Source organism: Narcine bancroftii, chromosome 8 (assembly GCF_036971445.1).
Source record: "Narcine bancroftii isolate sNarBan1 chromosome 8, sNarBan1.hap1, whole genome shotgun sequence".
NCBI classification, from domain to species: domain Eukaryota; kingdom Metazoa; phylum Chordata; class Chondrichthyes; order Torpediniformes; family Narcinidae; genus Narcine; species Narcine bancroftii.
Window position 1 is genome coordinate 152,387,979 of NC_091476.1, and position 134,758 is coordinate 152,522,736.

The window sequence follows — 134,758 nt, forward strand, 5'->3', positions numbered from 1 at the left end:
TCATTAAAACTGGAAAGGGTGCAGAAAACATTCAGGAAGAATGTTGCCGGGACAGGAGAGTTTAGGCTTTTTCAGGTGCATTCTACACTAAGAATGCGCCTGAAGAAGCAGAAGCGGCCCTTTAAATTGCTGTTCAGGTGGCAGCGTTTAAAGCACAACGCTGGCCACCTGAAGGACCCAGCTGCAGAGGATGTGGCTCTGAGCACACTTGGCTCCTGCCCAGGGTCAGCTGCAATCAGAAGCCTGACCCTTTAACATCTGGTTTCAGTCAGCTGCATTCAGGTGGCTGGGGGAGCCACTGAGCTGAGCTGATTATCCCTCTCGGAGGAAGGTTACGTAGCTTGCCTCAAGAGTGCCTCCTACACATTCAAGTGGCCTCAAAACAGCTGCATATTGCCTAAACATGCGGCTTTAATGCGGGGCAATTGGCCTCCTGAAAGTGCCTACTGAGTTACAAGGAGGTTGGATGGGCTGCAACTTCTTTCATGGAGCAGAGGTTGAAGGGTGACCTTAGAGAGGGAGGCAAAATCTCAATGGGAATAGAGAAGATAAATGACCAGTCTTCTTCCCCCCCTTTAACTCTTTCAGGGAAAGAGTTAAAACAGACCTGGGGGGGTGGTGGCAACATTTTCCACACAAGGGATTACTGGGACTTATGAAAAAAATTGTATAATGAACAGAGATCAACTTTATGAACAACATCATAATCAATTTTCAGAATTTAACATATCATCTCCCTCATGCATTGTCCAACATGGCCAGTGCAGCCACTATAGATTAGTGGACGCTTGGTCTGTCCACCTCTCCTACTGTTGGCAATGTTAATAGTGATGGAAGATGCTAAATGAGGTTAAAATAAGGGCAGGCATAGAGGACCCAGGATCCTTTGCTCTAAAGAGCAGAATGTTTGCTTGGCCTAACCTTTACAGACACCACCAGATTTACTGCAAGGGAAATGGTCTGTAGTGTTGTTCTGAGGTGATCAGAGACCAATGGTCAGAAGCTAGTGCTTGTACACATTACTCAGAAAATGCATCTGAGCCAGTGGGACAAGGAAAGTCTGCCTTTTTTTTCAAAATTGTGACGATCACATTATCATAAATTGGTATGATCTGACACCAATAGTAGTTTGCTGACTACAATATTATTGTGATGGGAAATCCATTGAACCCAAACGGGAAATTCTCTGCCCCACATTATATCAATACAGAGGATCCTGTCTTGCAGAACCTTTTCAGACCTGCAGAACCAACTCAAGGGGCCCCTAACCAGGACCAAGCCCCATGACTTTTGGCAAGTGGCTATCCTGGAGTCACCTGACATTCGGCCAAGTTCCTGCAAACATCTGGATCTCTTGCTCGTAAGATGATGCCCCCTTGCATTTTTATACTAGGTTTTCCCTGTATCCTCTACTTTGTCTTTGCAACACTAGACCCTGCCCTCTTTCACCGACTGGGACATGACACCTCCACTCTTATACTGCACTACCTGCTGCAAGAGTTGCCGTTATTTGGATAGCACTCACAAAGTTTTGTACTGATCTCCAAATTCTAAAGGTCAAAACACACACAAAGTGACTGAGGTTTTTTTTTCCAGTTGCACAAAGAAGCAGAAGAAACCATCTCAAAAGATATGTGGACATCAAATGCAATTTTATTGACATAATCACACATGTTGAAAGGATGAAGGCAGTGCTCCAAAGCAGCGCCGGCTCAGTGCACCTCACTGTCACTCACCACTGTTTGGCCCTATCTCAAAAGCATCACTTCAGTTGGAAACAGAGGGCATCCATACTGGTCATTGTTCTTTTGCCAGTCCATAGGAGCGATCGCTGCAAACTGATGCTCCTCCAGGACAATGATGCCAAGTGAACAATAAATGCCATGTATCCCTCAGGAGGTTTCTGACTGCTTTGCCTTCTGGTTGTGGGCTGATGTTGTGCAGTGGGTCGTAATCTTGGTTGAGCCAAGAAACAGGTCCTGTTCAGTCAAATAAGCTTGGCTGATGGATACTCCATGATGTCATCCTCTGGACGTGGTCCAAACTCAGGTGGATGTAAAGGATTCCCCAAACATTTATTTCACAGTCTATTGATATCATTCAGCCCACATCAAAGTGAAACACATCGTCAGTTATTTCCTGCTGCGCACTTGCACAAGCTCCCATTTACACCTCCATCTACCTTCTGCCCGTGGGGCATTCGTGTTCTTTTCAAAGCAGCACTGTTGCACGTGGAGTAGGTGGATAATGCTTCTGGATCAGCAGAATAAAAGTACCCAGGAACATTTCATCAGGGCAATTCACGATATTCAGAAATCAATTTGAATTTGCCGAACAATACACAGATGTACCATGTACTTTTGACTGTTTCAGGCAGTTCTGAGCAGCAAAACGTCTTACAAAGGAACACCAACATGTCACATCCAGGGGAAGCTAAGTATCTCAAGACGAGGATGCTGCAAGATGAGGTCAGACCTGTCCAACAATCAATATTGTTTGCTTCGGTGGATGCAAAATATCCTATGGCACTATTTACAGAGATTGGGAGTACTTAAAAACATCCAGTCCTGACGTTTACATTACCTCCTGTCCTTAATGAGTGCACGGTCAGCCAGGACAAGCCTCATCAAGCTTGCAATCTCATGACTGACAATCCAACAGGGAAATGTGCACATTTCCACCAGATGCTCTGGCTTCCTCCCACATCCCGAACAAACAATGTGCAGCTTCAGAAGGTTAACTGGCCATTGTAAACTATCCAGAGTGTGTAGGTGGATGATAAAACTGGATAAATAGGATAGGTGACAGAGAAAATAACTGGTGATTGAGATCACTCTGAATGCCAATTCCGATGGGCTGAATGACATCCCATCAGAGGGAAACATGGCCAAATGGAAAAAAGACAAATGCTTTCATGTTGATCTGAGAGCGAATTGGAGAAGCTGGGATGGAACTGATAATTCAATGCAATCTGGTCCGGAAGGATGCCGCAACAATTCTCTCAGAGCACCTCTGCTGATGTACTCCATTGGCAGGGAGACAGTAATTATAGTCTCCCCCTCAGTAACAGCGGTGTATCACCCAAATGTCATTGTTTATGCATATTTGATCAATAATGTAGAGTCACCATCAGCCAATGCTGGAGTTGTGGACCATTTAACTTCAAACCATAGCAATATCCACTTCATATATTAAAAAGAAATTGAGTGATTTAAATGGATTTGGGAAAATTAAGTGAAGAACACAAAGTTGGTTGAGAGGCACGCTGGGATAAATGGTCCATTGCAAGTGGGCTGAGCACCAGTCAACTGAGAAATACCCAAAACAGAACATTCTGGAAACACTCTGCAGGTCAGAGATAGAAGGGTAACGATTCAAATCAAACCCCTTCATTGGCCACAATGACCTGCTCTGCTTGAACCAGCACTGACCAAATAAGATCACCAAATGTGGGTGTTATACAAGGTGTTCAGCAAAACGTTGACAAATTCCTTGTACATCCTTGATTCTTTTCAAAATTGCTGCCAGTCTCAAGAAACAATGTCAAGTCCAATCCAAGAATAAAACTCCCAGGCACATTGTCCACCCTCTCCCTACCCTTCTCCCACTCCTCAACAGAAGACAAACATTATGCTGGACTGAGACACACCAGTCTTCATTTCTCCTTGAGGCCGAGCTTGACTTTGACCAAGTGCCTCATGTAAACCATGGTGACGATGCTGGAGGAAACAATCACGACGAAACAGACCAGCACAGGCCAGGAGTCTCTGTGCCACGTCTGATAGAAGTGCTGCCTCTGCTTATAATCCAAGTGAACGGCTTCCAGTTGGACAAAGGTGCAGAGGACCATGAAGGCGTGGAAAATCTGATGCCCCTGCAGGAAAATATCGCACTTTCCTGCGAACCACTTCTCTGGGTGAGGACAAGAGAAAAAGTAAGCACTTAGGAGGAAGAAGATGATCTGGCATTCATGGTACCAAATGGAGGAGTCAGTGCAGGAGGAGGAATAGCAGCTGTATATGCGATGCACCACAGGACTAATGTCCAGGGCATAGGCCAGCCCTGCTGGGACTATCTGGTAGAGTTTCCGAGACCAGGGGTGTAGGACCTTGGCATTGGATTTTGCATAGCAGCATCCTATGCAGGACAACCATGCCAACAGGGTAGCCATGGGGAGGTAGAATGCTTTGATGATGTGGTACCATTCTTCTTCAATGGAATAGTAATAGTGGACCAATGCACTCGCATACTGATAGACAGCCACACCAACGTAGTCCACGAAGAAAAAGGAATAATGGGCAAATTCAGAGCGAGCTTGCAAGAGGTGGGCCAGGGAGCTGCAGGTCAAGTAGTTGATGGCAGATACGAGGAGGATCAGCAGTGGCCATGTGTGCCGATCTGACCAGAAGTCCATCGTCTGGGAGAACTCCTGCAGTTTGAGTAGGACAATCAGAGCAGCAAAAAGATGGGACCACACGTTGACAGACTCGTTGTGCCGCAGGAACAAGGTGAAGAAGTAGTAGCGCCAGCTTTGCCTCACCGGCCTGTAGCCAGAGTGGATGTACGGTTCCCGGAATATCTGCGGCACCTCCCAGTCTTTCACGGTGCATGGCAGGCTGGGAATGGACTGCTCCACCAGGCTCGGGATCTGACGAATCTGCTGGATGTTGATGAAGAGTCTGCCAATCTGCTCCATCACAACCGTTGTCATGGCGTCACTGAGGGGCTCTTAAATACACAGATATCTAGAATTTCAGAACAAAATAGAAAGAAAGATTCAAGGAATGTCCCATCATTGAACTCAAAATATATAGTTATCCAGAATTCAAGCAACCAGCAAAAATAAAATGAAAGTAAATAAGATCAAATAAAATTTTAAACAAGTTTAAAATCGTAAATGTAAATTGATGAGATGGGAGCAATGATTCAGCCAGCGAAGTCTCCCCAGTTTTCCCCACCCGCAGCAGCTGTTTGAATAAAATTTCAATAAAGTTGTGTTTGAATAAAGTGGCGGCGCCCGGGATAAAGAGCTGGCTGATGCCGCTCAGCGCTGGGGCAAGTCTTTATCTTTATTAGTGTTAAGAATATTAGTAAGGCTTTATCTGTAAACTTGGAGGGGGGGGGGGGTTTAATTATGTCAGAAGCACGGTTAGTGCAACGCTGTTATAGCACCAGTGAATGGGGTTCAAATTTAAATATTGAAAGTTACGGGAATTACCTGATTAAAGTGAACTTAAACATAATTAGGGTTAGGGTCAGAACCGCTGTATTGGCAGCTCTGCCACTGGTGCCGATCCACAGGGAACAAACAGGGATTCAGTGCTCCTGTGGAGTCTAGCCACCCAGTCAACTCCCGTCGGTTCCACAGGGGCTTTGAACGTCCTGTTGAGGGAGCCAACAGTGGTTTTATTAGAGATCCCACCACCTTGGGGGTCTGCACCCAAAATGGTGATACTCATTAATCAACAGCAACCACGAGGGATGCAGACTCTGGGGAAGCGGGAGGACTGGTGCAGGGCAACAATGCCTGAGGAGAAGCAGAAGAGTCGACCCACTGGACTGTGACCACTGAGGTGGACCAGTGAGGGGGCTGTGGCGGGATGCTGGCGACTTGAGGAACCCATGGAAGCTGTGAGCTGCTGGAGACTGCCTTCAGGAGACGTGCGCCGGGCTGTGGACTGCTGAAGACTGGGTCAAACTGGCCGGAGGGGTACCAGGTATCGGAACCGGGATGAGAGGAAGCGCTGAGAGCAGGAAGAGGTCCCTGACTGTGTTGAAGGTTCGAATCTGGAGCTCAGGCTGCCAATGGTTTTAACTGGATTCTGGGTGGCCGCGGACGCAGTGGTGGCGAATCTACAAACCCTCGGTGACTCTGTGGGGGGGGGGGGGGGGGAACGACTCTTTTTTGCTTCTCCTTCTCTGTAGAAAATGGAAGAGGTGACTAGGCGATTTCTGTCAGTGGCAAATTGGTCTGACTTAAGCAGACAAAAGGGAATTTCACATAATAGGACACCGTTTTATTACTATTTTTTTAATTACTTTATATTTTGCACCATCTTTTGTCTTTTAAACTGTTTATTCTAAATGCTGGTGTATTAGTTAGGCATTCTAGAAGTGAGTCTTAAGCAACCAGAAAATTTGCACATCCTGCATCTACCAATCTTGTAGATGCTGGATTCCGGGGTTTTAACTGTATAAGCGAGCAGCCATGGACCTTTATCAAATCCATCTGTAAAACTCTGCTGGTGACGCAGTCTCACTGTGCCCCACAGAGTGAGTGTCAGCTACACTTCTGACCTCAGGTTTATGGAGCAAGCCCAGCAATTAGGGCATTACTTCAGCTGTTTCCCCCATTTTCAGAAGCAAACTCATATCAAAAAACTGGATAAAGGACTCAGTACAGATCAGTTAAGGTCAACAACACTCATCACATTTTTTTTAAATATAAATATGCAAAAGTGCTGGAGAAAAATCAGACTTGGCTCAGGCCCAAAAATGGGCTATATAGTTTTACTATAAAATATGCTGCATGACCTGCTGAGTTTCTCCAGCATTTTTGTGCATTAAACTACAATCTCAAGAGTCTGAAGAGCTTCTTCATTAACAACATGCATCTTATTATCATGTCTTTGGCATTAAACATTTAAAAAACTTAAATAGCTCTATCAAATATTTGTTGTCTCTTTCTGAGTGTCAGATTTGAGGGGAATGAAACACGGAAGTCTGCAGACGCTGTAACTGTAGCAAAAAATGCACAGAAACGCTGGAGGAACTCAGCCGGTCTTGCAGCATCCATTGGAGGTAAAGATACATTATCAACGTTACAGGCCTGATCTCTTCTTCAGGGTACAAATTCCTCCGTCTGATGCCAGTCAGGACCACCTAATTTCAGCATCTACTATATTACAGCCACCTGCCAGTCACTGGGAACTTGAAGAGACAAGCCTCCAAAAATGACCCCCAGATAACAGTGTTAGGCTTTCGCAGCAAGATAGGGACTTCTGATGGGAGTCTTTTAAAAATTGCTAATATTATGGGAGCCAACATATACACTTCACCGTTTTACTTCGTCTGGTTAAAAAAGGGTCCTGATGAAACCATTCAGGCTGGTCATAGCTATTCTGGGATCTGGTTATCAAACATTTCTCTGGAAATGAAACAATAGTATTGAAGTGACGATAAGCCTCTCTCACTCACAAAGGATTGCCTATCAACACTTCCCAGTCACTTTCAATTCAAAAAACAAAATCTTTTATGGAATCAAAAGGAAATTATGAGAAAATTCCCCCTTTTTAAAAAAAAATATCAAACAACAAAGCCAAGCTCAGGGGTTTTGGACTTGTCAGGCCGTACAGCCAAAAATCACCTACTTCCCCACATTAACCCTCACTCTTCATCAGTGGAGAGGGTCAAGATCTACAAATTTCTGGGTGTCAACATCTCTGAGGATCTGTCCTGGAACCTCCATGTCCTTGGGGTGATACCACGGTCATGCTATTTGTTCCATTTGTACTCGCTCTGTGAGTATGGCTGGCCTGCCTCCCTGACTAATCCTGTGGCTCCTTCCCTTAGAACTCCAGGTGGTTAAGCCCAAGACCCTCCTCCAGTACGAACCCTGGAATCAGGCCAGCAACACAAGTCTTATGGGAATGAAAGCCTGTAGTCGGGTAACTTCCAGTCTTGTGAAGTTATTGATAGCATATCAATTTTATTCCCATAATTTATTTTAAAATTCAACTTGTCCATTGTAGTTGCTGAGGCTGGACAAGCAAGACGCCGATCCACAATTACCTGAAGCCCCAAAGCGATTCAAGCTCTGGCTACACTGTTTCAACGACTTTCTGCAAGGCTCCTTTTGAGTCGTGGGGATCCGACGACAACAAGCTGCATCTACAACGATAGAGGGTCGGCCACCTTGCCTACACAGTGATCAGAGGCTGCACTATGTACAAGGAGGCAATGAACAAGCTCCAAAACCAGTGCATGCCTAGGACAAATGAAGTCAACACAAGACATCTCTTGGCCATTTACAAGCAGCAACCTGGTGAGCCCCTTGAAGGATACTTTTGGGTCCTGCATGAACTTGGGCGAGCCTGCGGCTGCAGGGACATTACTGCAGATGTCTACACAGACAAGCTTGCCCGGGACGGCTGCTGGAACAGGATGAACCGGCCTTAAAGAGGCCCTTTGAGATATCCAAAACATTGGATGTAGCCCTCCATAATATGGACTCATTCTCCTCTGTCAATGCAGCCATCTCATGGGGGGACACATGCGCTGCCATCTTGGGACGTGGGGTCCCAGGCTGCCACCATTCAGAGGTGCCCTGACTCCACTTCAGCCGCTGCTGCCGAATACCCAAAGTGTTACTTCAGCGGCCAACACAAACACCTCCAGAAGCACTGCCCAGTCAAGGAAGCGGTACACTCAGGATGTGGAAAGAAGGGAGACCCATCTCCTTCCCCTAGCAGCACTGCATGTGGGCAGTGGCGGCACGAGGACACTGTTTCCGTCCTGGACCTGGCGCGTGCAGGAGATCCACTGACCACCTAGTGAGCCCCACGACCACGACTGACCACTACATACCCGAGGACCCTACCCCAATCCCCGAACCAGCTGCTCCTACCACCATATCCAACCACCTCATATCCCACTTCCCTACCCTGACCCCCGCCCCAGCTACCCCACCGGACATGCATCACATTACCCAGAAACAGGTAGCTGAGCCACAGGCAGGACTATGGCAGTCCCAGAGACAGAAAAGACCACCAGACCTGCTGAACTTGTGATGGACACTGAACCCACTCCATTCACAGGACTTTTTTTTTTAAGAGGAGGTGAATGTGGTGAGACCACGGTAATGCTATTTATTCCATTTGCACTGTCTCTGTGTGTATGGCTGGCCTGTCTCCCTGCTGCCTAACCCCGTAACTCTTCCCCCTTGGAATTCCCTAATAAAGGCGGTTACATCCAAGTCCTTCCTCCAGTACTAACCCTGGAATTGGGCCAGCAACATGAGTGCATGTGCAGTCTTATGGGAATAAAAGCCTGTCATCAGGCAACTTCCAGTCTTTCGAAGTTATCACACGAAGAAGGCTCGCCAGTAGCTGTACTTTGAGAGGTGCTTGAGGAGATTCGGTACGTCACCGAAGACTCTCGAAAACTTCTGCAGGTGTACCATGAAGATCATTCTGGCTGGTTGCATCACTGTCTGGTATGGAGGTGCTGACGCTCAGAACAGGAAAAAAAACTGCAGAGGGTTGTTAACTTGGCCAGCAACATCACGGGCACCAGACTTCACTTCATCAAGGGCATCTACATGAGGAAGCACTCAATGAAAGCAGCCTCTATCCTCAAGGACCCCCACCACCCACACCATGCCTTCTTCACCCTGCTACCGTCAGGAAAAAGGTACAGGAGCCTGAAGACGAGCGCTCAGTGGCACAAGAACAGCCCCTCTGCCAACAGATTTCTGAATGAACTATAAACCACAGAGACTACCTCACTTTGTCTTTTTCTTCTACTATTTTGAAATGTGGTTTATGTAAACGTTTGCACTGTTACAAAACAACGCATTTCATGACATGTTTGTGACAAATTCTGATTCGGTCTTATTTCAAGGCTGTTAGCAGGAAAAGGAAATGGGAAAAACAGAAGTCTGTGGAAGATTAGAAAGGCGAGTACAGTTCTGAATTTACAAGTTCACTACAAAGAAAGTGCAGGAAACTGAGCTCTTGCAACACAAAATAAGCACTTGCTCTTAAAGTCAGAAAAAATAGCCATTAAAATGTATTGGATATGAGAATATCTTCACTTGTATGGAATAGTGTTTAACAAATGAGTAGACATGCAATTATTTAAATAACCTGCCATTACAAACCATGTGGATTTTCAAATTCTGCATCTCGAGGTCAAAGAAAAGCATGTTAAGTTTAAGATTTGAGGAAAAAATTTGTTTGACTTGCTCACTCCCTCCCTCCTGTCGCTCGCACTCTCCCACAGTGCTTTGAGAGGAGCGCCGGCCCTTGATGATCGGGCTTATTTCGACGAGCCTGATCATCGAGGCCCATTGCTCCCCTCAAAGCACCGTGGGAGAGAGCAACAGGGAGCGAGCGACAGGAGCTCTGAGCAAATTGATTGAGGCGCGGAGGCCTGAGCCACTCGCTCACTGCCACCTGCACCACATTCAATCTGTTCGCAGAACTGTCAACGTCAAACAAAGCCTAATCAACAAGGCCCTGCGCTCCCCTCAATGCACTGTGGGAGGGAGGGAGGAAGAGTGAAAAGAGAGCGAGAGAGCGCGGGCAGGCCGGAAGGAGGGAGAGAGCGCGGGCAGGCCGGAAGGAGGGAGAGAGCGCGGGCAGGCCGGAAGGAGGGAGAGAGCGCGGGCAGGCCGGAAGGAGGGAGAGAGCGCGGGCAGGCCGGAAGGAGGGAGAGAGCGCGGGCAGGCCGGAAGGAGGGAGAGAGCGCGGGCAGGCCGGAAGGAGGGAGAGAGCGCGGGCAGGCCGGAAGGAGGGAGAGAGCGCGGGCAGGCCGGAAGGAGGGAGAGAGCGCGGGCAGGCCGGAAGGAGGGAGAGAGCGCGGGCAGGCCGGAAGGAGGGAGAGAGCGCGGGCAGGCCGGAAGGAGGGAGAGAGCGCGGGCAGGCCGGAAGGAGGGAGAGAGCGCGGGCAGGCCGGAAGGAGGGAGAGAGCGCGGGCAGGCCGGAAGGAGGGAGAGAGCGCGGGCAGGCCGGAAGGAGGGAGAGAGCGCGGGCAGGCCGGAAGGAGGGAGAGAGCGCGGGCAGGCCGGAAGGAGGGAGAGAGCGCGGGCAGGCCGGAAGGAGGGAGAGAGCGCGGGCAGGCCGGAAGGAGGGAGAGAGCGCGGGCAGGCCGGAAGGAGGGAGAGAGCGCGGGCAGGCCGGAAGGAGGGAGAGAGCGCGGGCAGGCCGGAAGGAGGGAGAGAGCGCGGGCAGGCCGGAAGGAGGGAGAGAGCGCGGGCAGGCCGGAAGGAGGGAGAGAGCGCGAGGCCGGAAGGAGGGAGAGAGCGCGAGAAGGCCGGAAGGAGGGAGTTAGCGCGAGAAGGCCGGAAGGAGGGAGAGAGCGCGAGAAGGCTGGAAGGAGGGAGAAAGTGGCAGCTCCGGAAAGCATGGATGAGTAGTTTGAGCGCTTTCCTCCTGTCACCATCTTGCAAAATGTCAGCACCAAAATATCACCTTTGCATAGAGGACCCAGGTGGTTTTCAGCGGGAAAAAATGGGAGTTCTATCTGCTGTCAAATATGGTACGTTAAAAACATTGATTGAGGATCAAATATTGGCCCTATTATTTGAATAAACAGAATTTATTCAAGGTTTATCAAACTTGATACCTGATATTGGTTAGTAGTTAGAGGCTCACATAAGCAGGAATGTGTTCACTAGGAGATTCTGAAGGAACTTTACGGTAACCAAGTTAATCCTAAAATTACCACTTTTCTCTACCCCTCTCACACATGCTCACATATTCAACTGAATGAGATTGGTCTCCACTAATAACGTGTCTACACATCACCCAGAGTTAACAATTTTATTTTAAAAATTGGAAGGCAGTTATTTTCTCCATTGTGCCTTTCTTGGCTGGAATCTGACTGGTACTAAAGTTTCCTTCCACATTCTTCCTCCATTTTTATTCTCTCTGTTTAATGAGCTACCCGAGAACTCAAACCATCTCTTTCCTTAGCCAATGTTGTACGTAATTCAATGTGCTCAAGCACAATATAAATGCAAGGTCTTTCCTGCTTTTGTATATTTTTTCCAGATGCTCTGGCTGTGTATTTACATCATGTTTCAGTTTATTAAAAAACAGACAATACAGAGTCTATCATGGAAAAAAAATCTTTGTAACCATGGTCACAAAATAATGTTTACAGCATGCAAGTGCTTAGCATACAGACAAGCATGAAAATAACTCTTCTACCAAAGGCCACACATGCGTCTTCTTCCCACGTTTATGACAAATTCTTGGTGTCTAATCTGATGTGTTTGTAAAAAAATTTTTTAAAAAATCCACCTCGATTACCCTTCTACATGCCTACCCAAACCCATCAGGACCGCACGACAGTGAACAAATTGGTACCTTGTTCCTCAGAGAAGGAGCCAGTCTCATTCTTTAAATCAAATTTCACGGGGAGAGGAACTGAGCCAACAAGCAGCCAGGCTAGCACTGCAACAGGAAGACAGGCTGATGGGGCAATTCCCAATCTTGAATCCTTTTAAAAAAAAATGTGGTCTATGTTCCCCTTCCTCCAACTTCACATCATACAGCTAATGGAACACGATAGTCAAAGAACAATGAGCCTGTGTTGAGAGCAAAGATGAACTGGGGGGTAGGGAGAAAGGAAGGTTGGCATGTGATGATGTAAGGAGAGGCAGAGAAAGAATCCAATTACATTCCCATTCCTTCCAAAACAGCAGGAATCGGGCTGCCTGGTGCTCATACACATTTAGAGTTGAATAATTGTAGGTCTCCTCTTGTGAGATTGCCAGAAAAATGACAAATTGATCAATAATCAGTCGAACACTGACTTGAAAAGAAAAACAACACTGACAGATTCAGTAACTTGTCTATTGGCAGGAGTTATCTACGGAGCTTCCATTGGGGCCTTCTACATCGGAGAGACGAGACGCACACTGGGAGATCGGTTCGCTAAACACCTTTGCTCTGCCTGCATCAGTGACAGACAGGGATCTCTCATTAGTCAACCACTTCAATACATCACCACACTCCCATGGTTGTCCAAGGCCTCACACATGATCCCACCAAGGCCACCCGTAAATTGGAGAAACCACTGTTGATTTTCCATCAGTCCACTCTTCAACTGGATGGCATTAACGTCGACTGGCTTCTGCTAGCCTACTCTCCATTTCCCTTTCCTTTTATCTTCTTTCCTTCAACTCCCCATCCCCTTCCCTCTTCATTCACAGAGCCATTCCCCCCACTTCCCCCTGTTTGCTGGTGTGCCCACCCTCCCTTGTTCACCTATTACCTCCTGCTTTTGGAACCATGCTCCTCCCCCTACCCTCTCCATTTTGTTCAGACACCTGCCTACATTGACTCATACCTTGAAGGGCTCAAGCCCGAAACGTTGGTTATATATCATTTATCTTTGTGAGACAAAGTTCACTGTTTGACCTGATGAGTTTTTCGAATTTTAATTCAACCATGGTGCCTGCAGACTTTCATGTTTTACCCAATGAAAGATTGGCTATTTTAAGCAATGTGAGGATTTACAGATTCAACTATATAACCATTTACAGCACAGAAACAGGCCAGTTTGGCCCTACTAGTCCATGCCGAACATCTTCTCCCACCTAGTCCCACTGTCCTGCATTGGGCCCATAACCCTCCAAACCTCTCTCATCCATTTACCTATCCAACCTTTCCTTGAATATTAACATCAATTCGCTTCTACCACCACTGCCAGAAGTTGATTCCATACCCCCACCCCCCTCTGCAAGAAGAAATTTCCCCTTATGTATGCCATGAGGGTATCGTATTGATGAGGACCCAGAAATGCCAAATTAAAAGCAGATACACCAGAACTTTTAAACACATTTACAAAGAGCACATTGCATTTGTCATCCCACTGAAGAGATTGCTTCCTCCTGTCTCTCAAGGCAATTTTCAGCCTAAAACTTAGTTTCAAGCCAAGGAAAAGATGATGGGTGGAGCACGTGGGAGCCTCCATCTTAATACAGGAAACACCCCTCCCAAGCAATTCCTGAGCATCAAGTATTAGAGCATTTACTGTATATCATAAGCCAATAAATAAGCTGTATAAATATTAAGAAAGGACACATTGATGATGTCAGCAGGTTATAGAGAGCACAAGTACATTGGACTGTGTCATTCTATGCAAAAAAACTATATTTACATATATTCATTTAGTATAAAACTATGAATTAGGAGGTCCCTCAGACCCACAAGTCTGCTCCACTATTTAATAAAATCATGAACAATCAACTGCCCCCAGCTCCACACATCAATCAAACCCCTATAGCTTTTTATCCCCAAATTTATCAAGCAGCTATCTAATTCTGTCCATAAAGATTCAAAAACCCTGCGTTCATCACCTTTTGAGGATAAGATTCACAAGCCTCAAAATTATTTGTTTCTTGTTTTATTTAAATGCATCCCTTTTTAAAAAAAAAGTGAGCCCAGTTCTCAATTCTCCAAGATGTATCCTCTGCAGATCCAGCCTGTTAATAACATGATATTCTAATGTTTCAATCCTCTAAACCTCAAGAAATAAAAGCCTAGCATGTCCCAGCTTTTTTGTCAAGATAACCAGCTATTCTAGGAATCAAATCGAGTAAACCTTGTTTGAATCGTTTCCAACCCATTAACAACCTTCTTTAAATAAGGAATCCAATATTGTGAACTTTACTCCAAATGTGAAATCAGTGTTTGATATCAATAACTTTTTGCCCCGATTCTCTCTGCACGATTAATTTCCAATTCAATTCCTTATTACTATTTGGTCAGCAGATGCAAAGCCACCAGTTGTCTTGGTTGATAAACCACTATATTGGAGATCATGTTTGATTTAAGAAAATCCAATGAATTAGCATCCATGGTTGGATGAAAGCAAATTCGAAAGAAAAATGAATGAATAGTCAAAAGGAAATGGCTTTAAAGTTTCAAAAGGAAATCTCAAGCAAATGGGTTTAATTGAATAATCCTTCAAAGGGTCAAGTACAAGCCTGGGAGATCAACTTTCCTCAACTTTATCAGACTCAACAAACAGCAGCTTCAATGCTCCATCCATTTCAAGAGTTACACCACCAAATTCCAAAAGAGCTATCAGGTATAGAGGCAATTCCAAACTTTGAGTCATCCTCCTCCTCCTTTTAAAAAGGGAAACTGCATGCATGAAGTATGTATGCACAATAAAGAGAATTCCACTCATAATAACTCAGCTACCTTGAAAAACACTGACCTCCTCCACTTCCACTGTAGAAACCAACTGTTCTACCATCAGCATTCATGCTTACAAATTCCATCAACACATTGGTTTTAAAATTATTATCCTCACATTCATACCAGATGGCCTCTTGATTCAATGCCTCTATTTAAGTGGAGAAAGGGAGTTTTCTTCCAGCATTTGGGGTTAATATTTAGCCCTCACAACAATCACAGACAGGTCATCTTCTTTTCATCCTACTTTCCTATGTTAATCCACGTAGGACTGCATGGCATAGAAACAGGGCACTGCAGTCAACCAGTACCTTTTCCATATTAATTTTAAATTTAGAGGTGCAGCACAGTTAACAGGCCCTTCCAGCCATGAGCCCACTCTATCCAAACACACCCATGTGACCAATGAACCTACTCATATGGGAGGAAACTAGAGTACCCAAAAGAAACCCACACAGACACAGGAAGAGTGTCCAAAAACCTCACAGACACCGGCAGATTCGAACCCAGGTCAGTGGCACTGTAATAGCATCACGCTAAACGCGACTTTAAGAAAGTTGTGGAACTTTAGAATGAGGAATTTAAAAACAAAAACAATGGAATTGCAGAACATTTCTACTTCTGGGGAAGAGCAAAATGAAAGTTCATCAACACAACACATAGTAATACTGATCATCTACTATCCGATTGTTGCAAGATCCCAATGGTTTGGCATCTGCCTCATCTAGTTCTGCGCCCTGTGCTCCCTCAAAACTCACCAAGGCCCCAGTTCCCACATTCTCTTTAATATCATGGAGTCCATCTTTCGATGTTCCTTTTAACCTCACCAATGACCCATTCCCACCCGCCTTTTAAATTCACGCAGTGTGCAGAAAAATTTATTACATCACTGTGTAATAACTTAAAATAAAAAATTAAAAATAAATTGGGATAATAGGTGTAAAATTCAACAGTCAGAGGTACACTGCAACCCTTTGTTTTCCTATTTTACTCTCAGAATGGACCGCCCAGTCCCTCTTTCTTTTATTTTTTTTTTAAAGATTAGTCAGAGAGTATTTTGCAATAAAAGTTTTTTTTCCCTCTCTTTTTCGCCTTTTGGTTTTACAAGAGAAAAAAATTTATGGTTAATATGTATTTGTTAAATACTAATAGCTTCCTTTTCTTACACTCTTATAAATACATGAATATAATGTAACTCTCCTCTTGCAATCGTTCAATACAACTCAACAAACAGATTGAAAAAGAAAGAAAGAGGTCACACTGGTCAGAAACAGACTCCTTTGCCTGATTCTGCACGAACCATCACTAGTCCTACACTGACCCCATTTCAACTCTCCACACCATCTCCTTCAGGGTCCCCAGATTCAACCACTCACCGACACAACAGGGGGGAGTTTTACAGCACTCTAGGATGTAGAAAACCAGAGCACCCAAAGGAAAAAATGTATGAACGCCACATGGTCAGCACCAGAGGGCCAGGGTCAAACCTGGAAATCTGGAACTGAGGGAGCAGTTCTACAAGATGCGCTACTGTGCCATAGTTTGAACAGTTAAAATCTACCAATCGGGCTTGTACTGTTGTCACTGTTCAGAAGAAACTTCTTTATGAAGGGAGTGGTAAGAATTGTCGGTGACACAAATTGTACATAGGCATTTAAAAGGAAGCAAAATAAGAATAGAGGGTGAAACTGGAAGACTGAAACGAGAATTTCATTGGTGCATATTATCGCCAGCAGCCAGTTTTTGTTTTAATTTTCAGATTCAGATTTATTGTCAGAGTACATACATGACATAACATACAACCTGGAGATTCCTTTTCCTGCGGGCGAGGCAGAATTACCACTTATTGGAAGGGCAAAAATAAACTGTACGCATGTAAGCAAATGAACAAATGTAAGCAAACTGATTGTGTAATACAGAGAAGAATTTTTTAAAAGCCATACAGTCCAAAAGTCCTTCAACGAGTCCCTGATTTGAGTTTATTGTTGAGGAGTCTGATGGTGGAGGGGCAACTGTTCCTGAACCAGGTGGTGCGAATCTCTTTCCTGATAGTAGCAGCGAGAACAGCTCGGTTAGCATAATAACACTGTTACAGCTCCAGCAACTGGGGCAGGGGTTCAAATCTCCTGTCTATAAGGAGTTTGTACATTCTGCCAGTGTCTGTGTAGATTTCCTCCAGGTGCTCCAGTTTCCTCCCACTGTTCAAAATGCACAGGGGTTATAGATGAATTGGATCTAATTGAGCTCATGGGTTGAAAGGCCCAATATCATTCTGTATGTCTAAATTCATTTTTAAATTTAAATTTAAAAAGAGTGTGTGCTGGGTGGTGTCGATCCTTGATAATTGCTGCTGCTCCTCTCTGATGGCAGCATTTCACCCAGGTGTTGTTGATGGTGAGAACAGTTTTACCTGCGATGTCCTGCACTGTGTCCACTACCGTTTGCAGGGCTTTACGCTCTGGGGTATTGGTGTCCCCATAGTACACTGCAATGCAGCTGGTTAGCACACTTTATATCCATTTAATCCTTTCTCTCTCAGATGCTTGTTCAACCTCTTCATAAGCATCTATTTTATTTGCTTCACTTGCACCTTGGGGCATAGAGTTCCTCATTCTCACACAATGAATAAAGTCATTATGAATTCCCCATTTCTTGGTGTCTGCTTTTTTTTCCCCCCCAATTAAAACTGATGACTAATTACAGGAGTTCCCCTACTTACAATAGTCTGACTTAGCATTTTTCAGTTATTTACTTCCATGCATCAGGAAGGTAATTCCAAGCATTGCTGATTTTTCAAATAAACATTGATAACTCCTCTGAGGTAAATTCCTTGTCGTCTCATTGGTCAATCACTTAATTTAGTTGGAAAGTTTGCAGGGACTGATGCAGTGCTGTCAGGAAAGAGTAGGATCAGTGTGGGGGGACTGATACAATGCTGTCAGGGATAGTGGGGCAGCAGGATCAGTATGGGGACTGATACAGCACTAATGGGGAAGAGTGGGGCAGTGGGATCAGTGTGGGACTGGTACAACACTATCAGCCTTATACAAAGTATCCTTGCATTCTATTTCAACTTACAATTTTTTTTAAAACTTGCAATGGGTTTGCTGGAACGAACGTTAAGGAGCACGTGTATAAAAAGAATGAAAACATCAAGATTTCCACGCGGTTCCTTAGCTTTCTTTTCTCAAGAGAATGCAGTCTCTGCTTTTTTTTTCCTTGATCCACACATCCCTCTCTGGTACCTCCATTGACTTTCTATATGGGGACTAGAAGTTCAAAAGTGTGGTCTAAGCAAGGTCAATGTGAATTGAGCACAACTTTCCTAATTTCTTCAAATTTATTTCTCCACTAATAAACCCCAGGGATTTTTATTCATATAGTGTTCAACAATTCTCACAAGCAAGGAGGGTGCAATTTAGCCCCTCTGGTCTATTCTGTCTCAAAGAAATCACATCAATCCCACCCTTTCATCTCTTCCTTGTTCTTTGGAGTCACCATCTCAGAGGATCTTTCCTGAACCCAACACACTAATGGTATAGCAAAGAAAGCATGTCAGCCCCTCTACTTCCTCAGGTGTTTGCAGAGATTTGGTATGACTTCAGAAACCCTGGGTAATTTCTCTAGACATGTGGTGGAAAGTGTGCTGACTGGCTGCATCACAGTCTGCACCAATATCCCTGAGCATGAAGCCCTGAAAAAGGTAGTGGATGCAGCCCAGGACATCACAGGCAAAACCCTCCCTGCCATATAGAACATCTACAGGGAAAGCTGCTGTTGGAGAGCAGCAGCAATCAAGGATCCACACCACCAGGCACACGCTGTTCTCGCTGCTACCATCAGGAAAGTGATTTCTTTTCCCCCCTTTTTGACAATGTACTCCTATTCTTCTCATGTATCGTTTACCAATAATATGATTAATAAAAAAAATTGAAAAAGTAAGAAAATGAAAGAGGTAAAGTGCGAGTCTTGTGGCACCTATCAGGTTCAGGAACAGTCGCTACCCCTCCACCATCAGACTCCTCAACAACAAACTCAGACTCATTTAAGGACTCCTACTTTTGCACTTTATTGCTATTTTTATTCTCTTCGCATTGCAGTTTGTTTACATTTATCTGCTTACAGTTCTTTATTTGCTTACAAATGTCCAGTTTTCTTTTACACTACCAATCAGTAGTCATTTTGCCTCACCCACAGGAAAAAGAATCTCAAGGCTGTATGTGATGTCATGTACGTACTGTGACAATAACCCTGAAATCTTCCACATGCCCCTCAATTGTACCCCGATTCTCCAGCCAGTGACCAACAATTCACCTTGTTTCCGGCACCTATTTGGAATCCAAGTTGGAAAGTAGAGCTCCCAGAGGAAACACCGTAACCACACTGAAAATGAGCATACCCCATACTGACTGCAAAGAACCCAGGTCTCTAGAGTGATGAACCAGTAGCAGTCCCCTGTTCCACCCAAAGTTCTCTTTGTTGACTCAGTAACAAGCAGGGGCTGCAGTGCAGCAGAGCATCCCTGTGGCACCTCTGTAAAAAAAAAAAGCAAATAAACAAGCTGGGAATTTTAACTAGTGGGGAATTTAACAGTGGCTTATAAAAGACCCTTTTCATATACAGGTACACCTCGACTTGTGACCAAAACGACTTAAGTCCATCCATCCTGAAGATATTGAATTTGCGCCCTTAATAAGTGCAAGGCCAACCGAATTCCAATACACGAGCCCACCACGCATGCACCAACCGAAGACTCGCCCATGCGTATAGGAATCAAGGTGGCCACACCCAGCCTACGAACCCCAGGATGCCAACTAACAGTGTATATTAAATACATAGGATTTTACTGAAGCGGATATTGGGGATGGGGAGAGGGGGCCAGGCTGGCGGGGAGAAAATACAACTAGTAAGTGGGGAATGCGCAGAGCTGGAAGTTGGTGTGGAGTGTCATGGAGAAGGCAGCAAAACAACAGAGAGGGAGGTAAGAAGAGACAATATAAAATAGAGAATTCTTAATAGGGAGCAAAGCAGTGCAGAAACCGTTCCATCTCACCCACCTTAAAAAAATGCACGACTGCAACCAAGCCACGTGATCTCCCATAATGACATCACGCACAGCATCCCTGCTCCCCATCTTCCACCAATGCTCGACTTCAGAAACCTGTCACTCTCTTGGACCCACCTCCAGGCCAATGGCCACTACGTGTTCCACTCTCCCATCAGATTCAGCAATGAAAACTGTCAATCATGCTCCCTTGGGCATCCTGAGGGGGACCACGCTTCTTACGTAAAGTAAAAGCACGGAAATGGTGGAGGAGTTCAGTAGGTCTTGCAGCGTCATCAGGAGGTAAAGACTTTTAACTATCGCTACATTTCTGTGGAGCTCTGGAATTCATAGATTTCTTTCATTTTGGTTTATGTTGCTTGTCATTATAAAAGGCCCTATTCACATACAGGTCCACCTCGACTTGTGACCAAAACGACTCAAGTCCATCCACCCTGAAGATATTGAATTTGCACCCTTAATAAGTGCATGGCCAACCGAACTCCAACACACGAGCCCACCACCGCATGCACCAACCGAAGACTCTCGCATGCGTATAGGAATCAAGGCGGCCACACTCAGCCTACAAACCCCCGGATGTCAACTAACAAAATAAGTACGCACATTTTGGCTCTCACTGTATCCCTGTCATCGTTTGTCAAATCCAACATTTGATTAAACAGTTTGCTTGAAGACTTTGGTACTCCACGCACGCAGAATTCAGACTTGCGCCCATCTCGAGATACGACTGCTCATTCGGTCGCAAGTCGGGGAGTGCCTGCTATACGTTACACCCAAATTGCGTGCCTGCTCATTCCATGCACTTGACAACTTCCTTGCCCCATTCAGGTAATGAGCAGGTACACAAATTCGATGTGACATCTAGAGAGGATATGGGAAATGGCAGACATTTCGTCAGCTTCAGCACCTAAAAAATTAGCATGGTAACAAGTGACCTCCTTATTTTCTTCCCCTGCCAGAAGGTCCCAGCGCTGCAACAACACGATTTGATTTGTGACCGAGATTCAAAAACAAAAGGGCCATCTTTAGCCCTGGGCCAGACGATTATCTTTAAACATTCTCGCCCTAGTATCGGGACAACCTCGGGTTTCCAAGAGCCCGACCCAAAGAATAGCAAGAAAAAGGAAAGCAACATCTTTGAAACACCTTACATGCAGCCAGAGACCCGGAAATCATGCGTGACACGACACGGGAGATCGTGGAGCAATCCAGAAGGACTGACCCTGAAACGCCCGGCCGCCCGGCCACGGGATACTCACGGATTCCACCGAAGGAAGGGGTCCCTCTGCACGGGGAGTCGGAGTCAATGATCAGGCATCACTTGCCCGGCCCCACACAGATGCACTGGGCAGTCGAGTCGGGGGTTGAGTTCCAGCAAGAATCGCAATGTAACCACCTGGATTTTCCGAAAGAAACTAATTAACGACAGACGACATTTATGCAACAGTTAAATACACTTCCTCAAAAAAGACACTTAAAATCAGCAATACTTTAAACTTCTGAATAGATATTAAATAGCAAATATATTTTTTTGACTGTTATGTCTAATGCCTGAATGCCGCCTGTCCTGTTCCCGAGTCGGCCGGCGCAAGGTGAATGGAATTTCGCCCCGCACCAGCACGGATCGCGCTCACTCTATCCTCAGAGTTGCCACCGAACCGATACATCCACCAGCCCAGCCCCTGAGGTCGCCTGTCAATCAACCCGCCAGACTGTCTCTCAAGAGCTCGCCACGGCCAATCACCAGTCAAGCGCCTGTGACAGCTCACCAATGGCACCGCGAGTTCGAGGGCGCGTGTGTGAGCGCAAGGCCCCACCCACGCTTTGTATCACGTGGTTTTCACGGTGTTGCAAGACGAGGGGAAAAAAAGTCCGGGGTGAAACATCGACTGTAAATCTAACATGGCAGGGGATTTTTTTTGGTCTTATCTTGTTCAGCTTGCAGCAAGACAGGGAAGTTAAAAAAAAACGACATGGCATAAGCCAGTGCCTTCAGGATCGGAATAGTATTGAAAAACAGACTCTCATCGCAGATGTCTGCCAGCAATATAAGAAATTGAATGAAACATACCGCCTCTTCCATGGCAGCGGGAAGAGGGAATGAATGGAGGTTAAAACGGGGGAGTTCACCTGGTTAATACTTTTCTTCAACCATCTCTGCAAGATTAGATTCTGTGTTCATTATCACGTTCTCTTGGAGAGATTCTTCTGCAAGATTTGGTGTCTTTCTGCAAGATATTTTTGGGAGGTGGATGACTTGTCTCAAAACAGAGATAATAGTTTCAAAATAAGGGCCAAGAGGCGATAATAAACTTCTGCACCTGGAGAGTAGGGCATTTTCCACTCCAGAGAGCTGTGGACGCTCCGTCACTCTTATCTTTGAGACATCGTGGAGGAGGAACATGAAACAAAGCAGCACAAGTGCAGCCCCTTCAGCCCACGATGTTGTGCAGACCTACATAAACTACACCACAATCTAACCTTCCCCTACCTCCCATTCTTAACCCATTATTTTTATTACATCCATGTGTCTATCTAAGCATCTTTTGAACATCCTTATCGAACCAGCCTCCACCACCATTCCCGGCAATGCATTCCAGGCATCCACCACTATTTGTGTCGAAAAAAGGTACCTTTGAAGTCTCCCCTAAAATTTCCTCCGTATGCCTGTAATGGACAGGCAGTGTCCACCACCTGGTGCTGCTGCTGTGCTCCTGTTTGGAGGACACATTACCTGCCAATCAAGGTCAAAGACTCGCCCCAAGCCATCAAGGTGACCCTTGCGATAGGCCTACCTAAATCACCAGGTGCTGCAGTCCAGGCAGCCTGCCCAGACTCAGCCCTGACCTTCATCCAAATGGCCTAGGTGAATCACCTCGGCTGACCCCTCGCATTTGGCTTTGAGCCATTGGCCACAGCAGCCAACAGGGCCCAGCTGGCCCCGGGTACTGCTTGCAGAACTATAAAGAACCATGTGTCCCTTTGTTTTGCCTCTTTGGACTCCTCGTGGCACGTAAGTAGCATCTTTCACACTGGGTTGCGATGCGTCCCGAGGTCAGGTTGCAAGAGCCATGTCCGTACCGGTCAAGGGGTGGGGCCACGTAGTTTCATCTTGATCCTGACTGTTGAATGTGTATGTTCATGTAATTACCCCCAGTCTTCTGTCGGTTCCTCCCTCATTATCTGTATTGTGTGTGTATGTGTGTAGAGGTTTGCCTAGCATATTGACCCTGTTGTCTCGTTTGCATCCACAAAATAAATGTCTATCTTGAACATTAATTTCTTGTCCTTTGCCTTACCCTTTGATTCTTCCACTATCTAGTAACCTTGGATAGATCCACAGATAAGATAGATTTAGAGGATATGGGCCAAATGCAGCCAGGTTGGATTAGTGTAGGTGGGGCATTTTGGTTGACCCAAATAAGAACAAAGATGATAAATGGATAAAAAAAAGTATCTGCATTGGAGACAAAAAGCAAACTATGACGTCAGCAATAAGGTTAGGGCCACTGCCACAACATGACACAGTGAGACTCAGAGATTCCAACACGTGGGACAAAAAGGCTACTGTTCTGGACAAAGTAAATCCAAGATACTATAGTGTCAGAACAGAGGATGGTCAAATACTGAGAAGGAATCAAAAGAGCCTGCTGAAAATGTAAGAGACACTGCAGGCACAGACAAATGCAGAAAATCCAACCTGCACAGCAACAGAAGAAACACCACCAGCGCTTGATAGTAGTGGACCAGCAAAACCGACACAAGCTCTTGTGTTAAGCAGATCTATATGTATTCTTAGAGCACCTGACAGACTGAATCTCTAAAAGAAAAAGAACTGCACACTTTAAAAGTTTGTGTGCTGTGTTGACCATGAAATGGAAATGATACTATATTAGTGTGTCATGTTGTTAGATTAAACATCTCAAGAAAAGGGGATATAGTGATAGAGTGCTAGTGATATTCCTGACCACTAGAGGGAGTCAGAGACTAGTTTGTTGGCAGCTTCGGTTTGATTCAAGATGGATGCCTCCGTACAGAAGGGTGGAAGTCTTGAGTCTACAGCTAATAAAATATAATTGTTTTAAAAGCACCCACGTTTCTTTATTACAATAAAAGAAACATTGCAGTTTACTTGATCATTGCTGATGTGAATCTGCCATACCTGGAATTGGTCTACTGCACTTTCTTTCAGTCAAGGTTATCCTTTTTAGGTAGGCAAACAAAAACTATACAGAATACTCCACATATCATTTGACCAAGATGCCTTTTTCTTCTCAAATTCTCTCCTCAAAAAGATATACAAAAAAATTAAAGGACAAGGGGTTAGTGCAGGTAGCTGTTAAGGTAAAAGACTGTCCATGGTCTTATTGAATGGTGAAGTAGGCAGGAGAAGCTGAATTGCTTACTTCTACCTCTGTTTCTTGTGTTTGACTACTTTCCAAAATTTCTTTATTACCTTCACTTTGTTTCAGTCTGGGATCAAAGGCCACTATTGAATAGCAAGGCGTTTTCACCACATTTGGGAGAAGGTATTTAAAGTGTAAATATTTGCTATATTGCTAGGGCCATGCTTCTGCAATTCCTGATTGGCACATATTGCTGGTCATTATGACATATTCATCAGATCATGTTAGCCTAGTGGGCAGCGCCACACTATTACAGTGTGCCAGCGACCCAGGTTAGCATCTGGCACTGTAAGGACCTTGCATGTTTTCCCCATGAACTGAGTGGGGTTATTTTTACAGGGACTTTGATTTCCCAAAAACATATAGGGTTGGTAGGTTAATTGGGCAGCACAGATTTCATTGGCCAAAAGAGCCAAATACCATGCTGTATCATTAAAATATTATTGATTCACTAACAGGAGTCTCTTAGGAGATAGATCTGTGCAATTACCAATAAGTTCCTGGGATCTCCAAGTACAAGTGACAATAACCAATGGACAAATATAATTGGACTCCAGCGGTCCATTCTGGACAATAAATATAGAGTACTGAAGTCATATGATCAGCCATGATCGTATTGAATAGTGGTACAGGCTCAAAGGGCTGAATGGCCTATATTCTGGGAAAAATTCCAAGGATCCTTTGCTATGATTGCACATTTGCATGTCCTCTACTGATCAATGACAAATTCATCTGTTTTTGATTTGCCAGGGCATCAAACTTTATGGGGAGAAGGTTGGGCAATGGGGCTGTGTGGGGAAAATGGATCAGCTCATGATTAAATAATGGGGCAGGTTTGGTAGGTTGAATCACCAATTTTTGTTCCTATGTCCTATGGTTCTTTTCCAACCACTCTCTCTATTAAACATATTCTCAGGATTTCCTGTAAGTCTCACTCATTCCTCATTATCCTTTGTGTTACCTCTATTTTATGACTCTCATCCGTGTTTTCAAGTTCCTCTATGCCCACCCTTCCCTTCCCATCTCTGCCAAGCTCTCCAGTCCTGCACTCATTTAATTTTAATTGCATTTCTTGACCTTCCTGATCTTTATCACTCCATCAATGGTGACTATGCCTTTAGCTGCCTGGGCCCGAATTTCTCTTAAATTTCCCAGATTTTTCCATCTGGTTTTCCTTGAGGGTCTGCATTAAAGGTAATTCTTTGCCGACGCTTTTGATCACCTTTCCTAACATTTCCCACGTGCTTCAGTATAACATTTTATTTGATGGCTTCCTGTGAAGCACCAAGGCACATTTTATTACATGAACCTGATGCAAAATAAATAGAAGATGTTGTGCTGAATGAAACATGCAAACATTTGGCCAAACTGAAAGACAGAGCTCAATAGATACTTGATAAGAGGTTAAAGATTACCACAGGCAGGATATCATGTTGAGATTAAAGAGCAGATGGGTTTGTGGAGCTGATATTTGTATCCAAGCCTGCATTTCTTCACTACTGAGTCATTAGGACAAGCAATTCAATAGATACAAGGAATGCTCTATACTGAGCGTGAATATATTTCAGGAAATTTAGAAACAATTTCTGGAGTTGCTTCAGGTTTTATTGTGGAGATGATCAGTTAGTGTATACGTTTTGACTTTTTTCTTTTATTTCTCTTTCTAAATTAGTCATAGTATTTTTACAGCATGGATTTTTCTTTCATCTGCTTTGCAGCATCTTTCATGAACCTTTATACAAGATCATGAGGATGTAAGAAATACAATCAGGGGCTGGTGATTCAATCAAAAGAAGGGCAGTACAGTTAGTGTAGCGGTTAGCACAACACTGTTACAGCACCAGTGACTGGGATTCGAACCTGACACTGTTTCTCTGTTTGTGTGTTCTCCCTGTGTCTGCGTGGGTTTCCTCCCATCCTTCAAAACATATGGGAGTAGTAGGTTAATTGGGGCATTTGGGCAGCAGTGGTTCGTGGGCTGGAAGGGCCTGTTACCGTGCTGTGTGTCCAAAAAAACTTCCTTGTGCCTAATCTTGAAGTTAACAAGATCATGAAGAATCCTTTTCCTCAGCCCTTGAATTAATATCCTTTAATTCCCCTATTGACCAAACATCTACTGATCTCCGCAATGAATGTACTCATTTGATCTACTTTCACTGCTTACTTGGTAGCGAACGCAAAGATTCATTGCCCCCTGTACAAAACCATATTTAATGGCATATAAAACCTAGTTTTTTTTCCCCCCCCCAAAAATGGCTCAAAAATATCCGCTGGATCTTGTATGCAAAGTTGAAATTAGGGTGATAATGGTGAGTAATACCAACAGTGATCATTGTCGCTGTGCGGATCACTAGCGTCATAGCCTTCTATCGTTGGGGGCTGGTGATGGGCTGTCAGGGGGGAGTGGGACGGTGGGATCAGTGTGGGGACTGGTGGCAGGCTGTCAGTAGACTCTCCTGGCAGCCTGCTGTCAGTCTCTGCACTGGGCCCACTGCCCTGCTCTCTCCCAGAGGCCCACTGTCGGTTCCCATACTGATCCCACTGTGCTCTCCCCTGACAGCCTGCCACCTGTCCCTGCACTGCCCCACTCCCCTGACAACCTACCACCAGTACCCACACTGATCCCACCATCCTGTCACTGCTCTCTCCCCCCCCCCACACCATGGGAGAGAGTGGGGCAGCGGGACCAGCGTGGGGCAGCGGGACCAGCGTGGGGAACCAACAGCGGCAGTTTATTTTTATAAAATCTTTTCTGCTTTTGCTCAGCTGCTTTTGTTTTCTCTTGTAAATTACAGAAGTGTTATTATTAAAAAGATTTTTCCTGTTGTCCTAGTTGCATGTTTTGTCCAAGTTTTTTTCTGCTATACTGTAGCTACATATTTCAATAGCATTAAATAATTAACTGTAAATACACTAAAAAAATTCTTAACATTCCCTGCTGAATTGAGGGTCTTATATGGCTGTGGGTCTTATATGCCATAAAATATGGTAATTTCCATTATTTGCTTATTTTGAGACTGTGACCCTTGCTTCCAGTTAACAAATTTGAATTTGAACTCTCGGCAGGGGAGGCTTCCACCCTATCAACCCACAAAAGAATTTATGTTCTTTATCTTTGTTTACCAGATCTCTTTCTCTCCTTGAACCGAAACATCGACCATCCACAGATGCTGTTCCATCCCTCAAGTTCCTTCTTGCAGCTTGCTTTTTTTTTGCTCCAGATACCAACATCTGCAGATTCTTGTGTCTCTCATTCGGTATCCTTCCTCTCCTTGCTGAGCATTGGCCGAATGCCTTCACTACCCCACGATTCTTCATTTCCTACAACTCTCTCAGTCTCTTTCATTTCCTGCTTGGATTATCTTCACTTTAAAAACTGTGTCCCTGGATATATTTCAATGTTTGCAGAAAAGTGGATTGAACGCAACATGATTCTGTCTCCTGTACCCCCAAGCACCACCCACTCCTTCGTTTCAAAATTTGTTTTTCTCATTCCTCTATTTACCAGAATTTATTCAGTTGTTACTTAACACTGATATGCTTCTATATGTCTGGAGTTCTTAGATTAACAGAATGTTATCGTTTGGACTTTCCAAATAATAATATTTTACTGAGTCATTCTTTTATACCAACCAGCAGAACAGGAAATTGCCACACACTTGAAATAAGTGACTTTGTGCCACAAAGTCAAATGAATCTCAAGGGGAGGGACTACAGAAGCCGGGCCAGCCTGCCCAGCCCAGTGAGGACATGCCTGGATATGCCTGCAGTACTGTGTTCCATCACACTGTGCTGTATCTCTAAATTAAAAAAACCCTTGAGGGTGTTTGGAATTTGGAATGTACGATCCAAGGAGGTGATGGAGACAGAGATTCACAATATTTAAGAGGTGTCCAGATGAGCACAATTTGAGATGTTGTCATCGTGTTCTTTCTGCACATTAGGAGTCAGACACAAAGCAGAACGTTCTAGTATAATTTATCAGGTCAAGCAGCGTCAGTGGGGAGATAAACTGCTGAGGCAAGGATCTTGTTTTATCAGTACTGGAAACAAGTGTGCTTGCAGTAATAGGGGTGGGGGCAGGGTAGGTGGAGAGTAAAGAGGGAACGTGAATGAAAGGCTGTGGATCAAATTTGTCAAGGTGATACACCGTGAGAAAAAAACAGGAGAGAGAGAGTAGTGGGGGGGGAGGGAGAGAAAAAGAGAGAGGGAGAGGGCAGAGAGATGGGGAAGGAGAGGGAAAGAGAGAGAGAGAATTAAACATTATGTTTCACTTTCAAATGCTCTTCATTTTATGCCACTTACTTCCAAATATTGAGGACCTAATTTGCCTCAGCAATGCTCACCTTTAAATGCGATCTGTTGAATGTTTTTTGTTTCAGGATTAAGGGAAAGACCAAATATTCACTCAGCTCTCTTTTGAAGATGTTAATGAGCACATAACCCTCTTTAATTGGGATTCCATTTAACCTACTCTTAGGTTATAACTCTCTTTAAATAAAATGAGTCAAGTTGTGGATTCATTTCATCCGATTTAATTGGTCCATCAGATTCTTCCTATTGGAAGACTATTTAAATTGGTTACATTTAAATTGGCATATACCCTAGTTTCTTTGTGCACATGAAATTATTTTTCACAGATTCTAGATCACTTTCAGTGGACTTTGGCAGTGCAGGATTTATATTGACCCTTATAAGACCAAGAAGAGCAGTTTATTGTCACACTTTATTGTGATAATTTTTAATAGCAGAGGAGTAATTAACTAAGAATAGATCAACAGTCTCTGAAATGCATATCATTGACCCCTTCTGCCCACTCTTTTTGTACAGCTCAATTAACATTGTTTTTGTGTATATATTCAATTTTACTTCAGGGAGTGCTTTCTATTTTTGATGTGCACGATCATCATGTTTATGCAAGGCGAACAGGGAAGCTTTCTGAAGACCCCTCCCAGCTGCATACTAATGGATAAAATCACTAATGGATGATAATCCATTGGGGTAGTGGTTAGTGCCACACTGCAACAGCGGCAGTGACCGGAGTTCAAATCCGGCGCTGTCTGTAAGGACTTTGTACATTTCTCCCCATGTCTGCATGGGTTTCCTCCGGGTGCTCCAGTTTCTTCTCATACTTCAAAATGTTCTGGCGATTGTAAGTCAATTAGGTGTAATTGAGCAGCATGGGCTTGTAGGCTGAAAGGACCTGTTACCATGCTGTATGTCTAAATTAAAAAATATAAATAATTAAGGGTAATTCTAAGTGTTACAGTGAGTCACCAGGATCTAACCTGTGTGTTACGACCCCAGAGGACCCATAAACCCAGCAGCAATAGATATTCACCAAGACAAACGGTTATTTAAACAAAGTTGCTTTTAATTATCTGTAAACATAGGGAGGAGTCACGTGATGGAGTAGTGGCCGGTCGGGAAAACCAGCCCTCTCCAGGAAAACAGCAAAAATGTTAGAAAAAGATAAAGCACAACAAAAATAAAGTATAAGAAATAGAAGATAAAGTTGCAGAGAAGAGGAAGAGAATGGCATCCAAAAAGGAGAAAATAAAAACAACTGGAATAAAAGAAGTAGAAAAATCACCAAAAAAGAAAGAAAGAAGGCCTTGGCTGCATGAAGGAATAGGATGCTGTGGTGGCGAAGAACGCCCGACCCCGAGGAGTCGCGCATGTGCAGTGCACAACCAATGGAAATGAGGGAAAAAGAGCACACCGCTGGGAGGGGAGCTCAGCAGAGGAGCGGGCAGCCGCAGCGCAAACAGATGAGGGACGCCCGACACCAGGACACTCAGCTGGAGGATGAGAAAGGCAGCAGAGAAAGGAGCGACGTGGGAGAGAGACGGAAAGACGACCGGCAAGAAGAGCAACGGCAGGAGGAACAACAGAGGAGTAACCCAAGAGGGGAGGACCAGCAACAAGAGGCCCAGCAAGAAGAGGCCCGACAAAGAGATGCAAGCAGATCCACAGGAAAAACAGAAGAGACACGGACACAAAGAAGAGAAGAAGACACAAACACAGGAACAGACACAGAAGAAGAGGAAGAAGAAGACCAAGATCTTCCCAGAGAAATAGAAGGTAAAACTGATGGACAAAGAGAAACAGAAGGAAAAACTGATGGACAGAATATAGATAAAGTTTTTTTTTTGAAGAATAAATTAGGTCATTAAAAGAATGGTTATCATTAGAATTTAATGCAATTAAAAGGAAAATGAAAAGAACAGAAAATAAAATGCAAAGGTTAGAACTGGTAATGACAGAAATAGGGAAAAGAGTAGAGAATGTGGAAGAGCGGGAAACGGCTGTAGAAATGGAAGTAAATGTAAAAATTGGAAACAAGTGACAAAAAAAATTAAAAAGACGCAAGAGTTGTTATCTCAGAAAATTGATATGTTGGAAAATTACAGTAGACAAAACAGCATAAAAATAGTGGACCTGAAGGAGGGTGAAGAAAGCACAGACATGAAGGAATTTTAAAAAGAATGGATCCCGAAGGTCCTAGGAATGACAGAAATACAGGAAGAAATGGAAATAGAAAGGGCACATTGAGCATCAGCTCCGAAACCATAGACACATCAAAAACCAAGATCTGTCTGAGTAAAATTTTTTTGAGATATACGACAAGAGAAAACATAGTGGAACAGGCAAGGAATAAAGTTAGAGAAGATAATAAACCATTGGAATACAAGGGTCAAAAAATATTTTTTTTACCCAGACATAAGTTTTGAACTCTTAAAGAGGAGGAAGGAGTTTAATATAGTGAAATTGATTTTATGGAAAAAGGTTACAAATTCATATTAAGACATCCAGCCGTGCTTAAAATATTTATACCCGATTTAACTTAGCTTTAGAACCTTTGGCAATTGCTATCAGAGAAGCACCCAATATTACTGGTATTATTCGTTGCAGGGATATTCATAAAGTATCACTATATGCAGATGATTTATTGTTATATATTTCCAATCCTGAAAATTCTATTCCTGCCGTTTTATCTTTATTAGCCCAATTTAGTAATTTTTCGGGATATAAACTGAATTTAAATAAAAGTGAATTATTCCCTTTTAATGGATGGGTCCCTATTTATGATAGTTTACCTTTTAAAATAGCTAGAGACCATTTTATATATTTAGGGATTAAGATTAATAAAAAACATAAAGATTTGTTTAGGACTAATTTTTTCCCTCTATTGGACCTGATCGGCAGTTTACTTACCAATTGGTCACCATTATCCCTATCCATGATAGGCCGAATTAATGCTATTAAGATGATGATCTTACCTAAATTTTTATATATATTCCAAGCTATACCTATTTTTGTTCCTAAATCTTTTTTTGATAAGGTCGATTCTAAATTGTCCTCATATATCTGGCAAAACAAGAATCCTAGATTGGGGAAAAAATATTTACAGAAATCTAAACTAGAGGGAGGGTTGGCATTACCCAACTTTAGAATTTATTACTGGGCAATTAATATTAGTTACTTAAGGTATTGGTTGAATTATTCAGAATTATCTCTAAATCCCCATTGGGTAAATTTAGAAATTAAACCGATACAAAATTTTTCAATTAGCTCTATTTTGGGAGCTGCTCTCCCTTTTACTCTTACTAAATTATATAAACAAATTGATAATCCAATGGCTAAACATACACTACGTATATGGTTTCAATTCCGGAGATTTTTTAGCCTAAGTCATTTTATCTTGGATACTCCTATTGTACTAAATTTCCTTTTTCATCCCTCTCTAATTGATCAAGCTTATTTACTCTGGAAAGTTAAAGGTATAACATGCTTTTCGGATTTATTCTTGGATAACTCTTTCATGTCATTTGAACAATTATCCATGAAATATGATTTACCTCAATCTCATTTCTTTCGATATTTGCAGATTAGGAGTTTCTTAGTTTCGACTTTACCCTCTTTTCCCAATCGGTAGACTACGACTGTTTTAGTGGATATACTATATTCAAAATTCCCTCCAAAAGGTGTGATATCTAAATTATATAATATAATTACAAAAATAAATTCTGGGACTTTTGAAAAGTTTAAAAATGATTGGGAAAGAGAACTCAACCTTCATATTTCTAATGAAAATTGGAATAAAATTCTGCGACTGGTAAACTCTTCTTCTCTATGTGCAAAACATTCACTGATACAGTTTAAAGTTGTTCATAGAGCTCATATGTCTAAAGATAAACTCCATCACTTTTATTCTCATATCGATCCTATATGTGATAAATGTCAATTGGAAATAGCTTCCCTTACACATATGTTTTGGTCCTGTCCCTCTTTACAGAATTATTGGAAGGAAATTTTTTCCATTATATCTACTGTTTTGAATATTGATTTACAACCACATCCCATTACTGCAATTTTTGGATTACCTATGATAGATTTGACTTATTTATCTCTTCCTGCGGATCATATGATTGCTTTTCTTACACTAATGGCTAGAAGATCTATACTATTAAATTGGAAAGAGGTAAATCCTCCCACTGTTTTCCAATGGTTTACCCAAACTATACTATGTTTAAATTTAGAGAAAATTAGAAACTCTGTCTATGAATCCCCTTCTAAGTTTGAGTTAACCTGGCGACCATTTATTCAATATTTTCATTTGTGGTGAGTTGACCTGGCTCTGTTATCTTTCTATGTTTATGTATGATAATTGGGCTGTAAGATGAGATCGGAGTGATCGGCGTGGTTTAGCTATATCTGTAGGTTTTTTTTAAAGTTTTTTTAAAAGTTTTTTTTAAATTCAGATTTGTCTTTTCTTCTTTTTTGGGTTTTTTTTTATCTCTCTTTTTTCATATATTGTTATTAATTATATCTTTTTTTTTAGAGATAGTTCACACCCTAAACTGATCAAAATTTTTTTTTATGATATATTTTTATTCTGTAATATTATTGTTTAATATCTCTGTATTAATTCATTACTTACTATGTATTTTTTTAATATCTCTTTGAACTGTATGTGTTTATAAATTATAATAATAATAAAAAGATTGAAAAAGAAAGAAAGAAAGAAAGAAATAAAGAAAGAAAGAAAGAAAAGAAAATATTTATACCCAGGGAGCAAAACAGACTGTTCTCGGATCCAGAGGAAGCGCTAGAATTCGCAAAATGTTTGCAGGACAGAAGAAGAGAAGAAGAGGTGTAATAAGAATGAAGAATGGCGATAAAGTATATATATAAAGATGTAAAAACAATGTATATGTAAAGAACCAAAGAGGGAAAATAGATGGGAAGGAAGGAAGTGAGGGTGGGAAAAAAAAGAGAGAGAGCTTTGTTATATGTGTTTTTTTTAATGTTTTCTGGGGAGGGCTGGGGAGGGGAAAGGGAATAACCGTCACTGCAAAATCAGTTGACGCTGCGAGTAAGATCACAATCCAAATGAAAAGGGGAGTTGTGGTTTCCCGGCAAGGGATAACTTAGAGAGGGAGGAAACTTTTGGGGTTAAGGTATTAGTGGGTGTGGGAACCGCATACATTAAGTTTAATAAGAGAAAACTAAGAGATGAAAATGGGGAAAAGGGGGATGGAGGTGGTGAAGAGGTGGAAAAGAAATATAAGCAAGATGGCCATGTTGAACTATATGACTATAAACATTAACAGAATACATAACCAAATCAAAAGGAAGAGGTTACTAAATTTATTGAACAAGGAAGAAATAGATATAGCATTTGTGCAGGAAACACAAATGAAGTGGAACATAACAATTTAAAGAGAGACTGGGTAGGACACGTAACAGCAGCATCAAAAGCTTGAGGTGTAGCCATACTATTTAACAAAAATGTACCAATTAAAACAGAGGAGGAAATATTAGATCCGGCATGGAGGTATGCAATGATAAAATGTCATATATATGCAGAACTTTGGAATTTGCTCAATATATATGCCTCTAACAAGGAGGATCAAAAGTTTATGCAGGATATTTTTTTGAAGATTGCAGACACTCAAGGAAATATATTGATAGGAGAAGATTTTAACCTTAATTTGGACCCAAAGTTGGATAAAACTGGACAAAAGACAAGTAATAAGAATAAAGTAGCCAAATTTATGGTTAAATCAATGCAGGAAATGAAATATATGGATATATGGAGGAGGCAGCACCCAAGAGAGAAGGAATTTTCATATTATTCGAGTAGGCACAAAACTTACTCAAGGATTGATATTTTTTTGTTGTCAGCCCATATTCAAGGGAGAGTTATGAAAACTGAGTATAAAGCTAGACTACTATCAAATCATTCACCCCTGTTATTAGCAATAGAACTGGAGGACATCCCACCAAGAACATATAGATGGAGGTTAAACTCCTTGCTACTTAAAAGACAGGAATTTAGGGAGTTTACTGAATGCCAAATTAAAACATATTTTGAAATAAACACAGGATCAGTGAAAGATAAATTTATATTATGGGATGCAAAGAAAGCCTTCATAAGAGGGCAGATAATAAGTTACATGACTAAGATGAAAAAGGATTACAATCGGAAAACAGAGCAGTTGGAAAGGGAGATAATAAGTACAGAAAAGGAATTAGTATGAAGGGATGACATAATGAAAAGGATAGAATAGGCAGACAAAAAAAATAAAATAGGAAACATTACAAATGTATAAAGTGGAGAAGAACATAATGAAAACAAAGCAAAATTATTACAAACTGGGAGAAAAAACACATAAAATATTAGCCTGGCAACTTAAAACAGAACAAGCTAAAAGAATGGTATTGGCATCAAGGAAAAAGGACAAAAAAATTACATATAATCCAACAAAGATTAATGAAAATTTTAAGGAATTTTATGAACAATTATACCAAACTGAGAACGAGGGAAAAGATGACAATATGGGAATTTTTAGCTAAAATTGAATTGCCGAAATTGCAAGAAGAGGAACAAAACAAACTAATAAAAACCATTTGAAATAGAGGAAGTACAAGATATATTAAAAAAGCTGCCGAACAATAAAACACCAGGAGAGGATGGATTTCCAATAGAATTTTATAAAACATTTAAAGAGTTATTAATTTCTCCTCTCCTGGAAGTAATGAACCAAGTAGAAGGAACACAAAACTTGCCAGATTCATGTTAGACAGCAATAATTACAGTAATACCAAAGACGGGGAAGGATCCATAAACACCAGCATCATATAGACCAATATTTCTACTTAGATTATAAGATAATAGCAAAATTGTTAGCAAACAGATTGGCCAATTGTGTACCAAAAATAGTAAAACAAGATCAAACTGGATTTATTAAGAAAAAACGAATAGCGGACAATGTCTGTAAATTTATTAATCTAATTCATGCAGTTCAAGGAAATAAGAAACCAACAGTGGCTGTTGCTTTTGATGCAGAAAAAGCTTTTGACAGAGTAGAGTGGAACTACTTATTTAAAGTATTACAGAAGTTCAATCTACCAGAAAAATATATAAATTGGATTAAAGCATTGTATAATGGACTGTTGGCGAAAGTAGCAGTAAATGGATATGTATCGAATCAATTTAAATTAAGTAGGTCAACTAGACAGGGATGTCCACTATCCCCCTCATTGTTCGTCTTAGCAATAGAACCTTTGGCAGAACAGATAAGAATAGAAAATAAAATAAAAGGGATAAAAATAAAGGAGAAAGAGTATAAAATTATCTTATTTGCAGATGACATTATAGTATACTTAACAGAACCAGAGATATCAATAAATGAATTACATAAGAAATTGAAGGAATATGGAGAAATATCAGGTACAAGATCAACGCAAATAAAAATGAAATGATGCCAATGAGTAAAGTAGATTATACAGAATTTAAAAAAGAATCACCATTTAAATGGCAAACACAAGCAATCCGACCCCTAGGGAACAGGTTAGATAATAATTTAAGCCACTTGTACAAACTAAATTATCAGCCACTAATAAAGAAATTGCAGGAAGACTTAGAACATTGCAAAGAATTACCGCTAATGTTGATAGGGAGGGGAAATTGCATTAAAATGAACATGTTCCCAAGGATACAATACTTACTTCAAATGTTACCAATTCCCTCAACAGAATTTTTTTTAATGAACTAAAGAGAACAATAAGGAAATTCTTGTGGAAAGGGAAGAAACCAAGGGTAGCATTAGATAAATTAACAGAGAGGTATAATCAAGGTGGTTTGCAGTTACCAAATTTTAGAAATTATTATAGAGCTGCTCAATTAAGGTATTTATCAGATTTTTAACAGACAAGGAAAAAAAACCAGACTGAACTAAGATAGAACTAGCTAAAATAGGCGAGAAGGTGCTGGAACATATACTTTATAAGTGGGATGATACACTGGTCCAATATAAAAACTCACAAGTATTGCATCATTTACTTAATACATGGAAGAAGATCTACTTAGAAAGAAAAAAAAAACAAATTACCAAATACCAAAATTATTATTGACGCAATATCCTCTAATTCCTTTTACAATAGATAAACTTTCCTTTAGAGAATGGGAGAGAAAAGGAATCAAAGAATAGAAAATTGTTTTTTGGGAAATAATTTATTAACGTTTGAACAGTTGAAGTACAAATATGGAATAACTCATGGTACAATGTTTGCATATCATCAACTGAAAGCTTACTTAAAGGATAAATTGGGAAACAACTTGAGATTATCTGAAGGAAGCTACTTTGAATATGTGATTACAGACACAATGATTTTTAAGAGATTTATAACGAACATGTACATTAAGCTGCAAGATAAGGAGAATGATAAAATAAACTATAAACCTAACCTGAAGTGGGAAAAGGATTTAAACATAAAGATAAAAAATGAAGCATGGGAAAAGTTATGTTCTGGAACAATGAAGAATACAATAAACACAAGGTTACGCATGATACAGTATAATTGGTTACACAGGGTATATATCACTCCTCAAAAATTAAAAAAATGGGATTCAACATTATCAGATAGATGTTTTCACTGTGGGAAGGAAATGGGTACAACATTACATGCAACTTGGACATACGTTTTGGGAAGAACTAAACCAGATATCAAATAAAATTATAAAAAAATAGCATACCAAAAAAAACAAAGATATTTCTTATAAATAACATAAGAAGTAAAGAATTAGGCCTTAAATTGGACAAAGGACCAAAAAAATTCATTATGATAGCCTGAGCAGTAGCAAAAAAATGTATAATGTCAACTTGGAAAATGGAAGAGAGCCTGAGAATGCAGCAATGGTACATGGAAATGAATAAATGTATTCCATTGGAAAAAATAACATATAATTTAAAAAACAAAGTCACAATGTTTGAATAAATTTGGGAACCATACATGGAACATATCAGAAAGAGCTTGCCTACGACCTCCATCCCTTAAAATGAGAATGATAAAAAGACAAAACGACTAGATTCAGTGTGTAATAAATAGACGACACATTTTTCTCGTTTATTTTCCTTTGTGTGAAGATATTGTTTTATGGTTTTATTGTATTGTATATGTTGAATACTAATGGATTTGGGGGGGGGGGCGGTTGGTGGAGGGGAGGGAGGGAAAGGAGGAAAAAAAAGGGAGAAAAGGTCACTGTAAATTTAATGAGAAACGTTTGTACATATTTTGGTTGATATGATTCACAGTGTGAAAAATAAAAAAAAATTTTAAAATATATCTTTAAACATGAAAACAGAATCACACTTTCACTTATCACTATTAACTTAACCAACCTAACTTAACCCTCTTCTAATTCTAAGCACACGTGTATGTAATGTGTGTGTAAGTTTAGAAAAGTTCTTTGATTCACAGTCCAATCTCACTTCTCATTCCTCCAAGTTTACTGGTTGCAGGCAATTCTTATACTGTGCACAGAATTTAACATTTATAAAGTTCACCATACTTTGGTTTATGAAAGGTAAATGGTTATTGCTCAGGAAGGTTCTTGTCAGTTTTCAGAGAGATTTGTTGTTCACTGGACACCCACAACTGATTTCTTGTAAGCAGCCATTTCAGTGTCTTGCTGAAGAAATTTGCCCCATCAGGGTTCTCCAGATCATAACCTCTTTCTTTCAGGTCACCACAGAGTTCCTTTTTATGTCTCTTATTTCAAGTGAAACATTAGGCAGCCAGTCCTCTCCTCTTGCATGAACCACAAGGACTTTGACCAGGCTGAACTAAGCAGTCACAACCCATCTTCCAAATGGGGTTTTCCACAAGCTTGCCAGCTTGTCCTGTTCCAGTCCCAGCTGCTGCTACTGCTGACTATAACACTGCAGAACTGAAATCTCTCTCCCTCTCAGAGAAACAACCTGTTTTACTCTCTCTGCTTGCAAAACCACATGACCCTCTTAAAACAGCAGGTTCCACTCCAGACAGCCTGCGGCTCCAACAAGCTCTTTCATCTGTTGCCTTTTTGTAAACAACAATCCATTAGTGAAGTCTCTTGGGCACTCTCCAAAGCCTTGGCAAAGGCTCTTGGCCTCAGCCTGTCTAGCATGAGCAGAGCTCCAGTATTTTAAATAAGATCTGTTTTAAAGTGTTTGTATGTGACCGACACTAAAAAACCTGCCCCAAGTTATCTCCCAAAAACATATCTATAATCTGTTACAGGTGTACTGATGGAAGTGATAGGTTATTGAGGTTGGGTTTTCTCTGGCTAGCAGAAGGAAAAGTAGATTAAGGCCTCAGTTCCTGACAGCTCCACATTAATGAATGCATGTAAAATGACACAGTAAAACTTTGCTGTGCTTCACTTTAGATGATTGATTGGTGTAACTGCTCCCCAACAAAATTCTAAACGCAAGCTGGAATTTTTCTCCTTGGAGCAGAAAAGGTTGAGAAATTAGTTGATGCAGACACTCATAATTATAACAGGCCGAGACAAAGTGAACGAAGCAAAACTGTTTCCATTGCTAGCATTGAGAACAAGAGGACTTAAATTGGCAAAGAAGCAGGGATGAACTGAAAGAAAGCTTTTGTTTATCAACGAGTAAATTTGATCATGATCACTGGACAAAAGCAGATCCAATTATCAATTTCAGTGGCCAGGTAGCCAAATATTATTAATTATCCTGTGTTCTATAAGAGACAACACCTTTGAAGGAGTCGAGGAAAGCACACGTGAAAAATATAATTAACAGCATTGACCGCGGTTGATTTTAAGGGTCCAGAATACTGCAAGCAAGTTCATCCATTACATAATTTCAACTATGAAAATTAAACAAAAGGTTCCTTTCAAATTTCATGTCAATGAATTCTTCTTCCCATCTGATATCAGATTATCACACAGCTGACTTAAACAGAATTCTAGTAGACCAATTACAAACCCTCACATTGTGTTAAAAGTCCTGGTTCAAATGTAACAGTTCTTGGCAGCCCAGCTAAATGCCTGTCAACATTGAAATATGCCATTGGCAAAGCCTAAAGTTCATGTGGGTCTCCCACTGAGGTAAGCCTGCAGCTTGAATTAGTTAAAAGGCAACAGGCGAGGTTGGGGCATGGAAATGAATTTACTCCTGTCGCATGGATCTGCAGTAGATGCAAAGCTCTTTTCTTTCCTTTGGGCCTTGTCCAACTTCTTATGGTTCTGGTGCAATCACTGGTGTAAGAAATTGTCATTTCAAAACATCCGGAAACATATTCCAGCTGAGGAAGTGCACTGCAGCCACTGTATTAAATAGAATACAAGGCAGGCAGTTTGTGCACGACAAAATCCCTCAAGCAGCTGTATGTCAATGGTCAGATGATCTGGTGTTCCACACTATCAGTGAGATGATCATCGGTCTCACTGATTGAGGAATAAATGTTAATCAGGCCACCAGGCGGAACTCCTACAAAATAATGCGCCAGGATCTGTTATATCCAAGCGCAAGGAAAAAGCATTCCTCTGGTTATTATCTCACCTTAAAGATGGCATCCCTGTCAGCACGGAACACCGTTAGCCACAAGAGAGTCAACCTGGATTTTATGCTCAATCATTGGTACACGATTTGAATTCACGGTTTTCTAGGCACGAGGCACCAAAGTAAGGTTTCTGTGAACTGAAACCCAGATAGTATTGTTAAGTCTTTGACCTGAAGGGTTTATATTATTGACTTCCAGTCATTAGGATGCTAATGGTGAACCTTTCTCGAGACTGGTCATGAGCAGCAATATCACCTGGCCGCTTATGTCCAGTTGAAAGGTTGCTATTGATTTAATGGGCCAATCTTGCTTAACATAAACTCTGTTCACAGTTCCAGCCTGCCCAGTTGCAAACCGTTTAAAATCTATTTAAATTATTAGAAGTAATTAAAATAATAAAATAATAAAAAGCATTTATAAATTCCAAAGTGAAAAATAATGTTCATTAAAATTATTAAAACAGACTTCATTTAAAAGATTAAACTATGATAAAATAATTGAATATAATCGGTTAACCATTCCTTGGGTTAAGTGTCACAGTTGAAATGATCGGCCTCTCTGATCCTATGCTACATCTGACCTGGCCAAAGATCTGAGAGGTGATTTGTCGTCTTAACATTGGAGATTTCTAACAAAGCAGGGCTTAGCCTTTGGATCCTGCTTATCTATCACTCAGCTAGCCCTGGACTTACAGTGGATCTGCACACGTCTGGGACGTCCTATGGTCAAATTGACTAAATGCTGATAATTTTCTCAACACAATAAGGATGACTCATCGACTATATATTGGTACCAGCAACAGTGCAAAGCTAGAATTGGTGTGTCGACCTGGACCTGAGCAAAAGACTGAAGAAAAGAACAAGTGCTATCCACAGCCCTTCAGAATGCCCTGAACTTCCTTTATATCTCAAACTACTTCCTTTTATTTCTTTGCTCTCTGCACTTCTGGTTCTCTCCTCAGTTCCATGGCTCATGCTAGTTTCTGTTCCATTCTCTTGTACCTCTGCCATACAGATTGCATTGGTTCAAGATGAAATAAACAATTAAAACATGAACTCTGCAAAATAAATGGTCCAATTAGTAAAACACAGCAGAGTGCAGCTGGTGCCACATTCACAGAGGTTTTTTGGCAATGACGTGTTCTTTTACATAAGAAAGAAACAAAGAGGGGAGGGAACAGAACAAGTGGGTCACTCAACCCCTCCCTGCTAATCAATGATGACCTTCTACCTCAACTATCTGCACTTATAAAAGAGAAGTACAGCATGCCTATTGTGTTACTGTGAGTCCTGTCCATAGTTAATGGCGGGAGATGGCCTGATTGCTGGAATTAGTGTCCCTGGAATAGGGAAGGTGGACGAAATACAAATATCCAAGATAACTACCACTTTCCAGTGATCCCTCGCTAAAAATCCACCCGGGGGAAACAATGGAGTCTGTATGATTGGTTCGCCATCTACTTCTACGTCATATACCCTAGACCGGCAGAGTGGTCCTCTTCTAGGGGGCCATCCTCTGCGACCGAGCGCTGAGCTTCAGGAGGGACGCACATGGAGTTGTGAGGGAAGGGTGACACCCGCCTCGCCAGCCAGATCAGCCAAATCATCCCTAGCGATCAATGGGGTGACAGATGTCGCAGCCAGATCACCCTCACACCCGTTCGCCATCTACTTCTTTAAACGTTCAGCTACCTCACTACTACCAGAATCAGAATCAGAATTTGTCATGAACATGACGTGAAATTCGTTGTTTTACAGCAGCATCGGAGTGGTAAATATCTATAGAAACCACCTTAAAAAATACATTTTAAAAAGTGCAAGAAAAAGTCAAAGTTAGGCAGTGTCTTTGGTTCATTAGTTGTTCAGAAATCTGATGGCTACAGGGAAGACGCTGTCCTTGTGCTGCTGAGTGCCTGTCTTCAGGCTCCTGTGCCTTTTACCCGATGGTAGCAGAGTGAAGAGGGCATAGCTTGGGTGTTGGGATCTTTAAGGGCAGAGGCTGCTTTCTTATGAGTCACCACCTCTTGTAGATGCCCTCGATGGAGTGAAGTCTGGTGCCTGTGATGTCACAGGCCGAGTTAACAACCTTCTGGATTTTTTTCCTGTTCTGAGCATTGGCGCCTCCATACCAGACAGTGATGCAACCAGACGGAATGTTTTAGGTGACGTGCCGAATCTCCTCAAGCACCTCACAAAGTATACCCACTGGCGAGCCTTCTACGTCATTGCGTTGACATGGAGGCTGTCGGACTCTGGCTTTATCCTACCCTCAATTTGGTCTATGTGTCGTCTGAGTCCAGCGTGCTTGTTGAATGAAGTGATAGGAGAAGGTGTAGAGCTCGTCGAAAGAACCAAAGACTTGTTGATCCAAACCAAGGCTTTTATTAGCAAAAGACAGGAGCTTTTCACAGGTGGCCGACCAGTCCGGAATGATCCGACCTGGCTAGGGACACAACCCTTTAAGACCCAGACAGTAGGCGTGGCTTAGCTCTCAGCCAATCGCTGTAAGCACAGTCTAGATACAGTAGCTATATACACTATGTACATTGGTGATAGATCTGTACTATCACAGAAGGTATTCGATTTCACAAACAGTTTATTACATAGCACAAGAATAAAGCTTAACAGAGCTCTGGTTCAGTCGTTAGTTCATAGGTCACCTGCTCGGTGAGCTATTCCCCAAGACTGACTCCTACTGTCCAGTCTCTTCTGTTTATATAGATCAACATTGTTACATTGACCAAGAGTTGGCTTTCTTTGATAGACTCATTGTATAAGATTTATCTCAAGCAATTTCCTGCTCTGCAATCATCTATGGTGTAGACCTCCTATCTTAATCCCCAAGGCCAGAACATTCTGTTGTTTTGATCAGAAGTCAATTTATACCTCAGATATTTCTAATTATTTCTTTGTTCTCGTCTGGCCATAGTCTTCTGTTCTAATCAACACCTCCCGTGTACCCTTATGACTTATCATTCCTACTAAATTGGTTTATCCATTTTATTTGTCTCTGACATTCTCAGTCATGGTACTCTTATCACTTATCCTTGCAATACACTTATCTTCTGTCACTGGCCTGTTTCAGAATAAATCACTCTCCCTATGGTTCCTCCAACCTCATCCTGTCTAACTTCTCCTATCTGCTATCCTGTTACTCCCATGTGTGTTTTTGATGTTTTCTCTCCGGTCTTGTGCTTTACAATTAGCAGTGTAACCTTGGGGATGAAAGTATTTTCTCTTTTTGTATTTGGAGGCAGCAAATTCTACACGTACTATAATCAGCCAACTTTTCTACATACTGTGGCTGTTACTTAATTGCATTAATATTTCCCTTAAACAGTATAATTGAAGTAAATAGTAAATTGTTACATAGTAATGGATTAATGAATACATAATGAATAGTACATAGGCATATTTTCCATGATTACTTAACCCCTTGTTTCCAACAAGGCTCCAGGACAGATCCTCGGAGATGTTGACACCCAGGAATTTGAAGTTCTTGATGAGGACTGGTTCGTGTTTACAGCATGGAAACAGGCCATGTCGGCCCTTCAAGTCCGTACCGGTTCACTTGAACAACTCCACTAGCTCCTCCGCAAACTCCTGAGGAAGCAGAGGCTCTCTTCATGATGCCACCGGTGCGCTGGTTGTCGTGTATCTCAAAAATTTTACTAAGATGGATCTTGATTTTTGATATGCCTGTGGTTTTGGAGCTAATGCTCTGTGTGCCCTTTCTATTTCCATTTCTTCCTGCATTTCTGTCAATCCTTGGACCTTCGGGATTCATCCTTTTATAAATTCCTTCATGTCTGTGCCCTCTTTTGCTAACATTGTATCCAAGGTTTTTGGTGTGACATCACTGAACGAGCTGATCTATCCCTCTGCTGCCTGCTTCCTCATTGTGAGTCTGTAGATATAATTGAAATTGTGCCTGGCCACATAGTCATGGGTGTAGAGCAAGTAGAGCAGTGGGCTAAGCATGCATCCTTGAAGTGCACCAGTATTGATAGTCAGCAAGGAGGAGTCATTGTTTCCAATTCGTGTTGACTGTGATCTTCCGATAAGGAAGTCAAAGATCCAGTTGCAGATGGGGGTGCAGAGCACTTTTTCCCTCTAAGCCAGCAGTTCTCAACCTTTTTCTTTCCACTCACCTACCACTTTAAGTATTCCTTATGCCATAGATGATCTGTGATGAGTAAGGGACGGCTTAAGGTGATAGGTGGGTGGAAAGAAAAAGTGTGAAAACCACTGTTTTAATCGTGCCTAATTGACTCGTTATGCGCACGGTTTTGTAACTCCAAAGGAAATGGGCCAATGACAATTTTTCTCAAGCAAAGTATTTCAGTAACAATTGGGTCTAGAGCAGTGGTTCTCAACCTTCCCTCCCACTCACCTACCACCTTAATCCATCCCTTACCAATCACAGAGCACTGATGGCATGTGGGTGGAAAGAAAAAGGCTGTGAGCCGCTGCTCTAAGCTGTGCGCTTGTGCGCACACATACGCTTTGCAACCAGGACACAAAGAAAATTAATGTGCGCACTAAAGGTGAGTCACCTAAAATGATGTAGTAATTAATAATTATAATTATTGAACATCATCTCTTACTTTAGAACTTAGAATGCAATCATACAATATTAAAACATGCCAGTACAGTTTTATTAGCCATGAGAGAAAGGCTGGGCCAAAATTATCTTGAAACAATTTTTGCCGTAGAAGAATGTTGATCAAACGTCTAGATGTGACTGTCCAGTCATTTGGCTGGTCTGACAAAGCCAAGGCAAATACAGACAAAATGGCAAAAATCTATCAACCCAAAAGGCAGTCTTTATCCTTGATGTCAACTGTAACCCTGGCACACCTTCTGGCCGCTCGTGATGATTTGTCCAAGATTATGAAGACCAGCAGTGGTTCCTTAAGGCAAGGGACATCCTGTGCCGTTAACAAGGTTCTAATGGGAAGAGTACCAGACCGAGGAAGGAGACCGTCTGAGATAGAAGCACCACCGCCAGAGATGCCTCCATGGCAAAAGAGACAAGATGGGGGGAGAGGTGGACGTGGTGGTGGTGGAGGAGGTGGTCGTGGTGGAGCTGGTTGGGGAGGTGGTCAAGGAGGTGCAGGTGGCAGGGGTGGTGGAGGAAGGGGTGCCCAAGGAGGGGGTGGTGGCTACTGGGGGGGGGGGAGGAGGTGGCAGGTGGGGTGGTGGAGGAGGTGGCGGGTAGGGTGGTGGAGGAGGTGGCGGGTGGGGTGGAGGACGTGGCCAAGGAAGTGGAGGTGGTTGGGGAGGGGGAAGAGGTGGCTATGGTGGGAGAGGTGGGTATGGTGGGAGAGGTGGGTATGGTGGGAGAGACATGGGAAACTCTGGTGGACGTGGAGGCTATGGACGATATTGAATGAATGGTAGACTTTACAAGCTGTTATAAAGAGCTGCATAAACTGTCGACACTTCATCCTACAGTTAGTGCAACAGTGAAGATAATACCTGTGGCTGTAATGATTTTATATACCCTTGTTCAGAAAATTACAGCATACTGTTATCCTTTAAGATACATGATAAAGGGTATAAAAGATAACTGCTAATGCATACATGATGCATATTGTTTACTACCGAAAACAGAATACATTTTTTATGTTCATTGAAAATGATTATTGTAAGAATGTCTTTTTTATGAGAATGTATTTTTACATTTTTTAAAGACTGGATCGTTACATGGATAGGAGGGGACTAGAGGGGTATGGACCGGGTGCTGGTCAGTGGGACTAGGAGGGTGGGGATTTGCTACGGCATGGACTAGTAGGGCCGAACTGCCCTGTTCTGTGCTGTAAGTGGTTATATGGTTTTCTTTTGTATGTTAGAGGATTCTTATCGTTTGTTGATTGAATTGGAGATTACTTGTTTTTTTTAACAACATTTAGACATCCAGCACGATTACAGGCCCTTAATCTGTCTGCATGATGGAACACAGAATAGTGCTTCTATTTGGGAATCTGGTGTCATGTATGCAAACAATGTGGCCTACCCAGCTGACAGTAATGAGGATCTCATTGCTGTACTGTAATTGCCAGTGGTCACACTCAACCAATTACTCCAAATGGTAAAGGATACATACGTGTGATATATCTGACAGTGCCAAATATACCTGGCAGATACACACCTATAATTGGTAATGTAAAGTGCTGATTACATAAATAGTCGTTGCAGTTATACTCTTTCCAGATACACATCTTGTGCCAATATAAATACATATTATTACATCTAGTATTTATAGATTTGCTGGTTACACGCCATTCATTATGCATCTGGAACTGCTGATTGCACACTTGGCGTGCGTGAAAATACTTACCGTATACACACTCGGTAGTGTGGTTGAAAAGCACATTTGATGTTAAACATCGTCCAGTTGGATTCTTTGCACTGATAATTACACATGTTGGTTACACACCTATTTCTAATAGACATTGGGTAGTTACAGCAATACACAAATGTGCTGGAGAAACTCAGCAGGTCACATGGTGTCCATGGAGAACAACATTTTAGAACTGAGACCTTCTTCAGGATTCCTGATGAGTTCCTCCAGTTCTCCGCAATCTGTAGAACTCCTTGTTTACCTCATGTTAGTTACTCATTTGACTCTGCAGGTTATATTACTGGTTCTGCCAGTGACACACTTGCTCTTTTGCACACTTGACATTGGTGTTTACACTTATCAATTACACATTACTAGCCAGCGGTGCTGCTGCAGCCACTATGATGGCTGCACTATTGGTGTGAACCCGGTAGGAGCAGGGAATGGAGATGCACTGTGCAGTGCTCCTCCCTGGGTTCCTACTGCAAGCTTAAACTGCCTGCACAATGGGAGCAGAGGCTTTGTTTTTACATCAAAGACCACAGGAGACCATGGCCAAGATGGTGGTGTCTGTGCTTGGCAGCCCAGGCCTTGATGGTTGCAGGCTCCAAGGGGAGCTTCAGACAGGCACAGGACACTGGGGTAAAGAACACTCGTCCCACCCCACCACAAAAAGAAGAAGCCTATGGGAGGTAGTGGACACAGTGGACCAGGCTGCAGGCTGATGGTGACCAGCTTCTGGGAACTAAGTATTGGGATGGAGATTCCTGAGGGTGCCAACAGTGAACAGGGGTCTTATAAGGTCTTGGGCACAAACAGGTTCTTAATCGTATCCAGGTTGGGAATGAGAGGTTGAGGAAGGTGAATTGGATGTCTGAAGCTTAGGTTCACCACAAGACCAGACAGGAGGCCAAGGCCAGGGGACTACAGAGGTTACAGGAGTGCAGGAGGTGGCAGTATTGGAGGACTACGGCATGGACTAGTAGGGCCGAACTGGCCTGTTCTGTGCTGTAAGTGGTTATATGGTTAAAGTTTACACTTGCACAAACCTTTATGTTCAGTTGAAAGGTTGCCATTGGTTTAATGGGCCAATCTTGCTTAACCTGATGCGACACATAAACGCTCAAGCGCACATACTTTTGTCATAGGGAAAAAAAAATTGCACAACATAAGATTTTTGTACACACTAACCACTAAAAATTAGAGGGAACATTAGTGTAGGCCCAGGATTTGGAGCTTGTGCTGAAGTCTGAACTCTAGTCAATGAAGGACACCCACATGTACGAGTTGCTGTTTTCTCAGCGATCCAGAGCTGAGTGGTGCAATTGTGACGATAGGTGAATTGCAGTGGGTCCAGGCCTTTGCTTAAGAACATGTTCATTCTGGCCATGACCAACCTCTCAAAGCATTTCATCACAGTAGAAGTTAGTGCTACTGGGCGATAGTTGTTGAGCCAGTTCATTCTGCTCTTCGTGGACACCAGGATAATTGATGCCCTTTTGAGGAAGGGAGAAATTAAAAATGTTTAATGCGACTGACACTGATTGCACTCAGAGACTTGAGAGGAGTACAACCATGGTACAACCACACTTTTAATAGCTTACAATCAATGGCTGGCAGACACAATGGTCCTCAAGTGAATCTGAGGTAAGGAGGGAAAACCAGGGTTTATTTTGGGGTAGGTGAGGGTGGAGCCAAGGGGAGGAGCCAGCCATCTGAACAACACGCAGACAGTGAATTCCAGTTCACTGCGTTCACCCCTTGCTTCAGAATAGAACATGCGGGTGAAAAACAGAGACCATTCATTAAAAAAAAACTAATAGTTTACAAATATTTACAAGTTAAGTCTGTCAGGGGGGCCTAATTATTCTGGTTGAGCGCCGCAGTACTGGAGGACTTTGGGCTTCCTGAACATCCTGGACTCCCTGTGGTACAGGGTTACTAGTTCTTGAGGGCTCCAGCTCTGGTTGCGGAGCAGATTGACCCACTTCCCGAGCAGAGTCGTCTGGAACCCTGGGTGGGTACTTGGTGGTTCCTGGCTCGTTTGAGGCATCGGACTTTCAGTTCCGGCAGGTGCCAGGTCTGATCGAGACGGTGTCCTCTCTGCCGTCAGGGTATGCCACGTAGGCATATGTTGGGTTGGCATGCAGCAGGTGCACCTTCTTTGTTCAGGGGGACTGTCTTGCTCCTCCTCGCATGCTTTCTCAGCAGAACTGGCCCTGGTGCCACCAGCCAAGCCAGGAAAGTGGTTCCGGATGTCGATTTCCTCTAGAAAGTGAACATGAACTTGTGAGGAGCTGCTTTGGTCGCAATGCAGAGAAACGATCTTATGGAGTGGAGCACCATGCATAGGACTTTTTGCCAGCGCATTGGTGGAAGGGAGGGGATCCTTGAAATCGACACTGAATCATTTGAAGGGGTGGGATGTCTTTATCAGGTGTGCTTTGTCAGTGCGGTAGAAGTGTTATTTGCCCTTAGCGCAGACCTGGCAGATCCTGGTCATTTCCCTGATATCCTCAATGGTGTAGGGCAGGTTGCAGGCCTTGATGAAATGAGCCATGCGGGTAATGCCCAGGTGGCAAAGTTGATTGTGCAGTGACCATAACTGGCCGGTGTGTGCAGAGGCACAGCTTCCTCTTGACAGGACATCTGGAGGTTCATTGAGAGTACCTGGACTGAATGCTATGTCATAACTAAAGGTGGAGAGTTCAATCCTCCATCTAGTGATCTTATCATTCTTTATTTTACCCCTTTTACAGTTAGATGTACTATACAATACCCCTGGATAGTCGCAGTGTAGGAGTGTGATGCTAGGTAAATACGATGGTCCATTGGGTACACTTTTAAGTTGTACTGAAGAGCAGCCACAGAGCTTATAAAGAGCTCTCAGTGGAGCCCGTGTCTACCAAGCAATCAGTCAAATGTCCATTTATCTTCACCTCCATCATTGAGTTATTCAGTTGGCGAGGTATTGCTTGATCCAGGACAACCGATGCCAGGGCTCTGGAAACCCCATTGCTCCCCATGTCGATTTCGACTCTCTCCTCTTGGCCCACGGGCAGACAAGATGGCTGCTGTTGCTTCCCATAAGGTGCAGCAAGATGCTGGCGGCAAGCAAATGGAGAGGGTGAGGATGGCACCTCAGGCCCCGGGAACGGGCTGAACACTGATTCTGGGGTCATACGCGGCCGCCTCTTTGGGTTCCCCTTAGCCCAGCAGACCATCGCCCCGTGCCCTCACTTACTACATCCTGAGCACACGGTGTCCTTTGTGGGGAATCAGGCATGGGGGTGTTATGCCTGTCCACAGAAATAGCATCCCCGGTCATGTGAGGCCACAGCAGTCAGTGTCCCAATGACCTGGTCTTCTGAAAAGGCGTCGCTTTTGCCCGTGAGGTTGTCAGCTCCTAGTTGAGCCTATTCAAGTGCTTTCGACAGCTCCAGGGTGCTGCCCAAGTCTTTCTTCCCCAACTCTAGCAGTCACAGCCTCACATATCTTGACCTCACTCCTTCCATGAGGGTGCCCTGGATTTGTTCCTCCTCTCTCACCCAGGCCATGACCACTTTGAAGTGGCATTTTCTCATCAGGGCCCACAGTTCAAGGACATAATCATTCAGAGACTCACCAGATGTTGCCGACGTTGAGAGAGCTGGTGTCTCACCAGCACATAATTCTGAGGCCTTGTGAAGTGGGCCTTCAAGCCTTCTATGGCAGACTCGTAAGTTGCACAGTCCCTGATGACAGCGAACCCCTTGGGGCTGACACGAGAGAGAAGTGCAGATCTCTGGAGACTATCAGAGTCGAAGACACCTTGTGTGGCTGTCAGGTAGGACTTGAAGCATTCCAGCGAGTAGACAAGTTCTCCGGGACCTCTGGGACAGAGGGTCAACCTGGAGCACGCCTGGCTTCAACAGCGCTTCTATCCTGTTTGAAAGGTAGGCTATTAAATTTGTAACATGACTGATTGCACTCAGAGTCTTGTGAGGGGTACAAACTCGCTTTTAATAGCTTACAATCAATGGGCGGTAAACACAATAGTCCTCAGGTGAATCTGAGGTAAGGCAGTTTATATTGAGATCAGGGTTTATATTGGGGTCAGTGAGGGTGGAGCCAAAGGAGGTGCCATCAGAATGATACACAGACAGTAAATTCCAGTTCACTTCAAAATGTCTATGAACATTCCGGCTAGTTGGTGGGCACAGATTTTCAGTACATTGACGGGTACGCCATCAGGGCTTGACACCTTGCAATGCTCACCCTCTTAAATGATGTTCTGGTGTCAGCCTCAGAGTCAGATATCACAGCGTTCTCAGCTTTTGCAGGAATTCTCGTAGACATTGTTGGGTTTCCCTTCTCAAAGTGGCCAGAGAAGGGCACATGTCAACAGTGCATCAACTTGCAAAGCCTTGATTAATAGCACTCCACTCCAAACCAATCATCTCTAGTAGTGAGAGCAACAAAGCTTTATCATTACCTTTAAGTCCTCTTTCAAGTTACAAGACATCCTGGTTTGGATGTTGTAGAGCTCGTCGAAAGAACCAAAGACTTGTTGATCCAAACCAAGGCTTTTATTAGCAAAAGACAGGAGCTCTTCACAGGTGGCCGACCAGTCTGGAATGATCCGACCTGGCTAGGGACACAACCCTTTAAGGCCCAGACAGTAGGCGTGGCTTAGCTCTCAGCCAATCGCTGCAAGCACAGTCTAGATACTGTAACTATATACACTATATACATTGGTGATAGATCTGTACTATCACAGATGTAATTTTTTGTGCTTTTTGCAAAGCCTTTATATCCTTTTTGTAATTTGGAGCCAAGATTATAGTATTTGTGGTCAAATCAGAAATACTTTTTATTGAAGTACCATGCAAATGGAAACATGTTTCTTTCATGTATGGAAGAAGGTCAACTAAGTTTTCAGTAACAGGAGTGATGAAACTCCCTGCAGAATCCTACTTGCAAGTCACATACTCAACGGAAGCTCATATATATGCAGACACACTGGAGTGTATGATCAAGGTTTCAAATTAACTTTGCTTTCGATTTATATAAATGCCTGAGGGAAAAAAAACACAGAAAAAAAAATCATATTTCATAAGCATGAGATTAGGTTTTAATGCCCACACTAAACTTTTGAAAATATTCTCCCCATTTCTGATTATTTTTTCTTTATCTTCAACTAGTGACCTCTGGTTCTGATTCTTGTATTTGACCAGTTGCTCCTTTTCCACTCCGCCAAATTCTTTATGACTTTGCCTATTACTGTCTAATCTCCTTACTTACTCTGTGTAACAGAATATCTCAGGGCTTCAGGTTGTCCACGCAGTTCTTCTTGGAATCAGGTGAGCTCGATGATTGAAGATCATCTTCAACCTGAACACTAACTGTGTTTCTCTCTCCAGAGATGCTGCCCTGACCTGCATCTTCTGATTTGACTGCAGATTGTTGGTCAATTACACTGGACAATAATTTTTTTTTCAAAATGTCTGCTTCCTATTATAATAGACAACTTCAACCTGAACAGAAAGATCATTTCAGATCTGCTGTATCACGTAGGAAGTTGGCGAAACTCTTATTGAATTTAGCATATTTAATCACATTGTGACCGACATCAATCACGCGAAGCAGAGCGAAGGCTTTAATAGAGTGATAAATACAGCTAGGCCTCTGTGCAAGCCCAGGTCAGAAGGAGGAGCATGAGCTCGGATCAGCTTTATATACAGGGTCATCAGGTTGTGACCCCTGGTGACCTAGTGGTGTAAGGCATATCACGCTGACATATTACGTTAATTTAACTGATCTAAAAAATGTTTTACTGCAGATTTTAGTTTGTACTCATCTGATGCTTTTTGTGTCAGTGTCCAACGATAGTCAGCCAGTATTGATGGACTGGAGTTGCTTGATCCCATGTCCTGATTTCACCAAGATCATCATAGACTCCACCAAGCTCAGCAGGGAAGGAGTGTGAAGGCGGAAAATGAATTTTCAATGATATGTTGCACTTCATAGTTTTGGATGCTTGAAGTAGACTTAAAATTTAACAGGTCACAAAAATCTATAAAACAGTAAATGAGAGGAAAATTCTAAGTTTATTTTCTTGATCAGCAGCTCGAAATCCATAAAATACCAAAGTGTTCAGGAAGTAAAATCTTTGTTGTCCAGTGTTACTGCTCAACATTGGACTGGACTACACTGCTCATGCATCTGACCTCCTGGTTGGCTGCTGAACGGAGCCCTATGGACAGGACTCAGGTGTCCTGAGCTGATTGTCCAGCAATTCGTAGCTGATGCATGTGGCAGCGCCCTTCACTTCGAATGGGGTCATCGTCCTGGATTGAAAGGTTATGTGAAGTTGCGCAGGTTTTTCTTAATTTACTTAAAGTTTTAAAGTAATTTCAGTTATAAAAATATAATTTGAATGTGTTTTTTATTATTTAAATCTAATTCTACTGTTCTCAAATGTCTGATTACCAGAGATATTTAAAAACAGTTCAAAAGATTTTTGCTAGCATTAACCTGTGAAGAGGCCATCATGGTGATTGGTGGAGAAGTAGAGGAGGCCGCTGGATCTGCCATCTAAGGCCTGGTCTTCAAACATTCTGGTTCTCAGTCTGCTGATGGCAGTACAGATTCATTGAAGGTGCTGATGGATTTTATCATCAACCTTTGGCATCACTTAGAGGTAGAACCTATTATATGGGAAAAGACTAACATTTTCCAGCATTTTTCTTCTTGTTGGGCACCAGGAGCAGGTTGGTTCTGGTCCATTGTTTTTCAAATGACAAACACAAAGCCCAATCTCTAATTTGCTTCAGTGAATGAGTCAGCGACAAACTGAAATTTGGCCCTCAAGTGTGTGTGATTCTTCTCTTTGGCTTGGCTTCGCGGACGAAGATTTATGGAGGGGGTAAAAAGTCCACGTCAGCTGCAGGCTCGTTTGTGGCTGACAAGTCCGATGCGGGACAGGCAGACACGGTTGCAGCGGTTGCAGGGGAAAATTGGTGGGTTGGGGTTGGGTGTTGGGTTTTTCCTCCTTTGCCTTTTGTCAGTGAGGTGGGCTCTGCGGTCTTCTTCAAAGGAGGTTGCTGCCCGCCAAACTGTGAGGCGCCAAGATGCACGGTTTGAGGCGTTATCAGCCCACTGGCGGTGGTCAATGTGGCAGGCACCAAGAGATTTCTTTAGGCAGTCCTTGTACCTTTTCTTTGGTGCACCTCTGTCACGGTGGCCAGTGGAGAGCTTGCCATATAATACGATCTTGGGAAGGCGATGGTCCTCCATTCTGGAGACGTGACCCATCCAGCGCAGCTGGATCTTCATAAGCGTGGACTCGATGCTGTCGACCTCTGCCATCTCGAGTACTTCGACGTTAGGGGTGTAAGCGCTCCAATGGATGTTGAGGATGGAGCGGAGACAACGCTGGTGGAAGCGTTCTAGGAGCCGTAGGTGGTGCCGGTATCATTTGATGGGGGTGACCTTGATTCTGGAATGGGGATGGTTTACTTAACAGCATCCCATGTGTCCCATTGATTAGCTCCAGTGCAGCTCAGAACTTATTAGAAGTGAGGTGTAACATTGCAGTGAGAATGATTGAGGCAATGGCACAGTTGTGGTTACTATCTCGTGAATGTATTGGTTAATTGGCATATCATCATACAGCAGATGTAAGAGGGAACAAATTTCTGGAAGCAACCAATTCCAAAAAGAATGCTTCACAGTGCCTCTAGCTGATGGAGTCAAAGGTCTTTGCAATAGCAGAAGGGACACATATCCTTTATGAGTGTAACTTTAGGTGGGATCCACTTTGCAATTCCAGGAGGACTCCCATCAGAAAGAGATGCAGGTGCCACAAGACTCATATCACCAGGTTCAGAAACAACTGCTACCCCTCACCACCAAGGTTCAAGGTCTCTTTTTTTGTCACGTAATAATACATCAAAAATGTAACGTACATGATATTAACTTTGTCTGCTGTAAGAGAGTTGGCATGAACCCAGAGCCCCCAACAATAGGAGAAAGAAAAAGAAAAGTGAAAGAGACCGTGGATTTGCCTTCAGCACTCTCACAGTCTCTGCAGCTGCAAAGACTCCTGTTCAATGTTTCAGCAATCCAAACTCCAAACCTGAATCTCCGATACGATCAGGAAGGCTTCAGTGCCTGAGACCCTTCGGGAGTCATTCTGGGCCTCAGCACCCTTTTGAATCCTGGCTCTGATACCTGGTTCCCATGAGCCAGTCTTCAGCAGCCCGTGAGCATCCTCCGACCGTAAGTCTGCCGCAGCCTGCGCTGGTCCCTCAGTCGCTGAACCCCTGGTGGGTCTGCTGCCTTGGTCACCATCCTGCTGGGCTGTCTCCTCTGCTTCTACTTCTCTATGGGGAAGGTTATCCCTGTTTCTGGTACCCAGTGCCAGCCTGAAGCTCCCCCGGAATCTGCAACTTCTTGTGGCTGCTACCAAGAACAGGCACCGCCATCTTGGGCACAGACCTCATGGTTGTAGGATTTTACTTACAAAATCAAAAACAGACTGTTTAAAGCTGTTACTGTAATTCATAAAAGCTGTAAATGTGTATAATACATAACCAGTTTCGATGCATTCAATCTCCAGTACAACATCCATTTCCTTCACATTCGCGCCTCTCAATGTGCAAACGTCAAGCTCAGAATCAGAATCAGAGACCCTTAGTTTGCACCTTATTTATTACAGATTTTTTTTCTCTGTATTTGCGGTCAAGTTGTTACATTTCCTACTTTGTTCACATTTCTCTCTTTCGTATACTTATTTTTTTCTTGACTACAGTTTGCACTACTGATATGTAGAAATTCTTCCTGGCCACAGCAAAACGAATCTCAGGGTGTTATGTGATGTCATATGACAATTTCAACTTTGAACTTTGAAGAGCAGCTCTTTGGGCACTGGGAAAGAGGATCAAGGAAGTCTCTGGCTGTGACAGACAGGGAGGTCATCCCTGTCATTACCAAAATCAGATATGACTCAGATTATGATTCTGAGGTCACTGGCATGTTCTCCTTCTCCCAAACATGGGAGAGAAGGTTGTGAATTTATTACAGAGATTAGGGAAACCATCTGGACCTGAGCCCTTGTTCAGTTGGCAAATAATCTTTTCGACCTTGTTCTTTAAGAGTGATGATGAGGCTAGATTAAATAATTTGCTGTGGGGTGCAGACAAGGGTGCTTGTATCAAGGAGAGTCATATTTGATCTCTTCAAAGATTTTATTCCAACTGACTGCTTCTTGCTTGTGTTCATGGCTCTGTGTTGGTAGGCCCTTTGGTTTTGTAGCAATGATTAATCCAAGCCCATATTTTGAGCGCCTTATTTAAGAAAAATACGTGCTGGCATTGGCGCTGGAGAGGGTTCAAAGAAGATTTACTGGAATGAAAGGGTTAGCATATGAGGAACATTTGTCAGCTCTTGGACTGTACTCGTTGGAATGCAGAAGGATGAGGAAGGACCTCATAGAGGCATTTTGAATACAGAAGGGTCTGGACAAGGTGAATGTGGCAAGGTTGTACCCCATTGGTAGGAGAGTCCAGGATAAGAGGACACAACTTCAGGATAAAAGGATGTCAATTTAAAACAAAAATATGAAAAAAATTCTTTAGTTAGAGGGTCGTGAGTCTGTGGAACTTGTTGTCACAGGCAGCTATGGAAGCAAGGTTGTTGGGTGTATTTAAGGCAGAGATTGACAAGTATTTGATTTGTCAGGGCATCAAGGGTTATGGGGAGAAATCCAGGGAGTGGGGTTGAGTGGGAGGATGGATCAGCTCATAATAGAATGGCGGTGCAGACTCGATGGACTGATGGGCCTACTTCTGCTCCTATATTTTGTGATTTGTGATAATGGTCATCAGCTGCACTTCCTGAGCTCTGTCCATTTTGTTTTCTTGGACGAAGGACTTTCTGTTGGATTTCAGCCTTCATCTGCCTCAGATTCTTTTCCCTGAGGCAATGCTGGAGTTTCCAATATCGGAAAGCCTTGCTTTACAGATAACTGGCTCCTGGACTTCCTAGTCATTCTCACCATGTCTCAGGCTACTAAATTATGTAGGATATAGGGTGTTTTTAATATTATGGGCATACTAAGGTTTCAGTTGATTAGGGGTTGTCTTTGTTAACTGTTGGATCTTCCATGCACCTTCTGCTATCATATGTTCTTTAGATTATGTGTTTTTTAATGGAACCCAGCTTTCAATTTGCCAATAGAGCTTTTCATTCTTCTTGAATTGTGGGGAGTTTCCAATCCAAAAATACCTTGTGTTTGTAATTTTTTTTCTCCCCTGAATCTCTTGGCCAGTTTCATCAAACCAGTCCTGCTTTCCTGAACATAATCTCTTTACCAGTGTTGATTATGGTGGCTTAAGAGCAGACCAGATGCCATGGAAGCAGCATGTTCAGCATAGACATTGTGGGCCGAAGGGCCTGTTCCTGTGCTATACTGATTTATGTTCCATTTTCTATCAAACACCCATCTGCTCTTTCAGGTGAATGTCATTTAGTGAGTTCATGATATTGTTTTGGGGAAAACAGAGTAATTTCCTGGCTTATATGTAATGAATATTACATAAATGGATCATCTGATAATTGTCACCATATGTAAAATTGTAAAAGGCATTACTTAGGTGCAAATCTAACTTTTTAGTTAAATTCAGATATTTTTGGCAGCAAAAATGGATTTGTAACTTAAAGTTGCCTCTGTTATAGTGGCAATCCAATAGGTAGGATACAATTTCCCCATCAGCTCTCAATTCTACTCATTAAAACGAGCCTGTCTGATCATGTCCATCCTAATATCATAATATTATGTATAGTTCTTTGGAATATTTTACATTACTGAGACCACAATGTTTATGCAAACTGTTGTATTTTGGGGGGAAATGAATATACAATCAGTAGGTTGATGTTTTACATGCTTTGTAGAGTAATGCAGAGAGCAGGAATTCCATAGTTTTTAATTGTTGGGGAGGAATGTGTGGGTGGGAATGTGATATGAGGAAGTTCTGACAAAAGTAGAAGGAAGAAATCCGCCAGCCAGTGAAGAGGTCAAATGCAGAGCTGTTGAGGGAAATTTTGTAGTGTCAAATTTTTTGTATAACTGTTTATAGTTTTACTCTTTGTTTCCTCCCTGGACATCCTGGAGACGTTGTGTTGCTGGGTTAATACTCTAGGATAAGCCATCTCCCTACGTAGTAGCTGTTCTTCATGTCTGGGCTCGCCAGTGAATACCAGTGGGTGATTTCATTGTGCAGATGTATAGGAGGGGAAATCACATCCAAAGTGAGTCCAACTCCCCTGAGATCTATATATATATATATATAGATAATTCCATCTTGATGTGTGTGTGTGTGTGTGTGTGTGTGTGTGTGTGTGTGTGATCTCTGGGAGTTTATTTAGTTACAGATTGTGGTTCAGTGTAGATAAGTACAAGAAAATAAACTAAGGATGGAAAATAGATTAGTAAAAGAATGTAAGGTTACTCCATTGAGAAATGGCTGAATGGTCTCCTTCTTTACTGGAATGGATTTGAGCTACAGGGTCTTCAGTATCAGCTAGGGTGGCCATTCCAAAGGGGGACATATACACACACATATGCATTTGTTGTTTTTTGCCATAACGTTTAAATTACTGTAACTGAACAGCTCAGCTGAACATAAATGATTCCATGTCCACATTCAATGAAGAGCAGATTTGTAATCAGTTCTCTAGTCCATCCACATCAATCATTACCTTATCATATTACTTATTGTGAAGGGGAATATATAAATGAAACCTCTCCCTCTTTCTAAAGTGTAAATTAGACTATTTTCTGAACCAGTAATACCAGAATTTAATTACACAAGCATGTCTAATTTATCAAGCTAAGACAGAGCAGAGCTATTTGAATAGTTCAGATGTCTTCAGAGTTTTAGGCTCAAATGGTAAAATAACTGCTCAATTTGCTCAGGTGACTATCTTGTTTTATACCTGTTTTTTGATAAAGTCTAGATTCCCTATTACTTCATTTTATATCAGGTTTATGTAAAACTGTTGAAATTTTAACTGCTGGACAAGTATCCTTGATTTATTTGTTGGAAAAACCATTGCCTAAATTGTAATCACTGGTGTAATTCCTTGCCTTGCTGCCCTCCAATAATTTCTATATGCATTGAAATCAGATTCTTAAATGTGTTTTAAAATCTTTCCATGCTCTCTAGCCTAACTTCAAGCTCAACGCTAGTCCTGCTTATTCTTCTAAATTATGAGTTACTTCTCTGCAAAGGTTAGTTCAATTTTGCTCACGTCCTCATTTATATATACACGCACACCACGTCTAAGCTCAAACCTAGATTAGGATAACATAAAGAACAAATAAGACACATGATCCATACTGTAAAGTAGAAATCTGATTTTATAGAGGAATGTAAAGTTATAAACATGAAGGAAAAATTAGTTTTGAAATATTGTTTTAAATTGAATCTTCAGAGCAGAATGAAAGCAGAAAGGTTTCAAGTAGTTTTATTTACCTCCTACATCTACCTCAAATACACTTCCTAACACCTGCAAGGATTCTATTCCCTTCTTGCAATTTCTATGCCTCTGCCAAGATGAGGTTTTCCAGTCCAGAGTATCTGAAATATCTGCCTTCTTCCATAAATGTTGTTGCCCCCCCCCCCTCCACCACATCAACTCAGCCCTCACCTGCATCTCTTCCATTTCCTGCTCATCTGCCCTGACCCCTTCTGTCCCCAGACGTAACAAACACAGGATTCCCCTTGTCTTCACCAATCACCCCACCAGCCTCTGCATCCAAAACATTATCTATCCTCTGTAATTTTCCACCACCTACAATATGATCTGACTTTACTGACAATAACCACACCAGCAGTGTGAGTATAAGACAGCTTTAATAAACTAATATGTACCCTAAGAGGTCTTGTCTCTCTACAAGATGAACCTGGAAGGCTAGACGACTGTAGCTCTGGACTGCTTTATATACAAGTTCACCGGGATGATCCCTGGTGACCTAGTGGTGTAATTACATATCACCACACTGACAACTAGACACATCTTCCCCTCTCTGCCTTCCTTAGGAACCACTCCCTCCATGATTCTTGTCCACTCATCCCACCCTGGCACCTTACTCTGTGGCTGCAGGAGGTGCCACACTTGCACCCACACATCCTCCCTCACCATAATTCGGGGCCCCAAAGAGTCCTTTCAAGTGAAGCAGCACTTCACATATGTATCTGTGGGAGTGATCTACTTCATCTGGTGCTTCCTTTGAGGCCTTCTCTACATTGGAGAGACTTTACTGAGCACCTTTGCTCTGTCCATATCAGTGACAGCAATCTCCCAATATCCAACTATTTCAATTCTGTGTCCCACTCCCACACTCACATGTCTTGCCTCATTTACTATCCCACCAAGATCACCTGTAAATTGGAGGAACAACACTTGATTTTCCGACTGAGCACTCTCCAGATGGATGGCATTAACATCAATTTCTCCAGTTTCTGTCAACTTACTTTCCATTCTCTTCGTCCATTAGCTCTCTGTCCCCTTCCCTCTCTATTCACAGAGCCATCCCTCCTCCCCTTGCTTGCTGCTGTGCTCTCCCTCCCTCATCCATCTGTTACCTCCCGCCTTTGCGTCTGGGCTCCTCCCCTACCCCTCCTCCCTACCATTTTGTTTGGGCACCTGCCAACATTTTTCCATTATTTGGTCAAGCCCAAAACATTGATTATGTACCTTTATCTTTGCTATATAAAGTACACTGATCTGGTGAGTTCCTCCAGCATTGAGGTTTTACTTCAGTCATGGCATCTGCAGACTTTTGCATTTTACTTTACTGGTGACAAGTAGTTTTTTTTTAATTTCATAGAGTGAATGAGATAGATTGTAATGGTTTGTGATCTCCTTATAAGATAAATGGTGATTTCACCAAAGTGTAGAATGTTAAGAGAAACAGATGCTGGAATCTTGAGCAAGTAATGATCTGGTGGATAAACTCAGCAGATCAGGTAATGTCTCTGGGTAAAAATGATCAGTTGAAACATTTTTAATGTTGGGAAATTGTTTTCACTGGTGTGGTCGTCACAACTGGGAGTTAGAATAAGACAGCTAAGAGGTGAAGTTGTAGTGTGCGCGCTACGCGAGTGTGGAGAACGACATGCACACCAAAGCCTTGGAATTGAGACTGGTTTATTGCTCTGGCTGTCGCACTTAAACGGGCCCCAGGCGCTGACATCAGGGCCCTGTGTCATTGGAGCGCCGGCCTGGCATTGGCCAGCATTCCTTCCATAGTTCCCCATCTTCCCACTGTGTGGGAGGTCACCTGGGACTACGGGCAGCATCACCCCCAGGTTCATGCAGTTGCCTCATTTGTCGGCCATTTTGTGGGCCGGTCCACTTCTCTATGTGCGGGCTGCTCAACGTAGTCTTAGAATCAGAGATGATAGCAAATGAAACTTCGAATTCCAGCGAAAATCTGAACCTGCATCCTCAAAATGCTATTGAGACTGGAAAGTTAAAATAACATTTCCAACTTAAGGTGAATACATTAATATAAGTCAAATGCCTCATGTTAGACAGGATTGAGCTGCAGACGACGATTTGACTGAATGATAAAATGTTGAGCAGATGATAGGACTTTAATTCCTAAATTCAAGTCAGATTTAGCTACCAGGCAGTCCGAGTGAACATAAGGAGCCACATGCCCTTTGAAATTACTCCATCCTTCCTCAGGATCATGACTGAGCTTTCACCTCAGTGACTTTTCCTGGAATGGGAGGGGCTTTGTGGGGTTCTCTAAAATTGTCATCAGCAGGTGTCCTTTATGTGGCTTGTTTTATATATGTTAAACAATAATTAAATGTTGAGCAATCATTAAAATTGCGATGGGATGTATTGTCTGTATGCTGAATTTACACCAGATGGCAGTGTTTAGTTGTTCAAATAAGCAGAAAGAATGCCATTATGGTTTCTTCTTTTCTAGTTACTTGAAATTAATTTGCCTAATGCCCAACAATTCTGGTGTATTTTAGTCTTGAACACAATATTTCAGGAAATATCTGCTTTTTGGAGTATGCAAGTATGTTTAATCTCCTTAAAGGGGGGTGCCAAACCTTTGCAGAGGCAAAAATAATGGATCCAATGGAAAGAAAGTCCTAGAATTTTGCCAAAGGATTTATTTGTAGGGACGCAAGAGGGGTTTTGCAGGAAGACTCTCAAAAGACTATGGAACATTTGGTACTGACAGTGGGCAAAGGAGAGGGAGAAAGATTATGTGCGGGCAAGTTTGTACCTGGAAAGATACAATAGGTAAAGGGTCGATAGGATAAAGTTGCTCAGATTACTTCAGATTTCTGCATGGGTTATAGATAGTTTATGCATTTGAGATATTAAAAATTAAAGGATACACAAAGGTACAAAATTTGGGGACATTTAAAGATATTCTCAGACAGCTCATCTTCACACTGGTGATGGAAATCTGGCACTGTCCCCCCTCAATAAGATCATTTCACAATCTTCTAAATTTCATTTACAGCCTCAACTTGCTCAATTTGGAATATAAAAACAAATATTGCTGATCTTTCTTCGGTTTGTACAGCACAAACCCCCAATCCTACTGGCCAGGTAAGCAAAGACATACAATAGATGATGATTGAACCAAACCTCTGGATAGAAGTCATGTGTCTTTTAGACTTAAAACATGCAACTGTTTCAGAGTGAAAGGGTACAACCCTTTGGCAAGAAATGACTGCCCTGGTCATTTGAATCCCCTTCATTAGTGAGACCAATAAAAATTCAGATTTTAGAAAATCCATTAACAAATGCTAAAACTTCTTTTAGTTTTGAATATTTACTTCTGAAGAACACCAAAATATTCACTCACATTGACAAAGTGCAGCCTAAAGAATTTCAGATGAATGTTTGGAACAAGAAATATCATACCTGTACTGACAAGAACCACACCAGCAGTGTGAGTATAAGACAGCTTTAATAAACCAATATGTACACTAAGTGGTCTTATCTCTCTGCAAGACGAACCTGGAAGGTTAGACTGTAGCTCTGGACTGCTTTATAGACAAGGTCACTGGGATGATTCCTGGTGACCTAGTGGTGTAATTACAGATCACCACATTAGCAAAAGATTTTAAAATGGCTTTCCTGCAGTGAAGTGCCTCCATCTTCTGTTCTAACAGACAACTACACCTGAGAAATCGATTTGTTTCAAACACTAATTTTCAACTGCATAATTTTTAAAAAAATTTCTTGCGCAGGTATCAACCAAATTGTAAGGCCTCTTTGTCAGCACTGCTTCACAAATTCAAATCCATTTGTGTAATATCTTATAGTAAGCTCCAATCAACTAATCTTCATCAGGAGCACGTTTTCCAAAAGTAATGTTTCTGTGAATGATAGAAGGAAGATACTTATGTAGAAGCTTACCATTGATTTGTGACAAGAAAAACATGGATCCAGAAAATTTAGGTTTATATATACAGTACAGTAGTCATGTATTTGATGGCTAGCTTATATTGATCGAGATTAAGCAGAGGGGTGTTAGTTAGCCAGTGAGTTTAAAAGGGGAAAATGTCTGGTTTTGCATTACTGATCCTAACCACCCAACCCAATGTTCAAAAACATACCGGGGGTTGTAGATCAATTGGGTATAATGGGCAGCTCGTGGGACGAAAGGGCCTGTTACTGTGCTGTTTTAAAAAAAGTACAAACTAGATATCAAATTCAGATTTAGAGCATGATCTGTTAAAACATTAGGGTTCAGGTGATACCATGCTCCCAAGATTTTGCTTTCTTTTGTTAAAGCCACAGATGTTTGGCCTCTGTTCTTCAACAATAGTAATTTCATTATTCAAACCTTGTAGAAGTTTATAAAATTAGATGTATAGATAGGGTACACTATCAGTCTTTTCTCCAGGGCAGGAGGTTTCAGTGGTAAATTTTTTCTTTGGAGTTATCTGTAACAAGTAGCCAGGGAAAAGGCATTTGAATTAGGAAGGTCTGGACCCAGGCCTAATCCAGGAAAATGTAATTAGGTTATCTAGGCATCATGGTCAGCATAGACAAAGTGGGCTGAACGAGGCAGCTTCTGCACTATATGATTCTATGAATCTTTCTGCTTTCCTGAAAACTAAAAGGGGACATTATGGAGTTTTATAAAATTGCAAAGGCATAAACAAGTAAATAGTCATAACCTTTCCACCTCCCCCAGCATGAGAATTTAAAACAAGGCATAGATTTAAGGTGAGAATGGGATGATTTAAAAAGGACCCAAGGGCATTTTCTTCATTCAAATGGTGGTGGGTATATGAAACAGGCTGCCAGAGAAATGGATAGAAGTAGGGCCAATTGAAACTTTCAAAATGTTAGGCCTTTTCAAATGGCCTTGTAAAATGGAGTTAACCAGGCAATTTATTAGGTTGAAGGGCTATTTAAAAGGGCTGAACCAGGCAAGAATCTACCTGGATCCCAGTCCTACCTTGGAGGTGGTCAGGGAACCCAGTAAAACTTACCTTGGTGTCCTCTGCTTATTTGAAAGAGGAAATGGCTCACACGGTTATTCTGGAATTTTAAACAGAAAAGGAATAAAAAGAACTCAAGGAACAGGGATTCCCTGTGGCTGCCTGATGCGACACTCACCACATCATCGCTGGGGTTGGTGATTTAACAGGTAGGATAGGCTGCTATTTCAAAGGTGTGGCACACACAACCCAGTAATCTCACCTGGGTCCCAGGAGGGCTACCCGGGTGCTACCATTTGAAAGCGCCTGTTGAGAGTATGGGCGAATACAGGGAAATGGGACCAACTTAGAATGGACAAGTTGAGCCGAAGGGCTTGTTTCCATGTTGTAGAGCTCTCCAATTCTATAAAATTACTCGGGCAATGTTGGCTTCAAAACAATTAACATATCAAATCACTGACAACCCTGATACATTTTTCTCTCACAACTATTTGCAGTATTTTTAAAACTTACAGATCTACAGCATTCTTTTGAATTAATACCTGATGCACCATAGCATGAAAGGAAATGGAGAGGCAGGGATAGAAGTAAAAGGGTATGGCAAGATTTCCAAATAAAAAGTATTGCAGTAAAACCAAAATTAATTTATTTCATGTTGGTCTTAGAACAAATCAGTAAACAAAATTACAAATCCTTGTTCTCAAACTGCAACCAGCTATCATTGCAAGCCAGGAAGTTGAATCAGCCTGGCAGTGGGAATCATATTCTTACAATTACCTATTAAAGCTCACATCTTTACTAAGCATCCGTGATACAGGTTTAAACAGTTACTCTATATTTTAAGATACATCCTGAGTTACAAAAACATTTTGAATATTCTTTCATTACAGCCAAAAAAGCAGGAAGCCTCATAAACAATTTCCTTCAACACCTCAATATGTCTGCTTTTTAATGGACAGGTTGCACATTTTTCTTTCTCAGACTGTCTGAAAACACCCATACAACTTTTTCAGTTTTGAGTGCTGCACTCAAAATTCTGCCTGATCAGTTGAGTATTTCCAACATTTTTTTGGTTCCCTATTTCTAGAACCAGTAGTATTTTGTTTTGTTCTTGTTTGTCAGGACTCAGAGTAGATTTAACCGGATCAATAAATCCTAACTGCATATTCAGTAAAGCCAAAAAACTGTTTCCTCTTGTTTTGTGGAGAGGGTGGGACAAATGAGGATTCTTTTGCAGAATGTTTTTGTCAGTAGAGTTATAGACTGCTGGATACAGGCTTATAACTCAGATGTTTAAACTGCAATCTGTTAAACCTTGAGAAACATGAATCCATGTTGCCTCACATTTCAACTTTCCTACAAATTCCCACCTTTGAAATAGTTACATTATGAAAAGTTCTAATTTAAATTCAACCCTTCAATACATAATGACAATACTACAAAGAAAACATGATTCTTGCCTCAGACACAAGCTTACATTATATTCACAACCTAATATTTTACTACCACAGTGGATTAAAGACAAAAATGCAAATGTAGGCAGCAAAACTTCCGTTTTATTTTGAGATTTCATTTTGACATGTTTGGACATCTACACACCAAGACTAAAATTCAACATTTAGCAAGACATTTTTTTTTTAAAAAGATTTATTTCTGCATAACATAAGCAATGCAAAAGTTTTAAAAAATGAAATTGGATATTGAATACTAAATTAATACAAAGAATAAATCACAGATTCCTAGAATCCCCCTCTTTTTCTTGGTTTTCTCAGCTCTCCCTCCCCCAACTACTATATCTCAATTCAAAAAATGTTCTTACACCTGGTTACTTGTTTTAATTGCATTGCAAGGATGTTGTATTCAACACATTGGCTATGTGCTCTTGAAAAATGGTTTGAATACATTCAATTACTATAACAGTCATAGTTTAAATAATTTCTTCAGTTTCTTTGCTCTCTTTGTTCTTTCTCACTTCCTCTAGATGTTTGTCCTAAATTACATAAAAAGAAAAGGTTTCTTTTGAAAGTTGTTTAATAAAATTCTTTCCTACACAAGTTTAAACATATGAATAACTTCATTTTCTTTCCATAAATTTTAAGTTTTATAGATTATGATATTACATCAGACATTTTATAGGGTGGCGTGATGGCACAACAATTAGTGATGCTGCCTCACAGTTTCAGGAATCCAGATTCAATCTGGATCTTGATTGTTCATGGAGATCTCCCATGACTCCATTGGGCTTTTTCTGGTACTCTGGTTTCCTCCATCATCCCAAAGACATGATGGTAGGTTAATTAGCTACTTTATATTACCCTATAAATATAGGTAAATGGCAGTTACACAAGCAACTATATATTTTTTGCACTACTGGTAAGTGGTAATTCTGCCTCGCCTGCAGAAGAAAGAATCTCAGGGTTGTATGTGATGTCATGTATGTACTCTGACAATAAATCTGAAATTTGAAAATAATCAAAAGGAAAAATGTGGGTATGAGAAAAAACAGAGATACAGGCAAATGAGGGGGAACGGGATTAGTCGGCTGAGAGCTCGTATGGGCCTTTTGGAGTAAAATATGTCTTTCTCTATGTTATAACAAGCAATTTGACACAATGCCAAATAATGCAATAACTTACACTGAGTTCCTTGAGCTGGCTTGTTTAGTCAACTTGTTTTCTCCAGCATTTTCCCTTTGATTTTGTTTTTAACCACTTATCTACACCAAGGTACAAATTGTCAATTGACCTACTGAGCAGGTTTTTGAGAAGTGCAAAGAAACTTGCTAGTCACAGGGATATTTCGCTACCTCAAGCAATATAAATTGTGAATTTGTTTTAGGATAGCTGAAATGTTTTCCACTGTGAACACAGTCCAACTAAGGTAACAAAGAGAATTAAATAACTTAAATTTTATAACTTTCCTTATCCATTGTGAAACCATAATCTTTCCCCTCTTCTATACTGTATTGGGTGGATAATTATTTCTAGATTTAAAAACCTCCTGTAAGGTCTTCAAATAGTAATAGAATTGTCATCATTCATTTATTAAACAGTGTTTCTGCCAAGATTTTTAACCAAACAAGACTTTTATGCAGGGTATGATTTGAGAAAGGACCCATTGCCTCAGGAAATTAATTGGAAAAGCATCAAGAAAGGAAATCCACCTTATGAGTTACCTTCTTTAAGTGATGCTAATTTACATACCTTCTTAAATTTACAGCAAACACCATAGTACACTATTAGAGCAATGCTTAACAGTTTTTGTTCTTATACACCAATTTCTAATTCAGCCAGGAAACTCTTTTAGAAAGACTTAGGTCAGTATATTGCAAAATATCCAGTTTCCGAGCATCATAAATACTTGCTGGTGAGCAGATCCTCAAAGTATATAACTAAACAAGAGGCTACAATTCTGCCCCCCCCCCCCCACCCCGCCCCTTTAGCCACTGCATATGCCTTATATTCGGACTATGCCAACAAACTGCCTTAGGATCAAGTTCCATAGGCAAACTAGGGCAGATATGTTAACGTTGACCATAATGACAACTCAAACTCATGTATCGACATATGGCAATTTATTGAATTGTCATAGGGCAGATGATGGAAAACCCAGTGACAAAAATTTCAGAGAATTTGTTTTCAGAAGTTAGAACTGAAAAGCTGCATTTTCAGCTTGTTTAAATTAACATATCAAGTTGAATATAACTACCACCCTTAGATTTTAGCTAAATTTATTAGCTAGCAATCAACCTTAAAAACATACAATTGCTGCCATTTTGACTTAATCCTTTGATTGAAATTGTACTTATAATTAGTGTGCCGTTTATTCTTGAAAGACAACCTTCAGATTCAACCATCAATTTTTTTTAAAAATAACTGCACGGTTGATCATTCAGTTGAAATTTTCAAACTATTTTAATCCATTTCAGATTATCCATTTATTTTCTTTTAGATGCCAAAATCTCTACCTGCCAATTCATAACTGGTGTTACAGATTATGTTATATTTTATATTGTATATAGATATGTTTTAAAGGAGATAAATTGTGGCAAGTTTTTTAGTGTAGGTCACATACAAACTCTTAAAAACAGATCTCATTTAAAATGTCAGAGCTCTGCTCAAGCCAGACAGTCCAGGCTCAGGGTACCTTTGCAAAATGCCTATAATGACTTCACAAGTAGGTGTTAATTGGACATGCTGTAGAGTAAATATTATTGTTTTGGAAAGCTACAGATGAATGAACTCGGAAGATTAGCTACAGAGCCACAGTCTGTCTTGAGTGCAGTTGGCTGTTCTAAGAAGGTCATGTGGTTTTCTCTGAGTGAGTGAGTGAGTGAGTGAGTGAGTGAGTGAGAGAGAGAGAGAATCCAGTTCTACAGTTCAGCAGCAACAGCTGGGACTGGAACAGGACAAGCTGGCAAGCTTGTGGAAAAACCCCATTTTGAAGACGGATTGTCAGTTCTTAGTTCAGCCTGGTTGAAGCCCTTGTGGTCTATACAAGAGGAGATGGCTGGCTGCATAATGTTTCACTTCAAATAAGGAAAACAAAAAAGAACTCTGATGACCTGAAAGAAAGAGGTTCATCTGGAAAACCCCGATGGAGCAATGTTTTTTTGGCAAGATATTGAAGTGGCTGATCTGAAGGGATCAGTTGTGGGTGTCCAACAAGCAACAAAACTCTCTCTGAAAACCAACAAGAACCTTCCTGAGTGGTAACCATTTACCTTTCAAGCACCAAAGCCTGGTGAAATTCATAAATGTTAAATTCTGTGCACAGTATAAGAATTGCCTTATGCCTGTGAACTTGGAGGAGTGAGAAGTGAGATTGGACAGTGAATCAAAGAACTTTTCTGAACTTATGTGCACATTACATACACATGCTCTCAGAATTAGAAGAGGGTTAAGTTAAGTTAATAGTAATAAGTTAAAATTTGATCCTGCTTTCATGTTTAAAGATAATTAAAAGCAACTTTTGTTTAAGTAACCATTTGTCTCAGTGAATTTCTATTGCTGCTGGGTTTTGGGGTCCTTCAATTTCTAAATAAGACTACATGAATTTTGTTTCTAAAAGAAGCCTTTCGCTGGAAAAACATCAATGGTCTTGACATAAATCTTCTCCCAACTATCTTTTGCCTTAGTGAGCAACAGATCCAATTGAATTCTATTCTTTGACCTTGCTCTAACCTAATTATATTTTCCCCCCCATTGTAATTCTCTATTCTGTCATTGTGCCCATGTTCTACTTTATATGGCAATGTGATGTTAGAATTAACTTGTTAAACTACAGTACAATCCCCATTATCTGGAATTCAATAAACTGAAAACTCAACCGGCACAAAAAAAAGAGGAACTAATAAATTTTCAAATAAATAAGACTGGGCAGATGGACCCGTGGGGTTTGCCCCACTGAACTAGTAATGTTGCTCAATGGGCATGTATTCTTTTCACTGTTACCACTTGCTTGGATATGACCCGGGTTGTCAGCACGAGGTAAGTGTGCCAAGGGCCTGACGGGGCACTTCCGTGGAGGCAAGTCGGGTTGCACTGAGGGTCTGACCAGCATACCAGGATGAAGAACTGGTCAATGCTGCTTGCCGCTGGGTTGACCCTCCAAAAGTGTCTCCCTATTCCTGCCTTCTAAGAGTTTTTATTTTTATTCATATTAGTATATTAATAAGGCTTTATCTGTAAACTTGGGGGAAGGGATTAATTATGATGATGGCACCCAGTGCCAGCGACCAGGTTTCAAATTTAAATTTTGTAAGTTATGAGAATTACTTGATTAAAGTGAACTTTACAAAATTAAGAAACACAATGCTGATTTTTGTTCATATTAGTTTATATTTTCCTCCACCTTTTCTCTTTTAAATGGTGTGTTTTTAATGAAGGTGTATTAGGTAGGCATTGTAAGAGTGAGTCTCAGTCAACCAGAAAATTCACATATCCGAAATCCGCGATCCCAATAGGTGCCGATAATGGGTATTTTACTGTACTTGCAGACAACCCTTTTCACTACAACAGCTATAATGTGACTGATAAACTAATCACAGTAATCGTCTTCTGTTTCATCACCTCAATGATTTCTCTCAATAGAGGAGGAAGACCAATATTTATTTTTGGTTTCCCCAAATCTACATTACCTGGTGTGATCTTTTATATGACATCAGAAGTGGTAATACAAGAGATTTATTATATTACATTATATATGTTGGTTTCTCAGAAAGATTCAGTCACATTTGAGCAGTGACTGAAATTCATTTGCCTTTACAATAATCAACTTCAAATGAGTAGTTGCACTCAAGTGCAACTTGAGCTGTAAGGCATTAACAATTTGGAACATTTCAACAGCTTTCAATGACACATATAATCTAAACTAAGCAGACCAGCAAGGTCCAAAGTTTGATCCATGCTCTCACTAATGGTTACAAACCAAATCTTGCATGGTAGAAATGAGATCACCCAAGAACTGAAAGCTTTCAGAACCTATTATTCAATTTGCACAAAACAGACTTCACGGGTTTGATACTGGAGGGTTGCCAGCTCCCACAGAACCATGCCCACTTTATTCAAGGCCTAATGGAGGAGTTTACTTAACAAAATGGAAAACAAAATTCCTATAGTAACCCTAAACCATACTGAATTGCAATTCCATCGTGAAAGGAGAATTAAAATTAACTTGCCTTCTCACGCAGGCGCTCAAGCTTAGCAGCTAACTGGGCCTCACGATTTTCCTTAATGAGCTCCATCTTGGAGATCAGTTTCTCTTCTGCCATTTTGCTGAATTTGATATTTTCCTCAATTGCTCTCTGAAGCACTTCCTTTACGTGTTCCTGTTTTTCAGCCAACTGCTTCAGAACCTCTGCTTCATGTGACTAAGGAGAAGCATAAAGATCAATTGTGCAGCAGAACAATGAGACTACAAAACTTGTTATACTAATTCAATGATACAAGTCACCCATGGGACAAAGCATAAAGCTAAGCAAATAGCTTGAACTTCAATTTATTACAATAGTTATCCTTCAAGTGCAGAATATATTTAGCTGAAAATGTATCTCTGTAATTTTATTGACAACATTACACCTGGAACAAATCATTTAAAATATAATGCACTTAATGTGGTGGACTGCCACTGTGGAGATCGAGCCAGCATATCGCGTGGAGCTTGCAGTAGTAAACAGCAGTATAACACACTGTAACATGTCCCTTAACAGAGAACCGGCGCGGTTGATAGCTGGAGTAGTACAAGACCAACGGACCTAAAATGGTACTGGCCAAGCTGCCCAGCTAACAGATCAATAACAGGCTGGGGCAAAAGGGTATTTACATGCAAGAATGTTTCTGCCTGCTATTGTTATTCATGCAGCTGATGTCAGCCAATCAAACAAATGGCGGGAACTCCAAAAGTATAAAAAGAGCCCTTCCAGCCTCAATAAATCTGAGCTTAACTTCCCATATTGCCAGTGTGTGTGTTTCTTTGAGCAGTTACATTACAATAATACAATCAAAATGATCAATGAAAATAAAGTAGTTCACATTAAGGGCAAAAATACCTAAAAATCTGCAGGAAACATAAAAATTGACATTTTGCACATTAGTATATTTGCCCACAATAGTAGTCGTATTAGCATGCAGCGAGCGAAAGAAGCACACAGAGTCGAATGCGAGTTGAACCTACTGACTTTAATAGAACTCTCACATATGCTTATATCGCTCAAAACCTGATGACGCTTGAGACTCCTGGGACCTTTATGATGTCAGCCGCCAGGCTGTGGGCCTTCCCCACACCCCCTGGAGTTCTCACAGTCAGATCTGCCGTGGATTTGCCTGCAACTCCATGAGCCAGTCTGCCCGTTGCGTGGGCAAGCCACCACTATATGTGTGTGATATATTGTTAAATGTGTGTGACGCACACAAACACACATACACATTTCTTTAAAAACAGCAGCTGCTCAAAAACATATCAGAATATACTACACACTGAGTCATGGATTTCTAAACACTTTAATTCCAAGGTAGCTTCAAAAATCTAAAGTATGAAACTACTGCTTGGTACTGATAATAGAGTAACTTTACATTCCACTGTGACTTGCTCACACAGAATCCTAAATACCTTTCGTCTATTTTCTGCAGCTTCCATTTTTTTTTGAAGATCTTCAAGGGATTGATCTTTCTTGGGAGATAGAGGAAACTCTGGAATTGTTTCAGCAGTAGGGCTCAGAATAATCTCAAAAGCTTGGCCCGAAGAACGTTTGTCTAGTTCCTTTACTTTAATATCTAAAATGTTTTTCACAAAAAAAATCACAAATTAAACCAAGTCAAAGTTCTAAAGTAGATGAATTGCAAAAAAAAATAAATAATGTGATTGCTGTCCATTTTTTTGCCGTAACATAAAAAAAATTATTGTCAAGTTCATAAAAATGGTGACTGATTCTCAAGGAGGATATACCAGATTAGGAAAGCGTACAATGCCAATGCATAAAAACAGTTGAAGTTCCATTTTATAGTTTGCATTCCGTTAAGTTCTCATGGTTAGAGCTGATTTTATCCAATTGAACACCTGGTCATTTAAGGTGGAATGAAATTATTTCCTCTGATGGAGGAATTCCCAAATCCTTAAAATATCTGTTGGGTCGTAAAACAAACGGAAAGATAGAATCTTAGCCAAGAGATTCAAAAGGTTAAGAAAGAAATTTTGATTTTGTTGGTAAAAATTTCAATGGATTTGAACCCAAGCCAAGTCAATGAATTGTAAGTACAGAACAGCCACAATGACTCATATTTTGGACTTATTTTCGTACCAATTGTAACTTGATTTGAAAGTATCGCATTGCACACAAATTGTTACAAAGCAGCTCTTAAAAAAGGCTTAGTTTTTTTTCTATTATTAATGCTGCCCAAACTTTAATTATTCTTGCATTTTCTATTTTTATTTCCTACAATTTGGTCATTGTTCTTTTCTTCATTCTACAGACACTCATGAAAAAACACCAAGGATCTAGAAGAGGATTCTTTATAGGTGGTAAAATTGCAATCAAAAATATCAAAGATATTTGAAGGTCCTAACATGCAAGGACCCAGATCAAAATCAAGATGACTAATGGCTGTATATGCACCCTGTCAGTCATGAAAACACATTTGCCTATTGCAGTCGGGTGGCATCTAATGTCGAAGGCCTCGTTGTGCAGTTATCCTGTGAAGCAGAACTATTCGTGAATTGTGACTAATACTCAGGTGATGTAATAGATGCACTCGCAAAACCCCTAGCAAGTTCAGCATTGTCATGCACAGATGACCCACTGGAAAGATACACCCAACAAAGAAATGTTCCAAACATTTTACATCATATTGCCTCAACTTCCAGTTTCCTGAAACGGTACCAAATATATAAGACATGCAATAGCTCCCCAATAGGTGCAAATTTCAAATACCTCAATTCTGTTGCTCTTTTTGTTTTGCCTTGTAAGATTACCAGAGCATACAGGTGGCATTTTATTTTAATACTTGTTTAAAATAGTATTCAACTTCATAAAATCTAAAACCTTCCAAAAGGATTTTGATGATGTGAATTGCCCAAAATCTTGAGTGCTATTCCACACTAGTTTCTTTGTAGGTTCCCCATTAAAGAGGACAAAATGGTCCAAGTCTGCTGTATAATGCTCTAAGCTTGTACAGGGGATGATGGGTGCTCCAGAGGTGGAAATAATAAAGAAAATTACACTTTTTTATTATAACAGGACATCCCAATATATAGAATTACATGCAAATTGATCGCACTTACCAGTGCAAGCCATGTTCTTTAGTGATAACACAGAACTAAGCTGTACAGCTCAGGAAAATGTTTAAATCAAGAAGAGAATCTATAAAACAAGCATAAAAAGTCACAATTATGTCATTTTTGACATGTTCAAAGCAGAAAGTCTGATTTAAAATCTTATACCAAAGTTCTAGCATAAAATCTGCATGAAAAAAATCTGTATCTATTATTAAATCATGCCAAAGCAAATCAGTGATGTTAGTTTCTTCAGGCTGGTGTGAACCTGCAGAGAAACAATGCACCCGTGGGGTCCAACCACCCGGTCTGACTGCCATCACCTCCAACAGGCTTTGAAAGGCCCGTTAAAGGAACTGTGAGAGAGCTGGGGCGAATCCAGACACTCGGTGACTCTGTGGGAAACTCTCTTTTGCTTCTCTTTCTCTAACTGCAAGAGGCACTTCAGGCAATTTTTGCTGGTGGAGAATTTGTCTTCCTTTCAGCAGACAAAGGCAATTTCATTTAATATGACACTTTTTTATTACATCAAAAATAGAATCAACATATGTATAAATAAAAGTCCTGAATCACAGAAGATATCAGGTAGGTGAGATGATATGGGAATTCCAAGAAGTTTCATTAAGACAGCAAAAAACACAACCTCTAATCATTAAACAATTAAAATCAGGGATGTGCAAGAATTGAAAATTGATAAAACATCAAGATTTCAAAAATTGTCAAGTTTGGCGGATAGGACACAAAGCCAATACAAATCCACAGTAGGAGAGAATTAGGTTACAGTGCAGATCTTTGGCTTTAGATATTTGTGCAAATTGAAAGGGAGGATACATGGGAATGGTCGAGTATGGAAATAACAAGGAAGAGATATAAAATTCAACGAATGAGTTGAAGCAGGGTTAGGGTCAAGCATTCTTAAATTAGTTTTGGTGGCAGTAAGAAGGTTGTATCATTGGAAGCTCAACTAACAGTGTGACAGTAAAGCTCAACTTTAAAGTTCAACATGCAAGTTGGAGACTAATAAATGAAACTGCTGCTTATCCAAGTTTAGATTTCAGATGGCAGTATGCCAAACATTGTGGTTAGGTGAATTTTTAGGAATAATTGAATCAAGCTTAATCAGTAAAAGTGAAATTTAATGCCTTTTCAGGCGGAGATGAAAAATATAAATCTCTTCATTTTTCAGGATGCAGACCTCTCTTAAGGCTAACTAATATTGACCATTCCCAAATACTCTTAGCTGGGCAAACTAGTTCATTCCAAAAGGCAGAAGCAACCATGTTAATGCATTTTCAGTCACATATACACTGGACCACACAAAAATGGATAGTTTCCTCCCTGATGGACATGTAAACCAGTAGTTTTGTGTTAATTATTAAGAGCAGTTGTTAAGCTTCAACCACAAATAGATCCTGTCAAGAGGTCTATCCTGTCGATTGGTCTTGGGATCTTGCATTTCAATTAAGTCATCTCTTATTATTCTAAACTCCACCAAATACACGCTTTGCAACCTTTCAAGTCTCATAAACCTCCTACAAATTGCTTTCAAAAAGCAATTTCAGAAGTAATTCTTCTTATAGTGTCATTAATGCCACATGCAACTTAACTCTCCATTTTTGTCAGTTTTCCTAATTACTTGTAGTGTGCATAGGGGTGGCCAACCTTTTAATTTAGACATACAGGCCATGCCGCCCTATTAACTTACACCCCCAGTACGGACTCGTGGGCCAAAATGGCCTGTTACCATGCTGTATGTCTAAATTCTCATTGGAAACTGCTAGATAAGAATTAGGCAAGAAATATATCCATGTATTCAAGAAAACATATAAACAACAGATGTCAAATTCTCAACTCGTCTCCTTGTATTTGTATTGAGGATAAAATTAATTTCTTGTTGATAAGGTATTTATAGTTTGTAATTATGAAAATTGAATACAAATATGATCAATAATTTGATCAAGTTCAATAACTCTCTGAACCTAGAATCTATTCCTCCATGCTTCTTCATATCTCTAACCTATCACACATAGAACTAGTCAACTTTAAATATTAACAAAATCATACTTAATTGTGAAACAATAACTTTTCCACATTTGCCACTAGCATTAATTAAATTGCCAAGATAAAATAACCTATTTTTCCCCAATCTACTCTCCTGACTGCCTAACATACAGCCAGTAATTACAGAGCTAACAGATTATAACCATAATAAACTGAGTCATAACAACCTGATCATGAAGGGGGTGAGGGGAATGGGAAAAAAAATAGAATTCCTGCAAATCTCTGAAGGAATCTTAAATATGGAGAAATAGAGTGATCTTGGGATCCAAGTCGATAGATCCCTCAAGGTTGGGGGCAAGTTGATTGGTTGGTTAACACATCTGGCCTCATTAGTCAGGAGATTTAGTTCATGACTCAAGAGGTCGTGATGCATATCTATCAAAGCTCCTTTAGACCACACTTGGAGTATTACTTTTAGTTCTAGTCATCTCATTACAGGAAGGATGTAGAAGGTTCAGAGAGGGTGTAAAGGAAATTTACCAGGATTTGCGTGGATTGGAGAACATGTCTCATGAATCAAGAGCTAGAGCTTTTCTCTTTGGAGTGACAAAAGATGAGAGGTGACTTAATACAGATAGACAGGTTGAATGTCTTTAATCCAGCGACGTTGGGACTTGGCCATTGGTGGACCACAGAAAATGCTGGAAAACAGAAATTGACCCCTAAGGGAACCCCCTATGGAAACATATCAATGGCAGAACAAAGCTTAAAACAGGAAATAATACTGTGGGGCAGCAAGGTTAGCATAATGGTTAGTTTAATGACTTTATGGTGCCAGCAATCAGGACGTTAGTACAAACTCCATACAGACAGCGTGGGACTCGAACCCCACCCCCGATCGCTGGTGCTGTAAAAGTTGAATCTGCCGCAGTAGTACAACTCCTTACAGACAGCGCAGGCCTTGACCCCCTGGTCCCAATCGTGGCAGATTCAATCTTTACAGTGCCAGCGATCAGGACCAGGGTTCGAGGCCTGCACAGTCTGTAAGAAGTTTGTACTAATGGTGGCAGATTCAAAATGTGCAAGACCACGGGAGCTGCTGGACCACAGAGTGCCGGATAATAGAGGTTCAACCTGTACAAGATTATGATTGATAGGATGGATAGCCAGGGCAACAATAACAAATACCAGAGGATATCTTTTTAAAGTAAGTGGAGAAAGTTTAAGGGAGAAGTCAGTGATATTTTATTAATTTTCATGAAAATAAATGTGTACAATTATGGAATGTACTATCGAAAAAAAAGATAAACAAAAACACTAGAAAAGTAACCATCTATCTAAATTCCCAAACCAGTACCATAAATAATAAATGGAAATAATAAATTTAAAATTTCAAAACCTCTACCCCTAAACAAGGTTGAAAGTTAATATTGATTAAATAAAGTACAGTAGCTCACTCCTGAAGCAGGACAACACAATGCCAAGGTTCTGTGTTAACATTGATCCTAGAGACTATGGTAATAGTCCATTAACAGGCTTCATAACATTTGGAATCTATTATTTGAATCATTAATTACCTACCTAGTTTTTAAACAAATTTAAACAGGACATATCATCCCTTAGATAAGGTGGGGTATTATCTTTCCACTTAATCAAAATAGTACATCTGGCCAGCAACAAAGTAAATGAGATAAAATGTGACATTTAATTGGAGTTAGTAAAACATCATCTTCTCCAATGTTCCAAAAAGAGCAACTAAGGGATTTGATTCTAATTTCACATTGAGAATTCTCACTAGTGTTTGGAAAAACTTCTCTCCACTATTTTCCCAAACTGGGGCATGTCCAGGACATATGGATTAAAGAAGCATTGCCAATTTTGCATTTATCACAATGGGGGTTTATATCTGAATAAAAATGAGATAATTTAGCTTTAGACAAGTGGGTCCTATGCACAACTTTGAATTGTAACAATGACAAGCACATAGCCATGTAGCACTAATCAGTTTGAAAATAGTCCCAAACCTCAGTGGATAGCAAAAGGTTCAAATCCTCCTCCCAGGCATTCTTAATTTTGACTAAAGGATCTTAATCCAGTCAACTTGTCATAAATAACAGATATGAAATCTTTACAGGAAGGTTGTAATTCAAAATATATACCAAGAATATTCACCTCAGGAAAATCAGGGATTTAAGATTGGATAAAATGTCTGATTAATAAATATCTGAAAAAAATTAGGTTTTAGTAAATTGAATTTTCCAACCAATTGTTCAAAAGATGCAAAACTGTTATCAATAAAAAGGTCTTTAAAACTTATAATACCCAATCTATACCAATCATTAAATGCAGAATCCTGCAAAGAAGGTTGAAAACAGTAATTGGACATAATGGGGCTTGTAAGAGAAAAGCCCCAAAATCCAAAATACCTACTAAACTGCACCCATATTCTCAAACTGTATTTAACAACCGGATTGTCAGTTAATTTATACAAAGAAAGAGAGGACCCAAGAAGTACAGAGATAGAAACATTTTTGGTGGAATTTAATTCCATTTCTACCCATACAGGACGGTCAACTCAATTATGAAATTGTAACAAGAACATAAGGTTACGTATATTGACCACCCAATAATAATCTGAAATTAGGAAATGCCAAACTACCATTCCATTTAGACTTTTGAAGATGAACTTTATTAAAATGGGGGTGCTTTCCTTGCCATATGTGAGATGATATAAGCAAATCAAGTGAATCAAAAAATGATTTAGGAATAAAAAAAAATTGATATGGTGAAGCTGGAGCTACAGCAAAGAAACTCTCAGCCACCACCTTGGATCCTCTCAACGACTGTTTTATTCCAATCCCTTTAAGGGCAGTGTGAGCTTAGCCACCGCATGAGCGGTGATGTCATAATGGCTGCCTGAGGTGCGTGCTGGGCTGGAACCACGGGGTAAGGAGGGCCCGACAGTGCCCTCTTCTCAAGGCTGCCCTGCCACGTGGCGGTACAAGTGGGGCCAGTTCGCCACAAGGGTGCGTAGCCACATAAACCCCCAGAACCAGCTTACGTGTCCCACCACTTGGGCAGAAGGCCTCGATGCTTGGGCTTAGACGTTTGAACCGGTCGCGAGAGTCCAAGTGTGCTGCCTTTAGGCAGTCTACTGTGAACAGTTCATTTTTGCCCCCAATGTCTAATGTAAAAGTCTTGCCAGACCGCTGGAGGACTTGGAATGGGCCCTCGTAAGGGTGCTGTAAAGGTGCAGTGTGCGGTCCGTGGTGAACGAAAATGAATACTGCCGAGTCCAGCTCTTTGGGAAGGCGGGCTGGTCAGGCACTGTGATGTGTAGGCGAAGGGGGGCTAGCGAGGCGAGCTTGCTGCGTAGGTCCACTAATAGTTTCGGGTGGTCGGTTGTAGAGTTGGATTCCGGGCCGAAAAACTTACCAGACAACGAGAGTGGCGCACCGTACACCAGCTCTGCAGATGGCGCCTGTAGATCCTCCTTGGGTGCTGTTCTGATGCCAAGGAGGACCCAGGGTAATTCGTCTGCCCAGTTGGGACCTGTGAGGCGAGCCATGAGGGCTGACTTCAGGTGGCGGTGAAATCTCTCCACCAGACCATTTGCTTGCAGGTGATAAGCCGTGGTGTGGTGGAGATTAACCCCCAGTAGGTTCGCCAATTAAGTCCAGAGGGCGGAGGTGAACTGGGCGTCCCTGTCGCTGGTGATGTGCTCTGGAACGCCGAACCTGGCGATCCAGTGGGCAACCAAGCTCCTGGCGCACGTCTTGCTGGCAGCCTCCTTGATGGGAATGGCTTCCAGCCATCTCGTGGTTCGGTCGACCACCGTAAACAGGTAACGCACCTCCCTGGACAACGGCAGGGGGCCCACAATGTCAACATGTATGTGTTGGAACCTTTTGACTGCCGGGTCGAACTGCTGAATCGGGGCCTGTGTATGCCGGTGGACCTTGGAGGCCTGGCACTGAGTGCAGCTCCTTGCCATCTCAGCTACCTCCTTTTGAGCCTGTGCCACATGAACCACTCCGCCACCATTCACACCGATGCCTTCACTGAGGGATGTGTTAGATTGTGGACCATGTTGAAGGCTTGTGATCTTCAATGCGGCGGGACTACCAGGCGCAGTGAACCGATGGAAGTGTTGCAGGGCAGCGTGTCTGGGCTGTTTGGCAACTGAATGTCCTGGAGGTGGAGCCCCGAAATGGCGGTATAGAGGACTTGCGTCTCTGCATCTTCCCTCTGCACCTGCGCCGGTTGGGTGTCGTTGAGGCTGGGGAAGAGGGTGTTGATTGCCGGTTGGGAAAGTGTGTCTGCCACGATGTTATCTCTACCCGCTCTGTGCCAGATGTTGGTGGTGAACTCTGACACATAGGGGAGATGGCATTGCTGGCGGGCCAACCACGGATCCTTGGCCATCGCGAGGGCCTGGGTGAGAGGCTTGTGGTCAGTGAATGGCCTGCCCTCTAGGAAGTACTGGATGGCTAGGTACAACACCAGGAGCTCCCAGTCGAAGGCGCTGTATTTGAGCTCCGGCGGTCGAAGGTGCCTGCTAAAGGAGGCCAGCAAGCACCACTGTCCATCAAGCCTCTGCTCGAGTACGCCAACGGCCGTGGCTGAGGCATCTACTGAGAGTACGGTGTGTGCCTCCGGGCGCGGGTGAACTAATAAGGTGGCGCTGGCCAGTGCGTCCTTTGTGGCCACCAAAGCGCCTTTTGCCTCTTCAGACCAAATCAGGACTTTGTCTTCAGTGGCAATCAATGAGAAGTGGCCGGCGCCAGGGATGAAACGATGATAAAAGTTCACCATACCTACGAATTCATGCAGGCCCTTGAGGGTGGTGGCTTTGGGGAACTGCCATACCACGCCCTCCAACCACCACTCCCCTCCCCCCTTTCCTGTTTGAGTGGGAGAAGCAGAGATGGCTGTATGGGATAAGTGACCTCAGTAGCGGACCGGTGAGGGGCCCTGCGGCTGAAGACACAGGCAGAGGGCTGTTGGAACCCATGCAGGCTGCAAATAACTGTGGTCAAAGGACTCACACCAGGATGCAAGAGACTGGCTAAGGGGGTACAGGGTCGGTCCTGAAGACTTCCTGATTGTGTCAGAGGTTTGGATCGGGAGCTTGGGTTGCTGATGGTTTGGACTGCAGGTCTATGTGGCTGCAGGAGGGCTGGAGAGAAGATTTACTACGATGTTGCTGGGTCTTCAGGAGTTGAGCTATAGGGGAAGATTAAAAAGATTAGGACTTTAATCCTTAGAGCATAGAAGAATGGAGTTTTGATAGAGGTTTACAAAATTATGAGTGGTATAGACAGAGTAAATTTGAGTAGACTCTTTCCACTAAATAAGGAGAGATAAATACAAGAGGACTGGCTTTAGGGCGAACATTAGGGGGAACTTCTTCACTCAAGGAGTGGTGGGAATGCGGAACAAACTGCCATCTGAAATGGTAAATGCGGGCTCCATCTTAAGTTTTAAAAATAAATTGGATAGATACATGGATGGAAGAGGTCTGGAGGGTTATGTAATGGGTGCTGGTCAGTGGGACTAGCAGAATAAAGGTCAGCACAGACTAGAGGGGTTAAAAGGTCTGTTTTCTGTGCTGCAGTGTTCTATGGTCAAACAGTGTACTTTATACAGCAAAGATACATGACTAACATTTTGGACTTGAGGCCTTCAAGGTATGAACAAAATGTCACCAGTCACCTGAACAAAATTGTGTGGGGGAGGAACAGGGGTACAGTCCTACAGGCAGAAAGTAACAGATCGATAAGGGAAGGGGGGCACACCAGCTGACAAGGGGGGGCATGGCAGCTCTGTGAATGGACAGGGAAGAGAATGGAGAGCTGGAGGACAAAGGGATGGGGAAGAGAAAGGGGAACGTTTGTCTGTTCATGGCCTCGTACATAAATTGGAGAAACACCTTATTTTCCATCTTGGCATTCTCCAACCAGATGGCATCAAGGTTCTGCTAGCCTACTCCCCATTCTCCCTCTCTTCTCCATCTCTCTGTCTTTCCTCTTGCTGAGTTTCTCCAGCATTGAGTTTTAACTTCAATCACGATGGCTGCAGACTTTCATGTTTTACAAAATGTTATCTTTATTTCGGCAGATGCTTCATCATTAGAAGATTAACATATTTATTTATCTATCTAAAAAACCTGTCTGATCTGCTGAAAATTGACAGCATATAATTTTTTTTTACTTCAAATAGATCGAAGGACCATACACAGAAAGGTCATTACTCATTAATCTTGCAAGTCTTCACTGTAGCTTTCTCCAAATCCCAGTGTTTTTTTTCTCCTCTGGCTATATTTAGCCCATTCCTTTTTGAAGCATTACATCATATTCAGTTCTGTTATATTGTCTAATTATAACCACGTATTAGAATTTGTTGCTCATGTTAACACTGGTTCCTTTGACAAATAACTTAAATCTGTGTGGTGTTAACCCTGAACATTCTATCATAAGAACAGCTATGAGATCTGTTTAATTTTAAATACTTCTGTCAAATCTCCTCAACGATCCTCGCTTCCCCAGTCTTACAATGTAACTTCTCTCTCATTGCTATAACCTTCTATCAAATATCTCCTGTATCTACTCTCCAAAGCTTTCCGGAAAAAAATCTGGTATGCAGGAATAGACACTGTACTCAAGCAGTGGCAAATCAAATTTTTTCTTACACTTTAGCTCTTTTTTTTTCTTTGGCTTGGCTTCGCGGACGAAGATTTATGGAGGGGGTAAAAGTCCACGTCAGCTGCAGGCTCGATTGTGGCTGACAAGTTCAATGCGGGACAGGCAGACACGGTTGCAGGGGAAAATTGGTTGGTTGCGGTTGGGTGTCTCCTCCTTTGTCTTTTGTCAGTGAGGTGGGCTCTGCAGTCTTCTTCAAAGGAGGTTGCTGCCCGCCGAACTGTGAGGCACCAAGATGCACGGTTTGAGGCGATATCAGCCCACTGGCAGTGGTCAATGTGGCAGGCACCAAGAGATTTCTTTAGGCAGTCCTTGTACCTCTTCTTTGGTGCACCTCTGTCACGGTGGCCAGTGGAGAGCTCGCCATATAACACAATCTTGGGAAGGCGATGGTCCTCCATTCTGGAGACGTGACCCACCCAGCGCAGCTGGATCTTCAGCAGCGTGGACTCGATGCTGTCGGCCTCTGCCATCTCGAGTACTTCGATGTTAGGGATGAAGTCGCTCCAATGAATTTTGAGGATGGAGCGGAGACAACGCTGGTGGAAGCGTTCTAGGAGCCATAGTTTTGTATCTTAAGCTTCACTTTATTAAATGCAGGATTTCACATGTTTTATGAAGTTCAAGACAAATTTTGTCTTATTACGTAACAACATAGAAATCCTGAACCATTAAAGACTTTAATGTTAAAATCTTTAATTCAAAATGTTAACACATGGCCTATTTCCAACATTTTGATTTCATTTCACTCTTTTTGCACGATTGAACATTATAAGGAATAGCATTTTTGTCTCCCATCATGTTTGACCACAGTGCATTCCTTCATTTGCTGATCAGTTTTCTGCCATCATCATGACACGTGTCACTCCCTTTCCTAATTTCCTCAACATTTTGCTTTACTGTCAAGATTCAACTCTACACATTTCAAAAATGTACTCTGTAATCTACAAGTCAATTGTTCTCTCCAATCTTTAAAAGCAACCATTCACCAGGATTCTATTCTGCCCTCAGTCCATTGTACTGATTACCATTTTAACTGGACTTTCATTTGCCCGAGTCAGTTCGGTAAAATACTTTTTAAAAAGCCCAATACTTACCGTGTAGAAGAGCGAAAACCAGAAATCAATAATATAGATATTCCCCCCCCCCCCCCAGTACTGGGAAAAGAAACAATGAGAGAAATTGTAATATCACAATTGACCATTGTACAACAGATAGGTAATACGATGGAGATGTTTAACCATCAAATCTAAAGCCGCTTTCAGGTGGAACCGCTGGGAGAATGCGGCTCCGGAGCCGGCTGCACTGAAGGCGCTGAAAGGTCGGCAGCGGGGAGAGGCGCCGCGGAACGAACGCCGGCTCCCGTCCCATCGTCCAGCCCGCTTTCAGGTGCCTTTGGGGGGGGGGGGGGGGCGGCGGCGGCCGGAAGCGGAGAGCGCACCTTCCCCTGAAGAGGGTTGGCTCAATAGCCCTCGGGTCGGGGTTCTCCGCTTTCAGTGGGCCCCCCAACAGCCGCATTCGGGTATTTTAGGCGGGTCACCCGAAAACGGCTTTAAACGAGGATGATCTCACGCCCTCGAGGTTTCTCAAAGTTAAGCAAATAAAAGGGGGCAAACCTAGTGGAAATGCAACTACTGATGGCCTGATCCTCGACCAACCGTCCCTCGGCTTCAAATGTCCATCCACACCTTCCACAACCCCTCTGAAGTGTAACTCCAGGTTGGTCACTAAAAATGGGTTTAACCACCAAAAGGCAAGTCCTATTTCTCACTGTAAAAAAAGGCCGAGGGGAGGAGAAAAACAATGTCAGCTCATCCCTGATGGGTGAAGAGAATCAACCCCTGAGGGAGATGCGGCCAACGTTAACCAGTCCCACCTCGTTGCGAACCAAGCCCGGGCCCACGGGACAAGGTTATTCGCCCCCAACCCAGGCTCACGACCGCGCACCGGGGCCGGTTGGTGGCGATGCAACTGGGGGGAGGCCTTGCATCAACGCCCTTGACGGCCCGTGAACAGCGCCGGGGCGGTTCGCCACCACAACGGTCGGTGGTGGGGGTCGGCGGGGGGGGGGGGGGGGGAGGTCGAGGCTTCTCTCCGCGCCGCCACCTGCCTTGACCGGCGCTCCCCACAGCCCCTCTCTGCCTGCCCTCGGGGACCGCCTCCTCCTCCCGGCCTTTCAAAAAAAAATCCACCGCGCGGCCAACGGCCAACGGCCGCTCGCGCTGCAACCCAAAGAAGATGGCGCCCGTGCGGGGCGGCGCAGCCCTTCCGCACGAGGACGACGTGCGGGCGCGGCCCTTCCGCACGAGGACGACGTGCGGGCGCGGCCCTTCCGCACGAGGACGACGTGCGGGCGCGGCCCTTCCGCACGAGGACGACGTGCGGGCGCGGCCCTTACGACGTGCGGGCGCGGCCCTTACGACGTGCGGGCGCGGCCCTTACGACGTGCGGGCGCGGCCCTTACGACGTGCGGGCGCGGCCCTTACGACGTGCGGGCGCGGCCCTTACGACGTGCGGGCGCGGCCCTTACGACGTGCGGGCGCGGCCCTTACGACGTGCGGGCGCGGCCCTTACGACGTGCGGGCGCGGCCCTTACGACGTGCGGGCGCGGCCCTTACGACGTGCGGGCGCGGCCCTTACGACGTGCGGGCGCGGCCCTTACGACGTGCGGGCGCGGCCCTTACGACGTGCGGGCGCGGCCCTTACGACGTGCGGGCGCGGCCCTTACGACGTGCGGGCGCGGCCCTTACGACGTGCGGGCGCGGCCCTTACGACGTGCGGGCGCGGCCCTTACGACGTGCGGGCGCGGCCCTTACGACGTGCGGGCGCGGCCCTTACGACGTGCGGGCGCGGCCCTTACGACGTGCGGGCGCGGCCCTTACGACGTGCGGGCGCGGCCCTTACGACGTGCGGGCGCGGCCCTTACGACGTGCGGGCGCGGCCCTTACGACGTGCGGGCGCGGCCCTTACGACGTGCGGGCGCGGCCCTTACGACGTGCGGGCGCGGCCCTTACGACGTGCGGGCGCGGCCCTTACGACGTGCGGGCGCGGCCCTTACGACGTGCGGGCGCGGCCCTTACGACGTGCGGGCGCGGCCCTTACGACGTGCGGGCGCGGCCCCTACGACGTGCGGGCGCGGCCCCTACGACGTGCGGGCGCGGCCCCTACGACGTGCGGGCGCGGCCCCTACGACGTGCGGGCGCGGCCCCTACGACGTGCGGGCGCGGCCCCTACGACGTGCGGGCGCGGCCCCTACGACGTGCGGGCGCGGCCCCTACGACGTGCGGGCGCGGCCCCTACGACGTGCGGGCGCGGCCCCTACGACGTGCGGGCGCGGCCCCTACGACGTGCGGGCGCGGCCCCTACGACGTGCGGGCGCGGCCCCTACGACGTGCGGGCGCGGCCCCTACGACGTGCGGGCGCGGCCCCTACGACGTGCGGGCGCGGCCCCTACGACGTGCGGGCGCGGCCCCTACGACGTGCGGGCGCGGCCCCTACGACGTGCGGGCGCGGCCCCTACGACGTGCGGGCGCGGCCCCTACGACGTGCGGGCGCGGCCCCTACGACGTGCGGGCGCGGCCCCTACGACGTGCGGGCGCGGCCCCTACGACGTGCGGGCGCGGCCCCTACGACGTGCGGGCGCGGCCCCTACGACGTGCGGGCGCGGCCCCTACGACGTGCGGGCGCGGCCCCTACGACGTGCGGGCGCGGCCCCTACGACGTGCGGGCGCGGCCCCTACGACGTGCGGGCGCGGCCCCTACGACGTGCGGGCGCGGCCCCTACGACGTGCGGGCGCGGCCCCTACGACGTGCGGGCGCGGCCCCTACGACGTGCGGGCGCGGCCCCTACGACGTGCGGGCGCGGCCCCTACGACGTGCGGGCGCGGCCCCTACGACGTGCGGGCGCGGCCCCTACGACGTGCGGGCGCGGCCCCTACGACGTGCGGGCGCGGCCCTTACGACGTGCGGGCGCGGCCCTTACGACGTGCGGGCGCGGCCCCTACGACGTGCGGGCGCGGCCCCTACGACGTGCGGGCGCGGCCCCTACGACGTGCGGGCGCGGCCCCTACGACGTGCGGGCGCGGCCCCTACGACGTGCGGGCGCGGCCCCTACGACGTGCGGGCGCGGCCCCTACGACGTGCGGGCGCGGCCCCTACGACGTGCGGGCGCGGCCCCTACGACGTGCGGGCGCGGCCCCTACGACGTGCGGGCGCGGCCCCTACGACGTGCGGGCGCGGCCCCTACGACGTGCGGGCGCGGCCCCTACGACGTGCGGGCGCGGCCCCTACGACGTGCGGGCGCGGCCCCTACGACGTGCGGGCGCGGCCCCTACGACGTGCGGGCGCGGCCCCTACGACGTGCGGGCGCGGCCCCTACGACGTGCGGGCGCGGCCCCTACGACGTGCGGGCGCGGCCCCTACGACGTGCGGGCGCGGCCCCTACGACGTGCGGGCGCGGCCCCTACGACGTGCGGGCGCGGCCCCTACGACGTGCGGGCGCGGCCCCTACGACGTGCGGGCGCGGCCCCTACGACGTGCGGGCGCGGCCCCTACGACGTGCGGGCGCGGCCCCTACGACGTGCGGGCGCGGCCCCTACGACGTGCGGGCGCGGCCCCTACGACGTGCGGGCGCGGCCCCTACGACGTGCGGGCGCGGCCCCTACGACGTGCGGGCGCGGCCCCTACGACGTGCGGGCGCGGCCCCTACGACGTGCGGGCGCGGCCCTTACGTCGTCCGCACGACGACGTGCGGGCGCCATTGGGGGCCGGTTACCTGCTTCTGGCAGGGAGTTGATCCGCCGCTCTTTGCCGAATGGCAAATAAACTGCACAAGATTCCAGAGGACGAAATGACCTGCTGAAGGCAACGCTGATTCACCATGGGCAGGAATTGCCTGAAGCCCCTCTTACAGTCAGAGAAAGAGAAGCACATGTGCCCCCCCCCCCACCAGCCCCCAATCACTGGGTGCCAGCCTCCACCGACCGCCACCCAGAGTCCAGTCCAGATCAGCGACGGCCCAAGCTCCAGATCTGGACATCAGATTGGATTAGAACTCCCTCCACACCCTGGTTCCAATACCTGGTAGCCCCTTCAGCCAGTCTCCAGCCAGGTGCGAGCCCCTTGACCACAATCGCCTGCGTGGGCTGCTCACCTTGAGTCGCCCACTGCCCGCCGCTGCCTGTAATTCTACAGCCTCAGAGCCCCTCACTGGTCTGCCGACCGGCCAGTGGGTCACTTCCTCTGCTTCTCCTTCTCAGAGGGTGGTCACCCTGTTTTCTCACGCCCTGCACCAGTCCTCTGCTTCACTGGAGTCTGCCACCCCGTGGGCACTGCCATTTTGGGTTCAAACCCCAGTCACAGGATAATAAAACCACTGCCCTATGTAACGAATCACACCAACTATTAGTGGTGGTACCCAATATAGGTGTAGGGCCCAAGGCTTTGCTCAAAGGATAAAATGGGTTAAAGCACCCTGCTATAGAACAATGAAAGTGATGTATTTTTAACATCTTGCTTCTAGCTTTCTGTTTACAATGGGAGGTCTAGGGCTTATTCTTGGTTCTCTCAAAACTGAATAGATTCCACCGTCTTGGTTTGGTCAATGTCTTACTGACCTTTATCATGGCCAGTGTTTAAGAGAATGAAACTGCCAGGTTACTTGATGGGCTCATTTCAAGTTAGAAGAGTCCAACTTGCAAATCACAATGGAGGAACCTGACCTACAATTGCAATTAAAAATATTAACATTTGTAAACAAATGTTTTGAAAAAAAGTTGGCCACACAAAGATGCTCAACAGCAAATAGATACATTTTATAGTCATTTGTTGTATGATTGCCTTGATAAAATGAAGGCCATTCAAAACCAAGTCCTCCTATCTGAAATGCGAATGTTGAAAGCCATTTGGACAATGAAAAAACTGCAATGCTGGAGAAAATTTCCAATCACTGCATTTGTACTATACAATTTGTTAGGTTTCAGTGTAGGACCAATCCATAATGCTCATGGTGGCTAACATTGGAGTATTCAACTTAATGTTAATTTTTGATTCCTAAAGGAAATTATTGTATACTGTAAATCTACTTCACTCAAATTCCTCTTCATGCTTACTTTTTCTATTTCAGCAATAATGTTCCCCACAATGGATAACATTCACTTCAGTTTAGTTCCCTAATTAAGCTTTTCTGTCACAACCATCACCACCTTTAGTTAGAATCATCTAATACAAATACTTTCACCTGTGGCTGCACACCACTAGGCAGGTGAACCGGCCCAGCTTGTAATCCACACGGCGGGGCAGCCGGCCAAAATGGCGCTGTCAGGGGTTTCCCCTTCCTCTCAGCACAGGGCACAGAAGCCTGCGCTGGGGGACCACGTGACGCCAGGTGACGTCAGCGCCCCCCAGTGTGGTTCTCAGCCAGGTCCAGGCTGGGAGTACAAGTCCAGCCCAGCAGCCTGCAATAAATCAGTTCTGCTCACTGAACTCAACCCGTCTGGTTGTGTGATCTTTCAGTAGCACTCTCGCTGCCTGAATTCTGGGTTCAGAAGCCAGAGATCTGGTTCGGCCACGCGGAGGCTCAGTTTCACCTCTGCCAGATTTCATCCAACACAACCAAATTCTACCATGTGGTCGCCTCCTGGACTAGGCCACCGCCAAACATGTGCTGCACCTCGTTCAGCATCCACCCACCAAAGACAAATACGAGACCATCAAGCGAGTGCTCACTGGATCCCTCGGACTATCCAAGCGCCAGCGTGCTGTTTGGATGCTGCATCTCAATGCCCTGGGGGACATGTCCCTGATGGAGGTGATGGACGAGATGCTCGCACTCATGGGTGATCACGATCAGCATGCCCAGATAAGAGTTCCAGCGAATCCTGGACATCTCCACCGGTTCACACCAAGGCACGCCAGCTCCCGCCTGACAAGCTCCAGGTGGAGGAGTTTTCACATCTGTTGTAACTGGGGATCATTCAGCGGTCCGACATCCTGTGGACCTTGCCACTCCACCTGGTCCTGAAAGCCTCCAGTGGCTGGCACCCCTGCGGAGACTATCGACAGCTCAATGAGACGATAGTTCCTGACCATTACCCCATCCCTCACATCCAGGACTTTATGGCCAACCTGCATGGTTGCGAGGGTTTTCTCCAAGGTTGACGTGGTGCGTGGGTATCACTAAATCCCGGTGTACCCTGAGGACATACCCAAGATGGCCATCATCTCCCCCTTCGGCTTGTTCGAATTCCTTTGTATGCCATTCGGGCTCAAGCACGCAGCTCAGACCTTACAGTGCCTCATGGACTCAGTGGGCAGGACCTATATTTTGTCTTCATTTAGACGACATCCTCGTTGCCAGCAAGGATCGGGCTCAACACAAGGCCCACCTGCGCACCCTCTTCACCCAGCTGGCCGACTTCAGCCTCACCGTTAACCCAGCCAAGTCCCAGTTTGGGAAAGAGTCCATGCAGTTCCTGGACCATACCATCACGGCCTAAGGAGACACTCCCGACACTACAAAGGTCGCCGCTATCAAGGAGTTCCCACGTTTGGACGATCTCAAGGGGCTGCACGAGTATGATCAGCTTTTACAACCAATTCATCCCAGGAGCTGCGCACATCATGCAGTCACTGTTCGCCCTCATCGCAGCCAAGCACAAATCGCTCACCTGGACCCCAGAGACCTGCAGTGCATTTGAGGCCACCAAGGACTCCCTCACAAAGGCTACAACACTCGCCCACCAACACACCAACCTACATATGGCACTGTCAATGCCTCTGCCACAGCCATCACCGCCGTCCTGGAGCAGCAGGTGAACGGACAATGAAAGCCGCTGGCATTCTTCAGCCAGCTTCGCTGCCCACCAGTGCGCAAGTATAGCGCTTTTGACCGTGAGTTATTGGGCACGTATCTGGCGGTGCGGCATTTCCACTATTTCTTGGAGGGGAGGGCTTGTACCATCTTCACTGACCACAAATCCCTCACCCAGGCACTCGTGATGGCGAAGGACCCCTGGTCGGCCAGGAGTATTTTGTCACAGCCTCCTTCTGCTACCTTTGGAGAAGGTACACAAGCTCTAGTTTCAAGCAAAAGTTTAATCCAGATCAAGGCTTGTCTGCAACATTCAGACACCAATTTTCCTTGTATTAACTATATACAATTTTCTCTTTCTGCATCAGGGAAATGTAGAACACCAATTTTTTTTAAAAATCAGACCATAAACTGTCAGACTTCAGTAAGGCATTTGACAAGTTATGTTTTGGAAGGCTAATCCAGAAGAACAAGTCATAGGGCAACAATAACCTTTTAGATTAGTTATAAAATTGTGTTGCCTATAGAAGATAGCAGGAAGGTTTAGTGTCTGCAGACAATAAAGAATTAATGAGTTCTGCATAATGAAGGTAGTCAAAGGTTACAACAGGATATACTTTAGATCAATTATCAATTAGAGAAATGGGCAGAGATATGGCAAATGAGTTGAACCTGGACAATAAGAGTCATTACATTTTGGGAAGTAAAGTGCACAACAAAAGTATAATGAATGACAAGAAAACAGGAAAGACATTCAACATGCTTGCCTTTAGAGCAGGTTCTGTGTCATGGGGTCATTTGCTGACCATGCCCTGCCAAGCAAGTTATTCCTCCCTAACCCTGCCACACTAGCACCATGTGATTTTGTCTCCACACACTACAAGCATGTGCATTTGTCTGTTATGGAGGGAGAGGGGAAGTGTGATGGTGGCACATAAAGGAAGTTCATGGCAGGTATGGCACCCGCTTTCCCCCCACCACCCTCCCTGATTAGACTGGTTCTGATGCCGACTGCTTCAGAGAACAGGGTGTGGAGTACAAAGCTATACAAACTTAAATGCATACAGGTTACATTTTAAGTATTGCATGCAGTTCTGGTGGCCAACATCAAGGAAGGAGAGTGCAGAAAAGGTACAAAAGTATTAGAGAGCATTAAACTTTCAAAGTTAAATAAAATTAGGTTTTTGTTTTACCGTGCAGTTTTAAAAACCAACTGTTCTGTGCAATAAGCATAGCAGGACAAGGATGAGCAAAGTATATTTATGAATCAATGAACCACTGAACAGCGAGGCACATTTCTGCAGGGATGAAAGGGTAGAAAATAAAAGGAAACCAACAGCAATTATGCAGTTTTATTGAAGTTAAGAGAGGTGCAACAGGTTAGGCAGGTTTAAACAGTTACACACTTTCAAACTAAACGTGTAACACATCAGTAAAGCATGCTGGAAATTACACTTTTCACAAGACACTAACCTGAACCAGCAATCCCATTCAATTCACTACTAGTAGAAAAAAAATGCAGGAGCTCAGTATCTACATCAGGAAAACCCACAAGAATGTTTACAAAAAAGATGGGAGCATACAAATACAATCCTTCCTTCTCTGAAGAGCATTGGGCTCTCAGTTGCACTCATTGCATTTACAAACAAATTTCCATGAACACACTGGCCATTTAAAAACATCTTTGGATGTTTGAAAAAAACAAATTCCAAATGAAAGAGGGGAATTAGTCTTCAGTTTCTTTGATCTCTTTACTCTTCCTGACTTCCTCCATCCGCTTTTCCTAAATAAAAGAAAATATTAACTTTTAGAAACCCTTTGCAATTTTAAAATACCCTAAAGTTCAGCTGGTGGTACTTTTGTCTGTGCCCTATTGCATTCATAAATGCTGGAGGAACTTGGCCAGTCTTGCAGCATCCATAGGAGGTAAAGATACATTACTGATGTTTTGGGCCTTTCAGGGAAGAATAATGCAAGATCAGACAGCCTAGTTATTATTAAATACAAAAAATGTTTGCCTGTTAGCAAGTCTTATTCCCTCCCCCGCCCGCCCCCCCCCCCCCCGCAACCATTTGAATGCCCAATAGTCTGCAACTATGCAACTATCACATTAGTACAAGAATGTTAGTACAAAAAGCAAAGACTCTATACATGCATTAGCTTCACCTTCTCTCTTAGGCGCTCCAATTTGGCCGCTAGTTGAGCTTCGCGGTTCTCTTTATTGGCTTCCATCTTTGTGGTCAGTTTCTCTTCTGCCATTTTTTTGAAGTTGTTTTGTTCATCAATAGCTTTCTGAAGCACTTCCTTCTCATGTTCTCGTTTTTCAGCCAACTGTTTCAGCACCTCTGCTTCATGTGACTAAAGGGAAAAACAAAAATTAACTGAGAAAATGAGATTTAATGGGGATGTAGGAGACAATTCTTCACTCAGTGTCATGGGTATATGCAATGAGGTGCCAGACAAAATGGTAAAGGTAGGTTAGGTTCTTTCCAAAGTCTTGGATAACTACATAGATTGCAGGCATTAAGCAAGAGAAACTAAAAACAGAAGAGTACCTCATTTGGCATAGATAAGCTAAGCCAGTTTCCATGCTGGAAGACCAACTCCAGCCTGTGTTCAGAGTCAATTCATAATAATACCATGACACAAGTTGCTGACCACACCAACAAGCATTTTCATGATACATGTTTTTGTATTTAACCACTTGAATATTCTCCCATTTCCAAAATCTCAGTACATTTCAGATAGCACAAACAGCCACAATGTTTCCAATTTATAGGATTGCTATATGCAATTTGGAAAAGATATTAATTTAATAGTAACTGGCATGTTCTTACTGGCTGTTTCACATTTTTGTGCCCTGAAAAGCAAGTTGTGACAAGTGCAAAACTAGATAATATGCAAAGAGGGTGTATAGCTTGTGCAAAAAAGCCCATTTAATGCCATTGTTTTAAAGGCAACCCACAGATCATGGGATAGTACCCTGTGAGGTTTAAGTTTAATTTGCAACCTATCAAAACAGGATTAACCAAGTGTACAGGGTCAAGGAACTATGTAAACAACCACTAGTATTGTTAATCATGTACCAGAATACACAAGCAGCACAACATATAGTCCATAGCAGAAGAAAATCCAGGAACATTATTGAATGGAGGAGTTCAAAACAGAAGATTTAATTCCACAACTTTCCAAATGTTGTGAGAACCTGCCAACTTTTGCATTTAGAAACAAACAACAAAAGAACTGATCTGCTGTGAAAGCAAAAAGTCTTAAGTCCAAAATTAAGTCGTCAGATCTTAGTTTCGGCTACACAGTGTAAACCAAATTCATTTGGAGTTGTTTCTGCAGTACATTACCAATTGCACCCACAATTTAAAAGGTACAGGTTCTCAAAAGAAAATTTCATGTTAACCTCTTGCCCCACAACCTGAAGCAAAATTAAACAAAGTGGCAGATTACCCATAACATCACAGTCAATATGCAAGCAAGAAATAACTGTAGTGCCAAAAATTATAGCGTGATTAGGGACGGTATGAAGTTCAATCAAAATAGGGCAGACAGGAAGGATCTTGCATGTCAAATGCATTGTCCTAAACAATGGGATTTACCAACTTTAAAACTGAAATATTCTTTGCAGTTCAGCCACATTGTGGCAATTCCCCCCCACCCCCCCACAAAAAATTGTTAAAAACTATGAAATCTTTTGGCAAGTAATCTTTGTCATAAAAGATTGCTTATCTTTTTCCCCTTTCACCAGTCTTTGTTCCTAGCTTTTCAGATTAGTTGCATTTCCAGCATTGGTAAATAAAATGCCAAATGTGGAAGTTCATTTGAATAGATTAACCTATTTAGGCAGCAAAAACTAGTGTTTTGAATTCAAATCATACCCAATTTATCCTGTCAAAGATGCTTCTTGCTGTCCCTATGCAAATGCAGTCCTAACTCTATACATGCTCAAGCTTAAAAATGGTGCTCCAATCCCCGCAACCCATTTTACATTTCATATATTGGAAGGGCACCTTTCGTCTGATCTCTGCAGCTTCATGTTTACGTTGAATTTCTTCGAGTGAAAGGTCCTTTTTCTTAGGAGGAGAAAGGGGAAATTCTGGAATTGCTTCAGCTGCAGGTGGGCTCAGGATCAACTCAAACGCCTGGCCTGAAGAACGCTTGTCCAATTCTTTCACTTTGATATCTGAAAACAAACATTTAAATAGTGTTCTAAAATTCAAACCTATCATCTTAAAAGAAACAAGATTTCAAGCCACAAGAGGAACTGCAGTTAAAGCAGTCAACATTATTAAACTGGTGACTACAAATCTCCCACCGGTAATCTTATGATAAAATTCAGTGGACTCCCATCAATATTAGTCTAGCATCTCCAAACATTGCTGGTTATAGACAAAACAGGTCTGTTACAGCAAAATGAACTACAATTAGTATTCTACAGCTTCAGGTCAAAGTATGCAAATATATTTAATTCAGCAAATCAAAACAAATGACAGGTTTCTTTTTACAACCATATTATTGCATGGTTTAATTACAATTTTACTTCTAGGGACTTTATCTTATCACAATTCGTCAAGGTTTCCTGAAATATAGATCAATTTATTTCAAGGGGCACAATAGGTACAATTTAACTGGTTAGATTCTGATGAATTAGGTTCAAGGTGAGCATTTTCCTCACTTGATCACTGAATTGTTAAGCTGCAGTTTTACACATTCTTACCAGCTGATGGTGATGCCATGACAGAACAAATCACGATTAGCTGTTAACGGCGAAGTGTTTAAATCTTTTAATGAATGCAGCAAATCCTGTGGCAAGAACAAGAGACCATATAGTTTAGTCACTTGTTTTATACCATTTGTATTCCAAGGGACTACTTGGGAGGAAGTTCAAGACCACAAAACAGCAAAGGTAGACATTTGTCATTATTTGAGTGGATTGTCAAGTGATACATCTCAAATAGACATTTGCTTTCTCCAATTTTTACTTCTGGAAGTATGCTCCAATATTCTCAAAAGCTATAAATATTGAAAATTATGGCACTGATAGCTCAGTCTGGTACATAGAATGACAGCAATGTTACTCCAACTTTACTATGTGGTCCTGTAAACAAGGGTGGTCAAGATATCTACAACATTGCCTCCGATTTCTGAATTTTGTTTTCAAATCACATTTCAAGACAACAGGTAATGAATGGATTCCTTTTTTTACACTAATTAGAAAATGCAAACAAAATAATAACCAAATCTCTGGTGTTGTAATGAATGCCATTTTAAAAATGCACATGAGGAAAGAAAGTGGAGAGAGAAAAGATCAAAGTTACCCCAAACTTTTAAACTTCATTAGGGGAGTCGAGGTGAAGTCCTCAAGTTAAATTAAACTGCTTTGAAATATTTGAAGTTTAGAAATCATTAACACATTAGAATTAGCTTCCACCTCATGGAGATTATTTCTTAGTCATAGTATGGAAACAAGCCCCGTAGCCCAACTTGTCCAGACGGAGCAAATAACACACCCCACCTGCTTGCATTTGGAGCATTTCCCCCTAAATCCACCCTTATCCACATATCTGTCCAAATTTTTCTTAAATATTGTAATGGTCCCTGCCTCAACCACCTCCTCCAGCAGCCCGTTCCATACACTACAACGAGCCAGCACTGGATGCAATATTAAAGTGTTCATTCTAATCATACAATTTATCTGGGAATTAAATGTCTCACTTTGGGGGACATCCGATGCGCTCTAGTATTTGCCAAAGCCCTTTCCTGCTCACGGTGTCGAAAGCTTTGGTGAGGTCAACAAAGGTGATGTAGAGTCCTTTGTTTTGTTCTCTGCACTTTTCTTGGAGCTGTCTGAGGGCAAAGACCATGTCAGTGGTTCCTCTGTTTGCGCGAAAGCCGCACTGAGATTCTGGGAGAATATTCTCAGCGACACTAGGTATTATTCTATTTAGTAGAATCCTAGCGAAGATTTTGCCTGCAATGGAGAGCAACGATAATCAACATGATTATCCAACTGCACGAAAACCAACAAGGTCGGGTCAGATACAGCAATGAGCTCTCTGAACCCTTCTCCATTAACAATGGCGTGAAGCAAGGCTGTGTTCTCGCACCAACCCTCTTTTCAATCTTCTTCAGCATGATGCTGAACCAAGCCATGAAAGACCCCAACAATGAAGACGCTGTTTACATCCGGTACCGCACGGATGGCAGTCTCTTCAATCTGAGGCGCCTGCAAGCTCACACCAAGACACAAGAGAAACTTGTCCGTGAACTACTCTTTGCAGATGATGCCGCTTTAGTTGCCCATTCAGAGCCAGCTCTTCAGCGCTTGACGTCCTGCTTTGCGGAAACTGCCAAAATGTTTGGCCTGGAAGTCAGCCTGAAGAAAACTGAGGTCCTCCATCAGCCAGCTCCCCACCATGACTACCAGCCCCCCCACATCTCCATCGGGCACACAAAACTCAAAACGGTCAACCAGTTTACCTATCTCGGCTGCACCATTTCATCAGATGCAAGGATCGACAATGAGATAGACAACAGACTCGCCAAGGCAAATAGCGCCTTTGGAAGACTACACAAAAGAGTCTGGAAAAACAACCAACTGAAAAACCTCACAAAGATAAGCGTATACAGAGCCGTTGTCATACCCACACTCCTGTTCGGCTCCGAATCATGGGTCCTCTACCGGCACCACCTACGGCTCCTAGAACGCTTCCACCAGCGTTGTCTCCGCTCCATCCTCAACATCCATTGGAGCGCTCACACCCCTAACGTCGAGGTACTCGAGATGGCAGAGGTCGACAGCATCGAGTCCACGCTGCTGAAGATCCAGCTGCGCTGGATGGGTCACGTCTCCAGAATGGAGGACCATCGCCTTCCCAAGATCGTATTATATGGCGAGCTCTCCACTGGCCACCGTGACAGAGGTGCACCAAAGAAAAGGTACAAGGACTGCCTAAAGAAATCTCTTGGTGCCTGCCACATTGACCACCGCCAGTGGGCTGATAACGCCTCAAACCGTGCATCTTGGCGCCTCACAGTTTGGCGGGCAGCAGCCTCCTTTGAAGTAGACCGCAGAGCCCACCTCACTGACAAAAGGCAAAGGAGGAAAAACCCAACACCCAACCCCAACCAACCAATTTTCCCTTGCAACCGCTGCAATCGTGTCTGCCTGTCCCGCATCGGACTGGTCAGCCACAAACGAGCCTGCAGCTGACGTGGACTTTTTACCCCCTCCATAAATCTTCGTCCGCGAAGCCAAGCCAAAGAAAGAAATGTCTCACAGAAACAAGTTAACATTTTAGCTTAGGAGTGTTTTTTTAAACTTTCAGAAAGGAGGTTTCAATACAATTCAGAGTCAAATAACAGTTGTAGTTTCCATGGCCTATGAAAAATGCAGCTTTCTTTAGAACGTAGGAGTTATGGCTTTATTGTCTAGTTATTATAAATACAACCTGGTATGCCACTGACCAGTTATGTTCTTGCTAGAACTTAAAACTTCCTCAGATCATCCAATCAACTGGAAGAACACAGTATGGTTAGATGTAGTACAAGCATTCTCCACAGGGGCCATACACACCACCCCTACAGCACATTTAAGGGAGGGAGCACCGACTGAAATAAAAAAGTCAGTAGAAGTACAGAAGAAGCCAACTTAAATTTGACCGCTTCGCAGGGAAAGGGGCCCATAAACCTTGAGCAGAGTCCCAAGGGGGCCACAGCCAAAAAAATTGAGAATGGCTGGTGTGGATCAGCACAAGGCTGATCAACCACTCTGGTTTGAATCTGGCACTAAGTAATTTGTACATTCTCCTTTTGCCTGCACAAGTTTCCTCCCACATTCCAGATGTACAGGGCTAGTAGTTAATTGGTCACATGAGTATTTGGGCAGCACATTTAATGTCAATGTCAAACTTGGAAATGTTTAATCATTCTACTGCAAAGTAGTGCCTCTTGATCACTGATGTTGTCAATTAGAATAGTTTAAACTACTTACCACTGCTAATAGAAAGACATTGGAAACCAAGTCCAATCCTATTGTGACTAGTCCATGATCAATACACCACCAGTTTTAAAAAAAGGTTTCAACCCAACATGGTTATATCACCAAGTGCTTGAAATCCAGAATTTGATAGCACAGGCAATTTTAAACTTTTAAATAATGACTGTATTATTGCAAATAACAGATTAAGTAAACCCACTTAACTGAAATTTTAGAGGACTTAAAAAGTGCTGAAAATTCAAAATAAAATGTTTTGAGTCAAATATTTATCATTGGAACCAAAAAATGAGAAACAATTTTTACAAGTTGGGAGATCCATCAGGGCAAGGAATAAACTGCACATAAGCAGTTGAAATGACTTTTCTGCATTTCAGTTTTTACACATTTAACTCCCTAATCCTCTTATCTTGACAAGTTTATGAACACCATCAGCATATTAACCTCAGCTTGCTCTATTATTGATATTGAGCCTTATTCATCACTCACACCCTCTGCAAAACTGGCAGATTTTCTCCCTTTTCTTGGTTCTTCAAAATGGCAAGCAGTCCTCTTTCTCATCACTGTTCCAACATTTTGAGCAATATCAGGTTTTTATTCTAATAATTAGCTACAGCACAAAAGCAACTATTTAAAAATGTTGTATTATTTATTCATTTTTGTGTATTGTCTTTAATAGGCAGTTCTATTTTGCAAGGTACCTGTTCAGTGCAAATGTACATTGTGCAATGTTTACAATACCGATCACGATGAATGTTGGTGGGTGACCTCAACCTGCCAAAGAGTAGCTTTGACCCATCCCTGCAGAGGATTTTGCAATAGCTCATTGCCCATCAGTCTGGAGTTTGTTCAGTAGTCACAAGATAGCATCCTTGTGCTCATTGATAAAAACCAATTTTCTCTAAAAATTCTGAAGATGGGAGTTAATGTACAAGGCAGGGCAGAAGATTCACGTCACCATTCTGTACACCGATGAATTGTTGATCCAAAAGGAAGAGATGAATTAAAACCATGATTAATTACTCAAGAGCATATTCCTATCAGAATGAACAAGCAGGGAAAGTGGAATATTTGAGAAAAAAGTGCCCAAATCCAACCCAGAAGAGTGGTGGAAAGCAGCAACTGGCATAGGTAATTCAGCCAGAACAAACTGTTTCGTTTAAAATAAAAGTGGTGTACACAAATTCCAGAATAGGGAGGAGGCAGTAGGTGCACATTAAAAGTACAAATTTGATTGTAGAAAATTTGATGGCTGAGAATAAATGACCAAGAACACACCACCAAATATTAAACTTTTAAAAATTACTGTATTTCTGCAAATCAGTAATTCCACTTATCTGAAATTTTAAAGTCCGGAAAATTCAAAATAAAATGTTTTGAGTCAAATATTTATCATTGGAACCAAAAAATGAGAAACAATTTTTAAAAGTTGGGAGATTCATCAGGGCAAGGAATACTGCACACAAACCAACCAAAAAATGAAATGAGGAAAAAAAGTCATTCCGAATAATGAAAGTGGTGGTGGAAAGTGATGGGAGTGCAAGACAGGAATGGTGAAATTACTGGTTTCTACAGTTTGAACTCCATATGCATATTCAAGTTGTTTCCTGCCCAGAGCCAGCTAATGCTCACCCACAACCATTTGAAATAAATCACAGCTGACAAGATGCAATTTTCACTTCAGTTTCGAGAGGACACTATTTATTAACCACGTTGGATGCATTTTTTTTTAAAATGCAAGAGCATTTGGCCTTGATGCAGAAAATCCTCAGTGTTAAAGCTGAAACAAAATGCAGCCGAGAAACAACACCTTCAAATCTCAAAGAAAGGGCATCTGGGGGATGATCAACATCAATTGGAGGCTAATCGTTCTGGGCCCAAAATAACCCTCGAAGGACAATGGGAACACATGGGAAAAGATACCTTGGAATGCAAGCAGCAACAAAGCGCCACCTGAAGCCAAGTGCAAGTGGTGGCAGTGCACTGAGACCCCCAGATGTGAAAGCAGGTTTGTTATTCTGCTCCAGTAAAATGACATTGATTCCAGGGTCCAAAAAGAACTAGTGAGTGCTTCTCTTTTTCTTCATTACTAATCTCTGGCTCAAACTCGAGGCTCTTAAAAGAAACGAAGTCGGCAACACCCATCCCTAAAAAGAAAACGCACCTTTCCAACTGCATAGATTTGACGATAGCTTCAAACCCTCGATTGAGAAGTGGGCAATGCAAGTGCGAAAAACGAATGAATTTAAAAGAGGGTCACAAAAGCAACAAGGTCATTCAAAACACTGACTTGTTACAGGGTGGGTGGAGGGGGGGGGGATGGAGGAAGACGACGTGATCCAGTTCCAGTGAGATCCTTTATCCTGCAACAGAAATGGAGCAGAGAGAAAAATGTATACGTACCAATTCTACCTCGGAGTGCTTTGCAGTTTTATAGCGGAGAGCCTCCTCTGTGGGGAGGCGGGAAAAGCTGGAAACGTTAATTTAGAACAAAGAGCTCGTGTTGATGGACAAAAGCACATTGGGCACTGGAAGGGAGGGGAAAGATCAGAATCGACCACCGACAGGTTCAAAACTAAAGGCTTTTCGACATGCTGCAACCGAGGAAGTGTTTTTTTAAAAAAAAATACATTTAATGCAACGTTGCAAATGACATTCAGAAAACTATCCCCCCCACCCCCCACACCCCATCCTTCTGCAATGTCTGGCCACTCCCTGACTATTGATACTGCACCCAGACAATAACTAAATGTGATAAATAGGAGGGGGAGGGGGGTTTAAAAGAAAATCACACATGCTTAAGATTTCGAGACAATTTCTCCCCTGCAGCCCATTCGAAATACCTACAGTCCCACAGCATTTTAAAAAAATGTTGGCTTCCTTCTGCATATTAATCCAGCACCAGACATGCATTAGCCCCGATCCCTGATTGATCTGTTGCATCGGCGCGAAAAACCATGTATCCACCCAACTCAATCATTCAAACACCATTAAACTTGAACTTTCCTACAGACTGCTTCTTTTTTTTAAAAGAATATGTCTTGATTGTGCATAGTGACCCAGGACCCATCGCCCCGCTTCCCTTACCCTCGCTCTTTCGCGTGTGTTTACGCTCTCGGTCCCTTTGTCTCCCGCGCTCCGCACGAACCTGTCAACCCTCTTCTCCTCCCCCCCCCCCCCCACCGAATAAAAACCGCCAAAAACAGGCCACGTGACCCCGCCTGCGCTCTCCCATTGGCCGCAGCCTCCCCTCCGCGAGGCAGGCTGACAAGCTTTCCGTCGATCCCATTGGTCATTTTCAACGAATGAAGGAAGGCTGACGGTATGGAAATTAGGGGGGCGGAGCCTGGTCCCGAATGATGTTCTGACTCTGGGGGGGGTGGCTCCGCCCCCTGATCGTCCTATTGGCCGCAGCCTCTGACGACACAAAGGCTTGGTCGTCATGATTTTAATATTTTAATTCGGGTGACTTCAGCAGGGCCCGCCCTGTTTCTGTGACACTGCTGGTTGAGGGAAGGTAGGTCTGCCAAAAAATAGAGTGAATTCCTGTTGCCCCATCTCTTAGCAGTTATATAGCCCACTGACAATCTTGTATAGGTTTATTCATAAAACATTGCCTCCCCATAATGGAGACTTCATGGTCCAAATGCAATGGATAACCGTGGCCATCCTTTCTTTGTAAAGCAAATTTAGGATGGGACACAGCAAATAGCCAAGATAGAAACGACAAGTTGTGCCTTTTTTTTAATGCTTGTGCATTACAAATATGAGAAAAATGTATGTCATTGCACTGTTGATGCACATGATCTGTTCAAAGCTATAAATAATACAAAGGCACATGAACAGCAACACCATGGGCACTGAAAGCTGACCATGAACAACTTCCGGTTGGATGTAATTTCCTGCACTGACCTCTCTGTCCACTGCTGTTGCAATACCAAATGCAAACCAGAAGAACGACGTCTTGTACTCTGCTTGGGTAGCCTGCGACCCAAAGGTGTGAACATTGAATTTGACAATTTCAGGTTACCTAACACCCACCCGTGGCAGAAGGGTGAATTAGAAGGTGAGATTAGTGATTGAGTGCCAAGCCAAACAACCTTTGGAGTTTGTAAACAAAAGAGTGAAGTGCTCTCAGAAATCACATTGATGGAATATTTTTCCGGGGTTGGATTGAGACAGATCTCGAGGCCACACCAACCCAATCCCACGTGTAAGAAGACCAGTGCTTGATGCTTCGTCGTTCGCTCCCCAAATCTCGTTAAGCAATAATGGGTGTGGTTGAAATTCAGTCCCAACGCTGCAAAGGCCCTGTGGGATAGGTGCACACTCTGGGGTCTGGGGCCTTTCTACCAGCCTCTCAAACATTTTGGGTGCATTTTTCATGAGTGATGCTTTATTGTTGTATTGAATGCATGCAAAGACACAACCCAGTTGTGCTTATTGTATATTCTGAATGATGATGTCTGGAAGCGGAGAAAGGACAACATCCTCTCCACAGAGAGTCACATTGCCACACAGTTATTAGTGGGTATAAAATGCTAATAAGCCTATACATATTGTTTTTCTTGTTTCAGAAACATATTCCCACTGACAATTGTAAATTATGCAGTCAGTAAAAGGTCATGACAGATCAGGCAGCCCATTCACTCCCTCCTCTACAGCACACTTTAACTGCACTATGTACCATCTACAAAATGTACAGCAGTTACTTGCCCAAGCTATCTCAAAAGCACTTCACAAACTTACAATCTTGACCATTAAGAAGGATAAAGGGAATAGGTGCATAGAAACAAGTTCTCCATCAAGTCATGCTGTATCATAATTTAGAAGTATATCATTTGTTTTTATCATCACTGGGTCCTTAACTAATAGGATTGTGGGTATATCTGCACTGGAAAGACAGAAGCACAACTTACATGCGGGCAATTAGGAAATAAAAATCCTGGTGTCTCCCAAAAATGCCGAGATCCAAAAAAAACAATGTTTAAAAAAAAGCTTCAAGTCAAGCAATTTAAGGCTGAGGACCTAGGACAAGGAAATTTCGTTACACAGAGGGGTGCAGAGATCACGATTGAACAAATTTAAGGAGAGAGATAAAATCCTAGGAAATCCCAAAAGCTTGTTGGGAGAGAGCAAGAATATTGAGACAGCCTCAGCTGGTAGAGCAGGCTCAAAGAGCTCGATGTTGCTTGTGTTCTTGTTCTTGTTTTTTTCACAATTTAGTCGGCCTTGACTATAACTTCAAGTTCATTCTGCAATTTAGATCAAGGCATTACCTGCATTCATTTAATCACTCTCATGATCTTAGGACATATCAATGTACTTTAAAGACAATTAAATATTTTTTTAACTAGGAAGGACATTTGGGCATGACAGCTCCCATGTCCACCATTGTTCTGGACCAGATCATCTGTTTTTGTGAATATGACAGAAATAATGATAAATATTGGACTGGATGCTCTGGATAATTGACCTACTCTTTTAGAGAGCAGCCAGGGTCTTGGTTTAACATTCATTTTCTCATGGGAACAGAATGGGACTCAGACCCACATCTCTTTATCTTTTGATTGAAGGGCAAATGCTCTACTTCCCAAGTTTCTGGGGAAGCTAAAGAAATATGTGAGAGAGAAAGGAATAAAACAGCAGTTTGCCTTGATGAAGCACAACTTACACATGGAATTGTTTATCTCTCTGCGTTGCACAGTCAGTCTGCTTAAATTTCTTTATTTGTTGATATGTATATGTGTCTTCTTGAGTGGTTTTTTGCACTACAAATACTGCCTTGACCGCAGGAGAAAGAATCTCAGAGTTGTATGTGATACTCTGACAAGAAATCTGAACTTTGATAATTCACGGAGGCAAGATCAAAGCCAGACTTTCAACTACTAACGGAGATCACAAGCGCAGATTACTAAAAACTTGACAAGAAGGTAGGTTTTATGGATATTTTATTAGGTAATGAGATGGTGAGGTTGAGTGATAGAATTTATGACCAGATCTTGGCAATGAAGATACAGCTAAAATAATGGAGGCTGAAGTGGTCAAAAATGACGAAGTTGAGGTTTGCCAGAGAAAGTTTCAGATACAGGTACAGGAAGGAGGAAAGTGTGGTGCTGTTAGGTTATTGTTGTGTTAAATAAGTACATTCCCTTTTTAAGATGCTGTTTATTTCCACTCTAAGACAGTGTATTGTTCTGAGCATGCCTTGAGTATGGCAACAATGAAAACTAACAATGTTCTACATTGTGCTCAGCAGTTGCTCAGTGTGATTAATCACAGATACAAGGGCTTAATAGCTGCTGTTTACATTTGTGATGAGAAAGGACTTCAAACTGCAGTTGCTATCAGTTTCAGTCTTTTGTGCACATGTACCCGCTATAAATAAATTTGCTCTTCGTTTTTAATAAACGATGTGGAGTTTCTTGCAGCAGTGGCTGTAACTTGAGTCAACTGTGCAACAGCTGAGGAGAGAACAAATTTTCATACTTAAACTAATTTTCCTGAATCTATGCAAGCAAAGTATCATTAAAATTCTATGTTTAAAGAGGTAGCAAGGCTTCATTTGTCTGATGCACCTTGCCTGTTCTTGCATGTTATTAGAATCATGTTGGCCATTGCTAACCTTGTGGCAATTAATGTGCATTCCAAGGCATCCCTAATCATGTCCTTCTTGGAAAAATGGCTTCACTGTAAAGAAGTAATAGCGGGATCTGGAAAGCTTGTTCCACTATGGGCGAGTGTGCAGCAAACTATAGACTATTTATGTAACACCATCACAACAATTAATGACTACATAAGAGCAAAACCTGTACCGAGTACATATTTTACATTACAACGGGTACCGTGACGCAGTCAGTGGAGCTGCTGCCCTACAGGTGTGGGTTTGCGTCCAATTCTATCCTCTAGTAAGTCTTGGGTAGAGTTTGTATCTTCACCCTGTTCTCCTGTGACTGCCTGGGCTTTGTCTGGGTGCTCTGCTTTCCTCCAATGTCACAGAGATCCGCAGGTTAACAGGTTAAATGGCCACTGTAAATAGGAGATAAAGATATATTACCAGTGTTTTGGGCCTGAGCCCTTCTTCAAGGTGGTGCAGCGACCCCGCAGCCTTCCCTGGGTTGGTGGTGTGGTGATGCTGTGGCCTTCCCTGGGTCACGGGTGTGGTGACCCCGCAGCCTTCTCCAGGTCAGTGGTACGGTAACCCTGCGGCTTTCCCTGGTTCAGTGGTGAAGTGACTCCGCGGCCTTCCGCGGGTCGGTGGTGCAGTGACCTTGCAGCCTTCTCTGGGTTGGTGGTGTGGTGACCCCACGGTCTTCACCAGGTCGGTGGTGCATTCGAAGTGGGCAGTGGAGTGAGAGGGTAGTAGAGTGGTAGGGCTTTGGCTCAGTGGTCTTAGGCAGTATCAAGGCATGGTAGGTTTACCTGTGTTAAGTGCGGACAGGAAGTATGTGTGTGAGGGTGGTGTTCTGTACTCCATCTCAGATGTGGCAGGTCCTGGATTCTTCCAGCCTCCCAAACAGCCACATTTGCATCTGATGTGTCAAGCTGCAGCTCCTAAGGGATGGCATTAGGGAACTGGAGTTGCAGCTCAATGACTCCATCTGGTCAGGGAGAATGTGGAGGTGATAGAATGGAGTTATAAGCAAATGGTCGCACAGGGCCATGGGAGACAAATAAGTGGGTCACAGTCAGGAGTGGGAAGGGGAAGAGTCAGGTACTAGACAGTACCCCTGTGGCTGTTCCCCTTTACAATAAATACTCCTTTTGAGTACTTTTGGAGGGGGGGGACAGCCTACCTGGGGGAAGCAACAGAGGCCGTGCATTTTGAACAGAGTCCAGCCCTGTGGCTCAGAAGGGTAGGGAAAAGAAGAGGAAGGCAGTAGTGATAGGGGACTCTATAATTAGGGGGTCAGTCAGGTGATTCTGTGGACACAAGAAAGAAACTTGGATGGTAGTTTGCCTCCCAGGTGCCAGGTTTCACATCATGTCCAAGATATCCTGCAGTGGGAGGGAGAAGAGCCAGAGGTCGTGGTACATATTGGTACCAATGACATAGGTAGGAAAAGGGAAAAGGACCTGAAAAAAGACTACAGGGAGTTTGGAAGGAAGAAGCAGGACCACAAAGATAGCAATCTCAGGATTACTGCCTGTGCCAAGCGACAGTGAGTATAGGAATAGAATGAGGTGGAGGGAAAATGCGTGGCTGAGGGGTTGGTTCAGGGGCCAGGCATTCAGATTTCTGGATCATTGGCGCCTCTTTTGGGGCAGGTGCCATGAGGACGGGTTACACTTGAATCCCAGGGGGACCAATATCCCGATGGGGTGGTTCACTAAGACTTCGGGGGAGAGTTTAAACTAGAATTGTCGAGAGTTGGGAACCAAACTGAAGAGACTGCGGACGATATGGTTGGCTCACAAATAGAGAAGGCGTAGAGATGGTGAGGGAGGATAAGCAGATGATTGAGAAGGGACATGTTTGGATGCACAGTTTGAGCTGTGTATTTTAATGTAAGGATTGTGAACAAAGCGGATGTGTTTGGAGTGTGGATTAGTACTTGGAGTTATGATGTGGTGGTCATTACAGAGACTTGGATGGCTCAGGGACAAGATTGGTTACTTCAAGTGCTGGATTTTAGATGTTTCAGAAAGGATAGGGAGGGAGGCAAAAGAGGTGGGGGTGTGGCACTATTGATCCGAAATAGTGTCATGGCTGCAGAAAAGATAGACATCATGGAGGGATTGTTCACGGAGTCTCTGGGGGTGGAGGTTAAGAATAGGAAGGGGTCAATAACTTTACTGGGTGTTTTTTATAGGCCGCCCAATATGAACAGGGATATCGAGGAGCAGGTAGGGAAACAAATCCTGGATAGGTGTAATAATAACAGAGTGGTCATGATGGGAGATTTTAATTTCCCTAATATTGATTGGCATCTCCCTAGAGCAGTGGTTCCCAACCTTTCTCTTTCCACCCACATACCACCTTAAGCAATCCCTTATTAATCACAGAAGACATGGCATAGGGAATAGTTGAAGTGGTATGTGAGTGGAAAGTAAAAGGTTGGGAACCACTGCCCTAGATCAAGAGGTTTAGATGAGCTGGAATTTGTTAGGTGTGTTCAGGAAGGTTTCTTGACACAATATGTAGATGAGGCTACAAGAAGATAGTCTGTTCTTGATTTGGTATTGAGAAATGAACCTGCTCAGGTGTCAGATCTCTGCATTTTGGAGATACTGATCATAATTCTCTCACTTTTACAATAGCATTGGGGAGAGATAGGAACAGACAAGTTAGAAAAACATTTATTGGAGTAAAGGGAATTATGAGCCTATCAGGCAGGAAGTTGGAAGCTTAAATTGGGAAAAATTTTCTCAAGGAAAAGTATGGAAGAAATGTGATCAATGTTCAGGAGATATTTGTGTGAAATTCTGCATAGGTATGGTCAAATGAGACAGGGAAGTTGTTGTAGGGTACAGGAACCATGATGTATAAAGGGTGTAAAAAAATCTAGTCAGAAACCTAGTTCAGAGAGCTAGGTAATGCTAGAGATATGGAAGATTATAAGGCTAACAGGAAGGTGCTTAAAAAGGAAATTAGGAGAGCCAGAGGGGTCATGAGAAGGCCTTGGCAGGCAGGATTAAGGAAAACTCCAAGGAATTCTACAGGTATGTAAAGAGCAAGGGGATAAGACATGAAAGAATAAGAGCTAACGTGTGACAGTGGGAAAGTGTGCATGGAACAGGAGGAGGTACTTTAATGAATATTTTACTTCCATATTCACTATGGAAAAGGATCTTGGTCAGGGGTTCCCAACCTTTTTGTTACTCTGTATCCCTTGGGCATTTTTATAGGTTCCCGTGTACCCTTAAAAATTAAGGATAAAAAAACACGACATTGTGCAATCTGACTGCAGATTACAGTACCATGTATTGCACAGTAGTGGTTATTTTCTCAGACCCAAATGTACCACTAGGGGTACATGTACCCCAGGTTGGGAACCCCTGATCTTGATGATTGTAATGAGTTGCAGCTGACTGAAAAGCTTGAGCATGTAGATATTAAGAGAGTGGATGTGCTGGAACTTTTGGAAAGCATCAAGTTGGATGTTGCTGGGACCAGATGAGATGTACCCCAGGCTACAGTGGGAGGCGAGGGAAGAGATTGTTGAACCTCTGGTGATGATCTTTGAATCATCAGAGGGGACGGGAGAGGTATCGGTGGATTGGAGAGTTGCGAATGTTGTTCCTTTATTCAAGAAAGGGAGTAGAGATAGCCTAGAAAATTATAGGCCCGTGAGAAGATTCTGAAAGGCAGGATTTATGAACATTTGGAGAGGTATATGATTCGTAATGGTCAACATGGTTTTGTCAAGAGCAGATGCCTTAAGAGACTGTTTGAATTTTTTGAGCATGTGACTAAACATATTGATGAAGGAAGAACAGTAGATGTGGTGTATATGGATTTCAGCAAGGCATTTGATAAGGTGCCCCATGCAAGGCTTATTGAGAAAGTAAGTAGGCAGGGGATCCAAGGTGACATTGCTTTGTGTATCCAGAAGGGGCTTGCCTACAGAAAGCAAAGATTGCTTGTAGATGGGTCATATTCTGCATGGAGGTCGGTGATCAGTGGTGTTCCTCAGCATTTGTTCTGGGGCCCTTACTCTTTGTGATTTTTATAAATGGCCTGGATGAGGAAGTGGAGGGATGGGTTAGTAAGTTTGCTGATGACACAAAGGTTGGGGATGTTGTGGATAGTGTGGAGGGATGTCAGAGGTTACAGTGGGACATTGATAGAATGCAAAACTTGGGCTGAGAAGTGACAGATGGAGTTCTACCCAGATAAGTTTGAAGTGGTTCATTTGAGTTGATCAAATATGATGGCAGTATTTAGTATTAATGGTAAGACTATTGGCAGTGTGGAGGATCAGAGGAATCTTGGGGTCCGAGTCCACAGGACGCTCAAAGCAGTTGCACAGGTTGATTCCGTGGTTAAGAAGGTGTAAGGTGTATTGGCTTTCACTAATCGTGGAATTAAATTTAGGAGCTGAGAGGTAATGTTGCAGGACCTGGTCAGACCCTACCTGGAGTACTGTGGTCAGTTCTAGTCATCTCACTATTAGAAGGATGTGGAAGCCATAGAAAGGGTGCAAAGGAGATTTACAAGGATGTTGCCTGGTTTAGGGAGCCTGCCTATGAAAACAGGTTGACTGAACTCAGCCTTTTCTCCTTGAAGTGACCGAGGATGTGAGGTAACCCAATGGAGGTATACAAGATGATGAGAGAGGCATTGATTGTGTGAATAGTCAGAGTCTTTTTTCCAGGACATGGGTTTAAGATGCTGGGGAGTTGGTTTAGATGAGATGTCAGGGGTAAGTATTTTACGCAGAGAATGGTGGGTGCAGGGAATGGGCTGCTGGTAACGGAAGTAGAGGTGGATACAGTAGGGTCTTTTAAGAGACTTTTGGTTTGTACATGGAGCTTAGAAAAATAGAGGGCTCTGGTTAAGCCTAGTAATTTCTACGGTAGGGATTGGAGAGAGAAAAAGGGGGGAAGAATAGGAGAGGGAGGAGTCCAGACCAACAGACAAAAGATGTTAATTGCATATGATAAGAGGAAAGGTGAGAATTAATTAACTCTGTGAAAGGAAGCAGAGGGGAAAGGGAAGAGAGAGACAGGAAAGGAGATGAAGAAGAAAAAAGGGGAGGGGGAGTTTAATGGAAACTGTAGACGTTGATGTTAACCATCTGGTTGGAGGGTACCCAGACAGAAAATGAAGTGTTGTTCCTTCAATTTGCAGGTGGTCTCAGGCTGGCAGTGCATGAGATTATGGACAGATATGTCAGCAAGGGAATGGGGCAGGAATGGAAATGGGTGGGTTTTCAACAGGTTTGATCGAAATAGAGCTTAACGGTCAGTGTGGGCTCAGTTGGCCGAAGGGCTTGTTTACACGCTGCCCTCAGTGACACATAAGACAAAAGTGTTTTGTCACACAGGGAACATAGAGGAGGAAAAAATTGATCAATAGTGATGTGTCTAAGACTGTGAAAAATGTGAATGCTCTGATGATGGGAAAGAACTGAACATATACATTATTGAAGAATACATAACAAAGTAGAAAGCCTTGAAAATGGTATCACTTGGAGTTAGCAGGATCACTGTCGCTTTAAGAAAATGGACGAGTAGATGTAGAAGGACCATGAGGTTCAGATGGGGATAGAATCAGAGAAGAAAAGATACAAGGACAGAATTCTCATTGGAAACTCAGCAGGGAACATTTAAAAGAGAACAATTGCGAGCTTCAGCAGGATAAACAGAACTTAAAACAGTCAAATTATTGTGCAACATCTTCCTCCACATAATGGAATGCCCTGCAAAGAGAAAACAATGCAAGTCATGTGGAAAACGCAACCATATTGCAAAGGTTTATTATTCAGTAAACTGAGGGGGTCAAAACATCTCATGAGTTTTGGACATTAGTAAGATAAAGTGGCCAGATATAAATGATTATTTGTATCTCATAAGTCAGTGCATCCATTAATATGGGTGCTTCAACTAATATAAGTGAATAAACCTTCAATCATCCTATCAACCAACCAACTCAGTGAAGAGATAATGTTGAGAGGTAATGTTGCAGGACCTGGTCAGACCCTACCTGGAGTACTGTGCTCAGTTCTAGTCATCTCACTATTAGAAGGATGTGGAAGCCATAGAAAGGGTGCAAAAGAGATTTACAAGGATGTTGCCTGGTTTAGTTCCAGAAAAAGTTTTAATTAAAAAATGTCATTCAAATACAAAGACTAACATGATTGTTTTTGTAAGTTAGGTGAGGTTCAACACAGTTTCAACTCCTCATACTGTAGATAGCATAAGTGTAATTCCTACAGCTCTTGCAAAAAAGTCCATACACTGCCAAATTAGCTAAAAGTTTGCAGTGAATTGATGACCTCAAAGCTTATGTCTAAGACAACCAAATTATCATCTCCCTTATGAACAGAACATAAATAGACATTGCTTTCAAAGATTATCCAGAAAGGACTTGGTTTGTTGAACACAATATCAACAAATGTCTGGTATGACACACAACCTTAATGTCAAATCTATAAGAATCAATACTCAAAGGGGCATTGGTTAACATTGGGTTTGATTTTGTATATCATTTGTTTGTACCATAATTATTGACAAGTTTTGTATATTTTCCATTGTAGAAATTCACTTTTACCACAACCCAAGTCTACCACTGCAAAGATTGACCTTGCCTTTTTGATGTTTTGTGCTCTGCAAACAGAGTAATGGACCATTATCTGATAGTATGGAACCTTCCATGTTTTCTACTACTTTGCAAAAGTCCTATCTTGCTGACTGTACACCAATGGTGAATTGGAGAGATTTATAGCAAATATTGCAGAAGGTCAACAGTACTTCTCATGCCAAAAGGATATTGGAAGTCAGATGGCAATTGATTTTTTTTAAATTCAAGTTCAGAACAGTGTTACATTCAAGGATAGGTCAACAACTAGTCATGCTTGAATGAGTGGATAACTATCTTATAGAGATATTCACCGTCTATGCAGTTTTGATTTGACCAAAAAAACACATGAAAGTGGACGCAGAGAAATGCATGAAATGCAGACTGATGCCTTTGCAATCCCAGGATAGGTTCCTTGTTTAATATGAGGATGTAAGGAACAGCATATGACATAATGCTCTTTGATGGTTCGCAAAGCAATACACAAAATGCAACATTTGTCAAAGCGCACTCAAAATACCATCCACTCTCTGTGAATTCAAAATAACCTTAGAACAAAGAATAAACTGAGCAAAGCCAAATGACCAACAAACACCCTCACATTCAGAAAAAAACTGAGCATCATCTGTTATGTGAGCTCAACTTTCCTCTCATCTGCATTGTAGCAACGATACAAAGACGAATAAAGTCAGAATCGTTCTTTAAATTGACCTGAGGAGGACTGCACTATTTTTTATTGTTATAATGTTAGTGCATTACTTTTTAAAGAACTATTTGTATTTCATCATTAATATTGAGAAAGTACAGCATCTTGGGTATGTTATTTAACAACCATGGTCTCATGAGACATTGCCTCGTAACTACATTAGATACCTTTTTCTTTTCTTTCTTTGGCTTGGCTTCGCAGATGAAGATTTATGGAGGGGGCTAATGTCCACGTCAGCTGCAGGCTCATTTGTGGCTGACAAGTCCGATGCGGGACAGGCAGACAGGGTTGCAGCGGTTGCAAGGGAAAATTGGTTGGTTGGGGTTGGGTGTTGGGGTTTTCCTCCTTTGTCTTTTGTCAGTGAGGTGGGCTCTGCGGTCTTCTTCAAAGGAGGTTGCTGCCCGCCGAACTGTGAGGCACCAAGATGCACGGTTTGAGGTGATATCAGCCCACTGGCGGTGGTCAATGCGGCAGGAATCAAGAGATTTCTTTAGGCAGTCCTTGTACCTCTTCTTTGGTGCACCTCTGTCTTGGTGGCCAGTAGAGAGCTCGCCATATAACACGATCTTGGGAAGGCGATGGTCCTCCATTCTGGAGACGTGACCTACCCAGCGCAGTTGGATCTTCAGCAGCGTGGATTCGATGCTGTCGACCTCTGCCATCTCGAGTACTTCGAAGTTGGAGATGAAGTCGCTCCAATGAATGTTGAGGATGGAGCAGAGACAACGCTGGTGGAAGCGTTCTAGGAGCCGTAGGTGATGCCGGTAGAGGACCCATGATTCGGAGCCGAACAGGAGTGTGGGTATGACAACGGCTCTGTATACGCTAATCTTTGTGAGGTTTTTCAGTTGGTTGTTTTTCCAGACTCTTTTGTGTAGTCTTCCAAAGGCGCTATTTGCCTTGGCGAGTCTGTTGTCTATCTCGTCGATCCTTGCATCCGATGAAATGGTGCAGCCGAGATAGGTAAACTGGTTGACCGTTTTGAGTTTTGTGTGCCCGATGGATATGTGGGGGGGCTGGTAGTCATGGTGGGGAGCTGTCTAATGGAGGACCTCAGTTTTCTTCAGGCTGACATCCAGGCCAAACATTTTGGTAGTTTCCGCAAAACAGGACGTCAAGCGCTGAAGAGCTGGCTCTGAATGGGCAACTAAAGCGGCATCGTATGCAAAGAGTAGTTCACGGACAAGTTGCTCTTGTGTCTTGGTGTGAGCTTGCAGGCGCCTCAGATTGAAGAGACTGCCATCCGTGCGGTACCGGATGTAAACATCGTCTTCATTGTTGAGGTCTTTCATGGCTTGTTTAAGCATCATGCTGAAGAAGATTGAAAAGAGGATTGGTGCAAGAACGCAGCCTTGCTTCATGCCATTGTTAATGGAGAAGGGTATCTGACCCGACCTTGTTGGTTTTCGTGCAGTTGGATAACCATGTTGAGGAACTTTGGGGGGCATCCGAGGCACTCTAGTATTTGCTAAAGCCCTTTCCTACTCACGGTGTCGAAGGCTTTGGTGAGGTCAACACAGGTGATGTAGAGTCCTTTGTTTTGTTCTCTGCACTTTTCTTGGAGATGTCTGAGGGCAAAGACCATGTCAGTAGTTCCACTGTTTGCGCGAAAGCCGCACTGTGATTCTGGGAGAAATTTTCGGCGACACTAGGTATTATTCTATTAAGGAGAATCCTAGGGAAGATTTTGCCTGCAATGGAGAGCAGCGTGATTCCCCTGTAGTTTGAGCAGTCTGATTTCTCGCCTTTGTTTTTGTACAGGGTGATGATGATGGCATCACGAAGGTCCTGAGACAGCTTTCCTTGGTCCCAGCAGAGCTTGAAAAACTCATGCAGTTTGGCATGCCGAGTTTTGCCGCCAGCCTTCCAGACCTCTGGGGGGATTCCATCCATACCTGCTGCTTTGCCACTTTTCAGTTGTTCAATTGCCTTATATGTCTCTTCCCGGGTGAGGACCTCATCCAGCTCTAGCCTTAAGGGCTGTTGAGGGAGCTGGCGCAGGGCGGATTCTTGGACTGAGCGGTTGGCACTGAAAAGAGATTGGAAGTGTTCTGACCATCGGTTGAGGATGGAGATCTTGTCGCTGAGGAGGACTTTGCCGTCTGAGCTGCGCAGCGGGCTTTGGACTTGGGGTGAGGGGCCGTACACAGCCTTTAGAGCCTCGTAAAAATCCCTGATGTCGCCAATGTCCGCGCTGAGCTGGGTTCGTTTGGCGAGGCTAGTCCACCACTCATTTTGGATCTCCCGGAGTTTGCGCTGAAGATGGCTGCATGCGCAACGGAAGGCTCATTTCTTCTCTGGCCAGGACGGCTTTGCAAGGTAGATTAGATACCTTACAACAATTACCATAAAATTACTTAATTGGCTTGTAAGGGCTTTGGAATATCTTAATTCATTGAAGGTGCCAAACAACTGCACAATGTTCACTTCATGATTTCAGCATATTTCAGGAACTATAAACTCGGTCTAAAATGCATGGTACAGTAATTGGAGTGACAAGGCAGACTAATATATCTATTGGTACCTTTTAATCGAATCATTACTGAGCATTCGTATCTATCAAGAATGCAGCATGTGTTTTCTAGATACAAGCTGAAATGACAGGCATTGGAAAACATTTAGGATTTATTACGTGCAGCATTTCTGAAACTTCAAAAGTACATAATTGACTGTTTAAATTCTGGAAGGAAGGGATAGATTTGGTCAAGTTGAGGAATTAGAAATATTTGAGGTATTGAGATGAATAAGCAATATGTAAAACATTGTAAGTGAAAGAGGAGGAACAAGACACAAGGTAATACATTTGGAGTTCATTTGTGCAGAAATGTGCTGATGTCATACTCAGTAGATATGACTACCATGCTGGGATGATCCAAATCTCAAACTGATTTTTCAGATGATTAAAAACCAGGACACATTAATTCGACTTACTGGATAAAAAGCAACACCTAAACAGAGCTGCAGCAACAGAAGGTTGAAGAGGGAGCATATGTTCCATTAACAGAAGGAGCTGTAACAGGGAATCTATTGAAGCCAATCTACTGATTATTTGCCCATCCAATTATGACAATTTGTAGTCCAACACTTGTATTAATCAATTTTAACCTTTAGAGGGAGGTGTGTCCAGACTGGAGACTGAGTATCATCATTAATCAAAATAAATATGAGTGAAATTAATTACCAATTGTGATAAAAACAAATCTGCATAAGCAAAGGACACTGTGTTCAATAAATCTGCTTTAAGTAAAACCATAATTGCATTAATTCATTTTATTTCATTCTTTCAGATTTCAGATTTATTGTCAGCTTACATACATGACCTCACATACAACCCCTAGATTCTTTTTTCTCCAAGTGAGGCAGAATGACCACTTACTGGTAGTACAAAAAATACACAATGTGCACGTGTAAACAAATAAAGAAATGTTATCAAACTGTACAATATCGAAAGGAAAACAGAAGTGCAAAAGTAAGAGTCTTTAAATGAGTCCCAGATTGAGTTTGTTGTTGAGGAGTCTGATGGTGGAGGGGGAGCAGTTGTTCCTGAACCTAGTGGTGCAAGACTTATGGCACCTATATCTCTTTCCTGATGAACAGAGTGTGTGCTGGGTGGTGTGGAACCTTGATGATTGCTGATACAATGGGAGTGTTCCTGAAGATGTTGATGGTGGGGAAAGTTTTGCCTGTGATTTCCTGGGGTGTGTCCATTACTTTTTGCAGGGCTTTATGCTTAGGGATATTGGTGTCCCCATACCAGACTGTGATGCAGCTGGTCAGCACATTTTCTACTGCACATCTGTAGAAATTTGACAGGGTTTCCGATGTCATACCAAACCTCCACAAGCTCCTGAGCAAGTAAAGACATTGGCGTGCTTTCTTCATGATGCCATTAGTGTGTTGTTTCCAGGAAAGATCCTCTGAGATAGTGACTCCCAAGAACTTAAATTTGCTTACCCTGTCCATCAATAATTCCCCAATGATCACCTCTGGTTTCCCTTTCCTGAAGTCAACAATTGACTCCTTAGTTTTGGTGACATAGAGTGCAGGATCTGGTACGGATGGAGATTGTGGAGGAGATGTTCTTACTAATCCTCACTGATTGTGGTCTGGAGGTGAGGAAATGAAGGATACAATTACACAGTGGTGTGTTGACTCAAGCTTTGGAGTTTGTAGATCAGTTTTGAGGGGATGATGATGTTAAATGCCAAACTGTAGTTGATAAAGAGCATCCAGATGTATACATCTTTGCTGTCCAGGTGTTCAAGGGTTTAGTGTAGAGCGAGTGAGGTGGCATCCGCCATAGACCTGTTGTTATAACAGACGAACTGGAACGGATCCATGATGCCGCTCATATAGGAGCTGGTATGCTTCAATACCAGTCTTTCAGATCACTTCATCACTGTTGATGTGAATACCACTAGTTGATAGTCATTTAAGCAGGTTACCAGACTCTTCTTGGAGAGCGGTACGATTGATGCCTATTTGAAACAGGTGGGTGCCAAGCACTCCCAGAGTGAGATGTCGAAGATATGACACAGACACAAATTTTTGGACAGCACAGTTTTTTAATACTCGGCCGGGTATTCCATCCGGACTGGATGCTTTCCTCGGACTCAGTCTCCTGAAAGCCCTCCGCGTGTGGGGGTGCACAGTGGTGGTTCTTTCTTGTTCTTGTGGTCGAAACGGGCGAAGAAGGCATTTAGTTCATCTGGGATTGAAACTTTGCCAGTCATCCCCCATAATTGTGAAAACAAATTCCCTTCTGCATGTATCAAATTCCCCTTTAAAAGTTGTTACGATATATCCACAATTTCTTCTGGATCGTATTCGCTGCTTAAAACAATTATGGGTGAAGATACCAACATTAAAAACTAATCTGGAAGGAATTTGTGTTGTTTAAATCACATCACAATGCAAAACTTTTGATATTTTGGATATTTGGTTCGAGTCACCATTTACAGTTTCTCAACCTTCAAATGAGGTGAGTTTTGTGAAAGGGATCAGGCCTTAAACATTGGTGACCCTTTACTTCCAATGGATGCTGCACCTATCTGCTGAGTTCCTCATTTATTGCAATAGCTTGTGCTTGTGTATATGCTGGACAAGCTCCTTGTGCATCATCAGGATCACCTTCCTTTTCTTTTTCTCTCACGTATTTCCTTTTAAAAACTGTTTACTGAGTGGGGTGGTGGGGGGGGGGGTGGGTGGTGGTTGTCTTGTACCAATGCTGCTCTCTATTATCTGATAACTATCCAAACGTGTAACAGGAACAGTACGGTTTAATGTTTAGAAAGTCATAAAATCAGATGCAAAACTAGAATTATTTCTAGAATTTTACAGTTAATACATTCCCCTCTTCTCAGTTTCTAGTACCCCATTATCAATTCTTGAATCAAATGAGATTGAATTTTTCAGAAGTAAAAAAGATGTGCTGTTGATCCAGAAGAAATTGTGGATGTATCGTAACAACTTTTAAAGGGAAATTTGATACATGCAGAAGGGAATTTGTTTTCACAATTATGGGGGATGACTGGCAAAGTTTCAATCCCAGATGAACTAAATGCCTTCTTCGCCCGTTTTGACCACAAGAACAAGAAAGAACCACCACTGTGCACCCCCACACGCGGAGGGCTTTCAGGAGACTGAGTCCGAGGAAAGCATCCAGTCCGGATGGAATACCCGGCCGAGTATTAAAAAACTGTGCTGTCCAAAAATTTGTGTCTGTGTCATATCTTCGACATCTCACTCTGGGAGTGCTTGGCACCCACCTGTTTCAAATAGGCATCAATCGTACCGCTCTCCAAGAAGAGTCTGGTAACCTACTTAAATGACTATCAACTAGTGGTATTCACATCAACAGTGATGAAGTGATCTGAAAGACTGGTATTGAAGCATACCAGCTCTTATATGAGCAGCAAGTGTGGACTTCAGTAAAGGCCTTGACAAGGTCCCACATAGGAAACTGATCCAAAAGGGAGTGGGATCCATAGTCAGTTGGCTAACTTTGTCCAAAATTGAATTAGTAAGAGGAAGCAAAGGATAACAGTGGACAATTCCTTTCGTGATTGGAAGCCTATGCCAATCGTAGTGATTGATGCTGGGATCTTTACTGTTTATTATATATATTAATGCGTTGGCTATGAATGTAAGAGGTATGATTAATAAATTTGCATATGATATGAAAATTGGTGGTGTTATTGACAGTGAGGAAGATTATTGAATGCTACAGGATATTTATGATCAGTTGGCAAAATGGACAGATCAATGGTCGACGGTAATCATGATAAATATGAAGTTTTACACTTTGGGAAGACTACTAATGGAAGGACATAAACGATGAATGGTGGAGACCCAGGTAGTACTGAGGAACAGAGGGCCCTCAGTGTACAGGTCCAAGGATTCCTGAAGGTGGCAGCACAGGTAGCTACGATGGTGAGGAAGGCATGTTGGATGCTTTACCTTCATTAACCAGAGTTTAGAACATAAAGGCAGGGAGCACATGGTACAATGTTGTAAAACGTTGTTGAGGCCACTTCTGGTATGTGTTCAGTTCTGTTTGCCACTCTATAGGAAGGATGTGATTGCACTGGAGAGGGTGCAAAAAAAGATGGAACTGTCACCTGCTGGAAAAGATAATGGCCCAACCAATGAGCTTTGAAGAGCATCGTAGACCCCATTGAACAGGGGGGACTCACAGACTAGTTCCATAATAGAGTCAGAATTAAGTAGTACAGGAGCAGGTCCTTTAGCCCTCCATGTCCATGCCGAACATCAAGAACCATCCACTGTGTGAGAAAGTTCTTCCAGTTATGAGGAAAGATTTATTAGGCTGGTTAGTTTCCCTTGGAGTGGGAGAGGTTGAGAGGTGACCTGATAGAGGTCAGAAAAATTATGAAAGGCAGAGGTTGTAAAGATAGGACACTCGTCATTATTGCAGGGTTACCTAAAACTAAAGAAAGGGCTAAGAAGAGATTTGAGGAAGAACTTTCTCACACAGTGGATGGTACTTGATGTTCAGATTGGACATGGAGGGCTAAAGGACCTGTTCCTGTGCTACTTAATTCTGACTCTATTATGGAACTAGTCTGTGAGTCCCCCTGTTCAATGGGGTCTACGATGCTCTTCAAAGCTCATTGGTTGGGCCATTATCATTTCCAGCAAGTGACAGTTCGAGTGATTGAAAATGCAAGCGTAACAGCATGTTAACAGCAAGGTAAGGCCTTGTCCTTTATTTTTCTCTCTTTATCATAGAATTTCCAACCCTGCGTTTTTCATTTAGAATTAATTGTTGCAAATCATACTGATGACCTAAGGTGAAATCAGCCTCTCTATTGGTGAAGGTCTCCTGAGTTTTCCAGTATTCTCTGGATTAAACCAGCCAGCATGGAGTAAAACAAATTCTATTCATTTTGAAAACAAATGATGTCTGCAGCAGTCCAGTCCTTGCCAGTTCTGACCAGTAATGAACAACAGGTAGGGGGAATCTGAACACATCAATCTCTCTGCAAATAAAATAGTCAAGATCACATTTTGGAAAAACGTGTGAATATTTTTGATGTTAAGCACATTGAGAACTCACTGTAACCAGCAGTTTAAATCTTTCAATTTGTTTCTGAAATAAATTGATCTAAAAACCTCTAAATATAAGTAAGAGCCGCAATTTTTACTGAGACCCCAGGACTCCTTGTGAAAATTATTTTTCATTTTATTCATAAAATATTTAATCTCCTTGATTAGATACTTGCCTTCACCTTTATATTGGGTATCTATGGTGGCGGTGATTGAGCTGGCACTCTGGGCGGCAAGCACAACCAAAGGCCAGCAGCCTGCGCAGTGGCATTGACCCAAACAAGTGAACCGGCGGGTGAACAGCAAGGGCAGCTTAAAGGCCAGCGACCCCAAAATGGCGTTGGCCTTGCTGCGCAGCCACAAACAGGGACAGCGCACAGGGAAGAAGGGCATTATTATGCAGGAGAGTACCCGTGGGCGGGAAACACGCTTTTGTTATGCATATTGTGATGTCAGCCAAGGGGGGGGCCACGTTGGGAACAGTACAAGTATAAAGGTCAGGCCTGAGCCCTAATAAAACTCAGAGCTTAACCTGACGACACTACGTGTGTGTGTCTTCTTTCGAGTAGCTCGCAGCTACAGTTGGTGACCCCGACGGTTTAGACAGCATCTAAACCCAGCGATGAGTGAACAGGCAGCAGTCAACGTGGTCGCTTTCAAGCTGCCAACTTTCTGGATGAATCAACCACGCATATGGTTTGTCCAGGCTGAGGCACTATTCCAGATCCAGCAGATCACATCAGAATCCTTGACCAGGACACAGCAGGCCAGGTGGCTGCAGAGACTTTGCCTCCAGACACCAAGGACAATAACAAGGTCAGTACTGCTGGTTCTGGGGGGCGGGGTCATGTGGTGGCCTGCTGCCACGGCGATTGAGCCAGCACTCCGGGTGGTGAGCGCAATCAAAGACCTGCAGCCTGTGCAGCGACACTGGATCCAACAAGCGAACCAGCGGGTGAATGGCAAGGGCAGCTTAAAGGCCAGCAACCCCAAAATGGCGCTGGCCTTACTGGTCAGCGTGTGGGGAAGAAGGGCATTGTTATTGCAGGAAAGTACCTGCACGCGGAAAACCCACTTTTGTTATGCATGTTGTGACATCAGCCAAAGGATGCCATGGTAGGAAAAGTGCAAATATAAAAGTTGGGCCTGAGCCCTAATAAAATTCAGAGCTTAACCTGACTACACTATTTGTGTGTGTCTTCCTTTGAGTAGCTCATGGCTACAAATCCACATTATGAATAACAATAACTCTGTCACGATTGTTGATAGTTTAACATAAACACAGCTCGAAAATAAAGTGCAATAAATGTGTGTATTTTTTAATACTATTTGGCATAAATCAGCTGAATTTGGGCAAAACCACTATTGTCCAGACCCTAACCTCTGGTTAATTCTTACTAATGAGTCTGTTAATTCAAGATGTATTTCTTGCCATCTTCCTTCCTTTCACCCTGTGAACTTGAATTCATTAAAAATAATGGCCAGATGTCCAATGTTGATTAAATGGAAAGATAATACTCCACCTACACATGCACAATGGCTAAGGGATATTATGTCTTGTTTAAATTTGGAAAAAAATTAGATAAGCAATTGATGATTCAAATAGTAAATTCAAAATGATATGGGGCTCATTCATGGGCTGCCTCCATAACCTTCAGCTTTAGAACTAAGATTGTGCCACTTGGATTTATTAATGTTAAACTTCAACCTTGTTTAGGGGAAGGGGTTTTGAAATTATATAATTTTTTTCTTTCTTTTTCTTTTGTTATCCTCTATTTTAATATCATGATTGTGTTTTGGTACTTATAATCATTTTTATAACTTTTTTCTGGTCTTGTAGCACACTTCATAATTGTATTCAACTTTTCTTTATTGTTAAAAAAAATCAATAAATATATTTTAGAAAGAAAAATAATGGATCTTAACTCACTCCATACCATTTACCATCACATCACTGCCTAGTCATCTACCCTGATTTTAAACTTCTGATCATTTTCAAATGTTCGAAGCTCTGTGAGGTGTGGTTCAGTCAGCAGTACACCCTGAGTCTGAAAGCTGTGGTTTCAAGGCCCTCTCCTGGGATATGAGCGCGAAAAGAAAATTGGCTGACATTTTGGTGCATCTCTGAAACAATACCATTGAAAGGTGTCATCTTTCACACGTGAAGTTAAAATTGAGGCTCCATCTGCTCAAGCAGATGGATTAAAGATTCATGAAGCTAGTTTGAAAAAGGATAGAAGGAGGGTGTATTGGTGACATCGTGATCAGGTAACCAGACTAGAAACCCAGAGGCTTAAACTCATGATGCAAGTTCTAATCCCACAAAAGTGGTGCAGAATATATTAATATTTTGAAATTTAGTGTTAATAATGGTGGTCATATTTGGTTCAGTATGCTGCTTCTGGAGAGGACTACTACTTTCCTTTCCCAGGCCGGCCGAATTGTAACTCCCTCTGATGTGCCTATACACACTCAGTTGTACTGAAACTTCTATGTTAAAGCAGAAAAAGAATAATGCCATACAGATAATTTACAATCAACATCAGCTTGATATTAAAACATGGCAATGTCTCTTCTGGGCCATTTGGCATTGCAAATTCCTCCACATAGATGTCTGGGCACTGACATTTATATTGAGAAAGCTACTCCCATTGACAAACCAAGCAACAGTCTTGTATATTTGTACTCACATAATCATATCTCACAGACAACACACTGGGCTCATGGAGATCCCTTGGTATGTTCTGTCACACCATTAGAGGGGGTAGCAGAATGGAGTGAAGTGTGTGAAAAATGACATGGCAGCAGGTTAAATATGGACAAATGAATCTCCTCCCTCAGCCAATGAACCAGTTCTCCTCAGTGGTGAACCACAGAAAAACTGAAAACCAATCCACCAGTCTTCACATCAAAGACATCTTTAAGAATTTTTATTCACAGAAATTCTGGAGAAACTCAGCAGGTCACATGGAGTCCAGGGGAGGGAAGAAGGAGCAGGGGGAGGAGCACAGGCAAGAGGTCATAGGTGGAAATGGGTAGGAGGACAGAAGAGAATAAAGCTGAGAAGTGATAAGGGGAAGGGGTATGCTGTACCTCAGTACAATCATACTAAATGGGATAGTCTCAGAAAAAAATAACAGGCAGCTCAAAACTGGGCATCCTGAAGCACAGCAGACCATTGGTGGCAGAAATGTATTCCACTGCAATCTGTATTCTCTCGATCCATCACATCCCTCTCTTTACTTTGTAATCAAGCCAGGGGATCAATTCTGCAACAAACAGCAGTGGGAGCAATGACCAGCATATCTCCATTAGAGAGAGTCAAGTGAAGTGACCCCTCACCAAACAGGCTCTGCAATTATCCCACATCGACCTTTGAATGGTGATCAACAACTGAACATTGACCAAGAGCAGGAGGTTATAAGACCATCCCCATCCTCGTCAATGGCAGGGTGCATCTTGTGTGTTCGAAGTACAACGTTGAAGCATTGGTAGACACATTCAGCCAGAAGGGTCAGATGTATGATGATCACTTACACCTTCTACCTGAGATCCCCATTAGAGAAATAAATGTTCTAAGATGGGGATCCAAGGAGTAGGCCGGGACTTCAGCCAATTTAATTCACTCGATTGATAGCAAGAAATAACTGAGAGTAGTTGACTTGATTCAGGGACCATACAGCATTTGGCTGCAGCACCCAAGACCAATGGGATATTACTCAGGTATGTCCTGATGTCAAAGAGCCGGTCATGTCTAATCTAGCTAATAACCACCCAATTGGTCTCCTCTCAATCATTACAAAGTAATGGAAGGTATTGTTAGTGGAATTTACAACAATTTGCTCTCTTTGCAGAGCGTTTTTCAGCTCTAGGTCATTAATGCGCGTCGAAAGAACCAAAGACTTGTTGATCCAAACCAAGGCTTTTATTAACTAAAAGACTGGAGCATATCACAAGTATGTCAACCAGTCCAGAATGACCTGGTCTGGCTAGGAGCAATCCTTTAAGACCTGCCAGTAGGTGTGGCTACACTCTCAGCCCATCACAGTCATCCTACGCTACCATCTGGACATATGTACATATACACATTGGTGATAGAATCTGACCTATCACAGGGTCCAAATAGGCATTTAAGATCTGAGTTCCAGAAGTGAAGTGAGAGTGTCTGCCCTTGACATTAAGGCAGTGTTTGATTGAGTATGATGGGATGTTGAACTGTTGTGTGTTCTGTATTCATTCATCAAAGAAAGCAATGTGTTAGAGGAACTCAGCAGGCCAACAGCATCCGTGGAGGCAGAGGGATGGTCGACATTTCAGGTTAAGGCTGAGGCGTAAACCATCAGTACTGAGAGTAGGAGGGAGAGGGGGTGAGAGAAAGGGGTGAGGCAAGGACTGTCAGATGACAGGTGGAATCAGCCGAGGAGGAAAATGATGGGCAGATGCGGGAAGGGGGAGGGTAGTTTTAGTTTTCCAATTCTACCCTTTTCCCTTATGGCTCCATATGCCTCTCAGCCCCACCTCCCTAGATTTTACCTGTTATCTCCCAATCCCTGATTCACCTCTCTCTCACATCTTTATATTGGTCATTACCCCCTCTACACTTGTCAGACATGCAAGACTGCATGCCCAGGAAACAGATCAAGAAGTCGGATTTTACAGTGTTAAGGATGGGACTGAAATCCAAATCTAGCCAGCAGTTACAAAAGCAGCACTTGGTGCTCTGGTGCTCTCTGCCAGCTGAATCACTTCAGTGCAAGTTCTGCCCGGACAGAGTAGCTGTGGCAAAGTTGTTTTGCATGGTAAGGGAGTCAAGGACAAGAGAGCACAGCTTCAGGTTTGAAGGGTGCCCATTTAAAACAGAGGTGAGGAGGAATTTCTTTTGCCAGAGAGTGTCAAATCTCTTGAATATGTTGCCACAGGCAGCTGTGGATGCCAGGTCATTAGGTTTATTTAAGGCAGAGATTGCTAGGTATCTGAATGGTCAGGGTATCAAAGGTTATGAGGGGAAGGCAGAAAAGTGGGGCTGAATGGGAGAATGAATCAGCTCATGATGGAATAGCGGAGTGGACTCATTGGACCAAATGACCTACTTTGCTCCTATATCTTATAATCTTACGGTCTTGACCTGAAACATTGACCATTCCTCTGCATCCACAGATACTACTTTACCTGCTGCCTTTCTCCAACACTTTTTTTTTGCTTAACTAACTCTTTCTTTCTTTGGCTTGGCTTCGCGGACGAAGATTTATGGAGGGGCTAAAAAGTCCACGTCAGCTGCAGGCTCGTTTGTGGCTGACAAGTCCGATGCGGGACAGGCAGACACGATTGCAGCGGTTGCAAGGGAAAATTGGTTGGTTGGGGTTTGGGTGTTGGGTTTTTCCTCCTTTGACTTTTGTCAGTGAGGTGGGCTCTGCGGTCTTCTTCAAAGGAGGTTGCTGCCCGCCAAACTGTGAGGCGCCAAGATGCACGGTTTGAGGCGTTATCAGCCCACTGGCGGTGGTCAATGTGGCAGGCACCAAGAGATTTCTTTAGGCAGTCCTTGTACCTTTTCTTTGGTGCACCTCTGTCACGGTGGCCAGTGGAGAGCTCGCCATATAATACGATCTTGGGAAGGCGATGGTCCTCCATTCTGGAGACGTGACCCATCCAGCGCAGCTGGATCTTCATAAGCGTGCTATACTAACTGATGTCTTCCAAATAGTGTGAACCAGAATGCAGAACACACAACAGCTCAGCATCAGGCCAGGCTGCAATGGGAGCATCAGCTTGCAATTCAGTGCTCAGGTCTCTGGAGAGGGATATAAACCCACAACCTTCTGGCTCAAGGGAAGGGCACCATCCATTAAGGCATCACTGAGAACTCAATCCGTGTTGCTTGTTGAATTCAACAACTTTGTGTTCAGCTGGCTGAAGCTGCCTGTATAGATGTCAAAGCTTAACTGAGCCAGAGGCCCTTGCTGCTGTGAACTGCTGAGCTGAAAATGCTTTGTTCAATATAGAACCTGGTGGTGGAAATACACATTGTTATTATTTATCTTGTTATGATTGCAATTTCCAAGGTTCAAGATTTAATTTATTGTTACATGCACAAAAATACACTATTGACCTCCAATGTTAGTCTCTCTCATCCCTTTTCCCTCTGTCTCCTTTCCTCTGGCTCTCTGACCCCTTCCTTCTCCACAGAGCTATCTCCTCCCCCCTATCCTTAGCACCTATTTGTTGCTTTTTCCCTCCTAGCTATAACCACCTATCACCTCTTACATGTTAGCCTGTGCTCCTCCTCCTGTCCCTTTCTCCCTCCTTTCCTCTTTCCCGCCCCCCCTGCCCCCACCCCAGTGTTATTTTAGGCACCTGTGTTTTTTTGTTCATACTTTGATGAAGGACACTGGCCCAAAACATTGATTACCCTTTCCCTCCCATAGCTGCTGCCCAACCTGCTGAGTTTCTCCAGCACTTTTGTGTACTACACTACAACCCCAGCATCTGGAAATTCCTATTTAACTCCACACACATTTCTTTTCTTGGTTAACCCTGTAAAGGCACATAAAGTGTTGCTATTAATTACAGAGCCATTACCTAGACAAGAGAAACTAAAGGAAGTCCCTTCAAAGACATGGAATGTCCACAGATCCTGCTACCTCCTCTGATGCCACTGCCTCCTGCCCCCCATGATGTCCATAGTTGGACAGGCTCCTGTCCTGTCCAGCAGGGAAACCAACCTCGGGGCAACCAAGTCACACCTGCTTGACCCCTGGTTCTAAACCCCTGAAGTAATAGGGAGCCATCAGCACCCGAGGCCCTTCAGGAGATCTGCTTGCCATTGGCACCCTCATGAATCCCGGTCCCCAGCAGTTTCCCACAGATCTTTAGGTTTCTCCTGAATTCCCTATTTGGTTTATTTGTGGATAAATGATGACAGGATAACACAACAGGATATAGACAGGTTGCAGAGTTGGGTGGTGACGTAGCAGACTGAGTTCAATCTGAACAAATATGAAGTGATGCATTTTAGAAGGTTGAACTTGAAGGTAGAGTACATTGTTAAAGGCAGGATTCTGACTGAGGTCCAAATCCAGTCTCAAGATTGCTGCACAGTTTGATAGAGGTGGTTAGAAGGTTTGTGATTTGCTGGCCTTCATTAGTCAGGTGATTGAGATGAAGAGCCATGAAGTAATGCTACAGCTTTATAAAATTAGACCACAATTGGAATATTACATTCAGTTCTAGTCACCTCATTACAGGAAGAAAGTGGATGCTTTGGAGAGGGTGCAGAGGGGATTTATCAAGATGCCGCCTGGATTGGAGAATATGTCATATAAGTCAAAGTTAACAGAACTAGGGCTTTCTCTTTGGAGTGAAGAAGGATGAGAGGTGACTTAAAAGAAGTCTACAAGATTATGATAGGCAAAAATAGGATGGACAGCCAACACTTTTTCCTAAGATGATAATATCAAATACCAGAGGACATTAGTTTAAGGTGAGTGGAGGAAATTTAGGGGAGGTGTCAGAGGTAATTTTTAAAAAAACAATATGGTAGATGTCTGGAATGCATTGTCAGGACTGGTGGTGGAGATTGGTACAGTAGGGATATTCAAAAGACTCTTAGACAGGCACATGGATGCCAGCAAAATAAAGGGATATGAGTGTGAGGTAGGGAAGGTTTAGATTGCTGAGTAGGTTTATACAGGTCGGTACAACATCATGGGCCAAGGGTGGGCCGGTACTGTGCTGTAATGTTTTATGTTCTATTTGATCTTCCTGGATGTAATTTTCTCCCACTTAAACTTGAAGTTTAAGTTACTATTACTTCCAGATTCTCTTGGTTCAATGCTTTCCTTGCTAATAAATCAAGGAATTAAATACAGGGAAGCAATTTAAAGAAACAGAAAAAATACTGAGTTGATTCTTGCATAAGTCCAAATTAGACCTTGGTACTCTTAAACATATAATTTATTTCTTTGGCTGCTTCACAAGAGCTTTTCTCTGTGTTGCTAGATGATTTCAGAGCCAAACCAGTCCCAGGCATTTTTTGATTTATTTATGTATAACATCCATGTTTATAAAATCAAAAATATCGAAGTCAATGTCAAGATTGGTGCAACCTTTGTTGTAAAGTCAAGTTTATTGTCATCTGATTGCACAAGTGCAACCCAATGAATTAGCATTCTTCGGTCCTCAGTGTAAAAGTCACAGACACACAACCAGACACAACACACATTCAGTCAATACATATGCAGAACAAGTATTCATATATACAAATAAATAAATAAACATTGTTTTGTACAAATGAGAGTCTCGGATGGTTAGTGTGAGCAGTTCCTTTGGTTGTTCGTCATTCTCACTGCCCATGGGAAGAAGCTGCTTCTCAGCCTGATGGCGCTGGCTCTGATATTCCTGCATCTCTTTGCCGATGGGAGCAGCTGAAAGATGCTGTTTGCAGAGTGGAAGGGGTCCTCAATGATTTTGCGTGCCCTCTTCAGACAACGATCCTGGGAGATCACATTGATGGTAGGTGTAAGGAGGGAATGGAGTGATCCTTTCTGGCACTCTTTCAGTCCTGTGGATTGACCTCCGATTCATTTCTCTGCACCAGCGAGCCACACTGTGGGCACTTTTAATGCAGCATCATGCCTTGCATCAGTTGGCAATCTTGGCTGCTCCCATTGCCTTTCCAGGGAAAGTTAATTACAGCTCTCAGACAGCCTTCCATCCAAGCACCCAGCATGCATAATCTACTTAACTTCTGAGACCACACAGGGTTAGCTGTTTCCAGTCTGGAGCAATGTATGATCTGCATTCATATAATGCCCATAAATAAGCATGCATACATAGAAACACACAGAGAAAATGTTATCAAAACAAAGATAAGACTTCAAAGACGTAGATATTTTGATTGCCTCATAAATGTTTCTTTTTGATCCCTTAATATACCAGGCATTCATTCCGCTAGGTCATACTGTAGAGTTTCTTCATTAAACCTTTTTGCCTCTCAGCACCCCTCTGCCCACTCCTCTAAGGCCCTTCGTAAAATGTTGAAAGCTTCTAATTATCTGCCTTAATATCTCCTGACATCGTTCAATGTCACTTTCCTGTTTGCCAATAATTTCATGAAGCATCTTGGGATATTTATTATGGTAAGAAACTATACAAATACATACTGCAGCTTGGTGTGCCATTCAGAAAGATTTGTAATTCTTTTCAATGCTAAGAAATTATGCTTCATCCCACTTAAATTTATATAATTTAATGCACATTGCTTCTTTCTTCGAAATTCCTTCATTTTATGTTTATTTTGAAAAATCTTGGTTCTGCTAGAGTTGCATTATTGTATTGTTTTGTGCATAATTAGAGTAGATGAGAAAAGGAAATACAGCTGTCTAAAAACAACTTAACTCTCCCGTGAAACCCTCAGAATATTGAAATGTTTGATTCAGCCCTCTGCTACTTTTTGACAGATTTGCCTTTTATCCATGCTAGAAATTTGGAGTCGTATTTTGAGTGACGTACCCAATAGTTTGTGCTAATGAGGCCAAAACAATCACATGACATTGGAAAATCTATAACAATCTTCAGTGTGCATTTACATCCAGCTAACTTTAGAGAAAATGGATGGGCTGCAGTTAAAATAGATGTTGGCCTACTTGCTATGATTTCACTTTCATCTCCAGATTGAAAATTTAATCTGCCCATGTCAGTATTAGAGTGGGACATACAAGAGGTGGCAATTTTAAATCAGAGCCTAATTGCTATTTTAACTGAGGCTTGCCCAGACAAACTGTCCTTGCTTTGGATAGGAAACTGGGATCATTCTAACAACGCTGGCTGCTGAGAGACCCTGTAATTTGGTGAAATGTCAGTTTTACTTCCTGTCCAATAATCTTTGCTGGTGTCACTGATGGAGAAAAACAAAGCATAGTGGAAAATCAGCATTTCATCCAATTCTCTTGGTTTACTGCCAAGTGGGTTTAGTAAAAACCATCCTTGCTGACCGGCTGCATAACAGACTGGTAGGGGGTCACCAATGCTCCTGAGTGTAAAGCCCTGCAAAAAGTAGTGGACACAGCCCAGGACATCACAGGCAAAACCCTCCCCACTATCGAGAATATCTTTGGGGAACGCTGCCGCCGGAGAGCAGCAACAATCATCAAGGATCCAGACCACCCAGCACACGCCCTGTTCTCGCTGCTGCCATCAGGAAAGAGCCACAAGACTCGCACCACCAGATTCAGGACCAGCTGCTCCCCCTCCAACATCAGACTCCTCAACTACAAACTCCATCAGAGACTGATTTAAGGACTCTTACTTTTGCCCCTTATTGATTTTTTTTCTCTCTGTCGGTTTGTTTACATTTCTTTATTTGCTTATATGTGTACGCTGTGTAGCTTTTTCACAATACCAGTGTGGTAATTCTGCTTCGCCCGCACAATAACAAACTCAATCAGAGACTCATTTAAGGACTCTTACTTGTGTCCTTTACTTATTTTTCTTTTTGTTCTCTCTGTATTGCACAGTCAGTTTGTTTACATTTGTTATCTGTTAATAGTTCTTTGTATGTTTACATGTTTACGCTGCATACAGTTATTTTCTGCACTACCAATTAGTGGTAATTCTGCTGCGCCCTCAGGAAAAAAGGATCTCAGGGTTGTATGTGATGTCATATATGTACTCTGACAATAAATCTAAATATTACATTTTAACTAGGTAGGGATGAAGTAGCTTTTATCCATGAATCAGATTAAAATTTGTACAAAGCAGTGAAGTTCCGGTAACAGTTCAAAATAATCACAGAATAATCTGTTTAGTGTATCATGTCAGAGGCCTTATTAAGACCAACTTTGAAGCAAACTATACAAGGTCTGACTTGTACTGAAATAATTAAACAGAACTTTCCTGCTCACCACCTCCCATCTGCTATCCCTCACATTGGCTTTCCTTGCAGCTGCTGTTCTCATCGGCCTTCCTCCCTGCTTAATACCATTATGACAGCATCATCTTTCTCGGATACAAACACCAAATCAGCTGAGTGAACCTGCTACATAAATCAAAATCCCTCCTTTATGCCAAGATGGATCTGTAACACCATGAGTGAGTTGCAGTGATTGATGAAAATCTTGTGGGCTGCTTTAGTCTCCATGACCTGCAGACTGTCAGGGCTAGGTTGCTGATAGAAAGTAAACAGGTCAGAATTCATTCAGGCCAGCCGCAGTTCTGGGATATTCTGTGCAGGAGAATAACCGGCGCAGTTAGTGCAATGCTATTACGGTGCCAGTGACTCTAGTTCAAATCTGCCACTGTCTGTAAGGAGTTTGTACATTCTCCCTGTGATCTGCATGGATTTTCTCAGAGTACTCCGGTTTTCTCCCACCTTCCAAAAACATATAGGGTTTGTAGGTTAATTGAGTGTCATTGGCCTTGTTGTAAATAAATTTAAGTTTAAACATTGGTTTTTTTTTTAGTAAAGTTACCTGGGGGTTGGATCAGGGAAAGGCACTCACAAATAACAACCTCTTTAACAGATGCAAAGGCACCTATGTTCAAAGTTGTGAACGGCATTATTATTGTTCAATTGAAATACTATAACAATGAATGTTTACTCAAGACAACATCTGTGCAAATTGGAGTCCATCTAACATATGACTCAGGCTTTTGGGAAATTGAAATGGGACCAATATTACATAAACCAGTCACGTGATTAAGACTTGAAGAAAGAATTTTAATTCATCAGAAAGTAATCTGGAGAGAGAGTGACTTCAGGGAAGATGGTCACTTCTGCTGCTTCTCCTTGTCAGAGGAGAGCAATGATACTGTGGCCATTGAAATAATCATGTTGACTGACCCATACCTGGGTAAAGAAAGCATGCTCATTCTTGCTTTTGGATCGTGACCATTCTGATGGACATTTCATTTCACCCTTGCCTAGGTCTATGGAAACATCATGGAAATCACAATTTACGTAACCTCTATACAAGAAAGAGGGGAATTGTAAACAATTATTTGTATGAAGAAACATTTCTCTGAAAGCAACTTGACAAGAGTTTTGAGAAGTCTGATGACTCAGTGTCTCACCAATCCATAATTACTTTTGAACATCAGTTTAAAGATTCTGAGTTTCAACACAAGATTTCTAAGATTGAACCTTGACTTGACTTTTCAGAATTGTGAATAAGCTGTAATGGTTTGGATAATCCACACATACACACATTTGCACATAGTTGGAGTTAAGTTTAGATTTAAGGAACATATATTATTAATAGTTGTTAATAAAAATTATTGTTTTGAAGATACCATTGTCTTGTTGAATTTCTATTGCTGCTGGTCCATGATGTAACAGCATGCTGAGTGAGAAAAGGTTTTCACCAATGCTAAAACAGTTGAATTCATGAAATATGGGCATGTGTGGATGCAAAAGATGAGAAATCTGAAACTGACACAATGCTTAAAACGTTAAAGCATGTTTATTTATTCTATTGCTGTTTTCGATAGCTGGTAGTATAATCAGAAAAAAATCATTAGCTCTGAAGAAACAATGCAAGTTTTTTCTCCTTTACTTTGTCAGTAGGCTTTAAACGTCACGGAATTTCTTTCTGTCATACATTCAGGTCATTTGGATGAGTTCATCTACTGCTTCTTTTTGAGTTAGAAATAAATCAGGACCATCTATCCTTCAGACCAGCCACTGTCAATCGGGGTCCTACACACCTACTCTCCCCCCATCCCGGGGGGCCATAGCACATTTAAGTAAAAAGCCTTGTTTTCTTTTCACCTCGCGTATATATCATAAATATTTTTAATGGTTTTTAATGTAGTCAATAGGAGAGAAGTATGGAAAGAAAATAAAACTTGACTGCTTCACTGGGAAGGGGAGGCAATAAAATTTGAGCAGAGTCCTTGGGTGGTGGGGGGGGGGGGAAACTGGAGTGGCATAGCTGACAAAAGGTTGAGAGTGGCTGCTTTAGAGGGATAATAATAATAATAAAATAATGTACTAAACAGCCTGTTAAAGAAGCCAAGAGTAGTTTGACTTAAAATCCTGCAGCTGCGGGGTATGGACTCAAGATGGAGTTGCCTATGATCACAGCAGCCAGGAAGGGTTGCAGACACCGGGTAAGCAGAGGACTGGCATAGGGCACCAGAAAACAGGGAGACCACTTCCCCCCCCCCCACCCCCCTCATTGTTTGAGTAGGAGAAGCAGAGGAAATTACCCACAGGACAGTGACAGTGGCGGTGGACCAGTGAGGGGCTTTGCAGCTGGGGCATTGGAGACTGCAGTCAAAGGATTCTCACCAGGCTGCAGACTGCTGGAGACTGGCTTGAGACTAAGTGAAGGAATATCATGTATCAGAATCAAGATGCGAGAGAGAGTCAAAGGTGCTGAAGGGTTCCTAAATGTGTTGGAGGTTTGGGTCGGTAACTCGGGTTGTCGATGGCTTGGACTGGAGTCTGTGTGGCTGTGGAGGCTGCGGGAGTGCTAGTGGCGGATCCACGGATTCTGGGGAGATTCTCTTTTGCTTCTCTTTCTCTGACTGTAAGAGGTGCCCGCCAATTTCTGCTGATGTTGAATATGTCTGTCTTATGGCAGACTAAAGGCAATTTTGTGTAATATTATTGTTATTACATGACAATAAAGGAATTGAGATCTTGAATGTTTAATTCTTTCTCCTCCAACTTGTCCTTTGTTCTCTGAAAGGAGAGAATGAAGCTCAGAGACTCTAACACCTGACAGGGCTCTTATGAAGCACATGGAATGCTTTGCTACATTGAAGGTGCAACACGAGGACAAATTGTTGATGATTAAATGAAATTGCCCAGCAGGTGTTTTGCAAATCTACAGCGAGATTTACATCCAGCGAGATTTCCATTAGTGGAAAAGAAAATCAGACTGAAATTAAACCTGATGACCATTCACTATTGCTGGTTATGTGCAATAACCAGAGATTAATTTTCCACATATTCATCCAGCTTCCACCATCCCCACATCCCACCACCTGCTGCTTATCTCTCTTAAGGTGAGAATTGGCAATGTTCCACAAGAAAATAGGTGTAGGAGTAGGCCATTTGGCCCTTCAAGCCTACACCACCATTCATTATGATCATGGCTGATCAGTACCCGATTCCTGTTTTCTTCCCATACCCCCTAATCCCCTTGGCCACAAGGGCCAAATCTAACCTACACTTACATATTGACAGGGAACCGGCCTCAACTACTTCCTGTGGCAAAGAATTTTACACATTTACTGCTCTCTGAGAGAATAAATTTTTCCTCATCTCAGTCCTAAAAAACTTCCCCCTTATCCTTAAACTATGGCCCCTGGTTCTGGGTATTCCCAGCATGGGAAACAACCTTCCTGCGTCTAGTCTGTCTAAACCCTTAAGAATTTTATGTTTCTATAAGATCCCCCCTCAACCTTCTAAATTCCAGAGAATACAAGCCTAGTCTATCCAACCTTTCTTCATATGAGAGTCCCTCCATCCCCAGTATCAGCCTAGTGAACCTTCTCTGCACCCCCTCCAAGGCAAGGATATCCTTCCTCAGATAAGGTGACCAAAACTGTCATTAATGACAGATTTTCTGAATGGCCATTTACAAGCCCACCCAGAGTCCCTTTATCTGCACTAAAATGTATTTGCCTGTGCTTCATTCCTTCCAGGTCTCAGATGAGAGTAAGAAAATCCATGGAACTGCCACAGGGGAGCACAAAGAAACGTTGGCAGGAAATCATGATTCTTGGTTTTCCAGTTAATGAAGAGAAAAGAAAATGACATCAACCAACCATTTATAATTCATGAACAATCACCCCATGATTTAAGTCTCATGATGAGATTTAAATATTACAAAATTCAATCATATGAGTAGATCAATA

General features: G+C 42.9%; 3 protein-coding genes, 1 long non-coding RNA gene and 1 pseudogene across 20 annotated transcripts; 2 read left to right on the top strand and 3 right to left on the bottom strand.

Moving 5' to 3' along the window:
- Nucleotides 1-1,633: 1,633 nt before the first annotated feature.
- paqr7b (progestin and adipoQ receptor family member VII, b) lies at nt 1,634-27,876 on the bottom strand. Of its 9 annotated transcripts, XM_069895385.1 has the most exons (4): nt 21,258-21,688; nt 19,333-19,466; nt 8,995-9,315; nt 1,634-4,745 (listed from the first exon to the last, which is right to left on the bottom strand). In XM_069895385.1, the coding sequence occupies exon 4, from the start codon at nt 4,709-4,711 to the stop codon at nt 3,656-3,658; it is 1,056 nt and encodes a 351-aa protein (XP_069751486.1). In that variant the 5' UTR covers nt 4,712-4,745; nt 8,995-9,315; nt 19,333-19,466; nt 21,258-21,688; the 3' UTR covers nt 1,634-3,655. The 9 variants fall into 9 exon arrangements, with proteins under 9 accessions (XP_069751486.1, XP_069751491.1, XP_069751489.1 ...); XM_069895390.1 differs by lacking the exons at nt 8,995-9,315; nt 19,333-19,466 and adding an exon at nt 27,528-27,876 and having other exon boundaries at nt 21,258-21,394; XM_069895388.1 differs by lacking the exons at nt 8,995-9,315; nt 19,333-19,466 and having other exon boundaries at nt 21,258-21,394; nt 21,550-21,688.
- A 16,196-nt stretch (nt 27,877-44,072) lies between these two features.
- Nucleotides 44,073-45,904, top strand: LOC138742130 (protein FAM98B-like; annotated as a pseudogene).
- A 19,725-nt stretch (nt 45,905-65,629) lies between these two features.
- Nucleotides 65,630-84,858, bottom strand: LOC138741387 (stathmin-like). 6 transcript variants are annotated; one of them, XM_069895395.1, is made up of 7 exons: nt 84,674-84,858; nt 84,180-84,333; nt 78,035-78,086; nt 73,871-73,949; nt 72,203-72,366; nt 70,773-70,964; nt 65,630-66,083 (listed from the first exon to the last, which is right to left on the bottom strand). In XM_069895395.1, the coding sequence occupies exons 4-7, from the start codon at nt 73,881-73,883 to the stop codon at nt 66,021-66,023; spliced, it is 432 nt and encodes a 143-aa protein (XP_069751496.1). In that variant the 5' UTR covers nt 73,884-73,949; nt 78,035-78,086; nt 84,180-84,333; nt 84,674-84,858; the 3' UTR covers nt 65,630-66,020. The 6 variants fall into 6 exon arrangements, with proteins under 6 accessions (XP_069751496.1, XP_069751495.1, XP_069751498.1 ...); XM_069895394.1 differs by lacking the exon at nt 78,035-78,086; XM_069895397.1 differs by lacking the exon at nt 78,035-78,086 and having other exon boundaries at nt 84,180-84,329; nt 84,670-84,858.
- Nucleotides 84,859-91,710: 6,852 nt separating this feature from the next.
- On the bottom strand, nt 91,711-101,569 carry LOC138741388 (stathmin-like). 3 transcript variants are annotated; one of them, XM_069895403.1, is made up of 6 exons: nt 101,466-101,560; nt 100,782-100,906; nt 95,100-95,185; nt 94,393-94,565; nt 92,540-92,731; nt 91,711-92,156 (listed from the first exon to the last, which is right to left on the bottom strand). In XM_069895403.1, the coding sequence occupies exons 3-6, from the start codon at nt 95,116-95,118 to the stop codon at nt 92,100-92,102; spliced, it is 441 nt and encodes a 146-aa protein (XP_069751504.1). In that variant the 5' UTR covers nt 95,119-95,185; nt 100,782-100,906; nt 101,466-101,560; the 3' UTR covers nt 91,711-92,099. The 3 variants fall into 3 exon arrangements, with proteins under 3 accessions (XP_069751504.1, XP_069751502.1, XP_069751501.1); XM_069895401.1 differs by having other exon boundaries at nt 100,782-100,972; XM_069895400.1 differs by lacking the exon at nt 100,782-100,906 and having other exon boundaries at nt 101,466-101,569.
- Nucleotides 101,570-101,640: 71 nt separating this feature from the next.
- LOC138741389 (uncharacterized) lies at nt 101,641-112,331 on the top strand. 2 transcript variants are annotated; one of them, XR_011343478.1, is made up of 3 exons: nt 101,641-101,895; nt 104,174-104,311; nt 111,581-112,331. It is a non-coding gene; the product is annotated as an uncharacterized lncRNA (long non-coding RNA). The 2 variants fall into 2 exon arrangements; XR_011343479.1 differs by lacking the exon at nt 101,641-101,895 and adding an exon at nt 101,902-102,444.
- Nucleotides 112,332-134,758: the final 22,427 nt, after the last annotated feature.

Bases quoted from the DNA above. Each gene is read 5' to 3' on its own strand.
- LOC138741388 (XM_069895400.1), bottom strand. The intron at 92,732-94,392 runs GTGCCCTTCCAA...TTTTCCCTTTAG, and splicing joins CTGCAGAGATCAGACGAAAG to TCACATGAAGCAGAGGTGCT. The intron at 92,157-92,539 runs GTGAAGCTAATG...TCTTTTATTTAG, and splicing joins TGGAGCGCCTAAGAGAGAAG to GAAAAGCGGATGGAGGAAGT.
- LOC138741387 (XM_069895398.1), bottom strand. The intron at 70,965-72,202 runs GTATTTAGGATT...GCTTCTCCTTAG, and splicing joins CTGCAGAAAATAGACGAAAG to TCACATGAAGCAGAGGTTCT. The intron at 66,084-70,772 runs GCAAGTTAATTT...TATGTAATTTAG, and splicing joins TTGAGCGCCTGCGTGAGAAG to GACAAACATCTAGAGGAAGT.
- paqr7b (XM_069895390.1), bottom strand. From the start codon at position 4,711: ATGACAACGGTTGTGATGGAGCAGATTGGCAGACTCTTCATCAACATC.